The sequence below is a fragment of the Urtica dioica genome, chromosome 1, assembly GCF_054948205.1.
Source record: "Urtica dioica subsp. dioica isolate 48M chromosome 1, U.dioica_male_clone48M_v1_H2, whole genome shotgun sequence".
Lineage (NCBI taxonomy): Eukaryota > Viridiplantae > Streptophyta > Magnoliopsida > Rosales > Urticaceae > Urtica > Urtica dioica.
Window position 1 is genome coordinate 14,145,278 of NC_142756.1, and position 143,026 is coordinate 14,288,303.

Here is a 143,026-nt window from a genome sequence, read left to right on the forward strand (position 1 = left end):
ACGATTGTTAGGAGAATCTACGATGTCTGGTTGTGGGGCATTGAGAGTTAGAGACTCTGTAGTTCTTCTAGGTATCTTCCGAAGGTACTGAATTGACCAGTGCACTTCTAGAGACAAAATAAGAACAAACCATTTAACCTCTTATGTCTCGAAGTCACTACGTATGAATTGCATCATGCTTACCTTAATCCTGAAATGAGACATGCCATTTCACAACTTACGTATTCTCATTTGAGAAAGTCAGAGTTCGGACTCACTATGTGATTCTGAACAGGGCCTATTGGTGAAGTACTAAGTTGTGAGAATGTCATGAGTAACTTTGTGAAGTTCTCATAGATATGGAATTCATGTACAAGATTGCTGAAATGCAATGTATATCACCTCATGCTTTGTTCCTTGGAATGTGAATAAATGAACTGGCCAGTGTCCAAATTGAGTCCTGACTCTTTTGGATGAAACAATGTGACTTGTTAGCTCCTCGTCAATACATTGCTTCTAACTTATTCACAAGCGACAAAGGAGTTGATGAAGTAACAGCTAGAAGGGTAAAATGGTAATTTTGTAAATCCCGAATAGCCGATGATATTCATGAAGGGTAAACATAGATAATATTCAGTGGATCCGCTCATCATAATTTGGTTGAATTCTTGAGTAGAAAATAAATTCATTTGAACCGAGAGATTTTCAGTGTCGACTATTTAGTGGAGTCAGTTGACATTAAGCTAAACTTGGAAAAGGTTTGTGAACTTTTGAGTCCAAGTGTTTAGCTCAAGCCTTGTTCATTTGGATCCATGAGGTCACTGTCACAAATCACATCGAGTAGGAATAGTTAAACTAGAAGCTAAGTCAAAACAAGAACGAGACAAGTTTTATGAAAATTGTCAAAAGGGTATTTTTGCTTTTGAGACATAGGATGAAATGAATGTCAATAAATTTTTTGACATGGTCATTTGATGACATGCATCACTCGGCCAATATTAGTTTTATTGGGCCTTGTGGATTAATTTCATTTCTTAAGAATTTTATTGAAAATTCTTAATGGGCATTTTTCATGTTGTCATGAACAAATGAAAAAGCTTCTAGAAGCCCTTTCTAGAGGATGTTGGGCGCCTACTACCCAAGAGAAAAGAGAGAATATTTTGTGCATAAATGTATCAAGATACTTGTCAAAAGAAAAAGAGGAAACAAATTTCTCATGCATGCATAAGGGAATTTCGGCCAACCTAGAGAAGGAACAAAATAGGAAACAAATCAAGGCTTCTAGAAGCCTTGTTTGGCCGTGTGTCTCGAGTGGGAAAGGAGGGATATTTTGCTCATGAATATGTGATATTCTATAGAAGAGGAAACTACCTTATTGAAGGTGAGACCTCTCCTATAAATAGAGCCCTAATTCCTCACATTTTATTCATCCAAGTTTTAGAGATTTGAGAGCTTCTCTCTCTAGCTTGGCCGACTCATCTATCTCTCTCTCTAGTCAATTTCGTTTTTTAGTTTTGGCACCTAGGTCCACATTTGACCTAGTGTTTTAGCTCTTCGACTCTAAGACTTGTTCTTGAGTCGTTGTGTTTAAAAGTGCCCACTCACTAATTCCTTTTCTCTCGAGTAATTTAGTGATAGAAACTTTCGTGGTTGCTCGAGTTGCCGAGGAAAGAAGAGAGACGTGCTGCGAGGGAGACGAACGTTTTCAACCTTCCGAAGGCTCATCAACGTTCAAGCTTCTAAAAAGGTTAGTAAATTATGTATGCTCATAATAGTTTTTATTTACATGTGCTTACTCTTTGTCTATGTTAGTAAAATCGTTTTACTTGTCAAAAGAAAATTTTTAAAATTTCGCCGCTTACCGAAGCGTTAAGCTTTTTCTTAAACCCTAGATCAATTCCAACAGAAGATGAATAGGAAGTTGATGGTGTAATGATGAGTCTGATAATGAAGATGAAGGTGATGAGAGTTTTGCAAGTACTACCTCTTTCTAAAAAGATATTGTTCTTGATTGGTATTGTCTGTTTTTCTTTGGTCTTCTACTTTGTTTGGATATGTTCTAGTTGATACACTTCTTTGGCTGCTCTGTGTGATCTGATGTGTTCTTTTCTGGTATATGTGTTTCAGACTCCGTTACTATGATAAATAAGACCATCTCGGGAAAGAGAGTTTAATTTTTCTTAATCTATCATTGTATCAATTAACACATTCCTTACCAAGTTATTATCGAACCCAAAAAAAGAACCCTACCCAATAGCTCATTTTCGGGACATATGTTCCGACCATCTCTCTATCTTTTTTTTCCTCATCTTCTCCATTTCGTGACCAGCTCTCTCCCTCGTCTTCCTCATTTTCTCCAGCTAAAAAACCCTACCCAATACAATTAGCTCATTATCTCTCTTCCTTTCTCCTATTCCTCATATTTTTCGACTAGACCCGCTCTTTCTCTCTCTCATCTTCCTCATTTTCTCCAGCTCAGCTTTCTCTCTTCGTTCTCTTCCTCATTTTCTCAGACCAGCTGTGTCTCCTAGCTCAGCGACAAAGCTCCGCAGCACAATGACCAATTCCAAAGCTTCGACATTAAGCTGATTCCGGTAAGTTGTTCATAGACCTGGGTTTAGTTTAACGTTTTTTCTCAAAATCTGTGAGATTTGTTAGTGATCCGCTCCAAAAATAAATAAATAAAAAATATTTTTCATTGAAAGCTTCGTGAATATGCTGTCATAAATTAAGATCTATGTGACAACGATGCCTCTAAATTTTAAACTGAAAACTAGATCTGGTTATATATTAAGTGACAAAGAAATCACCAAATACCTAATTTGTGACCATGTTATCACGAAACATACATATCGCATGCCCAACATTGTCACAAAAACTCAATAAATATCATTAGAATATTTCATGACAATATGATCACCAAACATGTGTATTTATTGATAACATGTTGTCAAGAAATACTCTTCCCGCAATAGATATGTTTCGTGATAACATGGTCACGATTTAGGTATTTCGTGATTATGTTGTCATAAATTAGGATCTACGTGACAACGGTGCCACTAAATCTTCAAAGAAAAATCTGATTTGGTTATATATTTTGTGACAACATAATCATGAAATACCTAATTCATGACCATGTTATCACGAAATATATCTATTGCATGACAACATTGTCACAAAAAACTCAACAAATATCACGAAAATATTTCGTGATAATATGATCACCAAACATGTGTATTTCTTGATAACATATTGTCAAGAAACACTCTTGCCGCTTGATATTTTTCACAAATATTACTTTATTTTGTTACAAATTTTGAATTGTTCAGTATATTTGGACTATGTGCAGTGATGAGACACGTTCATACATTCGTCAAGCATAGCGAAAGTTGGGTGAAACCTTCACGTTACTTGACCGAAAGGAGTGAGGCTACTTAATACTTGCGAAAGCGATGTACGAGGAGTTCTTACATCTATTGTATGACACGCTACAGCTTTCACCTTCTACACATAAGCTCCATATTAAGTACAAGACTGAAGGGTCGGTGCCACCGATAAGTTTCCATTGGAATGCGTGAGAATTTACATAAAGACAGCCGGAATGTGGAAAGATTTCTCGAAAAACACCGAAAACCGGAACGGTTTCCTCGGAATCCAAGAAAAATTCTGGTTTTGTACATATCGATACCGGAACTCTAAAAAAATGAATTCTTGTCCGATTTTCTACCGAAATCCGCGGGATTTAAATCCTTGGTTATGTGAAGCATGAAAACACCAACGTATTTAATATCGTGAAAATACTATAGTAATTACTATTTTAATTTGAAAATAAATTTACATATATATATATATATATATATATATATATATATATATATATATATATATATGAGAAAGAACACTAAAAAATATCAATTTTGTTCTCCATAACATCCTATTTGTTCGCAATACAAAGTCAACATTATAATAGATATAAACTGAGCATTAAATTTTGAAACTAGGAAATTAATAAATATACACTTATATGAAGCAAGGGAATATGTGAAATTAATAACAAAAACTATGAATCAAATAAGTTTATGGCTTGCATAAAAGATAAATAATATAATTTACAAAATTTTGGGCGTTACAGTATTGATTCAGGAGTTACAAATGTTATAACTCAGCTATAAAACCACGTTAGTTAATGACCAACCATTAAGATACACAAAACTGGTTTATAACAGTTTTAAAGCTGGATAATTTTAACATCTTTCAACACACTTTGAGCATCAATTTCTCATTCACTTTAACTTCGATTTTTGTAGATAAATTATATATTTCGCGATGAAGAATAAGAATCAGTCATACCATTTCAGTTTCGATGAGTGGATCACACTCAAATATTTGCCAGAAATCAGCTAATAAAATGATATTAAATAGTTTTTAATATTATTAAAACACACAAATTTCAAACGTATATAATGCCTAAATTTGTTGGTACATAGTTGAAATATTTATCTTCCCTTCCATAAATTAGAATCCAGTTCCCTTCAAGAAGAATATTATTAAAGGGACTGGATACTATATATCATATGATTCCTTAGCATCGTTCATTGGAATATAAATGTCTTTTTTTTTCACTCCTGATCTTACTAGGCGTTTTTACATTTCACATGTTAGATTTTTACATGCAATATCACGATTGTATGTGCCTCTTTCCAGCAAAAGTGTTTGGATTGGATATCGAATTGAATTTTATTCTTATCATGCTATAAGATTTCATGGAAAATACAAATGTGCTATATAATCCTAAATATCATAATATTGATAATGAGATATTACAATCGTATGCTTGCAAAAATTTATGGTCAATTCATGATCCAACAAATTGTTACACGAACTTTTAAGCCAAATTCTTCCAAGATCCCATCGAATTTGGTCTGAGCTTTTGGTACCATTTTTTGGGAGAACCTGCAAGGGTGATAGAGAAAGCCATGCACATCACCTTTGGTCCGGCTCATTAAAGTAGCATCCACGATGTGAATGTGTCGAGGTGATCTTAAGGATTCGTTTTTACTAGGGCGGCGCAAAAAAACCGTAAAAGCCGTAAATCGGACCGGACCGGTGATTTTTAGACCGCCGGTCCGGTTTAAAACGGTTTTTTTTTCCCGGTCCGGTCTACTCACTTCAAACGGTCCGGTCCGGTTTTTTTTAAAAAAAAACCGTTAAACCGGACCGGATCGGTTTATTTTAAAAAAAATAAAAAAAAAATAAAAAAAATAAATTAATGTCCAATTAGGCATTTGTGCATGTATTTCCCTCACATACATGACTATATGTTTTTATTTTGGTGGAAAATTAATGGTTTTTTTTAATTTTAATTATGTAAAACGGTTCAAAACAGTTCAAACGGTCCAAAACGGTCCGGTCTGGTCCGGTCTAAACGGTTCAAAACGGTCCAAACGGTTTAAAACGGTCCGGTCCGGTCTACACGATTCAAAACGGTCCAGTCCAGTCCGGTTTTTTCAGTTTTTTGGTCCGGTCCGGTTTGGGTTTTTTTGGACCGTTTTGAACGGTCCGGTCCGATTTTTTGGCCGGTTTTGGACCGGACCGGACCGTGCACAGGTCTGAGACCTGCTCTTTTCGGTTGAAGCTTGGTACCGACCATGAATCTTTTCTTAACTAGCTTGATAACCATCGAAGTCGGAATCATCTTCCTCCATTTCGTACCAATCATTGGCATGTCTTTGGAATTTCTTAATCCGCGGCTCTTGTTCAACATGCTCTTTGTCTGGTCGGTGCCAAGGGTTCTTCATCAGGAATCACTAATGTACTACGTAGTGACCTTCTTCGCTCGGAGCTTTTCCTCCAATTTCATGTTGCTAGCTTCTAGAGCCAAGACACGCTCTTGCATCTCCTTGAACTATTCAGCCAGACTATGACGGGGAAGATACTCAGCGAGCTCCTCAGGGGTGAGCGGCAAGGTACTGTTGTGGTGCTCTATCCGAGGACCGGGACCAGTGGTTGTTGGTGTCTCCGGTTGGAGTTGACGAATTAGCCATCGATCTACAACGCTATCCCATCCATCTAGCGCGAAACTGTTCACAGAAAAAAAAAAAAAAATTAGTACAACAATTGTCTCATGAAGAGGACTTGGTTCCAAGCACGCAGTCCCGAGAACTCCGAGTGTCTAGGCAATATTATCTATAAATACAGACGAATCTAGTAAAAGAGAGCAAGCAACTGAGGGTGCTTAACAATAGGTGAGACTTTTGGCGTATGCTTTGTATGTGAAAAAGTGAATTGTCCCTTATCCAGCGAGCTCCTCTTGTACTTATAGGCATTTGGGTTGAGTACGTGGGGTGATCAGCCTCGCGTTCTTGACTGTTATTAAGTAACCGCTCCTAGAACCTGGGTAGTGGGCAGTTATTAGCTCGAATGCTTGGTACAACCGTCGAGGTGAGAGTTCTATTTCAATTTGAATTTATTTACACGTGTTTATTTTGTTTTAACTAGTTTTTGATCTACCATCTTCTATTCTCTCCGAAGTTATGCCTGATAGGAATCATTTTTTACTTATGAACAAGTTGTTCCTTAATTTTCACGAGCCCTCAGACCAATTTGACTTGGGCTTGGTGCTGGATTCTTTCTATTCTCGGAGCATCCGAGCACTTTCTCGAACTTTGCGAATCATAAGAGTAACCCAATGGAAGCAATAATAACAAAAACGTACGTTGTAAAATGGTGCTACAGATCGAATACAGAGACAGTCGTTTGTGTTGCGAATAGAAACAACCCGATTTCAGGCTTTGGATGGATTTTTTTCTTTCCATTTCGAAAGATGGAAATTCCTGAAAATCCAAAAGCTCAAAAGAAAAAAAAATCCAAATTAATAACCGAGGACGTAGGCCCCGTTTGGCATAACTTTGTTTTTAAAAAAAGTGCTTTTAGATTCAGTTTTTTAAAGAAAAAAAAAACTGTTTTTTTCAAATACTGACAAGGTGTTTGGTAAACTGTTTATAAAACAGTTGTTGGTAACAAAAACTGATTTAGCGTTTGGTAAAATAAATATATTATAGTAAAAAGACTAAAATAGATATGTTCTTAATAATTAAATAATAATTATTAATATGCTTATTTATATATATATATATATATATATATGAATAATATTTTGTACGATGATATTACAGTAATTTATATAGCAAACTTAAAAACACTTTTTCTAAAAGCTAAGAATCATAGGTAGTGTTTGGTATTCCTCTAAAACATGTTTGGTTTAAGTTTTTGGAAAAAAATTTCAAAAAATTTTGAAGTTGTTTTGGAAAAAAGTAAAGAAAACTGAAAACAAATAAAATGTGTTTTTGAAAAAAAAATTCTTCTCTTCTCTCCTCTTTCTCATCATCTTCTCTTTTCATTCTTTCAAAAACAAAAATGAAAACTATACCAAATACTTTTTTCAGTTTTTTCACTTTCTCAAAAACAAAAATGAAAACTGTACCAAACAGCTTTTTGAAAACAACTACAAAACAGTTTTTCAGTACAACTACAAAAATTAGAAAACAGAAAACAAAAAACAGTTTGAGTTAACTACCAAACACAACCCTAGCATTTCCATCTCATGTACAAAATCTAAAATCGATTTTGAAGTTTTTTGTAAAAACAGTTTTTTCAAACCAGATAAGCAGTTAAGTTTTTTCTAAAAACAAAAACAGGGTTTTTTAATCCCAACCAAATGCAGCCGTAATATTCATAATTTTTTTTTTAAGGAAAATACGAATAGGCAATACAAAAAATTGATTGTGAAGAATACAAAAAATGACACACTCACCGATTATAGAGAAGATTGATAATTAATGGAAAATGAAAGTTAATGCACGATTTTGAATTATTTGAGAGAATAATCATTTTTTAAAGAGAGAATAAATGCATGATGACAATAGACTGAGATATAAATGTATAAAGATTTTGATAGCGATTATAGGAAGAAAAAAAAATCGTGAGATGTTATAGAGAATATGTACTGCTCAGATACCACAATAAAAACGCAGATATGCTTGATAGCAGAGAAATAAAGTTCGATGATTTTATTAATGATGTTTTTTGCCTTTATAGACTAAATATAGAGTAAATGCATGCTAAATATGCTTAACAACCCACTAATATACCACTGATTTTGTGGGATCACAAATATATCTCAATTAATATGTAAAATACTACTTATGTTAATAATCCTCGTGGATGTTGACAAATCAGAATACTACTTACGTTCAAGATAATTCATTACCCGACATGCACAGCAATAAATCCTTAACTATGCATTAGCCAAGCAAAAATGGCTCAAAGTTGTTACCTAGCCAAATATGTTGTCCTGGTGTTATTCACGTTATTCTTCCGTTCAAGTTATTCTAGTCTCCACGGACTTTCTCTGAAAATGATTCGGAGAGACTCCTCCAAAAGTGTGAGCGAAAGGGAAAGAGTGGAGGGAATGGTGGGACTGAGCCAAGCTAGGGCCGGGGGAGGGTTTCCGAAGGGACACGTGTTCTACTCCGTGCAGGTTCTTCTGGGGACTCCACCGGTGGCCGTAAATCTGGAAATGGACTCGGGAAATGACCTGACGTGGGCTCAGTGCATGCCATGCAAACCCTGTTTCCCACAAACCAGCCCCATCTACGATCCCCGGAACTCCTCCACTTTCCAGAAGCTTCCTTGCACTCACTCACTCTGCAATAGTACTATACTATAATCATCTCTCGCTCGTTAAGTGCGTAGCTAATTAAATAATTTCTCCAAGGTAAAAGAGGACCGTTCAAGTGCGTCAACAACGAGTGCTGGTACAGCAGGATGTACGGCGGTGAGTCAGGCGACGAGGGCCCCACTGAAGGCATCGCGGCCTCAGAGACAATCCGGTTCGCATCCAACGGCAGCAAGGCCATCAACAACGTACTCTTCGGCTGCGCCAGGAACAACACAAACTTACCAACCATGTACGACACAACCATGTCCGGATTTATGGGACTCAGCCGTGACCCTTATTCGTTTCTTTCCCAACTGGGCTTCGGACGCTTCTCTTACTGCCTCGTCCCATTCCACTTGGACCCTGTCATCCCAACCACCCTCACCTTCGGGGACGCTGTCCCGCCCCCAAACCCCAATACCGTTGTGCTCGCCACCCCATTCGTTCCCGGTCGATATTATAACCTCAACTTGCTCGACATTAGTGTCGGCCACGAAAAATTAGGCTTTGCGCCCGGAACTTTCAAATTTAATCCGGACAAGGGAGAAGGGGGATTCATCATCGACTCCGGGACGAGTATCAGCATGCTCATCGAAAACCCTTACCGGCGAGTTCTCTCGGCCTTCCGAAGCTATTATGACTCCAAGGGCCTCAAGAAAACGAGCGCACCGGCCTTCGAGCTCGAGGTTTGCTACGAGTTTCCTCAATGGTTCGACGACTTTGCGACGATGACCTACCATTTCCAAGGGGCCGATCTTGCTGTGGATGGCAAGTCGGTGAATTTCTTCATCGGAAATACTTTTTGTTTGGCTCTTCTTCCTGTTAAAGGGTTAAACTACTTAGGGGCTGCGCATCAACAGAACGTTAGGTTTACGTATGATGTTAGCGCGTATGCTCAAGTTTTATAAGGAAGATTGTACGCGATAAATTTATCATTATCTCATTCCTTAATTATAATGATATTCTGTTGATGACCATGTTAACTTCAAGTATTCGGGTTCGGTTTTGGTTTGAGATCGATTTTTTTTTTTTTTTTTACCAAAGCTGTAGAGTTTTATTAAATCAAATTAGTTGCACAGACAGCTTTAACAACCTCATGTATGAGTCTTGAGAGAGAGTCCGTACAGACGATAAAACAGAACGCCTCGCAATACAATCGGCAGCTCTATTTGATGTACGTTTGATAAAACAAAAGGATAAAAGCTCAAAATAATCTGCAGATGTTTACATTCCTGAACAATATTTCCAAACGAAGAGCTCATGGAGAAGGTTCTCCTCAATGCTTGTATAACGATCAAGCTCCACATTACGCCAGCCACATGTCGCTTTGCCCAGCTGTAATTGTTGGTTATATTGCTAATAATAGGCAGGAATAATAAGACAAATTGCATAACTAAATTAAATAAATAATCATGAACGAAACTAGTAAAAATACATACATAGACATGAGAACCAAAATAAATAAATTAAAATAACTAAACCGGATATCACCAAGAAACCGGTAGAGAAAGAAAAAGGAGAACACGTCGAGGCTTGTTCGACAATTTCCTTAAAGCGTTATTGCTCTCCCACTGGGTGCTGGAATAACGTGAGCAACCGCCTCCCAGGATACAACGACGTACGAGAAGAACAAAGCACCAACTTGTTCAGCTCCGGCGAACTTGAACGCATGCTAGAATACTACCACCTACACCGAGAGAATTGAGGGGAAAAAATGAAAGTATTTTGTGTGTTCTTTCAGCCATAAGCTCTTGGCTTTTTCTTCTTATTTTCTATATTCAAATGAGAATAACAACAAGCCTTTTAAAGGCTCATCTCCAAAACCGTTTTTTGAACACATTTATCAGCCTTTTAATGCACATGAGGGCAGCATAAATGAGTAAAACGTTCAGCCCATTATTGTGTTTTGAAGGCTGTACAAAACTGCCCAAAACATCCTTAATTGCACGTTAATAACCAGCCATTAACATACACAAAATTGTTTCAGAATTAATGATGTTTTGCAACACGCTTTGACCATCAATTTCTCATTCACATTAGCTCTGATTTTGGCAAATAAATAAGCGATTTTATACCTCTCGCAACGAGGAATAAGAATCAGTCAAAACATTTCAGTTTTGATGAGTGGACCCCACTCGAATATTTGCCACAAATTAGCCAATAACTTGATATTAAATTCTCGTTAATATCAATAACCGCACAATTTTCCAACAATCCCCCACATGAATGAAATTGAGTTATGTCCACACAGTACATGACTCGGACTCGATATGGTGATAGCTTCTACGGTCAATATCTGCATAGGATAGGTAGGTATAACCTTTGAACCTTCCCTCGTGAAAATATGTCATGTTTACTGACTACTCAGTAGACGCGATGTCCTTGAACTGTTAGTCGTTTGTGTATAAACGATAAACATATTTCCCTCAAATATCTTCCAGACATAAGATTCAGTTATCATGATTATGTTCATTTCGGCCCTGAAACATGCACCTGGTTCTGCAAGAGTTTCTAAAGAATTAAGCCCGATTAATTCTCTTTCGAAGCGGCCTCACTTCTCACTCACATAAGTGATTCTTTACCAAAAGTAATCCCGCATTACTTCATTAAAATCGCAAAAGATTTGATATCATAGAATCATTAAAAGCTCAACGCTTAACCTCGTACGGGTGTCACTGTTTTTATCATAGGAATAGGGTCAAGGGGTCTTCCCCCACAGTGATCTCACTTCATCTTGACAATTAGGTTGTCCCTTTGAACCAAGATCTTGGGATCTCCAGTCGACATGGTTGGGTTTCCTTTGCCTAGACTTATTGTTCGTGGACTTAAGCCCTACTCCTCTAGATGTCTTCTCTAAAAGGTCCATCTATAACCCTTAGGTTAGCGGATCCTCAATATTCTCTGTGGACCTAACGTAGTTAAATCCATTGACTCCATATAAGAGAAATTAACTTATGGTTTTTATGTCGTTGACAAAATGTCTAGACATATCATGGTTCATCACGTTATGTACTCTACTAATAAATTGGTTATAACAATATAATCATATTGTAGGCACAACTCAAGAATATCCTCTACAAAATACAATGGCATTCAGCCTCTTTAACATCTTTATTAGTGTAACAAACTCGGATTCCAACGTGGATCGAGTTATCACTTATTTTATGGAGGATTTCCAAAGCTCAATTTTTATCTCCCAAAATGAATACCAATTCACAAAAGGATTTAAGATATCCAACTCGCATCAGTGAATCATTCAATGACTTTTGGAATATCTCTTATTAAGTAGAAAATAGTTACGAGTAAATCGTAGATACCTCAGTACCCTCACGATCACTATGCATAGTTTTCAACCTGGAGTACTCGTATAGCTATCCAATCTACTTATAGTGTTGGCCAAATCAAATTAAGATTGCTTAACACTTTCACATATTCAATTTTGAGAGTTATTTTCTACAATTCTTAAACAAGCATCGTCTAACTCCAATATGACATCTAGAATCGTCATTTCCAAGCTTGTCAAGAATTTCCAGCGACCCTCAATATTACATCGGTAAGTCCAATATATTTTATATCAAAGTCACGGTTTGATATATTATATGTGTATTTGACCATGCAATTATTATCACTCATTATAAGCATGTCAGCAACATATAAACACAGAATCATATACCTATGTTCAGTGTATACTTATTTGTCACACTCGTGGATCTAAAAAAGAATTGAAATTTTAACGGTGTCAAAATTTCTTAAGCCATTATCATAGCCTTTCGTTAAGATCATAAAACAATATGACCAGTTACATATTATCTATTTAAGGAAAGTAATTTTGCATCGTTATGATGAATTTCAAGATTACGCAACAAGGTGATTGAAATTATCATTTTAATGGATGTTATTCTCGTGACGAGAGAATACGTAACAAAGTGGTCAAGATTCTCTAGATGTCTTATGACCTTTTATTACAAGTCTCGTCTTGTAATTAACGAGTTAGGTCATCCACTTTCATCTTTCTCATGAAGGTAGAATTCGAGCCAAGTGTTTTACTACCAAGAAGAAGATTAACCAACTTCGCAAAGTGGTTTAGCATAATAGAGTCTCTATCACTTCTTATGGTATAAGTCCATAATTGACTCTCAAAAGAGTTCATGGGCTCTTAGTATGTTAGAGGTCAACACTCTAGCACATAATTAAGAAATTCATACCAAATGGCATTTCCACCAATTCTTATGTTCTACGTCTCATTGAGACTTTATCTCTTCTTCGAGCTCTTCATCAAATTCTTGAGTTACTTTCTCAATAACCTCAATACTTTAAATAAAGAAGCTCGGTTCATCTTCCTTACACTTGTAAGGAAATATATGCTCGAAGAACAAAGTATTTTAGATTAGATAAAATAATCTTTGTATTTATCAAGGTTTTCAAACAATACAATACACATATCTAAAATGTGTATATTAATAAAGATGCAACCAAAGCTCTTGGTTCACTCTTTTAATCCATTTGACCAGTTTCCATCAATCCGGTAGAGTACCCCCCCCCCCCCCCCCCCCCCCCCCCCCCCCCCTACTTTCAAAAGTATTTGTAGGAAACCGTACTTCCTTTAAATAACTCAAATAAAGATACAAAATCCTTCTTTTGACATACCTTCTTCAAAAGGTAAAATACCAGCATGATGGTGACCCCCCACATGTATAATGGTAATTTAAGCAACATCACATTCAAAAATGTGATTCAATTGTTTGGAAACACCATACGATATAAGATACTATGATGGAGTGACATTCTGAATAAATCCATGTCATGCACATAAGCATCAAATGGTTTTAACATATTCACCTCAACGGTCACCTTGCACCATATTAAACTTTTACAAAGTTGACTCTCAACCTTCAACTTTAAATCATGCAAATTACTCAATTGCCACAAAATTGCTTATAAGCAAATAAACTATTTTGTACATTCCTCAATGAATGTCACAAAATAATTATTTACAAATTTCGTTGGTCCATAAACCATTATTGAAAATTTCAATCTTTCAACACTACGAAAGAATTTCCTCAATTATTGATTCAACACAAATTTCACTTATGTGTTTGAAATCATAATTTTGTTATCCAAATAAATTATTATTTGCATTGTGTCAATACTCTCATGACAAAGTCTTTCTATACACAAGAAGACATATGCACAATTAATAATTATTGGACACACGTCCATATTCAAACCACTCATGGTAAGAATTAAAATCTAGGTCTCATAAACCAATTCAAACAAATGGTTAAACAATTTCCCATAAACAAGATTCTCTCTTATTTCGGGCATATGGGAAAAAATTAAACCCATTTTATCTCGGGATAGCGGAGCTCATCCCATGACCAAATCAAGCATATTTCACTGTGACTTATTCAAGTACATGTCATAAAGACATTCATGTACGATAAAATGTGGTAGAAAGCCACAATCATATGGAGTTTAAAAAACTCCAAGTTACATCGGAATCCGTGGAAACAAGGAAGTAAAAAAACAACCAACACCGTATTGGTTTCCATATTACGGTTATCAACACTCGTAATCCAGCGACATCCAACATCGGTGATAAAATCATTACCAAGGGACCTTGGATAATATTTTATTTAGAATGTCTCACACTCACCTCAAGCTCGGTTGATGTTTTACATACCTTTGGCATTTACCAATGTAGTAAGATCTCCTAAGTGGCCATGCCTCTTTTCGGAGCCATTGTTGATCTCATAAGCCAAAGAAGAACAATATCGTCTCAAAACATAGCACTTCTCACAAGTGTTAAAATTGTTTTGATTACCTTCCAAATCCGAAGGCACCATCTCGATTATCAAGACCACGTCTTTAAATAATTTTTCAATTACATCCTATCCATGAATCCCATGAATGATCAATTGCAAATCTTGATCTTCCACATTTATATTCTACCAAATTATACATATAAAATGGCTCATGCAATTTATATATAAAACTCACATCAGAAGTTTATATAATAACCAATAAATTTAATATTTATTATCCATGATAAACATGTGTAACGAGTCACCAAGACTCTTCAACGTATAATCTTAACAAACATAGTTAGACTATTTTAACACACACAAAAATGCCCTATGCATTTTGTGTATCAAACATGAATATGCAATTCAATTGCAATATTATGAAGTTAAAAACTCATGAACTTCTTTGGTCATTTAGCAAAAATCAACACAGTGGACACTAGTGCCACACAATCGATTCGAACAAACCCACGAGTTCATTCCCAACCTTAGTTGCCATTTAGTGAACGAGACCCGCGGGTCCGTTCTATGCCGTAGCCACATAAATTGGATTAATAAAATTAAAATCATTCGGTGTAAATTTCGTGGAAGATTACAAATTTAACACATAATTTACCACCATCTTTGAATTCACCAAAGACAACACTAGAACGTGACTTAAACCCAAATTTAGAGCTCACATTCATAGTTATGGATTTCTCATCCAATTAAACACAACACTCCATCAATGAGCGTTTCGAGCTATAAACAATATAGCATGTCAACAAAGACTTGTCAACAAAATTCCAACACGAGAAGTCAGAATTTTATTCATCGAAATTAAGTGCCAAATGCACCTATTCGATCGTTTTCAACCTCTCGATATTTGGATTTGACGGTCACGAACCACATGAGACCATCGTGGTAAAAAAAAAATAAAAAAACTAAAATTTTGTTTTCAACTTCATGGGACTTCAACCCATATTCTTTTTATCGGCTACACGGCCAACAACATAGTGGTGAGCACTCATGCCACAAACCACATGAAATAAGACCCTCGGGTCCATTTCCGGCCATAGCCAACAACACAATTTTTACCCAAAATAAATATGGGATTTTAGTAACCCAACATTTACAACACGGAAGGTGGCAAACAAGCCAAGTACGGAGGCGCCATCGGAACAACAATATTGTAGTGTCATCCATGTCTACAAAATAACAAATAAAAATTATTAATTTCATCATTATTTCAACCACGGGAAATAAACAAGCCGTCTTGAAAAGTTCCGGATATGCAATCAGCCTAAAACAACAATAACGCTTTAAGATTGTTAGCTATATTGCTAATAATAGGCGGGAATAATAAGACAAATTGCATAACTAAATTAAATAAATAATCATGAACGAAACTAATAAAAATACATACATAGACATGAGAACCAAAATAAATAAATTAAAATAACTAAACCGGATATCACCAAGAAACCGGTAAAGAAGGAAAAAGGAGAACACGTCGAGGCTTGTTCGACAATTTCCTTAAAGCGTTATTGCTCTCCCACTGGGTGCTGGAATAACGTGAGCAACCGCCTCCCATGATACAACGACGTACGAGAAGAACAAAGCACCAACTTGTTCAGCTCCGACGAACTTGAACGCATGCCAAAATACTACCACCTACACCGAGAGAATTGAGGGGAAAAAGGAAAGTATTTTGTGTGTTCTTTCAGCCATAAGCTCTTGGCTTTTTCTTCTTATTTTCTATATTCAAATGAGAATAACAACAAGCCTTTTAAAGGCTCATCTCCAAAACCGTTTTTGAACACATTTATCAGCCTTTTAATGCACATGAGGGCAGCATAAATGAGTAAAACGTTCAGCCCATTATTGTGTTTTGAAGGCCGTACAAAACTGCCCAAAACATCCTTAATTGCACGTTAATAACCAGCCATTAACATACACAAAATTGTTTCAGAATTAATAGTGTTTTGCAACACGCTTTGACCATCAATTTCTCATTCACATTAGCTCTTATTTTGGCAAATAAATAAGCGATTTCATACCTCTCGCAACGAGGAATAAGAATCAGTCAAAACATTTCAGTTTTGATGAGTAGACCCCACTCGAATATTTGCCACAAATTAGCCAATAACTTGATATTAAATTCTCGTTAATATCAATAACCACACAATTTTCCAACAGTAATTTAAAGGTTCTCCTCGGTAAGTTCTGGTCTAGGAGTCCATGTCCAGCTCCTCGACATCGTCTCCACGAGCCCGACCTTGTCGTCTCTCGCCACACATCCCACTCCAAACTTTCCTTCTTCTGCAAATAAAACAGCGTCAGAGTTAATTTTAATAACACTTGGTGCAGGCTTTTTCCATTTCACAGCTCCATCCCCTGCTTCCAACGGTACTAAGGAGGATCCCGCGTTGTTTATTTGTGCACCTTTCGATTGTATCATCATCCGACTTGCCTTCTCCACTACATCTTCTGGGCGTGATTTTTTTTCGCTGCCTATTCACTTGTTCATTTCGTGGCCCCCAAATAGACCAGCAAACCATCGCCACCATTCGCGCCATCTCCTTATCCGCTCTTTTTCATATTTCTTTCAGCCAAATCGCAAAGTCATGTACCAGTACTAATTCCTACTTTACACCAGCATTCACTCGCAAAAACACAGTGAATTAAATAGTGACTGGTAGTCTCGTTGTTAGCAAGGCACAAAGGGCAAACAACCTCCAATTTTACCCATCTCGACCTCAGATTTATCCTCGTCGGTAGGCAGTTCGTCACCGCCCGCCACACAAGATCTTTAGCTTTCGGAGGAATTTTTAAATTCCACAATTTCCTCCAAAAGCCCGAGTTTTCCTCCGCTTGCCATGCTCCTTTTGTTCTTGGATAAACTTGTATGCACTCTTGACTGTGTAGACCCCTGACGTTTCTTTACTCCAATCCCACTGGTCTTTTTCTACCGACTCACAAAGTGGAATAGACAAGATCAGCTCCGGCTCCTGTTGTGGGAATAAATCCCGAACGACTTCCACATCCCACTCCATCGCATCAGTAGTCAATAACTTGTGCACCCGCGCCCCATGTAGGGCTGGATGTACTGACCTTACAAATGGTCACGAGCATCTGGGAGCCACGGCTTTCCCAATATATTAATTTATCTTCCTTTTCCTATGCAACATCGACCCCTGTGTTTTAAGACGCCACAGGTCACCCATATACTCCTCCATATGAAGCTGGGATTTGAGTCCAGCTCCGCTTGCCAGAAGGACGTTCTAGCATAATATCTAGCCTTGAATATTCTCGCTACCAAAGACTCATCTTTGCACACTAAACGCCACCCTTGCTTACCTAGTAGAGCCATATTAAAATCTCTAAGGTCTCGAAAGCCCATCCCTCCGTTTGATTTCTGCACTGATAGTCGCTTCGGCGTCATCTAATGTAGGCCTCTGTCTTTCGTATTAGCTGATCGCCACCAAAACTTACACATCATTTGCTCTGTCTCCCTACACATCTCAACTGGTAACAAGAACACACTCATCGCGTAGTTTGGCAAGGATTGTGCCACGCTTTTTATTAAAATCTACGTCCCTGCCCTCGACAAGAAGTTTCCATCCAGATTTTGGATTTTCTAGCGCATACGTTCCTTTAGAAAACCAATGACCGCTATTTTATTGCGGCCTAATGTGCTTGGTAGTCCCATATATGTACTATTTTCTTCAGCCTCCTTTACCCCCAACACTCCATAGATTCTATCTCTGACATCATCTTCGTTCGTGTTTCAACTGAAGAAAATCAATGACTTGCCCAAATTCACCTTTTGCCCTGATGGCTTTTCAAAACTTTCGATTACTCTAATAATTGTAGCTGTCGATGCCTCGTTTGCCTTACAGTACAAGTAGCTGTCGTCAGCGAAGAACATGTGAGAAACTGAAGGAGCCCCTCGACCTACTTTACAGGCCCTCCAATGTCCTCTCGCCTCTGATTTTTTAATCACCGTCGACAAGCCTTCGACACACAGTATAAAAAGATAAGGGGACAACGGGTCCCCTTGTCTTATACCTCTAGTGGGAGTAATCGGGCCTAATTCCCTGCCTTCATGCACCACAGTATAAGTGACCATAGTAGCAAAACTCATTATCAGTTGTACTAGCTACGTATCCCATTTTCTCCAACACGGCTCGGAAGTATCCACATTCCACACGGTCATAGTCTTTACTCATGTCCAATTTCAGCTCCATAAAACCGTCCTTCCCTTTCTTCTTCTTCTTCAAATAGTGTAGAATCTCGAACGAAATCATAATATTGTCGGTGATTAACCTACCGGGCACGAACGCGCTTTGAGACTCTGATATGACTGTGTTCAACACCAATTTTAATCTGTTTGCAAAAACCTTGAAGACAATTTTATACAACACATTATATAACCTCATGAGTAAAGAAATTCTTGAGTTCTCAGTTCAAACTCAGGGATTTAGGCGCACTCAAGTACTTCCTTGGGCTGGATATTGCTCATTCTCATAAAGGCAGTTAGTCAGAGATATCATGCCTTAAAGATACTTGAAAATTTTGGTTTCTTGCATTCGAAGCCTGTCTTTACTCCAATGGACCCACGTCACACCCTATATGCTCAGCTGCTTGAAGACATCACTCATTATAGAAGGCTTATTGGTAGATTGTTAAATCTGACTATCTCCAGGCTAGATATAACTTTCTATGTGCATGCATTGAGTCAGTTAGGCTCCATGTGATTCTCATCTTCGCGCAGCACACCACGTGTTGAGATACATCAAGGGTCAACCGGGATTGGGACTTTACTTTTCTTCTTCATATGTTCCAAGTGTGAGAGCCTTCTATGATGCAGACTATGCGATGTGTTCAGACACTCGGAGATCGGTCATTGGTTACTGTGTGTTTCTAGACGATTCCTTGGTGGCATGGCAGTCAAAGAAACAAACCACCATCTGCAAATCATAGGAGGACGCAGAATAGAGTGATGGCAGCGACCACGTCAGAAATTGTGAGGATTCACCAATTGTTACAAGACTTTGGTGTTCAATCCGCTTCTTCCTCTGTGTTGTTCAGTGACAATCAAGTCGTGTCACACATTGCAGCGAATCCTACATTTCACGAAAGAATAAAGCATATCGAGATCGATTCGCACTTTATTCGTGACCACATCAAAGTTGGGACTCTTAAGTTGTTGCCGATCAGAACCCAAGATCAACTCACAGATGCTTTCACTAAGCCTCTTAATTCCAACTCCACGTCTGCAACAGCTTTTGTCCAAGATGAACCTTGGAGATATTTACAGGTTATGAGGAGGAGTAATAAGAATACTGCAAGTTACGCAGTAGTATAGCTTAATTCTTTAATTCACTTTTATTACTTTATTTTCGAGTTAGACTAAATGACTGTGTTTCGTTTAAGTTGATTAGTTTTTATCGGTAACATTGTTGCCATACGGGTTATGAGTTGTATAAATATGATTGGATATCTATTTTAAATACGCAATCAATCAATAAACAAAGAAGTATTTTTTTTCTCTGTTCATCTTCTTCGCCCAATTTCTCTGAAGCTCAACCGTAAAACTAACCCAATTTACACAATTATAATCACTAACATCTCTCACTTCGCTAACGAATCTAACAATTTGTTGAACTATATAACATCTTGGCTTTAAGTCATCTTAGACCAAAGCAATGCCAATAAAAAAATGGTGTCAGGCTACACAAAAGTCTAGGTTATTCATATCTCTAGATATCCTACATGGATTCTAACAATTGCACGATTATTTTTTTAAATAGCTCCAGGTCTGAGAACAGTCCTAGATGGTAGTTAAGCATCAACAAGCATGAAGAATGCTTAAAATCAGTAAAATGCAACAAGACAGGTGTGACAAGTACAAAAGTTTACCATATTAGCGTTAATTAATTAACCACAAATAGTTATTATTAAAACTTATTGAATCAAGTCCAATTGTATCATAACCAAGGATCGAAATACCGTTACCGTTCCGAGCCTTCGAATTTACTGGTAACCGCCCGTACCGTAAAGGAATACCGGGGGAAGCGAGAAAAAAAAAAGGAAACCGGTACCGTTGAACTTACCGTTACCGTAGAGGAATACCGTCAAATACCGGTATTTACCGAGGGGAATTCAGAAAAGAAATATACAAAAAAACATACAAAGTACGTAGGATAAAATTCATAAAATTAAAAATAGTGTAGAATGTTTTCAACACAATAAGAAATTACAAACACAACAAAAAGTAAGTTTAATAACCAAAATGATAAAGTTCAACACAATCCACCAAATACTATTGTTCAACAAATTCAACATAAGAGGGATACAAATGACTACTCAAAGCGACCATATGCAGCGGTCATACAGTAATCATACCAAGCCATGTAATGAGCATATGCACTAAAGTACCTGTTCAAGTGATAGTCGTACTCATACTGAGATGAACCAACAGTCATGGAGTGGAGGGGATAACCTGTAACTGGTTGCACCGTTTCGGGAGCGTAACTTGATGCATAGGAGTCCTGGTAGTTGTAACTGGAAGATCCGTCATCATAAGATGACTCTGTGCCTTGAGGACCAATTGATACCGATCCGAAGTTGTAGGACAAGTCATCAACGTCATTGCTAGACGTAAATGACATGGCATCATTCATACCTCCGCCCTGACCTCCGCGCCCGTATCCTGAATCAAAAAAGGCAGGGTGATGAAGACGATCAAAATCTTCTTGCGATGGTGCGTATCCAAGTTGAGAACCGCCGACATCACCAAATGAGGTGCCTCCAGCAGTAAAGGAACCCCCAGACCGATAGGAACCTCCAGCACCTCCCCCTGATCCACCGTCACCTGCACCTCCACCTGCTCCGCTTGATCTACGGCTTGAACCTCCGCCATCTGAATCCGAACTGTCTCCGGATCCGCGTTGAGGTTGGACATCCTCGTTCACCACTCGATCCGGATCAACTCCATGCTCTCGAGCCGCTTCAGCTACTGCCGGATCCGGGTTATGGTTGACGTCGTCCATGTGAACTTCGTCAATCCAGCGGAGCATTTCGTCGTCTCCCTCATTGTCGTTCCCCGAGCGTTCGAAAGCTCGTTCGATGATATCCAAAGGATCCAGGGGGTTGAGGTTGTTGTCGTGAATCCGAGTTGCTTCTCGGAGCTGCAACTTCATGTTGTACGAGCAGAAAACAAGCTTCTCGAGTCTGGAGTACGCTAGACGGTTCCTTTGTTTTGTGTGGACGAGGGCAAATGTACTCCAATTCCTCTCACAAGCGGAGGCGGATGCAGTTTGTGACAAAATTCGAATAGCCAACGTCTGTAAAGTCGGGGTCCAATTTCCGTAAAGCTCCCACCACTCACCTGCAATCATGTGACATAAATCATATCATGTCATTTATTACCATTCCATGACATAGTTAATGGCTTAATGCATACAATTCATCTCACAAGCTTACTTGCACAAATGGTGCCTCGTGCCGAAACAGCACTTCGTTGTGAGAAGTCCCCTCGAGCGTCTCGAAATGCGATTAACTATAATTAGAAAATCAAATAAGACTCGTATATTCATAATGTGATATAGCTTGTAACAATTTATAGTTTTATACCTCTCTCCCAAGAGTTGACCCATCAAGATCCCGATGCAAGAAGTCGAACACCCTTGTCACAGCGGCCATGTGGGTATTGTCCATGTGGATATCCGGGTTAAACAGCAACTTTGGATTTAGGAAGAAAGCTGCAATGTGTAGTGGATGTTCCATTTGAGTACTCCATCTGTGGTTCACGATGTCGACAACCCATTTCTTCCCACTCATCGCTTCCAACTTCTTTCTCATCTCGTGGAAGACGTAGTATAGTAATCCCATCGTGGGATGCACCTCAGTGTCCACTAATCGAAGAGTGGTGTACATCGGCTCGAATATGGCACACACTTCGTCCACCGAATGCCAGAATCTGGGATTTAAACAAGTCTCGGCTATGGATGTACCTGTAGGAGTTGCACTCAATTTGGAATCATCCCACCATTGACTACTGAACATCGTCCTCAACGCAGCTCTCTTCTCTCGGAGACTTCTGAGAGCTAGGTAGTTTGTGGCAAATCTTGTTGCGCCGGGACGGATGATTTCACCTGGGGATGTCTCCCGTAACTTGGACAACACAGTGCCGTGGTTGTAGATGAACTTAGTCGCATCCCTCGCAGATTTGATAGTTTGCTTAACACTATCTCTCTTCCCAATATCTTCAAACATCAGATCTAGACAATGTGCAGCGCAAGGTGTCCAGTACACATGGTACTTGCGTTGTAATTTCAACCCGGCACTCCTGTAGTTCGAACCGTTGTCGGTCACAACTTGGACGACATTCTCTTTTCCGATTTCTTTGAGCGCTGACCTCAGTATTCCGTAGATGTACTCCCCTGTTTTCGTATGCTTTGATGCATCAACGGACTTTAAAAACACCGTTGCACCAGCACAATAAACCATAATGTTTATGATGCTCAGTCTGGTCGGCCCCGTCCAACCATCAGTGAGTATGGTGCAGCCGTATTTTACCCACCGCTTCTTTTGTTCGTCAAGGTAGTTCTCCGCATCTGCAACCTCCATATCGAGGTATTTGTTATGAATTTCATACGGAGTTGGTATAGGAACGCCTGGACCTGCAATATGCCAATATACATCATGTTAACGTTTCAAGAACACATGCGATTCGACAATATGAAAATAAAATTACTTATCACAAATTGAGGATTACCCAAGTCTTGAGCGGACGCTATCATGTTTTTGAACTCATGCGAGGCGGCCTTACTCGCCGGCACATGTTGGTGAACAAAGAATTTTGTTATGTGTCTTCCGAGCCACGTTCTCTTCTTCGGATCCACGATCTCATCGATTTTTGTTTGCTTCGCACTCGCTGACTTATATAATGACGGAGCAGCTGGTGGAGATTTTGCCGTAGAACCACTGCCGGGCCCCGACATCATCCGAGCCTCCCATTCCGTCTGCGCCGCCTCTTGTCTTGACCTCTTCATAACTGCTCGTAATTGGGCTTCGTATGCTTCTTCGCTTGATTCATCCCCGCCAACATTTTTAGTCAATGTCTTCTGAAGCGTAGCGTCCAACGACTTTTTGTTCTTCTTTTTTACGACGTTGCCTTGAAGTAAAGCTTGCATCTCTTCTCTCACTTCAGGAGGGACTTTCTCACAGAATTTGACACTCCTCGTTGGGTCTACATGGGCTAGGTGGTTTTTCACTCTCGTGATGCCGCCACCTCCCATATTGTGCTCGCAAAATATGCACTTGTGGCCGCTACTTTTCCCGGGAATAGGTGTGCAATACTTCCTAGCTGGGTCGGGGGCCGACATTCTTGCAACTTGTAATCTACAAATGAACAAATAACATTTACAAAATATCACTAACTAATAACATTTACAAGTCACAAAATTTCTTCATAAATCAATAAACAAGTTCATCATAATTCATAACCTTAATCATCACTAACTAATCACATAATTATCAAATAATTCGGATTAAATCCAAAAAAATTACAAACATCAACACAAAATTTCTAAAATAAAAAACAAGTCACAAAATTTCTTCACAAATCAATAAACAAGTTCATCATAACCTTAATCATCACTAACTAATCACAAAATTACCTAATAATTCGGATTAAATCCAAAAAAATTACAAACATCAACACAAAAACTCTAAAATTAAAAACAAGTCACAAAATTTCTTCATAAATCAATAAACAAGTTCATCATAACCTTAATCATCACTAACTAATCACAAATTTACTAAATAATTCGGATTAAATCCAAAAAAATTACAAACATCAACACAAAAACTCTAAAATTAAAAACAAGTCACAAAATTTCTTCATAAATCAATAAACAAGTTCATCATAACCTTAATCATCACTAACTAATCACAAATTTACTAAATAATTCGGATTAAATCCAAAAAAATTACAAACATCAACACAAAATCAAATCAACACTACATCAATGCTCACAACTATCAATTTATACTTAATCTTACAAAATTATCAAGAAATTTCAAGATTTTAAGTTTTAAAAACTCAAAATCATCAAAAAAAAAAAAAGGCCGGGAAGCTCACCGGGAAGTTGTTTACCGGGGGGATCTGGGAAACTTTGGCCTTCGGCGAGTCGGGAAACGGGCGAGACAGCGGGATCCGGCCGGGAAGCTTCAAAAATCGTACTGGGTCGCGCCGGGAAATAGTCTCGAGCTTACCGTCCCATTTGATTTTTTTTTAGGTTTACCGGGTATTTATACCCGGTTTTTTTTTTTTTTTACTTGGACCGGACCGGGAAGTGGGAACCGGGTTCCCACCCGGATCCCGGTCCGGTTCCCCCGGAACCACCGGAAAAATCCGGTTTTGGTGGTTCCGGTGCCGGTTAGCTCCAAAAAGGGGGAACCGGACCGGTTCCCGTCCGGTTCCCCCGGTTTTTCAAACCTTGATCATAACTATGTTCCACACGTGAATCCCTTGAATTTGCGTCTCATTCAGCACAACTTTCACTTCTGGACCTTGCAAGTTCTCTTTACAACTCCTGCTTATGGACTCAAAAGGATTTTTGTTCATAACTGTTTCAGCTCCGACTCAATTCCTCACTACCATCAATACAAATGGCCTCACAATATCTCGAGTTCCTAATCTAGAGTATGTCCTTTTACTTCGACATGATCAATTTCATTTTAGTTGGATTTTTACCTCAATTTGAGACAGTATTCTAGGACATGTTAATCAATATCGTATATCTGCTAATGTTTGGTCAAGTATTGGCCAAATCTTTTACACTACTTCGAAAGCAAGAGTTCTTCAACTTCATCTCTTGCTTTAAACCACGAAGAACAGAAATTTGATTATTGATGAGTACATACTCAAAATGGAAGGAATTGTAGATAATTTGTGTTGCTCTAGATCAGTTTATCAATTGGTGTCACATCTGTATTCTTTGGCATTTTCATGATCAATCTCCTCCAAGTTAGCTTTTCGCCAGAATTTCAAAAAGTAAGCTAGGACATGTGAATCGATGCCTTTGATATGCTGACGTTTGATCAATTCTTGGCCAAAAAAAATAAAAACAAACTATTTCGAATGCAAAAGTTCTTCAAGTGCATATCTTGTTTTTGTTTAGACATTTTAATTATTCTTTTTTCATTGTCTTGCAGGCTAAGATATAGCCTAGCCTTGTGTAAACCATGTGTCATCATATCAGCTAAATTAAGCTGACTAATGCCACCATCACCTACTACTTAATAACTCATAAAAAGAGTTCGTGAGATTACTAAAGCTGGTCTTTGAGATAGAAATTCTTTCCTTCCGTCTTGAAATTCGAGCGAAAGAATTTCTTCTGTGGGGAAACGTGAGTGAAGGATTTCCTTCTTCTCGATGAGTGGATGTTGATGAAAAACAGCTGCAATAGTTTCTTCCACACGTACAATTAAGCTTCTTCTTTTTTTAAAAAAATTAGAATCCGTTGGATTCGTGGCAGTTGCAATTTCAATAGCTCTAAATTGCACCAAAAATAAATATGTTATGACCGGAAAGAAATTCATTTCCGAATTCCGGTCTAACACTGGAAAAAATAATATTATAAAAATGCATTTCCTTCCGTAAGTCCAGGTTTAGAGATTACAATGAAAATTTGTCTTTGTGTATATTTTATCACCCTCTTTAACTTACTTCTATATATTATTTAATCATTTATACAAAAAGAAAAATATAATATGCTATTTAATTAGTGTATACACTTCAGCCAGGCAGGCAGAGTAAACCTTGCTAATATATATATATATATAATAAAGCCTTTAATGATAGAAAGTATAGATATATATATATAGGGGAACAAGCAACAATAATAATAGTAATAATCATAATGGTATCAGAGAGGACACTCTCTGAGGATCTGAACACCACAATAGTCGAGTATGTCTTTGGACGACTTGAGAAGCATTTCAGCACCTGGGTATCCGACGTACTGACAGAAGCAATCCTCCGTTTCCCTGAGCTGTTCGCAGCAAGCTTGAGAGGGAGTCGGCGTACAGAGCAGGAGCGCAATCGCACCCGCCACAATGCATTCGGGCCTCAGCTCCGGCGCCACCGGCTGACCGGAACTCAACGCCGCCCCCATCACAAAGAGACCAAGGAAGGAGAGATTGTTCATTTTTGTTTAATGTGGTCTGAATCTGATAAGTATTGTACTGTACGCGCCTTTTGCATAATATTGGATGGTATTTATAGATGGGGATTTATTGACGAGTTGTTTTACTGTGTGTCAATTCCTCTTTGGTGGGTGACGTTTCAATTTTTATGGGTCCAATCTGACGTTAGATAATTTAATAAATAAATTATAGACTGATCAGGATCATTTCTATTAAATCGACATTTCTATTAAATCGATTGACCAGGATCATTGTCAATAACCGACAGCGATGATGTGGATGTGACACTTCCTTACGTGGGTGTTACATTTTAGGCTATGATTGGTGAGAAAAGAAAGGAATGAAGTGCAGGGACAGAGGCAATGAAAGCTCGGCAGATGTTTAAGCAAGTCCCGGTAACAAATGATTTACAGTGATATTCAAGGATAAGCTGAACCGATAAAGTTACCGATGTGATTTATTGAAAAATATCGGATTTATCAAAAGGTATCCAGTGAACATCATTATTAAAAAAAATTCACTTTAGCCTCTTGTAAAATTAGATTCTTGTTATGTCCCGTCCCTTGTGACGTGTGAACAGGCCCGGCCCAACCATGAGGGAGCTAAAGCAATTGCTTTAGGCCTCATGTTGAGGAAGGCCCCAAAATTTCGAAAAACTTATTACCTCAAATATCGTATTTTATAACTAATTTCTGATAATACTTAGATAGCTGTTTTTATTCCGAGAATAGCTTATTTAATTCTAAAAATATCTCATTTATTGTTTTTCTCTTGTTTAAATTTGCTTCAAGTGTGATAATTACAGTAGGTATCTTATTTTTAAAATACAATATATCAATTTTCATTCTTTTCTAATAATATATTTTTCTATTATAACAACATCTTAGTTTCCAATTTTTTTGTTTCTCTTATTAATCAGTGTTTTAAATAATTTTACCATATTCAAACTAAAAAAATGTGATTTGAAATTAATAGATAAAAAAAAAGGCCAAAAGACAAAAAAAAAATGACTTTCATGTTAATTATTTTTTTTGGGATGATTGAAAGAAAAAAAAAATTAGGCCCCTTTTTTTTCTTCGCTCAGGGCCTTCGATTTAGTTGAGCCGGCTCTGCTTATATAAAAATCATATATGCAGTCCATTAATTCTTCTATATATATTCTCCAAATTAGGCTCTCTTATGTGCAAATAAATATAAAAAAGTAATTATCATTTATATTTCTCTGTTTATTATTGTTTTTTTTCTTTATTATTTATGTTGTTTGCGTTATAAATATCAATTAGACATTTTTTTTCCTGATTGTTATATATTGTCAATAATTTTTTTTTGGGTTACTTTGCAAATATAAATAAAGAATAATTGCGCATACTACCAGTAAAAATTAGTAATTGGAGTACAATAAAATTAAGAAGAAAAAAAAGAATAAAATTTGCATGTTTAAAAAAAATTTGAAGGCCCTATTTCGAACTTTCGCTTTAGGCCCCATAATCTATTAAGCCGGCCGTGCGTGTGAATGGATTACATTGTCTTACAAGGGAAAGTGTGCACAGAGATTTGCATGGTCCTGTCAGGGCTGGTCTAAAATAAGTCTAAAAAGCTCACATCAAAATCAAATGGTTCAAAAAATATTGAGAGTAGGTCGAACGAAATATTGTACACCCAGAAACGTTCTTGCTTCAATATCCTTATAAATTACCCTTTCTTTGTTTCATGGTTCTAGCCCAATTCACAAAATTATAATCACTAACATCTCTCAAGTCGCTAAAAAAATCTCGAACAATTTGTAGAACTATAACATCTCTCGGCTATAAGTCCTATTAGAGCAAGCAATGCCAATTAAAAGAAAATTCATAAGGCTACACAAAAGTCTAGGTTAATTACTGATTTTGTTTTTATCTTTGTCACGGTGAACTAAGTTTTTATTGAGGATATAGTGTAACCCTTATCAAATTTTTATTGTGAATTACTCTCGTCTTGTTTTCATACGTCTGCTTGATTTTAAATGTTCTTCTTGCGTATTGACAAAAGAGAAGAAAAACAATGTTGAAGAGCAAGAAGACGATTCTCAAAACAAATCCAAACAAAACGTGATCAAAGATGTGGCTACTAGAAACTAGTTTCATAAATATAGGTTCAGAGGTGGTTGTTTGGCTAATTCAACTCATCGAATTAGATTCAAAGCTCAAAAAGGCCTTAAAATGAATTTTATGAGTCGTAGACGGGGGATAGCGTATTGTTACTCATAAAATTTACATACTCTAAGAAGCTACTCGGATTATCCGAGAACAAAAAGAATCCAGCACGAAGTCCGAGTCAAATAGGCCCGAGAAGGTTAAGGATTGACTCATTCATAAGTCAAGAACGAACCCTACCAAGCAAAACTTCGAAGAGAAGAGAAGATAATAGGCCAAAGACTAGTCAAAATAAAGCAAACACATGTAAAATAAAAAACAAAACGCTCACCTCAGCGGTTGAGCCAAACCTACCAAGCATAACTGCCTACTACACACGTAGTAGGTGGATTCTGTTGTCAATGGTGCCCACAAGAAGAGTGGTAATGTTTATTTATGTACATTTGATGTCATATATTCTTATGAAGACTCTTGCTTGTAACTGCTGAATAATCAATAAAAGTTTAAAAGTTCATTCATTCTTCCTTGTCTGTTTGAATCTTTATGATAATCTATAGTCTTTAGTCCTTAAACAAACCTAACAACACATGAAGAGACAAATGTAGATTTGCACGAACAAACTCTTCATTGTTTGCTTAAAACTACATATTCACAATCTAAGGATCAAAGGACTATTGATCTCAGTACGATTGTTAGAAGAATCTATGATGTCTGGTTATGGGACATTGAGAGTTGGAGACTTTATAGTTCTTCTAGGTATCTTCTGAAGGTACTGAATTGACCAGTGCACTTTTAGAGACAGAATTAGAACAAACCATTTAACCTCTTATGTCTCGAAGTCACTACGTATGAATTCTATCATGCTTACCTCAATCCGAAAATGAGACATGTCATTTCATAGCTTACGTATTCTCATTTGAGAAAGTCAGAGTTTGGACTCACTATGTGATTCTGAATAGGACCTATTGGTGAAGACTAAGTTATGAAGATGTCATGAGTAACTTTGCGAAGATCTCATAGATATGGAATTCATGTACAAGATTGCTGAAATGCAATGTATATCACCTCATGTTTTGTTCCTTGGAATGTGAATAAATGAACTGGCCAGTATCCAAATTGAGTCATGACTCTTTTGGATGAATCAATGTAACTTGTTAGCTCCTCGTCAATACATTGTTTCTAACTTATTCACAAGCGTCAAAGGAGTTGAGAAAATAACAACTGGAAGGGTAAAATGGTAATTTTGTAAATCCCGACTAGCTGATGATATTCATGAAGGGTAAATATAGATAATATTCAGTGGATCCACTCATCACAATTAAGTTGAATTCTTGAGTAGAAAATAAATTCAGTTGAACCGAGAGATTCTCAGTGTCAACTCTTTAGTGGAGTCAGTTGACATTAAGCTAAACTTGGAAAAGGTTTGTGAACTTTTGAGTCCAAGTATTTTAGCTCAAGCTTTGTTCATTTGGATCCATGAGGTCACTGTCACAAATCATATCGAGTAGGATTAGTCAAACTAGAAGCTAAGTCTAAACAAAAACGAGACAAGTTACGAAAATTGTCTAAAGGGTATTTTTGTCTTTTTGGACGTAGGATGAAATGAATGTCAATAAATTTTTTGACATTGTCATATGATGACATACTAACACTCGGCCATGATAAGATTGTGGGCCTTGAGGATTAATTTCATTTCATGGAATTTTACTTGAAAATTCTTAATGGGTTTTCTTATGTTGTCATGAACAAATGAAGAAAAATCTAGCAACCCCTTCTAGAAGGTGTACACGCCCAAACCCAAGAGAAAGAGACACCAATTTTGTGCATTGATGTATGAAGATACTTGCCAAAAGAAAAAGACGAAACAAATTTCCTCTAGAAGGAAATTGAAGTGGGCGGCCAACTAAGGCAAGGAGAGAGCAAGATAAAAGAGGAAACAAATACAAGGACTTGCACCAATAGCTTGCACGTCCAAAAGAGAGAAAGGGAAGCCAATATTTGCCATGAATATATGATATTCTATAGAAGAGGAAACTACATTTATGAAGGTAATCTTTCCCCTATAAATAGAGGCCTTATTCTCATTGTTTTCTCATCCCACATAAGTTAGAGATTGAGAGCTTCTCTCTCTAGACATTGTGGCCGCCCAACATCCTCTCTCTCTCTAGTTCTTTTCATTTTTTTTTTGGCACCTAGGTCCACATTTGACCTAGTGTTTTAGTTCTTCGACTCTTAGACTTGTTCTTGGGTCGTCGTGTTTAAAAGTGCTCACACACTAATTCCTTTCTTTCTCGAGTGATTCTTGTGATAGAAACTTTCGTGGTTACTCGAGATTTCCGAAGAACGAAGAAAGTCGAGCTGCGTGGGGAGACGAACGTTTCAACCTTCCTAAGGTTTCTCAACGTTCAAGCTTCACAAAGGTTAGAAATGCTCTTTAATAGTTTTAATTTAAATATAAACATGTGCTTGCTCTTTTTCTAGGTTAGTAAAATCGTTATACTTGTTTAAAAGAAAATTTTTAAATTTCGTCGCTTGCTCGAAGCGTTAAATGTTTTCTTAACCCTAGGTCAATTCCAACACATTCATGCAATAACTGTCCGGAATGTGGGATTGATCACCTCACATCCTAAATCTTAGCATGGCTATAAATAGAAGAGAAGAACGCTAAAGAGGACACTTCACTTTTTTCACAGACAAAGCACTGGCCTAAAGTTCCACCTATCGTTCGGCACCCTTATTTACTTACTCTCTTTTATTAGATTATTGTGTATTTAGAGAAAATCTTACCTAGACACTCGAAGTTCTCGGGACTGCGTACTCGGAACCAAGTGCTCTTCGTTAGACATTTGTTGTACTAATTTTATCTCTCAACAGTTTGGCGCTAAAATGAGGGTATAGCGTTGAAAAACAATGGCTAGCTCTTCAAATCCAATCGGAAATGCTACTGTAACTGGTCCCAATCCTCAGATCGAGCACCGCAACTGTAGTTTGTTGCTCACACCGAAAGAACTCGCCAAGTATCACTTTCAACCCAGCTTGACTGAACAGTTCGAGGAAATGCAAGAGCGTCTCCAAATCCTGGAAGCCAGCAATAAGGAATTGGAGGGAAGACTCTGAGCAAAGAGGATCACACTGCGAAACGCAGTAGCGATTCCTGATGAAGAACTTTCAACGAACAGGGAAAGAACCCGTAGAGCAAGAGCCACGGATTGAGAAATCCCGAAAGTATGCTAAGGATCGGTATGAAAGGAATGAAGAACTTTCATATTCGAAAGGGTACCAAGCCAATCACGAAAAGATTCCTGATAGGTATCAAAGAAGCCGATCACAGGCCGTGAGAGATCACGAAGAAAACTTGGTGACTGGAGACAATGCAAGCACCAATGAGATAAATTTCAAAAGATAGGAGCGTCGCATCGAGGAAGTGGCCCTAGTACAAAAAGAGCCTACTCTAAAGATCGGAGAAATAGCCTCTCATTTCACGGCGTGGGTGTTAGAACATCCTTTACTAGATAGTTTTAGGATGCCAAACATCCCAGCGTACGCTGGGAAGATTGACCCAGGAAACCACCTCGACCCTTTTTATAATGGATGCTTTTGCAAGGACCAGGTCCAGAAGTAATGTGCATAGCATTCTCTATCACCCTTGCAGGCTCAGCCAAAAGGTGGTATAGAAAACACAAGCCAAATTCGGTAGGATCTTGTAAACAGTTGGACCAAAATTTCAAGGAATAGTTCGTTGGCTCAAGTTCCAGAAAAAATCCCAACGAAAGACAATAGTCAGACAGGTCCATGCTGAATCATTGAAAGACTTTATCAACCGCTACTCAGAACAAGCATTGCACGTAGACGACCTCAACAAGACTTTAAACTCTTCGGGATTGCCTCAGGTATCCGAACCCTTTTTTTAGTAAGTACGATAAATATCATCATCTAAAGGCTCCAATAGAAGAGATATTTAGTCTTCCTCGGGATCAAGAAGATTTTCCATAGCCAAATGAAGAAAGATATCTCGAAGAGAGATAAAATGAAGTATTGCACATTTCCCCACGACGTCGGCCATAAGACCGCAGAGTGCTTCAATTTAAAAGAAGCTATAGAAGCTCTGATCCAAAGAGGATCATTGAAGATATTCCGAGCAGACCAGGAAGAGCACGTCGAACCTTCTTCCACAGTAAGAACTTGTCCAACCTTCTTCTTCGTCAGAGTAGACATCTTGGAAGTTTTCTTCCTCTTTTTCTTCTTATATATCTCCAATGATGGTCAAGGTGCTTCACCAAGGTTAGATTTCTCATAATGGCATTCCCCTGAGTTGTATGTGCTTTATCTAGCACTTCCTCAACAATCTTTGAATCCATCACAAGTTCAGAGAAAACAATAGAACCATCAACATAAGGGACACCAAGCATAGGGCTAACCTGGTCCATATTTGTAGCAAGACCATTATCGAAAAAAAAAAAGAAGATTATGAAAATCTTCTCAACATTCTCTATGGCATCAACATCAATGATAATAATCAGTGGAGTAACATAAGCTTTTGAACGGGGTTGAGACTCGACCGGGGCAGGAGTAGGTGCAGAGACGAGATTCAATAAACAAGAAATCTCAACTGCACAATTCCGAGAAGTTTAATGAGAACATTAATTGCACACATGTTCTCTCATTAAGAAGTAACACCATCTTCTTGAACATCATACATATGGTTCATCAAGATCATCTGCGCAATGACTACTCCCAACGACTATATACTCAGCTCCAAATGTGTACAAGAACATAATGATTTGCTTCTTGTTGAGCCACAACACCATATTTTTCAAGAAAAAATAAGGATCAATAATGCTCTTATGAGCTTCGTCACAGTTTGCCAATTGAAATTACTAAACGTGTCCTGAAAAGGTTGTTCAACTATGTTGGTGGAACTACTTATTAAACAACTGATTGATTTTAGCAAGATTAATTAAAATGATAATCAAACAATCAATCAAACAGAAAGCAATAAAGGACACATGGAATTGATAACCATGTTCGGTGATAAAGTACCTACTCAGATGGACTGATACGTCTAGTGGTGAAACGCGATCCACTATCTCAATAATCAAAGTTACATGACTTAGGTTTGCAAACTCCCTCTCAAACGCCAAGCTTCTTGGACTTCTCCAATGGATGGTAAACTGAGCTTCTCTCATATCAGAGACTCCTTCTCTTTTTCACGTAACTCTTTCTCCCGAAGATCGCACGATCTTCTATCGAATATCTTCTCAGCGTATCAACGCAAAACACACACTCACAAACTTTATACAAATAAAGCATAGCAGGAACAAGTTCCTTGAACCAATTGTCGATGGAGATCTCTCGGCAGAGAGGCTGGTTAAAGGTTAAGGTCGGCGTGAATTGACCTAAAATTGTCAATCGATCTAATGAAACTCTAGGCGAGTTTTATTAGAGTCAATAACAGAATCTCCGCGAATCAAAACTGTTGTTACATGGAGTTTAACGTTTTGGTTCAAGCAATTCTCTTGTCCCTCATGTTGTTCATCGCATCACACATAACATTATTCATTTCTCTATGTCAGGATGCGACGTGGATTCGCTGACAGCTTTTTAACTGACCACGATGGATGTCAGCCATCTGTCTCTGTTTCGGATCAGAGGACATTCTCTTTTCTTGTCTCTTATATAAGAGAATATTTCTCTTATGTGTAGGGTTACACATTCTTACGCCGAAACCGAAGACAAAGAAATGGTGTGTCTTTCGTCATCTAGTGTTTGTGTTTTTCCGACGAGAACAAACCTAGCATTTCACAGTGGTTGCTGTCGGTGAATATACATTGAAACACTGATAGAGTGTTAGGGTGAAAAAAGAAAGGGAGCTCCAGTCTAGCAATAAATTAAAAAAATCTAAAATAACAATTCTAGCAAAATCATAACTCGAGTAAATTCATGAGAACGATTTTCAAACTCATATTTCAAATCATGTTGGAATAGATCTAGGGTTAAGAAAAGTTTTAATGCTTCAAGCAAGCGGCGGAATATAAAAAATTTCTTTAAAACACGTACAACGTTTTTAGAACCTAGACAAAGCGCATGAACATATAATTTAAAATTTTAAAACTACATTTAGTTTTTACTCAGTACCAACCTCGAATGGAGCTTGAACGTTGAGAAGCCTTAGGAAGGTTGAAACGTTCGTCTCCCCCCGCAGCACGTCTCCCCCACTAGTCTTCTTGAACTTGTGAGCAACCACAAAAGTTTCTACCACTAGAGTCTTAAGAGAATGGTTGGATTTAGTGTGTGGGCACTTTTAAACACGATGACTCAAGAACAAGTCTTTGAGCCAAAGAGCTAAAACAAATGCTAGGTCTAATGAGGACCTAGGTGCTAAAACAAAGAACAAGAATGGATTCTAGAGAGAGGGGGCGGCCAGAAAGTAGAGAGAGAGGCTCTCAATCTCAAAATTATGTCTTGTGAGTTCTGAATGAGGTGGGGTATTTATAGGAGAGGGATTACCTTCAAAAGGTAGTTTCCTCTATTCTATAGAATATCACATATTCATGAGCAAATCTTATTTCCTCTTTTCCTACCTCATGGAGGTCCAATTCCTTGCTTCTAGAAGCAAATTTGTTTCCTCTTTTGATTGCCTCTCTCTTGTCTTGCCGCCCATATGCTTTTCATGTAGAGGAAATTTGTTTCATATTTTTCTTTTGGCAAGTATCTTCATACATCAATGCACAAAATAATTCTTCTTTCCTTCTCTTGGTTGGACGGTTTCATGGCTTCTAGAAGGAGCTTCTAGATATTTCTTTATTTGTTCATGACAACATAACAAAAGCCCATTAAGAATTTTCATAAAATTCCATGAAATGAAATTCAATCCTCAAGGCCCAATTCTCTCAAATTGGCCGTGTGACTTGAACCCATTATCATCATATGACAATGTCGAAAAACTTATTATTGACATACATATCATCCCACGTCCAAAAGGACAAAATTACCCTTTAGACAATTTTCGTAAAACTTGTCTAGTTCTTGTTTTGACTTAGCTTCTAGTTTAACTAATCATACTCTAATGACTTGTGGTAGTGACCTAATGGATCCAAATGAACAAAGCTTGAGCTAGCATGCTTGGACTCAAAAGTTCACAAACTTTTTCCAAGTTCGAGCTTAATGTCAACTGACTCCACTAAAAAGTTGACACTGAAATCTCTTGGTTCAATGAATATATTTTCTACTCAAGAATTCTACTTAATTGTAATGAGTGGATCCATTGAATATTATCTATGTTTACCCTTCATGAATATCATCAACTAGATGGGATTTACAAAATTACCATTTTACCATTCTAGCTGTTATTTGCTCAACTCATTTGTCGCTTGTGAATAAGTTAGAACCAATGTATTGACGAGGAGCTAACAAGTCACACTGATTCATCCAAAAGAGTCATGACTCAATTTGAACACTGGCCAGTTCATTTATTCACATTCCAAGGAACAAAGCATGAAAATGACACGTCTCATTTCAGGATTGAGGTAAGCATGATGCAATTCATACATAGTGACTCCGAGACATAAGAGGTTAAATGGTTTGTTCTTATTTTGTCTCTAGAAGTGCACTGGTCAATTCAGTACCTTCAGAAGATACCTAGGAAGAACTATAGAGTCTCCAACTCTCAATGTCTCATAACCAGACATCATAGATTCTCCTAACAATCATATTGAGATCAATAGCCCTTTGACCCTTAGATTCTGAATATACTGTTTTAAGCAAACCATGAAGAGTTTGTTCATGCAAATCTATATTTGACTCTTCATTTGTTGTTAGGTTTGTTTAAGGACTAAAGACTATACTTTATCATAAAGCTTCAAACAGATAAGGAAGAATGAATGTAACGTTTCAACTTTTATTAATTATTCAGCAGTTACAAGCAAGATTCTTCGTGAGACTTTATTACATCAAATGTACATAAATAAAGACTGCTACTCTTCATGTGGGCACCATTGACAATAGACGGGTCTTCCAATTACAACCAGGACTACTATCCACCACCAACTCTAGCTCCCGACATGGTGCGGTCATTTCCAAGTTATCATCTCCACTCCATGTCTGTTGCTGCAACTCAATGTGAGTACGACTATCACTTGGACGGATACTTTCGTGCTCGTGCTCATTACATGTGTTGGTATGATTACTATATGACCGCTGCATACGGTATTCCACAACGGTAACGGTAAGTTCAACGGTACCGGTTTCCTTTTTTTCCAGCTTTCCCCGGTTTTCTTTACGATATCAGCGGTTACCAGTAAATTCTGAACCTCTGAACGGTAACGGTAACGGTACTTAAATCATTGCTCCAAACTATTACGTTAGTGTGTGTGTGTGTCAAATCTTTGTTAAGAATCTCATGTAAAAAAAAAAATAAAAAAAAAAGAATGGAACTAATAAGAGTTTATAAAATTCATGGTTACAATTAGTTTTGTGATGAAATCTCATTATTAAAGCCAATGTAGAAACTTGATAATTAAAATTATTATTTATTAAATAAGAGTAAAACATTGTCATATCAATTAATTCTTCGTTTTGGTATTATCATTCTGAAAATGAACTTTCCCAGTAGTAGTGTGAAACATTATCATCTCGTCACCTGGATGATACGTAACGCACCTCATAAAAGAGTATCTCATTGAACTTTATTGCGCTTGCATGCATATAGGCCTTAACAGTTACAAACATGCATGCACGTATTATTTACGCTGCTTTGACATTGTAAATTCTGACAATTAACTTTCTTAGCTATGCTTCTTCGAGAACTTGAATATAGTTCGTCAATATTTGGAAACTGTATCGAATAAGATTCTTATCACTTCTATCCCTAAGCAGTAAAAAAAATCGTTTTTTATGGATTGGGAAACTCTATACGTACTATTTGATGGACCTTACGTTTTACTCGAGTTCAAGTGCCTTTTCGTTTCATTTATTTTTGTGGTTTGTTTTTCTTTTTTTCATTTTTACTTTCCAAGTTTCTCAAGTTTTATGCGCCATCTTCAATGATGGGTTTAGTGAACAACAAGTGGCTAGATTTCATTAAAGAAAGCTCACACTCTTTTATTGAACAATAGTGACTAGAATCCAATTAAGGATGCCCCCACTCAATTATATTGGTTATTTAGTGGCTAGGTTCCATTTAAGGATGCTTCCACTAAATCAATACGAATATTAGTGACTAGGTTCCAATTAAGGAAGCTCCCACTAATTTAATTCATCATCAACACTAACTTTTAATTGTGTCTCCTTTATTACTTATTATTCGCACAAGTCATTGTCGAATAATGGTAATAATTATTTAGACGCTTTCAAAGTTCTAAATAGTTCTTAAACATATTCAACATAAGAATTTAATGAAGCAATAAAAGCTAATTAAATTCTAACAGAGATAATAACTTAGAAAATATTTATATTTATTTATTGTGCTTCTATATAGCATACGAACGGAAAAAAAAAAGTGACCTTCATATTCTATACCTTTTTTCATAAGGACATAAGCATTCATGCATATTCAAAACTCATAAAAGCAATCAAGGCATTCAATTATAGAAGGAAATAGTTAAAGACACAACCATGTGTTCATAAATAATGTAATAAAACATAAAGAAAGAAAGATCCATCCTATCTGGAATAACCATAAAGACTACAGTCCAAAAAACCTCGGATTATTAAATGACACATCTCATGTTCAAAAATAAATCCAAAAATGAAAGTAATAAAACTAGCGGGAAATTAGATCTTCAAACGGAGCATGAGCTTCTCTAGAATTCGGGCTTGAATCCGACATTGTTCAGCAAGCTCGTCTACACACATGTGCTCCATCAGATCTGCTCTGCAACAAGAAAAGAAATATGCTCATGAATAATTATCCTCAAAACAATTTTAGGATATCTTTAATCATGAATTTTAAGGTACCATACCAGCATTCTTGTTTTTCTCAAGCTCAGCCAAGTACAAAGGACAATGCCTCTTCCAATGGCCTTCAGTGTTGCAGTGGTGGCATTTACCAATACTTTCTCACTTCTTCTCTTTTCATTTTCCACTTCTCTTGAAGTTCTTCCTTTCCTTCTTAGCGGGACCTTTCCCCTTTGAAGTATTCGGGCATGCCTTAGATGACTCAGCACCAGAAGTCAACTTCTTCTTGGTTTTATGCGAAGAACTCTTGTCAGCATAGAGAGCCGACCCTTTGTTCTTCCCATGTCGAGTGATAGACTCGAAAGTCTGTAGTTCATTCAACAGCTGAGACAGTCCATACGTCAACTTGTTCATGATGTAGTTGGACGTAAACTGTATGAAGTCACTCGAAAGGGAATTCAAGATTATTCCCACCTGAGTAACCTCATCCATCTGTGCCCCATGGAGTTCAGCTTCGGTGAAGTAGTTAGTCATCTTCATGACATGATCACTCACCGGAGTTCCCGCAGTCATCCTAGTGCTAGTGCACTTACGGGTGAGCTCAATGCGGGCTTGCTCGCTTTGCATCCCAAACATTTGTTGCAACGAGTCAAGGATCTCCACAGCGGTCTTCATCCCTTCCATCTTAGTTCGCAATGCATCAGATATATTGCGAGCATGTAGGCCACCGCCTTGTTATTGGCAGTAGTCCACTTGTCATAGTCCTCCCTCAAGTTCTTGGAGGCACCATGAGCAGGAAGAGGTCTGTCTTCAGTGAGGATAAAGCGAATGCTTTCACTCACAAGCACAATGTTGAGATTCGACTTCCACTTAGGGAAGTTATCTCCAGTCAGGACGTCTTTCGACAACAGGGCCATAATAGGGTTCGACATGATTACTAAAAACATAAAAGTACATTTATTAGCAATATGAAAAGAAACAACCATCAATATAATTTAGGAAATAAAAACTATAATGCAAACATGCACGGGATAAAATACTAATCAAAATAACCCAGTTTTTATATTCCAAGGTAATTCGACTAATAGCCACAGTCCGTTTCACTCTGGTGACGTAACGGAGTGCACCTAGTGAAAATGAGAACCATCTCAGATTAGTGAGCAATCATAGTACATGTGCCTTCATAACTATGCTCACTAACTACCAATTTTATAGGAATCTTTGGCCACATGAGCAACCACCGGTTGGTTCATGCATGAGTCAACCCAACATTTCAGTGAAAGAAATCTAGCTCATACGCACTAGCGTAACTAGTACACGCAGAGATCAGCCCTCTCACCTATCGTCAGAGACACAACCTTGGTATTGGAATCAGAAAAGCCCTTCCGAATGGAACTGACCACCATGTTTAGAAAACCCCCGGTCACGAGGGGATCTTTCATCCTCACGGTGTTGTGTCAATGTTGGAGACCTTACGACTCAATATACTTTCAGTATTTTAATTTTTCTAGCATTAACTTTAATCTAGATGATCCACTCGAGTTAACTAAGTCATATTAAAAACTCGAGTGTTTCTAAGCTACCCTTATGTTTCGATATAGCTTAGTGATTAGGAATTCGTGACATCTAGTCTTGATTATCCTAATAGTATTCCATCACGGAAAAGCTCTCAGTAGAGGAGGTGAGACACTAGGTCTTCTTGAGAACCTCTCAGCTTAGCCTCTTATCGGCTTGGTGACAAAGTTCTCCGATCCGTTCAACTCATTCATTAATTAACTATCCTAATCCAATTAGACAATTTTAATGAATGAAAGCCCATGACAACCATTAACATACGATACATGATCTAAGTTATAGCATACAAGCATGGCATAGTAATTAAATAAACAAGCAAGAGCATGCAAGAATGGTTTGATTCGGATTGATCGTTTCCTATTTGATTCTATAAAGTAAATCAAGATGAGCCCAATCATATTGGCTCATGGATTCAATTGGGCCCATTATTATGTCATTTAGAAAAATAAATCAATATCAAATTATTTAATTTTTCTAATTTTTTTTTTTCGAAAAAATTAATTAAGTAAGGGCCCATTCCAATGTCCCATTTAAAATAAATCGATATCATAATCATTTATTTTGTAATGTTTTAAATAAAAATCATTAGGGCTCAGCCAATATAATTAATTAAATAAAACATTTAAAACTTATTTTTTCGGTAATTTTTTTTTAATGAGTGGTCTGTGGGCCCACTAGGGTTTCCGGGCTGAGGTCCGGACGAATCCTCTAATCTTCACCTAGGTCAAGATTAGACTTGAGGCTGCACCGGACCGCCGCCGCCACGAGGGCGCGGCCCGGCACGAAGAGGACGGCCGAGACTTGTCACAAAATTTTGTGACAAGTTTTCTTGTGACGTAGTCGTGGAGGCTTTCTTCGTCCGTCATGCTTCTTCGTTGTGTGTCCGTCTCGTCTCTCGCCGATCGTCGTGATCAAAAAAGTGGCACCATCGGATTACAACAATAATAATAATCATTACATAAAGCCTATACCCTTTGAATTTCGGGTTTACAAAAAAAAATCTAGAAAAGCGAGAATCAAATATTCTACGATCAAACCACGAATCACAATCCACATATCATATATTGAATTGCATGAAATTCACATCCACATATAATTTCATTCAAACCATATTAAAATTAATTTCAAGAACGAATCATAACATCTAGCTCTGATACCACTTGTTGGGGAATCAAGCGCGTATCAGACACGAACAATCACTCTCATATCAATCGTTGAAGATGATTCTCCCATATAACCATATTAATGCGGAAAAATAATTAATTACGCTGATCATAAGCTAATTAAATTATGGTTATAATTAACAAGATCTAGTTATGTTTAATTAATTTAATTCATGAGAGCATATTTGTCAAGCAACCGATTTGAAGAAAAACGAATACTTACATTGATTTTCGGTTCAGCTACAGAACGCTCCTAAACCAATCGCGTTCTCTTAGCGTCGTCTTGATGAAGGACTCGAGGATGACACCCTTAGTCTTCCGAAACGTAATCTCCGAGAAGAATAAGAAAGATGAGTGGGCACAGTCTTCATCTCACTAGATGAGAAACATGGTGTTTCAAATCTCGCTCTTATTTTACTAAGAATGGAAACGAATTTTCGAGGGGGAGAGGCAGAAAATTTCGCATAGCCAAGAGGGAGAGCCACGAAATTATTAGGTCAAAATCCTCCTTTTTTTTGCCTTCTCATGAACCCCTGTTTATAGTAGTAAAAAGAGATATTCATGGAACCTTCTAGAATATATTATTTCATTTTATTGTGTTCACACTAGAGGATTTAATCTAGGCCCTTGGATCTCAACAAGGGAATCCTACTTTTTCTCTCATCCATCAGATCAATATCTATGGGATATTATTCTCTATTTAAATAGAAAATATTTTATTTAGTGAGATAACATAGGAGAATATATTATTTCCCTTTAAATATATTCTCATAAATACTTTCCTTTAAATAATGAGAGGATAAAAGACAATATCTTATATTATTCTCTCTCCTTTATTTAAACAACTAAAGAGAAAATATTGGTAAATACCAATATTATAAAAGTCGGATTTTAGGCACACGGCCAAGGCAAATTTGCCCAACTCCATGCCAAAATTCCCAAATCCGATTTTCATATTTTGTGCAAGGCCCAATTGCTTATAACTCAATCAATTATTTATTTACTTGGTCCAACAACAAACAAATAATTAATAATTGATTATTTACTTGATCCAACAATAAATAAACAATTCTACCATAAATATTTATTTCATTCTGCGAATACCCGTTTTCCAGAATTAATGTTGTCAATCACAATTACAGCAAGTGAGATTAATAATGATAAACATTATTATACGAAAGTTCTTATCCGCCTTTATCAGAGCCGAATCATGGACTATGGACATAGTAATAGAAGCTTAACAAATCCGATGAAAAAGACGAAATAGTCATTTCCCTTTTTCCATCGATTCGTCTAATCTTGGTCAAATACTCCACTTTGTAAGCCAAGAATGAACTCTCCTTTAATACTAGAATTATATTTACTCATCGTGGCGAGTGTCCACTGATATAGTCAGTTAGTGATCAAGATCCTCCAGGTTCAACCCGTGTCAAGAGAAGTCAATTTTTCCGTTATACTTCTCTTGATACATATCAGCCCTAAACATTGTTGTTTCCCCAGCGAAAGATTCTTTCGAACGATACTTACTTCGAAAGTGCTAGCAATCTATCGGTTCTGGAATCAACCCTTAGGTGAGTGAACATTAACCTTCTTTCAGGAAGGCTGGATTCCGTATCTGTAAATCACTTCCCACTCGAATCATGCTCTGAGAGACTCCCAAGACATAAGCTGTGATTAGCATGGATAGCCTTTTAGCGAATGACTCAAAGAGCTCAGTAACATGACCCAGTGTCCATGATCACTTCAGGATTCAGATCAAGTCTCACTGTGACCATCATAGCGGCCTCGGTTAGTGTGTCGTAACGGTCCTTAAACGACACATCTACAATCAAGACATGTCCAAGTCGTACACTTACCACAAGCGTAGAATGCTCCCACATAGTGATCAGCCTTCACCTATGTGTTCCACATATATGACTTTAGATATAGCTTTCCAAGCGTATATCAGTCATCGACCTCGTTTTAGCTCACCGCCTGAACTCAGGTGCCCAGCACGTGACTTTGTTTAATACGGAGGTTATGGAAGATAGTTGTTATTGATTCTAATTGTTTAGAAATCAACCCACTAATCATATAATGCTAATAAAGTAATCTTATTATCGAATTTAGTAATCATTTACTCATTATCTTCAGGTGGGCAATATTCCCAACAGTAACTGGAAGACCCGACTGTTGTCAATGGTGCCCACAAGAAGAGTATCAGTCTTTATTTATGTACATTTGATGTAATAAAGTCTCACGAAGAATCTTGCTTGTAACTGCTTAATAATTAATAAAAGTTGAAACGTTCATTCATTCTTCCTCGTCTGTTTAAAGCTTTATGATAAAGTATAGTCTTTAGTCCTTAAACAAACCTAACAACAAATGAAGAGTCAAATATAGATTTGAATGAAAAAACTCTTCATGGTTTGCTTAAAACAGTATATTCACAATCTAAGGATCAAAGGACTATTGATCTCAATATGATCGTTAGGAGAATCTATGATGTTTGGTTATGGGACATTGAGAGTTGGAGACTCTATAGTTCTTCCTATGTATCTTCTGAAGGTATTGAATTGACTAGTGCACTTCTAGAGATAGAATAAGAACAAACCATTTAACCTGGTATGTCTCGGAGTCACTAAGTATGAATTGCATCATGCTTACCTCAATCCTGAAATGAGACGTGTCGTTTCATATCTTACATATTCTCATTTGAGAAAGTCAGAGTTCTAGATTCACTGATATAGACAAGACTTATTGGTGAAGTACTAAGTTATGAAGATGTCATGAATAACTTTGTGATGATCTCATAGATATGGAGTTCATGTACAAGATTGCTGAAATGCAATGTATATCACCTCATGCTTTGTTCCTTGGAATGTGAATAAATGAACTGGCCAGTGTCCAAATTGAGTCATGACTCTTTTGGATGAATCAGTGTGACTTGTTAGCTCCTCGTCAATACATTGTTTCTAACTTATTCACAAGCGACAAATGAGTTGAGGAAATAACAGCTAGAAGGGTAAAATGGTAATTTTGTAAATCTCATCTAGTTGATGATATTCATGAAGGGTAAACATAGATAATATTCAATGGATCCACTCATTACAATTAAGAAGAAGGATAATATTCATTTTGATCCATGAGGTCACTACCACAAGTCATTAGAGTAGGATTAGTTAAACTAGAAGCTAAGTCAAAACAAGAACTAAACAAGTTTTACGAAAATTGTCTAAAGGGTCATTTTGTCCTTTTGGACGTGGGATGATATGAATGTCAATAAATAAGTTTTTTGACATTGTCATATGATGACGATGGGTTCAAGTCACACGGCCAATTTGAGAGAATTGGGCCTTGAGGATTGAATTTCATTTCATGGAATATTATGAAAATTCTTAATGAGCTTTTCTTATGTTGTCATGAACAAATAAAGAAATATTTAGAAGCCCCTTCTAGAAGCCATGAAACCATCCAACCAAGAGAAGGAAAAAAGAATTATTTTGTGCATTGATGTATGAAGATACTCGCCAAAAGAAAAAGAGGAAACAAATTTTCTCTACATGGAAAGCATATGGGCGGCAAGGCAAGAGAGAGGCAATCAAAAGAGGAAACAAATTTGCTTCTAGAAGCAAGGACTTGGACGTCCATGAGGTAGGAAAAGAGGAAATAAGATTTGCTCATGAATATGTGATATTCTATAGAAAAGAGGAAACTACCTTTTGAAGGTAATCCTCCTCTTATGAATACCCCACCTCATTCACAACTCACAAGACACAATTTTGAGACTGAGAGCCTCTCTCTCTACTTTGTGGCCGCCCCCCTCTCTCTCTCTAGAATCCCTTCTTGTTCTTTGTTTTGGCACCTAGGTCATCATTAAACCTAGCATTTGTTTTAGCTCTTTGGCCCAAAGTCTTGTTCTTGAGTCATCTTGTTTAAAAGTGCCCACACACTAAATCCAACCATTCTCTTAAGACTCTATTGGTAGAAACTTTCGTGGTTGCTCACAAGTTCAAGAAGACTAGTGGGGGAGGCGTGCTGCGTGGGGAGAAGAACGTTTCAACCTTCCTAAGGCTTCTCAATGTTCAAGCTCCATTCGAGGTTGGTACCGAGTAAAAACTAAATGTAGTTTTAAAATTTTAAATTATATGTTCATCCGCTTTGTCTAGGTTGTAAAAACGTTTTACGTGTTTTAAAAAAAAATTATATTCCGCCGCTTGCTAGAAGCGATAAAACTTTTCTTGACCCTAGATCTATTCCAACAAATAGTATCAGAACTATGGTCAAAGTATTAGCATGTGCACATAATTTGAAATATGAGCTTGAAAATCATTTCCATGAATTTACTCGAGTTATGGTTTTGCTAGAATTGTTATTTTAGATTTTTTTTAAAATTTATTGCTCGTGTCTTTAAATTAAAAAGCATGTTGATTTTCTACCACCTTGAGATGATATTAAAACACATTAGAATCAGTTCCAAAAGTTTTTAATTTTTTCATAATCAAAATCACGTTTTGATAAGTTTTAGAAATTTCGGGTAATTTTGTGACAAGTAATATTGTCTTGCTTGTTTTGCTTATTTACTCGCTCGTTTAATTTTAGTTGTTAGTATCTCTTGTGCTATATTATTACCATGTTAATAATACACATCCTAAAGACTTAACAACTCAATAAAACGTTCCGTTACAGTTAAATCTTTTGCACTTAAGTCCCGACCGAAATTATGTCGAGTTTTCCTTGAGCTTAAAAAATACTTACTGTAAAAGGGACGTATTTTTCTGCTCGGAGCTTAGATTTTAATGGTTCTTGAACCAAATTAAAGGTCTGTGAGTCGACTTTCTAAAACAGTTAGAATTAGCTCAATTGGATATCAGAGTCGCCGTTTACGGAATTTTTACTCGAGGTGTTTGCTGCCCGTGATTCTAGGATTTCTTGAAAATTTAATTTTTGAATTCTGAATCCCGACTCCCATTCCAAGAGTTCTAGAACTCAAATGGAAAAACTTTCTTGAGCAAAAATGTTTTTCTAAATGTTATAAACATAATGTGTAAGATTGAAAAGTTTTGATTTTTGAATATTTAATTGAAATTGAATTTTTGCAAAACTAGTTTGAATTTTGAAAAACCGTTTTCACTTTCAAACTTGAAAATATTTTGTCATCCAAATCAAATAAGTTTTCAAAATGTTTTCAAAACTATATCTATATCACTTATGTTCAAAATGTATTTGCTGTTGAAAATTTAAGTGGGAGGTCTCCTCGTAGACTAGTCTAAAAACTGCAAGAAGATGTGTAATCTCAAACTTCAAGTGCTCGAATGAGTTAGAAGTTCACATTTCCCTCATACACTTTCACAAGTAGAAAATATAGGAAAATGTCTGAGTATGTACCTTGTGCCTTTATGCACTAACACTGCTCTTCCTAAAAACATGACGATCTAAGTTTCAATTTCTAGAATTCCACTTTATCGCTCTATAACTAGAAAATGTGTTTCTGAACTTATAAGAGACGATGTGCCAACTCTAAAAACTAAGTGGGAGGGTAATACTTGTTGTTTGCAACCCACGATCCCCAACACTAATGAAAAGTGCAATTGTCGCCAGACTTAGAGTCACCCTCGTGGCTCTCTCTTAAATGAGAGTACTCAACGGCGCTTTGCTCTGATCATTGCTCAAAGAGCTACGTCCAAGAATGAGACAATGAGACAAGGCCTCCCCTCTGTGGATTGTTTTTCAAAGTCGATCTTTTGAACTAAGTGGTTGGTTACACACTTAGACTCAATCCCTAGTAATCTTCCCTCGAGGCCCTGCGAAAGGATGTGAGTGATTAAACTTTTTTACAAGGTGGCTAGTCAAGCTCGATGTATTGACATCTTGGCTATGCATTAATAATGAGTCATTTACTTATGAAAGGAGACTCTTTGCGGCCTTCCCTCGAAGGAGTAGAGTGTCATTTCGTTCATAACACCTTTGGATTTTTCTTGTCTTGTTCATCCTAAAAACTTAAACAAACTTAAATCCTAAACCAAAAGACTAATCATAAAATTGTTTCAACCTTTTTCAGCATAATGTCTCTCAACCCTCTCTCAACCATCCTTTGTAGACTGGAAACATAACCTCGACATAGTCCTTACCGTGGACAAGCACAAATGGGTACTCACCACCCTCTGTCCTCCTCAAACGAATGATGATTCGACTCAAGAGGAAAAAGACACCTTGGTGGCCTGGCTCCGCTCCGATGAGATTGCGAGCTGCTATATTTTGGCATCGATGAACAATGTGCTGCAACAGCAACATTGTGACATAGAGACTGACGCCGACATGCTCTACAATCTCCATGAGATGTTTGGAGGGCAAGGGCGTCAGGCCAGACAACAAGCAGTCCAACCGTTTATGAACTGTCGCATGAAGGTTGAGACTCCTGTTAGGGACCATATGATGCTGATCATTAGTTACCTAAATGAGATGAAAATCTTAAGATCTGAGATAGACGGGGATATCAAAATAGATATGATCTTGGAAACTCTCCCCGAGTCTTTTGATACCTTCAAGCTGAACTACTCCATGAACAAGCTGGAGTACACTGTTACCGAGCTTATGAAGGAGCTTCACACTGCTGAAGGTCTCACTAAGAAAAAGAGGACTCAAGGAAAGGTACATGCTACTGAGCATAGAGCCTCCACCTCTGGATCTAAGAAGAGACCTCGCAAGGCCGAGAAGAAGAACCAACCTAAGGTTCAGAAGAAGAAGAAGAAGAAGCCCCGAGTTTCTAAGGTGAACAAGTCTAACGACAAGTGCCACCACTGCAATGAACCCAGACACTGGCGCAAGAACTGTCCTGCCTACTTCAAAACTAAGGAAAAAGGTATTGTACTGATTACCGAAGCATGCTTAGTAGCTGATAATGTATCAATGTGGATTCTTGACTCCGCTGCTACTAACCATATTTGTTTTTCCTTGACCGGTTTCATGAAATGCAAAAGTTTAGAGGAAGGTGACTTCTCCTTCAGATGGGATGATAGGAGCTCGGTGTCGGCGAAGGCTGTGGGATCAGTGACGCTTTCTTTTGAAGACAGAACTTTAAATTTAAATAATGTTTATTTTGTTGCTTCCTTCGGGAAAAACTTAATATATGTTGCTCGACTTTTTGAGCAAGATTATTGTTTAAAGTTTATAAAGAATGGAATTCGTATTTCTTTTTCAAATTCTTTTTCACTGATGCATGTATGAAGAATGCCATCTTTTACATTTATCATACGCAACCTTCACTTTTAGACACTGAAATAGATAATGATCTAGTTAGGGACCGAAAGAGGATCAAACTTTCTGATTCCTCCGATCTAATAAAATCAACATATCTCTGGCACTTAAGATTTTGTCATATCAGTCTAGACAGGATTAAGAAACTTGTGAGGGACGGTCCACTCCAAGCCTCTGCAATAGGTTTATCACCTACTTGTGAATCTTGTATAGAATGAAAAATGATTAAGTGACCTTTTTCAGCTAAGGGTCGAAGAGCCACTGAGTTGTTGGAATTCGTACATTATGATGTATGTGGTCCACTCAGTACACAGGCACGGAGAGGATACGAATACTTTGTTACCTTCACCGATGATTACTCTAGATACGGTTTTGTCTTCTTGCTCAAACACAAATCCGAGACCTTTGACGTACTTAAGGTCTTTTGGGCTTTAGTGGAAAAGCAAACTGGCAAACAGATCAAAACTCTTCGATCTGATCGAGGTGGTGAGTATATGTCTGGAGAGTTCGATGACTTTCTTAAAGAAGAAGGTATCGCTTCTCAGCTTACAACACATGGCACACCTCAACAAAACGGAGTGTCAGAGAGAAGGAACTGAACTCTAATATAGATGGTTAGGTCAATGATGAGTTACTTATCACTCCCTCTTTCCTTTTGGGGATATGCCCTCGAAACAGCAGCTTACATTTTAAACCAAGTTCCGTCTAAAACGGTTCCTGGTACTTCTTATGAACGATGGACTGGCCGTAAAGTAAATCTAGGCCACATCCGAATTTGGGGTTGCCCTGCACATGTGCTAGGTAAAAGACTAGCAAGTTGGCTAGTAGGTCAGAATTGTGTCTGTTTGTTGGATATCCGAAGGAAACCAAAGGTTTAACATTCTATAGTCCCGAGGACAACAAGACTTTCGTTAGCACGAACGCTCGTTTCCTTGAGGAGGACTTTATGAAAGATGTAAAACCTAGAAGCAAAATTGTGCTTGAAGAAAAGTTGGGTGATGATGCTTCTACCTCATATGTAAAAACTGTTCTTACCCCAACTGAAACACAACCTAACTCATCAGAATCTCGTCAAGTAGTACTTTGACGTAGTGTGAGGGTTTCTCAAAATCCTGACAGGTACATGTCTTACGGGGATACTCTCGTAGTCGTCTCAGACATGGATGACCCTGTTTCCTACAGCCATGCAATGGCTAGTTCTGAATCAAATCTTTGGCTTGACGCCATGAAAGTTGAAATGCACTCGATGTACGTCAACAAAGTCTGGAAACTTGTAGACCTTCCCGAAGGGATTAAACCCGTAGGGTGTAAGTGGATATACAAGAAGAAAATGGGTCCGGATAGGAACGTCGAGACGTTCAAAGAACGACTAGTGGCTAAGGGTTATACCCAAAAGGAAGGTATTGACTATGAGGATACATTCTCGCCAGTCGCGATGCTTAAATACATCTGCATACTTCTATCCATAGTTGCAGCTCTCGACTATGAGATCTGGCAAATGGATGTTAAGACTGCATTCCTGAATGGCAGTCTTGACGAGCACATTTATATGGCTCAACCAGACTATTTCGTGGAAGAAGGTCAAGAAACCAAGGTTTTTGAGTTGCTTAAGTTCATTTATGGATTAAAGCAAACATCTAGGTCATGGAATATTAGATTCGATGAAACTGTGAAGAGCTTCGGTTTTGAGCAGTCAATAGATGAGCCATGTGTTTACAAGTTAATACACAAAGGCAAAGTTGTGTTTCTGGTATAATATGTCGACGATATTTTACTCGTAGGCAATGATGTGGATAAATTATCTGAGGTTAGGATATGGCTAACAAAACGATTCGATATGAAGGATCTAGGAGAAGCTGCGTACATTCTGGGGATCCAAATCTTTCGAGATCGGAAGAACCTGACTTTGTCGCTCTCTCAAGCATCTTATATTGATAAAGTGATGGATCGTTTCTCGATGTAAGACTCCAAGAAGGGCCAAACACCCTTTAGGCATGGAGTCTCACTCTCTAAGGACCAGTCTCCCAAGACTGCACAAGAGATTGAGGACATGAGAAAAATTCCTTACGCCTCAGCTGTGGGAAGTGCCATGTATGCAATGCTTTGTATAAGACCAGATATTTGCTTTGCAGTTGGCGTGGTTAGCCTCTTTCAGTCGAACCCTGGACCCGAGCACTGGATTGCTGTTAAGCATGTTCTTAAGTATCTTCGGAGAACTAGGAACTTGATGCTTACATATTTAGGTACTGACCTGACTATGACGGGATATACCGACTTCGATTTTCAGGCGGATAATGATTCCAGTAAATCCACTTCAAGTTCTGTGTTCATCCTAAATGGTGGATCTGTTGTTTGGAAGAGTATCAAGCAATCTTGCATTGCCGACTCCACAATGGAAGCAGAATATGTGGCTGCTTGTGAAGCATCCTAAGAGCCTGTATGGCTTAGAAAATTCCTTGAGTATTTGGAAGTTGTTCCAAAAGTCGATGAGCCCATGACACTTTATTGTGATAACAGTGGGACTGTCGCTAACTCAAGTGAACCTCGAAGTCATAAGCGCTCTAAGCATATTGAGAGGAAGTACCTTTTGATTCGAGAGATCGTACAGCGCGGAGACGTGGTGGTGAAGAAGATCTCAACGGTGGAAAACTTGGCAGATCATCACCAAGGCCCTAGCCAACAAGGTCTTCGACCAGCATCGAGAGAGATTAGGCATGAAGGACTACTCACATCTTCTTTGAGTCAAGTGGGAGTTTGTTGTCTATGTTGTCGATGCTTAATCATGCCAAAAAATCTGACACGACCGAATTAGGACAAAAAAAATCATTTAGACCGGAACGGTGACTCAAAATATCCGTAGTACGATGGTGTTCGGTTTTTCAAATTTTTGTACTCTATGTATACGTTCGTGATTAATGCATAATTTCTAATCTTTAGCCCTTTTATCTATCATTTTTCTTGATGCGATTTATGTTCTCATACCATGTGTTGGTAAATCATTTGGCAAGGTGCATCTGATATCATGAATTAAAATTAGTCGTTAATACTTGATAGTTGATACGTTACCTTGCAAGAATTAATGCAAACGTATCATATAAGCCATGCGTCACTAAATCCTTTGAGCCTCGAACTATTCTTACAAAATCAATCGTAATAATGGTAAACAATACCATTATTACGTTACCATGTATTGGTAAACTTTTTACATCTAATATGTTTTTTAACGCTCATTCAAAATACCGACTTACATTAATTTGGACTTTTCTAAATGAAAACCGTAAACAATATTAAAAACTAAATGAAACTGAAAATAATAAAAAATACAATATTTACGGAATTAAAATTTGTTGCCCATATATGTGGAACAAGTTTTGAAAATTTGATATGTAAGGTAATTTCTTAAATTAATAAACCAGTATGCATTGAAAAGCCACATAATTTGTTTGTTTTTTTTTGTGTTTTGTTTTTAATATGAACTCAACTACTACGGTCCATGGATCGCCTGTTATTTATTATTTGCGACGATACCTATTTCATACAATTTCTGTCTACTAATAAATCTTGGACAAAACAACAAATGTAGTCTTAGGTTGTCAAAATACTACAACTGAGAAAGTTCATTTTCAGAATTGATGATACCAAATTGAAGAGTGAATAGAGATGACAATAATGGTTTACACTTATTTATCATGCACGGAACGTAGTAACAATTGTTGAAAATTTTCTATTGTGTTTAGCTGCGATAAATGTGATGGTACCAGCCACTGCCAGAGACAAACAAACCGAGAAGTAATCACACTAAATATAAAACCCACAAAAATCAGGCATCCTTAACCGGAATGTATATGCTATTATTCAATAATTAAAGTGGAAGAGTAATCAATGATTACCTTACCACATAAATCAATGAATTGAAAGGAAGGATAATTTTGAATTATCTTGTCGTTAAAATCAATAACCTAGTGGGAGCATCCTAGAATGGATCCTTGTCACTCTCATCAACAATAAACTTTCCTTGAATGGAAAGACATGATCTTGAGATATCACTCTCGATCAAACTAACTTGTCTGAAAGTTATTAGCCCATATTTAATAGATCTACATGTTAAGCTATTAGCTTAAAGGAATAGAGAGATCTATAAAACGATTAATGAAATGGTTTAAGCTTTAATAAGCTATAAGGTAAGGGATTGAGCCCTTAAGGACAGACACTATCATCAATGATACTCTTCTTTCTGATTCCACGAACCACTTCGTTTGGGATCTTCAAAATTGAAGATGAACTGTCCTTTGAGGATGAAGTTCCAATAACATAAAGACATGGATCGAAGTAATTATACTACTAAAACTTTTGAAATATGAAAGGTAGATCCTAAGTACTTAACAAACTAATCATGATTGTACATGGATGTTTGTTATAATCAATATTTTGAGAATGATCGATAAGTGTAGCTCCTAAACAAGTGTCATGAATAAAGTTATTACTATTATAGTTCTAGACCTCATTATGACACAAGTAAATTGACTGAACTAACTATTTCTATAATTAAATTTAGAAACGACATGCTCGTTCCATTATGTCTCAAACATACTTATTGATATAAGGTATGAGCTCAATGTTGAGGCTATTGACATTGTCTTTAAAAGGACTAATAATTAGACCTTAGACAATGTCGTATTTCCGAGAATAACTACATGTGTTGTAAACACTGTAATTTCTGGAAATAGTGAGATACTTAGTTATTTAACTATAGTAGATCCTTAAAGTCATGTGTATATATTGAATATAAACACGAAAAACAAGGATGAACTATAAATAACCAAGTAATGGAAATAGGTCAATAAATTCTTATTTAAACACGTTCAATAAATCACACTATAGTAAGTAGTGATGAGATCAAACTATGCAATGGTGCAACCTGTTTTGGCACCAAAGGGATGTACACCTTGATAGGGAGACTTGTTATCTTTAAATATAAAGTCTGGTGTATAATCTAAAGGTATGCGAAGTGTTAATTTGTTCTAAAGTAAATTTATTTACTATGAACAATTTGACTTGACCTTAAATGGTAAGTCAAAGATCACTTGCAAAAATGCATGAACTAGAATAATATGAAAATGGGACATATGTCAGATCGACATAAATAATATAGTATAGATAAAAGTGGGAATACATATGATGGGAATCTCAATCCTGGGTCAAAGTCTAAACCGTCTATAATGATGGCAAAGAATTAAATTGGCTGAAGGAAACTTATCTTCTCTGGTCAAAGTGGGAGATTGTTGGGAATATTGCCCACTTGAAGATAATGAGTAAATGATTACTAAATTCGATAATAAGATTACTTTATTAGCATTATATGATGTGGGTTGATTTCTAAACAATTAGAATCAATAACAACTATCTTCCGTAGCCTCCGTATTAAACTAAGTCACGTGCTGGGCACCTGAGTTCGGGCGGTGAGCTAAAACGAGGTCGATGACTGATATACGCCTGGAAAGCTATATCTAAAGTCATATATGTGGAACACATAGGTGAAGGCTGATCACTATGTGGGAGCATTCTACACTTGTGGTAAGTGTACGACTTGGACAGGTCTTGGTTGTAGATGTGTCATTTAAGGACCGTTACGACACACTAACCGAGGCCGCTATGATGGTCACAGTGAGACTTGATCTGAATCCTGAAGTGATCATGGACACTGGGTCATGTTACTGAGCTCTTTGACTCATTCGCTAAAAAGTTATCCATGCTAATCACAGCTTATGTCTTGGGAGTCTCTCAGAGCATGATTCGAGTGGGAAGTGATTTACAGATACGGAATCCAGCCTTCCTGAAAGAAGGTTAATGTTCACTCACCTAAGGGTTGATTCCAGAACCGATAGATTGCTAGCACTTTCGAAGTAAGTAACGTTCGAAAGAATCTTTCGCTGGGGAAACAACAATGCTTAGGGCTGATATGTATAAAGAGAAGTATAACGGAAAAATTGACTTCTCTTTACACGTGTTGAACCTGGAGGATCTTGATCACGAACTGACTATATCAGTGGACACTCGTCACGATGAGTAAATATAATTCTAGTATTAAAGGAGAGTTCATTCTTGGCTTACAAAGTGGAGTATTTGACCAAGATTAGACGAATCGATGGAAAAACGGAAATGACTATTTCGTCTTTTTCATCGGATTTGTTAAGCTTCTATTACTAGGTCCATAGTCCCTGATTCGGCTCTGATAAAGGCGGATAAGAACTTTCGTATAATAATGTTTATCATTATTAATCTCACTTGCTGTAATTGTGATTGACAGCATTAATTCTGGAAAACGGGTATTCGCAGAATTAAATAAATATTTATAGTAGAATTGTTTATTTATTGTTAGATCAAGTAAATAATCAATTATTAATTATTTGTTTGTTGTTGGACCAAGTAAATAAATAATTGATTGGGTTTTAAGCAATTGGGCCTTGCACAAAATATGAAAATCGGATTTGGGAATTTTGGCATGGAGTTGCGCAAATTTTCCTTGGCCGTGTGCCTAAAATCCGATTTTTATAATATTGGTATTTACCAATATTTTCTCTTTAGTTGTTTAAATAAAGGAGAGAGAATAATATAAGATATTGTCTTTTATTCTCTCCTTATTTAAAGGAAAGTATTTATGAAAATATATTTAAAGGGAAATAATATATTCTCCTTTATTATCTCACTAAATAAAATATTCTCTATTTAAATAGAGAATAATATCCCATAGATATTGATCTGATGGATGAGAGAAAAAGTAGGATTCACTTGTTGAGATCCAAGGGCCTAGATTAAATCCTCTAGTCTGAACACAATAAAAGGAAATAATATATTCTGGAAGGTTCCATGAATATCTCCTTTTACTACTATAAATAGGGGTTCATGAGAAAGGCAAAAAAAAGGAGGATTTTGACCTAATAATTTATGGTTCTCCCCCTTGGCCGTGCGAAATTTTCTGCATCTCCCCCTCGGAAATTCGTTTCCATTCTTAGTAAAATAAGAGCGAGATTTGAAACACCACGTTTCTCATCTAGTGAGATGAAGACTGTGCCCACTCATCTTTCTTATTCGTCTCGGAGATTGCGTTTCGGAAGACTAAGCTGTCATCCTCGAGTCCTTCATCAAGACGACGCTAGGAGTACGCGATTGGTTTATGAGCGTTCTGCAGCTGAACCGAAAATCAATGTAAGTATTCGTTTTTCTTCAAATCGGTTGCTTGATAAATATGCTCTCGTGAATTAAATTAATTAAACATAACTAGATCTTGTTAATTATAACCATAATTTAATTAGCTTATGATCAGCGTAATTAATTATTTTTCCGCATTAATATGGTTATATGGGAGAATCATCTTCAACGAGTGACATCAGAGCGATTGTTCGTGTCTGATACGCGCTTGATTCCCCAACAGTTACAACCAGGACTACTATCCACCACCAACTCTAGCTCCCGACATGGTGCGACCATTTTCAAGTTATCCCCTCCACTCCATGTCTGGTACTTCAACTCAATATGAGTACGACTATCACTTGTACAGATACTTTCGTGCACATGATCATTACATGAGTTGGTATGATTACTATATGACCGCTGCATACGGTCGCTATCCAAAGTATTATTTTTATTTCTTTTATGTTGAGTTTGAATTATGGTATTTGGTGGATTGTGTTGAACTTTACCATTTTGGTTTGTACTATTGAACTTAGTTTTTGTTGTGTTTGTAATTTGGTAATGTATTGAAACATTGTACACTATTTTTAATTTTATTAATTTTATCCTACGTACTTTGTATGTTTTTTGTATATTTCTTTTCTGGATTCCTCTCGGTAAATACGGTATTTGACGGTATTCCACAACGGTAATGGTAAGTTCAACGGTACCGATTTCCTTTTTTCCTGTTTTCCTCGATTTTTCTTTGCGATACCAGTGGTTACCAATAAATTATAAACCTCAGAACGGTAACGGTAACGGTATTTAAATCATTGCTCCAAACTATTACGTTAGTGTGTGTGTGTGTTAAATCTTTGTTAAAAAAAATAAAAAAGAATGGAACTAATAAGAGTTTATAAAATTCATGGTTACAATTAGTTTTGTGATGAAATCTCATTATTAAAGCCAATGTAGAAACTTGATAATTAAAATTATTATTTATTAAATAAGAGTAAAACATTGTCATATCAATTAATTCTTCGTTTTGGTATTATCATTCTGAAAATGAACTTTCTCAGTAGTAGTGTGAAACATTATCATCTCGTCACCTGGATGATACGTAACGCACCTCATAAAAGAGTATCTCATTGAACTTTATTGCGCTTGCATGCATATAGGCCTTAACAGTTACAAACATGCATGCACGTATTATTTACTCTGCTTTGACATTGTAAATTCTGACAATTAACTTTCTTAGCTATGCTTCTTCGAGAACTTGAATATAGTTCGTCAATATTTGGAAACTGTATCGAATAAGATTCTTATCACTTCTATCCCTAAGCAGTAAAAATAATCGTTTTTCATGGATTGGGAAACTCTATACGTACTATTTGATGGACCTTACGTTTTACTCGAGTTCAAGTGCCTTTTCGTTTCATTTATTTTTGTGGTTTGTTTTTCTTTTTTTCATTTTTACTTTCCAAGTTTCTCAAGTTTTATGGGAAGGAGCTGTTTACTAATTGAGCTAGCCCTCTCATCATTAATTTTTGTGGGTTTTATATTTAGTGTGATTACTTCTCGGTTTGTTTGTCTCTGGCAGTGGCTGGTACCATCACATTTATCGCAGCTAAATACAATAGAAAATTTTCCACAATTGTTACTACGTTCCGTGCATGATAAATAAGTGTAAACCATTATTGTCATCTCTATTCACTCTTCAATTTGGTATCATCAATTCTGAAAATGAACTTTCTCAGTTGTAGTATTTTGACAACCTAAGACTACATTTGTTGTTTTGTCCAAGATTTATTAGTAGACAGAAATTGTATGAAATAGGTATCGTCGCAAATAATAAATAACAGGCGATCCATGGACCGTAGTAGTTGAGTTCATATTAAAAACAAAACACAAAAAAAACAAACAAATTATGTGGCTTTTCAATGCATACTGGTTTATTGATTTAAGAAATTACCTTACATATCAAATTTTCAAAACTTGTTCCACATATATGGGCAACAAATTTTAATTCCGTAAATATTGTATTTTTTATTATTTTCAGTTTCATTGAGTTTTTAATATTGTTTACGGTTTTCATTTAGAAAAGTCCAAAATAATGGAAGTCGGTATTTTTGAATGAGCATTAAAAACAAATATTAGATGTAAAAATAGTTTACCAATACATGGTAACGTAATAATGGTATTGTTTACCATTATTACGATTGATTTTGTAAGAATAGTTTGAGGCTCAAAGGATTTAGTGACGTATGGCTTATATGATACGTTTGCATTGATTCTTGCAAGGTAACGTATCAACTATCAAGTATTAACGACTAATTTTAATTCATGATATCAGATGCACCTTGCCAAATGATTTACCAACACATGGTATGAGAACATAAATCGCATCAAGAAAAATGATAGATAAAAGGGCTAAAGATAAGAAATTATGCATTAATCACGCACGTATACATAGAGAGTAAAAATTCGAAAAACCGAACAACATCGTACTACAGATATTTTGAGTCACTGATCCGGTCTAAATGATTTTTTTTTTGTCCTAGTTCGGTCATGTCAGATTTTTTGGCATGATTAAGCATAGCTTGCTTTACACATTAGCTCAAACAACAAATAAATTTGAAGATTTCAAACAAAAACTTTTGGAGAGAGCGAGCGAGATCCGCAAAATTTTCTGGTCACAAGAAATAATTAGAGCAACAAAAACAGAGTCGGTTTCGCAGTGTTTATCATCCCCTTCCATAAGGAATGTCCTTTGACTGAAGCCATGTCGGCCTCAGTTGACTATCCGGGGCTTCTTTCTATGCTTTAGATCGCTGATATCGGTTTTGAAATTGATTTTCGGAGGGCTCGAAAAGCAAAACGAAGCTGCAACGGCCTGTTCAACCCAATAACAAAAATCAACCAAAAACACATCATTACGATACTATGAGAGAAAATTAAGGCACTTGTTTTTTTTTTTAATTTAAACCAACCCTGATTATATTCCCTAGTGAATTCATTAAAAAAAAATACCCAATAATGAAATTCCACATTCTACCAGCTATATTTTATTTGCCAATGGCATTTACCAAATGTTAATTCAAATCAAGTTTTCTATGTTTAGTTAAATGAGTTTTACCAAACAAGACAAAAGCCAAAGCATACCGATAGGATACTGAATCTTTTCATGACTCACAACAAAGGAAATAAAACATATTACAAGCGTTCGAGTGGCTTAACATCCCAACAAACTATTAATTTCTAATTATGATACTACCCTTTAGGTCCTAACACATACCTGCAGATCAAGGCGATGCACGTTGAAGGCGTCTTTCATGGCGTGTGAGTCATAGCCTATTATATAGGTCCTATACGCTTCTTTTGCTGACCTGTTCAGATGGTAGTTTTTGGCCACTGATTTCTCCTGCATCAATCAAATTTATGAATTTTGAAACCTATGTTGAAGATTCTTTCTGCAAATAAACTTTCAAGGGTAAAGTGAGATACCAGTTGAGACTTGACATTTTTAAGCTTCTGTGGAACTTCATACTCTCTTACTGAAACTTTTGCTTTCTGAAAATATTCCACATCGAAAGACAGAAATGGGAAGAAAATTAAATATTCGTAAGGTTCGTGTAGAGATATAGATCCATGGAGAGAAAAATATAGGCAAACATAAAGATACCCCGAAGATCGTGTTTCAACTCTCACATCATACATAGGTTTTTGATCACCTTTTCCCCTTGATAAATTTCAGCTAAGTGAATTATCATATATACCTTGAGATATCGAAGAAATTTCAACTCTTGAGGAAGGAGAAACAACAACGCCTTTCCTTTGGCATCTTCACCGCGAGCTGTTTGACCAACTCTGTTAATGTATTCCTAAGAGCCGAGATTCACACAGTTCAATTCATGAATACATATCGGAGAAAATCAAGTCGGAAAAATATGTTAAGCGGTGGAGTTTTAAACTTACCAAGGGATCAACTGGAGGGTCATATTGAACAATCCAGTCCTGCAACAACAGAATAAGTTATCAGAAAGATAAGATGAACGCTTGAACAAATTCTCAAATATTGTATAAGAATTGTGAGTCAAGACCGTATTGAAATCTAGTTTAAGCGATCAAATATCGGTTACAAAAACTAATTTGAACAAAAAAAAAATAGACATATACCAGAGCAGGTATATCCAATCCCCAAGCAGCCACATCGCTGCAGAGCAAGATTCCTTTCTCTGCCTTGCAAAAATTGAGAAAGGTCGTTGATCTCTCGGTCTGATTTTGGTCTCCGTGCATATCAAGGCAAGGCACTTGGTTGTATTTTAGAAGCTCGCTATAGAACATCACAGCTTTATTTGTGGAGAAGAAGACCATCACTTTTTTGGACTGGTTTTGCTTTAGGAACGAGTATAGAAGTATAAATCTCTTTTCCGATGGAACGACACAATAACCTTGTTCAATCCCCTCCTTGGTAACCTACACAAGGCCGTGAATTTTCTTTTACTACTTCAAATTCAAAGTTTAAACGATAGCATTAGAAAGATTTGTTGTCCATTTACAACAGCCAAACAGAAATATAGGTCTTGAACAAATGCCCGGCACTAAGAAAAGCCCTAAAACAAAACTAAGATTGAGAAACCAACACCGTTCGTATTCAATTAACACGAACATTTGCTTCAAATTCAAAGCTCAAACGATTCCAACGTGATCACTGTTAGTTCCTTCAAATATCAAATACAGGAACATACAGAATATCTCCACACATCCAATGATTATAAAAGGCTCAATCGTTTTCAATACAACGCCAGTAAAATGAAGGATTTGCGTAACAAAAATCATTTGATATTACCTGAGTCTTGTCTTCTTCTTCTCGAGGCTTTTGTGTGTCTCGCTGAACCTTCCTCTTCTTATCCTTCTTCTTCGAATCTTTCACTATTCTCTGTTTCTCCTCCGTTTCCCTAACCGGAACTCGCTTCCGCTTCTCGGCGGAGCCAGACGACGGAGAGGCTGTCATATTGACTTCGTCGGCGGCACAAATTATCAAAAACCCTTAAACCCTGCTCAACTGAAACACCCTATGCCTTGTCTGCATTTTTTCATTTAGATACCCTACAAAACTTCAAATGAAACGTTTCGTAAACAAAAGAGCACGTGGCTGACGCTTGTTCTCATGTATTTATTATATATAAAAAAAAATTGCGATTTGAGAAATTTTATTAGGTGAGCTTAATAATTTGATTAAATATCAAGATTAAACCTTAATTTTTAAAAATATCAAAAAATGGATTTTTGTACCCAAAACGGATAATTTTGCCCCTCTGACCAATATTTGAATAAAATTTCCCTCTCTCTCTCTATCTCACTCGAACATTTTCTCTGACCAATATTTGAATAAATTTTGATGATTATTTTTTAAATTAAAAAATAAACACTTTAAACCTCATAAATTAGATAAATCTTGAATATATTTAGTTTAGAAGTTGTTAAATATATATTGTTCATTTTCGCTATTTTAAAAATATTTGTGTATAGAATTCAACAATAATTAAGAAGATAGCCTTAGAACAATATTTTGTAGGTAAAAACACTTATAATGTCGCACTTTTTATCAACAATGTCAGATAGCTTCATCAAGCGGGGGAATCCAACGATTTTGTCTTGTAACATAAGGTCGGACCGGGTGCACATCTCTAGACACCAAACGAAACTCGTCAAAGTATCCTACACGTCAGTTGGAGTACCTATCGCATCTTGTATTTAAGGTTCCACACACTCCACATCAACACGGAAAAATTTCGAAATAATGAAAAGGTAGAAGAGATTGAACTTGAATTAGAATATATAGTACCTCATCAGCATAAGAGTATCAATTTCCAACATCATGGAGTTTTTCATATTTGGACACTCCACTTGTAATTCCATAGAGCATGAGAAGTAGGCACTTTCCCTTTAGTACAACGAGCACAATAAGGATCGATCTTTATTCCTCGCTCCACAAAATTGCCAGTAGTAAGGGTTCAATCTCTCTCCACTTTCTATAGCAAGACATTGATCTTCGGGGGAAATTTAAGCTTACATACCCCTTTTCACCACTTCTTCGTATTCTAAGGTGAAGACGTCTGGATAACCGTAAAGGATTCACAATTAGTACGATAACCACTTTTCATTGTAATCTCCACCATTCGAAAAATGCCACACAAGCTCGTTCGCTGCTATACATCGTTTTCACAAAGCAAGTTTTGAAAGAGAGTCATATTTCAATCACCCCAAGTGAGCTTTGAACACTTTTGTGACATCGAGGATGAGTATGACATTACAAACGTGAAAACCTCTAGTTATTGGAATCCACCTATCACATTTAGCATCCACCGAGAGCCCTCCTCGATTACTTCGCGACCAAAAGAGGCATTTCCAATGATACTCGAATTCGGATAATAACTAGCTTTGAGTACTCAAGCGGCCAAGGAGTTAGGAAACCCAAGCATTCTCCATACGCTCTTGACAAGAGAATCTTATTGAACCAATCCAAACTCCTAAATCCAAATCACCTTCGACTTTTCGAACACAAAATTTAACACAATTTCCCAATTGAACTTCTATTTTTCATCAGCGCCATTCAACGGAGCTCCACAATGAGATTTTTTGGGAGTTTGGAGCAAGACATCACATAGCTCAAAAAAGATTGGATAACGGCCTTAAGAATAATCTCATTCCCGACCAATGAGAAAAAGGTGCCTTTCTAAAAATAGATCAAAAAAAATACTACACATATTTTTCCTCTCTCTCTCTCTCTCTCTCTCTCTCTGTGATAATTTTGATTATAGTTCTCTTCATCAAAACACTTGACGTTAATTTACACTGTATTTAGTTTGATATATTTGGTTAATATATGATATTGTGATTTCTGTATTTATTTCAAGGGCATTATAACCAATATTTAGGAAATAATTGGAAATTTGCCACCATGTTTTATTAACTGGGGTAAATAAACACTAATACTCTTTTTTTTTTAAATAAAAATCTATTATTAATCACAAACGTTCTTGATTAATTACAGACTCTATCGAAGGAGGAAAATCTTCCAACCAAACGAGTTTATATATAAAGAGCGTAAGTTGCTAACTGGGTTGCCATGTTGGTTTCTCTATAGATGTGAGACAACTTTACTCCTGGAAAGTTAGATAATAAACTAGATATATCAGACAAAATGGAAAGTTAGACAATAAACACTAATACTCTTAATATCCACTTTCACGCTTATGTATATGCCTACAATAGTTTTAAAAATAAAAATAAATTAAAGAATGCAATTGATATTTATTACGGTCCAAAAAATTGAGGTTACAGTCCTTAAACACACAACAGTATCCTTATTCAGTTTCAATTAAAAAAAAAAAAAAAAAAAAAAAAAAACCACACAACAACAACAACACTGACAGCTGCTGCTCATTAACTATTATTACCAATTATTAACTATATACAATTTATAAGAGAAATAACTAGAAATCCAAAGTTACTAAAGAAACACTGAATCTGTAAATACATAAATTATTAACAATTATTATTTATACGTGATTTAGAAGGAAAAACATAAAATCATATTTTAATGCAGAAACTAACAAAAATTAGCAACTATTATTACCGATTATTAACTATACACTATTATAAAAAAAAAAACCCTAACTCGGGACCACAACCACCACTCGACATAACCCAGACAAAACATAAAGTTTGGGACCACCACAAACTATTATAAAATACAAAATCGGCAAAGCAATAAGCATGGGACCACCATTACATATAAAACCTTACTATAGTCGATTTTGCTCCTTTCATTCTCTTCAGACGAAGCGCTCAGAACTATTTTCTTCGCCGCCGTTTTACCCTTCGTTTTCGCTTTGGATTTCTAGGCTCTGGTTTTCTTCTTCGTCGGAGATTTCATCTCCACGATTTCAATTTTTGTTAGGAGAAAATGAAGAACTTTTTGGGGGTATCATTTCATTATTATATCCTTATTACTTCATTATTGAGTAAAATTACAAAACTACCCATGACATATTTTTCAAGAGACGAGTACCGTCAATACAAGTTAACAGAAGGAGCTCATCGTTACATTGTAGGATTTCAAGTCATGTGATGTACGTTTCATTTATTATGGGGTAAATCGTTACACACGGAGAGTTGAGGGGACAATAGCGTAATTTATCCTAAAATTAAAAAACTAAGCGCGCTATCACGGTCGACTAGCTCTCTGATTGCCACGTGCCCGCCAGAGCATCACCAGCACTCTCCACGTATCCACGTCCCAGCTTGACGGTGTGACACTTCAAATCATCATTTTACTTCGATGGAAACAACCAAAACCCTCTTTCTCTCTCAATGGAAGTCCCAGTAGGTTTTGCGGCACGGCTATGGAGTTTCATCTCCTTCCTGCCTTTCTTCTTCTCGCTCTTCACTCTTGGACTTCTCAAAGGTACTAATTAACCACCTTTTGTTTTTACAAAAAGATCAAGAGTCGCACAGTACAATGTTAATATTAATAATTTCACAGCTGCAATAGTGGGGCCAATAGTTTTATCGATCATCCTCGTCGGAAATTCTGCTGTGATCATCGGACTCTGGCCAGCACATGTGATCTGGACTTACTACTGCGTTGCAAAGTAAGCTTATTCTTAATCATAAAAATAAATTAAATAAATTATTTTTTTGGTAATTTTTTTTCTTCCTTTTTCTTTTTTTATCTTTCAGGAGCAAGAAGCTAGGACTGGCTCTGAAGCTGGTTGCTCTTGTAGCCTTGCCGGTTCCTCTGATTCTGTGGCCGGTTCTCGGGATTCTCGTGAGTCTTCTCGAAGGAATCGGGTACGGCGTTTTCGCGCCTCTCATCTCCACCTTCGAGGCACAAGGCCAGGGTTTCACTGAAAAGCTATATCACGACTTCGCTGTATGTGATTTGGTGACCATTTCTGTAGATGTTTCTTTGTGACCACATTATATATATTGAGTTTGGATTACATAAATAGGACGGTACTTGGTCCACTGTGAAAGGAAGCTTAACGGCGGTGACAGACCTGGTAGATTTCTGCTTCCACTCGTATTTCTCTTACATGGACGAGCTCATCGAACAAATACCCGCTGACGAGAAGCCTGTTGACATACAGTAACCACTACTTTACTATTTTTCTCTCTATTTTCCCTTGATGCCATGGTGTACTGAAAGAGTAAAAAAAAAAAAAAAGAGTAAAACCTGTGATGCAAGCAGTGACGGAGCCAGAATTCGAACTCGGGGGCATATTTGATAAAAGTATTACATGTTTTTTTTAAATTCAGGGGTGTGTAAGAAATATTTTGTTTCAGGGGACAAATATGAAAAAATCCTATATTTCTGGGCTAAAATATAAATAATAAAATAGGGCATATATGCCCCTTGATCGAAATTTGAATTTGTGGAAATTCTTTTTCTTATTAATTTCGGATTATACAACTAAAAAAACAGCTTTTAGAAGCGACAAAAGTCGCTTCCAAAAGCCAAAAAGTCGTTTTTAAATGACTTTTAGAAGCGACTTTTGTCGCTTCTAAAGGTTAGTCTTCTAAAGGTCCGTTTTTAGAAGTGATATGTCGCCTCTAAAACCGCTTCTAAGATAAGAATTTGGCGCCGGAACTTGCATTGAAATATAATAAATATTAGAAAGAAATATGCTAGTAAAAGACTGTCCCTTGTATGTGAACAGTTTGTTGAAGTTGCCGGGGTGTGTGTTGGCGTGCGTGGTTGGGGTTGCGGTGGACGTGCCGATGATAACTGGGGTGGCGGTGTGGAAGAGTGGGTACATGCTGTTGAGGGGCTGGAAGCGCCTCTTCGAGGACTTGATCGGCAGAGAAGGCCCCTTCTTGGAGACCGTATGTGTCCCCTTTGCCGCCCTCGCTATCCTTCTTTGGCCACTCGCTGTCATCGCCGCCGTGCTCGCCGCCTTCGTCTCCAGTTTCTTCCTCGCTCTCTACGCCGCTATTATCGTCCATCAGGTAACTAATAATATTTCTTTATTCAATGCATTACCCTTGATTAGTAGTAATTATTGAAAAAACTTAATTTCTTGTTTCATCGTCAAATTCCGGTTATTTGATTATTTTCGTGCCTTAGGCTATAATTTATTTTCAATTTAATCCCCAGGTCATTTTTTATTTTGGAAAATTTTGTTTCAAGCTCAATCATTAGAAGTCCAGTTTTGGATCAAAGTCATGGACATGACCAGTTATTCTACTATTAGATGGTTATAAACCAGTTTTATAATTGATTGATTATAAGAAGAGGACTTGAATTACAAAAAAAAAAATTAATAAAAAAAAATATAAAAAAAATAATTCAAGGACTACATTGACAGAAATTCAACTTTATGGACTAAACTTCAATTTCCATTCTCCAGGAAGATTCACTTAGTCTAGGGTTTGCTTACACGTTGTCGGTGGTCTCGCTGTTCGACGAATACGTAAACGATATGCTCTACTTGAGAGAAGGGTCGTGCCTTCCGAGGTATATTATATTACAATTTACAAGTAGTGCTAGGGAGTTTTATTTTATTTGCCAAACATTTCCCATTTCTAGTCTCGCTATATAGCGCCTCGATTCATGCGTTTTGTCCCTCGGGACAGCTAGGCCCAAGTACCGCCGAGATTTGAGCCCCGGTTCCGTCAGAAATGGGAACGACGAGTCGAGGAATGGCCGAGAAGTCTCTCGGGCTTCGAAGCTCGCCTCGGAGCCATCGAGAACCTTGAAATGGCAAATCCAACAGTACAAGCCAATGCAGGCAAAATACACCGCACGTATTTATCTATTTACAAAACTACCCCTTTTCTTGTAGTGCAAGTTACCCAACTATTTTGCCAGGTTTGGGACTGCTTGTTCAAATCTTGCGAGGTGAACGGAAGGAGATTGATTCTTGACGGCCTGATCGATCTCAAAGACGTTGGAAAATGCATCGTGGCCGGAGATTGCAAGAAATTGAGCGTGAAACTCCCCGCTTGGGCTATACTAGAGTGCCTCCTCCGATCAGCGAAATCCGACTCCGCTGGACTATTAATCTGTACGTTGATCCAATACCTAATACACATTCCGCATGTAGTTTCAATTATTTAGTATTTCTTTTTTTGTTATGTTCAAATAGCCGATGATGCGGAGCTGACTAGGACAAACGGGCCGAGAGACAGAGTGTTCGAGTGGTTCATCGGACCTTTGCTGGTCATGAAGGAGCAGATAAAGGCCCTCGATCTTGACGAGAGTGAAGAGGCTTGCCTTAGGGAGCTCCTGATTCGAAGCAAGAACGAGCGGCCCGAGGATTGGGACGAAACTCGTTTCCCATCCGACAATAAAGTCCGGAGAGCTCAAGTGCAGGCAATCATCAGAAGGTATACTTACATTGACAAAAAAGAATTTATATATTAATGATTTCATTACTATTTTGTTCTTGTCAATGCTTGAAATGCCGTGCCATTCTGGCAAATATTTTTTTTCTTTTTAAGATAAATAAACAAGATTTATTTTATTGGAAACGGCTAAATTTCCGGATTGGTATAACAACAAAATTTGTCACTAGTATTATAAACAATTGGTTTGTGTGTTTTTGTGTGTAAGATTGCAAGGGCTTGTGGCATCGGTGGCTCGAATACCGACTTTCAGACGGCGGTTCAGGAATTTGATGAAGGTATTGTACTTGGAAACGCTTCACGCCGCCACCGCCGGCTCGACCAATCAGATCGGTGAAATGCCAACAAATGGCGACATTAAGTTTTCGTTTCAGCAAGATGATAGAGACATTGATGATATAGTATAAAAGAGAAGAAAAGAAACGACTAATGCATGCTTGTTTGAAACGAAACATAAAAAATTTGCCAATTTTTGTGGGACTTATTACTGATCAGATCCCTATTGAGCGAAATTTTTGGAATTTTTATTTATTTATTTATTTTTCTATGTCGGTTGAAGGCACGCACGAACATAGTTAATTTTGCGGTAGGTTATGCTTTAAAGTAGGACATAAACGACAAGTTATGCCATTGGCGAAAAGTGGTTTTTGGACCAATGTCGATGACGTATCGGGCCTCAGATCGATTTTGCTGGTGTAGTCTGGTATATCAATGATTTATCGAGGTTGTACCGATAAAGTTATCGTTACTGATGCGATAAATCGATAAATACCGGATTTATCGAGAGGTATGATGCAAATATGTATATATATATATATATAATTATGAATAATATTAAGATATACTTGGTTAAATTTGTCATTGTCTTAGTATTAAATCTTAAATGTTGATAGTACCAAGGAAAAAAAACAAAACAATTCAGAAGGTGTATAATTTGTGGACTAAAGATGGAGAAACGGTTTGAAAAAAAAAACAGGAAAACAAATACAATACAAATAAAAACAATAAATTTAAATTTTGTGCGAGTCCAATCAATCAGGCATGTGTTTTTTTTATTCTTATAGTTTAGGTGGATTATGTGATCAATTTTTTGTATGTATATATATATATATATATATATATCATCAATTGTTATATGTATGATAGGCAAGTAGAGCATCTTTAATGGTGCAAAAATAGGGACTTGCTAGCAATTTTGAAAAGTTTAAGCTATTAGCTTAACCATTGTTGCACATTTTAGCTATTTGCTTGGTAGAGCAAATTAGCTCTATTAAGCAAATTGGCTCTAAACTAAGCTAATGGGTCCCACTTATTTTTCAACCAATGAGAATGCAATAAAATGTAAAAAAAAATATGGTTAATGTTTAAGCAATAAGATGGAGATTGGCTTACCATTAAAGAGCAATGTTGCTTAAAAAAATTATACCTTAAAAAATTGATTTGACAAATTAAGCTAATGTACTTGCCTATCATACATATAACAATTGATGATATATATATATATATACATACAAAAAATTGGTCACATAATCCACCTAAACTATAAGAATTGTAAATTAACCAACTTTTGTTAAATACTTTGTAAATAGCCATCTTGCATACGTGGCAGTCTATTAACTACCTATTTCTTACATGTTTGACGGTGTTAAATAAGTCTTTTACTAATGTATTAATAAGTCCACTTGGCTATTTACAAGAAATTAACCAAAAGTGAGCTATATCTCAATTTACTATAATTGTATGGCTATATAACTTAATAACCCTTTTTTATAGTTATATTATGGATAAGTCTTGAATTTTCTCTCCTAGAAATTCAATATAATATGTGAATGGCGTAGAAGGTTTTTTAACCTATTGTCAAACCTAAGGATTGAAATCCCGGGGGAACCGGCCGGGATCCCCCTTTTTTGAACTCCCTGGCACCGGAACCACCAAAACCGGAAGTTTCCGGTGATTCCGGGGGAACCGGGCTGGGAACCGGGAAGGAACCCGGTTCTCACTTCCCGGCCCGGTTCAGTAAAAAAAAAAACAAAAAACGGGTATAAATACCCGGGTTCGAGTCTTCTCCAGCCTTCTCTCCCTCCTTTCCCGGTGATCTCTTCTTGGCCGGTGTCCTCGGCGGCTCACGGCGTCATCGTTTTCTCAGCTGAGACGCGCGCGCGAGGTGGCTTCGGGTCTCGGTGGCTGTCGGTCGAGCTTCCTCTTCGCGAGCTCAACTCCGTCTCGCTCTCTCGCTCTCTTCCTCTCTTTCGCTGTCTCGGCTTCTCTCTCGCTCCCACTCGATTCTCTTCTTCTTCTTCTTTTCCTTTTCTTCAGTCTTTCTTTCTTTCCCTTCCTTCTTTCTTCTTTTCTTTCCTCGTGGGTTTTTTTTTTTTTTTTTTTTTGGCTGATGTGATGAAGACTTAATGGCAAAGATAACTAATGTAGATAAGTGATGAGTTGGCAAGCTCAACCTTATCCTATTAATTACAATCCAACCCCTTATTCCTTATTTTCTTTCAAATGGATCCTGAAAAATTGTTACAACTAACTCCTCCTCATATAATTATTTAATTAAATATATAATCGAGCGAATTATAATTGTATGATTCGAACCGAGAATTTTCTCATTCGTTCTCGATTAATTCAAATATATTCAAAGTTTCTCGAAAATAATTCTCGTTCTTGAGAATTTATTTCTTAAATTATCTCCCAAAAATATTTCCTCGGAAATACTTTATTAATTGAAATAACTCGATAATTCCTTCAGTCCTTCCGAGATTTCTCATTACCTTAATATATTTAAATTACTCGATAAACTCATTGGACCATAATTCACTCGAGAGACGGAAAAATATAACGAGGAATTTACTTCACTAACTTCCTTCCGGATTCCTTTCACGTTGAAATTAGTTAGGTCGTTAAAATATATTTTCACTTTCACAATCTTTCTTACATTCGTGAAAATATTCTAAAACTTTATCGACCTTGATATTCTTAATTTCCCATTCTCGATTATTTCATCGTTCCTTCGAGAAATTCCTTGATATTATTTCCTTTGAAATCTTGAAATCTCACTTGAAATATGAACCGAGAGAGTATAGAGAAAATCTTCTCGTTTATCTGAAACGAGAGAGGAATGAAATTCTATATAAATTCAAACGAGAGAGATAAATATAATCTCATTTCTTTATTTGCGAGAGAGAATCATATAGAGACGGCGTTTAAAAAATTAGGTTGTGCGGGTCTCACAATTACTGTATGACCGCTACATACGGCCGCTTTGAATAGTTATTTATATTCCTTCTACTGAACTTACTTTTGTTGTGTTTGTAATTTGGTATTGTGTTGAAACATTGTACACTATTTTTAATTTTATGAATTTTATCCTACGTACTTTGTATGTTTTTTGTATATTTCTTTTCTGAATTCCCCTCGGTAAATACGGTATTTGACGGTATTCCTCTACGGTAACGGTAAGTTCAACGGTACCGGTTTCCTTTTTTTTCCTACTTCCCCCGGTATTCCTTTACGGTACCAGGGGTTATCAGTAAATTCTGAAGCTCGGAACGGTAACGGTAACGGTATTTTGATCCTTGGTCAAATCGTTTGCGAGAATGTGGATGAAATCTCGTGTCCATGTGTTAAATGTGGCGCGACTCCATGCCTCGCGCACGCGGAAATTTGAATGTTCGCGCGGCTGCTGACATGGCAAGACTTTTAATGGCGTTTAAAAAATGAAGGCCATTAAATGTCCTACTTGTAATGGCGTTTAAAAGATGAAGGCCATTAAATGTCCTACCTGCACTCCTCCAGCATGACATCCACGTCGTCACTTTTAATTGCGTTTTTTCATTCAAACGCCATCATAGACTTTTAATGGCGTCTCTTTTAATGGCGCTTATAAAGGGCCATTAAATCTATTTGATGGCGCGTTTTGAACGCCATAAAAAACATTTTTTTTCTACTAGTGGATGTCACCAAAAACCGGAGGTCCTTCAACAAAAGTTCAGAATAACCATCATGTTGATGGTGTTATTTGCATTATAAATGAAATTATTAGGACATGAAGAAGAGATCGTATCAACTACTAGGAAATGATCGCCAATGAGGAGTTAGTGCAGTTTGAGAGGAATGAAGTTTGAGAACTTGTTCCAAGTCCCGATTGTGTGAATATCATTTGCATGAAGCGGATTTTCAAGAACAAGTCTGATGAGCATTGACATATCACTCGGAATAATGTTCGGCTTGTTGCTCAAGGTCATACAAAGGTTGAAGGAGTAGATTTTGATGAAACTTTTTCTCCAGTTGCTCGCCTTGAAGCTATCAGATTGTTGATAGGTATCTCATGTCATATTCACTTCAGACCGTACCAAATGGATGTGAAGAGTGTCTTCTTCAATGGGTACTTGAATGAAGAAGTGTTTGTTGAACAACCAAAAGGGTTTGTAGACCCCAAGCTCCCTAATCATGCATACAAGTTCAGAAAGGCTCTTTACGGTCTCAAGCAAGCCCCTCGTGCTTGGTATAAGAAGCTAACAAAATTTCTTATTCATAATGGCTATGTTCGTGGAGAGGTTGTCATGACTCTATTTGCAAAAAAAAGAATGAGAAAGTCTTATGACCGTTCAAATTTATGCTGATGACATAGTGCTTAGAGGAATGTCTATCAAGATTCAAGTCGGTGAACCACTTTGACATCTCCACACATTCACCAAAATTTCTTGCAATCTCTTCGCTCTGGCCAGCCACCTTGTTAGGAGTTTTCCGCAGATCGAGAATGAACCCCTCCTCCATAATATTGTTGATCTCAGCTATACCTTTGGAAAGGGCCAGAGTCCTTGCCATCTTCGAAGCTGTTTCAGCTACCACGCCTCTAACATCATCATATTCCGACATCTTCATGCTCGTGTTTCCCAGTATTTACCTTCCACAACACATTCACAGTCGTATTTCTCTCGGAAAACCCAAAACTCACTCTGAACAATCTATCTCACCAAAGGGAATAAAATCCTAACCAAAACTCACTCTGAACAATCTATCTCACCAAAGGGAATAAAATCCTAAGTCAACTAAAAAAGGGAGGGTCCTCTATCTCACCAAAGGGAATAAAATCCTAAGTCAACTAAAAAAGGGAGGGTCAAAGACCCACCAGAGAGAAAAATATGTTATACTATTAAAGTTATTGCCGTTCGTTCTAGAAAGAAAATTTGATAGAAAGAGAATGATTTTGGATAAGGAAAATGGAGTTAATACTGCCAAGTCAAATATATGATTCCTTACTTTGACCAAGTCTGAATTCGCTGCGTGTACTTATCTCTCTCTTCCTTTTTTATCTCCATGTTTTGGCTGCGTATTATACACTAACCATAATCTTGTTACTCTTCTCGAAGGAACAATAATTTTGTTAAAAAGTCAAGATTTCTTTGTTTTGATAGTGGATATGAGGGAATATGGGTATTAAAAGCTTAAAAACTAACGAAGTTTACGTACATTTTCTGTTAATGACAAAAAGTAGTCGTGTACACAACAATTGTTCAGTTTATTTGTTTTGGATTTATAAAATGCCTACGAAACTAATAAACACAGTTTACGAAACTGAGTCGCGGTTCATTTCACTAATTTATCATAGATGGTGATTAACAACTAATTATAAGTCAAAATGTGGTCTTTTTTTTTTACTTTTGTTTTTTTAATCGGTGTCACAAAGAGACAACCAATAATAAAATCAATATAAACGACACATGTCACTCGTCCCATCCTCGAAATTCACACACACAAACAAAAAAAATATTGAATTCTTTATAAATAAACAAACAAATAAAAAAAAACCAGCATAATCCGAGTAAATAAATAAATAAACTAACATTGTCGTAAAAGTCCCTTCTGTTTCGGAAGGCTGTTAATTGACAACCTCAAACCAGAGATTTCTCCTCTTTGATTATATTCCCATCAACCACAACCCTCAAATCTTTTTTTTTCTTTCTCTCTCTCTTGATCTCATCAAAACCCATTTCCGTGGACCTTCGCCACCGCCGGGGGAGGGAAAACGACACCGACGAGCGACGACGACGGCGAGAACAAAAAAGATGTCGTTTACCCGACCGTCGAGGTCGCACTCCCTAAACCAACCGCCTCCGATGGCGGAGAAGCTCACCGACGATCCCGTCACGTCGAGGACCGCCCAGAGCACCGTGACGTGCGTTTACACGGCCTTCATCGCCGGAAAGTGGCGGCGCGTGACCGTCACCTGGTGCAAAGACCTAATGCACCACTTCTTCACCGTCACCATCCACGCGCCGGCCGACACCTTCGGCGGAGATTTCTTCCACCGGCAGAGCAGCACGTGCAAGGTCGACCTGAAACCCTGGCATTTCTGGAGCAAGAAGGGCTACAAGTCATTCGTCCTCGGTAAGTATATCGCGAGTCTCTCTCTCTCTCTCTCGTTCCATCCCAAAACTGAATTAGGATTCAGATTAGTAACCATGATCTTATAAACATGGACGAAACTCAGTATTAACATAAATTTTGGAGGATCGATGTGTGATTATGAATGAGTATTTCGTAAGTTTATAAGAAAAAATGAAAATAAGAGACTTTTGTTTTTTCGATAATCAGATTCTAAAAACTTTTTGGCCAATACTTGGCACAACATGATGCTCTTCTGACCGTCAAAGTTATTTGAGTTTGAAAGATGAATATGACTAAAATATGAAGCCCTATAAATTCTGTTAAAAAAAAATACATTGCATTGGAATTTGGAAGTAAAATTCAAATATATCGTGGTCATCCGAAGGAATTTTCATTTTTACGTATGTTTATTATATGCATTGTAATAATATTCAAGTGCATGAGCTCTTGTCACTTATCACCTCTCTAAGGGGTTTTTTTTTTCCTTTTCTTTTTCCTGATCAATAAATAGACTTCCTTTTATGTGGTTTGACCATCACAGTTATTCGAACGATATATAACTAAAACATGACCTTCATAAAAATTCATCAACATTATTCGGAGGAATTTTCATTTTTATAAGTTTAGTTTCGCCGCGACGAAAAATACTTTTACATTTCCACGACGGAAGTCAATTCCGTCATGGAAACTTTCCATGATGATGGACATCCATCGTAAAATCCATTTTTTCAGCAATGTTACATATGTTTATTATGCATTAATGTATAAAATTCAACGTGCATGAGCTCATGTCACTCTCTTCAACTCCCTAGCTTTTCTTGTTTAGCTTCCTTAATCAATATAATTAAAATAGACATGCTCAAACTGTACGTGGCTATATATTCATGGACAGACCTCGAACTGGAAATGTGAGATTTGTTTCTTCAAATTTGCCCTCTCTGAATTTGTTTTTTCAAATTTGTCTCTCCTGGTCAGTTTTTCCAGGCTCCTGGGTGCATTCAGTGATGGAGCCACCCCTTAAGTCAAGGAGAGGCAAATACCCCCCTTAAATTTTTAGAAATTACAACTTTTGGCCCGAATTTATATGATTTTTACAAATTTATCCCCCTGAATTTTTTCTTTTCAAATTTGCCCCGCCTAGTTAGCAACTTTTCTGGCTCCGCGTACATATGTCACTTTTTTAAAACTCCCTAGCTTTTCTTGTGAATAAAAATATGATAAAAACAGAGGTGGATGAGGTGGAGGAGAGGCGGCACGCGGAGGTGTTCTGGGACGTGCGGGGGGCGAAGTTCGGGGCGGGGCCGGAGCCGTGGTCGGAGTTCTACGTGGCGGTGGTGTGCGAGGGCGAGGTGGCCCTCCTGGTGGGGGACATCAAGAAGAAAGCGTACAAGCGGACCAAGTCGCGGCCGGCGCTGGCGGAGCCCGTGCTGTGGTGCAAGCGCGAGTGCGTGTTCGCCAAGCGCTGCTTCTCCACGCGCGGCCGCCTCGACGGGGCCCAGCGCCGCCGCGACTGCGACATCGTGGTCGAGACCGCCGCCCCCGGCCGGGACCCCGAGATGTGGATCAGCGTCGACGGCATCGTCCTCGTCCACGTCACCAACCTCCACTGGAAGTTCCGCGGCAACCAGAGCGTCGAGGTCAACGGCCACGCCGTCCAGGTCTTCTGGGACGTCCACGACTGGCTCTTCGGCTGCGGCGCGGCCGGGAGAGGGCTCTTCGCGTTCAAGCCCGGCCCCGCGGTGGGGGGGACCGAGAGTGACGTGGCGGAGGAGAGTGATTGCGGATGTGGAGCAGAGAGTGTGTATTATTCTCCGGCGGCTTCCATGAACTCCAGAGGAGGAGGAGGAGGGAACGATCAGTTTTGTTTGTTTCTTCAGGCGTGGAAGATTGAATGACTGATTGATGGTCTTGTGTGTGGGTTTTTTTTTATTTTTTTTTTTAAGTTTAGATGGGTTATAAAGAAAAGGAAAGGAAGAGGAGAAGTAAAGAAAAGAAGGGTCAAGGGTGTACTCTTTGAAGAGGGGTTTGGGTTTTGAGGGTTGTAGAGAGATCTAATACATATTTTCATGATATGAAAACTAATTCTAATGATATGAGTTCAGCCGTAACGCATGTTGATGAAGATGTGTGTGTGTGTGTGTGTGTGTGTGTCGTGGATGTTTAGGCAGATATATATGCATGGTTATCGATCTCTATCTCTCCCATGCATACTTCTCTCGAGTCATTGTTTGGTCACGAGACTCACGACCAAGGCCGGCTTAACGATTTTCTAAGGATTAATAGCAAACTTTTCAAACATGTTGACAAAAGAGAAATTGCTCAAACTACAACCATTTCAATACTTTTTTCCAAAAATCCACCAAACTATAACTTTGGCCAAAAATACAACTTCCTCAAAAGTGAAAAACCAAATTTACCCTCAACTTTATTTTTTCTTTCAATTTCACACCAACCTCATTTAATATCATTCCAAAATAAAATTTCTATTTTTTATCTCTTTTTTATTCATAATTATTTATATCTCTCTCTCTCTCCCTAACCGTGTAAACCCTTTACCATTTACTCTCTCTCTCTCTCATTCGAACTCACCCAGCCAGAATCGCCTCTCTCTCTCACCCTGAATCGCCTCTCTCTCTCTCTCTCATTCGAACTCACCCAGACCTCGCGACTCTCTCTCCCTGAATCGCCTCTCTCTCTCCCTGATTCGCGACCAGCCTCACTCACCCAAAATCGCGACCGAACCCGAATCCTTCACGACCAGTCTCACTCTCTCTCTCTCTCTCTCTCTCTCTCTCATTCAACTTTGAGCTCACCCTCCGACACGCTCAAGGAAACACGACCAAAGCTCATAGATCCGGACTCAAGGTTAGTTTTGTTTTGTTTTTTGTTTTATCAAACTTTTCTTTGGTTTTTGGGTATGTTTATTCTGGGTATGTTTGAGATTGAAAAAAAAGACTCTTTTTGTTCTGGGCAATTTTTATTGTTTTCTCTTGTTTTTAGGCGAAGTTAATGAGTTGTTGACATCAGATGTCAACAGTTGACGCAACTGTTGACATCTGATGTCAACAACTCATGAACTTCGCTGATAGTAATGTCATCGAAGTTCATCAGTTGTTGACATTAGATGTCAACTGTTGACGTCAACTGTTGACGTAAATTGTTGACATTAGCGAGATTTAGAGATCAACTGTTGACATCAACTGTTGACATCTGAAGTCAACAGTTACTAACTTACCTTTGTTTATTGTATGCAGTGATGACGGAAATTTATTTATTATTCAAGCATAGTGGTACTTGGGTTGAACCTGGTCGGTATCATGAGAAAGGATCTTTCGGAATTATGGTGCCGTCTGAAGTGAGCTTCGCTAGTTTGATGCAAATAATTTACGCGTATTTGCGCAAATCACCATCTACCCATACAATTGGCGTTTCATATTCGATGGCTGGTGCAATGATACCTGTTGAGATAACCAACGACGACTCACTGAAAGGTTATTTATACTTGAGAAGAAGGAGGGAAGATGACACGGAGAAATTACAATTGATATTGGACATAAAAGAAAAACCATCGGGGCTCGATTCTCCAAGAGTTGGATCCACTCGCAACAGCCGTGATAGTGGTTGTGACGGAAATCCCCTTATGCCATCAATACCCGAGGAGGGGTGTGATTCGGTCCCAACTCATGAATCGGCAATTCGTTCTACGTTAGGATTGGATGACATTAGGTTGTCAGACAATGAGACACAACAACAACGACGAGGCTTCCCACCACGAAACCCAACTCCTCCTCAACCACCACAAAACTCCCCCCCTCAACCACCACAAAACTCCCCCCCTCAACCACCACGAAACTCTATGTCTCCACCACGACGAAACTCCCTTCCTCAACCACCACAAAACTCCCCTCCTCAACCACCACAAAACTCCCCCCCCTCAACCACCACAAAACTCCCCCCCTCAACCACCACGAAACTCTATGTCTCCACCACCACAAAACTCCACTCCTCAACCACCACGAAACTCCCCCCATCCACCACCACGAAACTCCCCCCTTCCACCGCGAAGAACAAGTCATCCACCGTCCCCTCCACATAGTGTGCCAAGTTCGTCTACTACGAGAGAGGACACCCTTATTTTGGATGGTGATTCCCCTGTATTTATTGAGCGTTATGCATTGTACTCGAATAAAAAGACTTTAAAGAAACACTTGATGTTGTTCGCCATAAGCAACAACTTCTCGTATATGACAAAGAGCTCGGACAAAAACACCTTGCACGTTGTTTGTCCGGGAGAGCATTGTAAATGGGCTGTTCGAGCTGTGAGAAAGGAAAACACACCCATATTTCAAATTAGAAGGTAAACTCTTTGTTGAATTATGAATTTGAATTAGAGTTATCAACTGTTGACATCAATTGTTGACGTCAATTGTTGACATCTGTGAGATATTTCCTCTCAGTCAACAGAAGGCAAATAAATCACAGATGTCAACAATTGACGTCAACTGTTGACATCAATTGTTGACGTCGGTGAATTATTTTCCTTCTTTTGACTGAGAGCGAATATCTCACAGACGTCAACAATTGATGTCAACAATTAATGTCAACAGGTGATAACTCTAAAATCAACAGTTGACATTTTGGTTTTGAAACTAATTGTGTAATTTTCATATTTTAGATTTGACAATGAGCACGCTTGTCCCCTAAACTTAAGGCAAGGACGTCACCCTCAAGCAACAGCTTCGTTAATAGGAGAGATGGTTAAGCATAAGTGTATTGATCCAACCGTTGGAATGAGCAAACCAAAAGAGATAAGGAATTACATGCAAATGGATTACGGAGTGTCTATGTCTTACAAAAAGGCTTGGCGGTCCAGAGAAGAGGCTCTAAAGTCCCTCTACGGTAATTCGACAGACTCGTACAAGTTCTTGCCTAAGCTAAGGTACATGATCGAGACTAAGAATCCGGGTTCTTTTTTTGACCTTGTCACTGGTGATGGCGGTGTATTTGTAAGTTTTTTCATGTCACTCGGGCCATGGAGAACGGGGTGGAAGTACGTAAGGCCTGTTATTATTGTCGATGGTACGCATTTGAAGAATTATTACAAAGGGACGTTATATACGGCATGTGGGATGGACGGAAACAAGCAGATTTTTCCACTAGCCTACAGTATTGGTCCTTCAGAATCTAACGAGGCTTGGATTTCCTTCTTTGAAAAATTAAAGGACGCAATTGGGGAACGGGAGCAACAAGTATTTGTATCCGATAGACATGCTGGTATAATCAATGGCCTCAAGACGGTATTTCCAAATTGTGATCATGGTTTTTGCATGTTCCATCTACACGGTAATTTGAAGACTACTTTCAAGGGGATCACGAAGGAGGTGAAGTGGAAATTTTACGGTGCCGCAAAAGCATACACTCAGCGGGAATTTGAAAGTTTTATGGTCATGTTGGACGCTGAAAATCCTGAAATACGTCGCTACTTAGCCAATGATGTCGGGTACCAAAGATGGGCAAGGTGTATGTTCAGGGGAAAGAGGTATGGTATCATGACGAACAACAATGCGGAGTCATTAAATGCATTAAATGTAAAGGTGAGACAATTTCCAGTTTAAAAATTGATGGATTGGCTGAGAGAGCGAAGTATGAGATGGTTTTATGAGCGTCGGGAAGCTGCGGCAAATACACAAACCATTTTGACAAAAGAATACCAAGCCAGAGCAGAAAAATACACTTCATATGCTGTTCGAATGTTGGTAAGTGTTTGAGAATTAACTAACGATGTCAACAGTTGACGTAATTTGTTGACGTTGATATCAACAGTTGACGTAATTTGTTGACGTTGATGTCAACAGTTGACGTAATTTGTTGACGTTGATGTCAACAATTGACGTAATTTGTTGACTTTGATGTCAACAGTTGACGTCAATTGTTGACTTTGATGTCAACAGTTGACGTCTATTGTTGACATTGATGTCAACAGTTGACGTCAATTGTTGACATTGATGTCAACAGTTGACGTCAATTGTTGACATTGATGTCAACAGTCAATTGTTGACATCAATGTCAACAATTGACGTCAACTGTTGACATCAATGTCAACAGTTGACGTCAATTGTTGACATTGATGTCAACAGTTGACGTCAATTGTTGACATTGATGTCAACAGTTGACGTCCATTGTTGACATCTGTGATGTATGAGCTCTCTGTTTGTATGTCAACAATTGACGTCAATTGTTGATGTTGATGTCAACAGTAGACGTCAATTGTTGACATTGATGTCAACAGTTGACGTCCATTGTTGACATCTGTGATGTATGAGCTCTCTGTTTGTTGACATTGATGTCAACAATTGACGTCAATTGTTGATGTTGATGTCAACAGTAGACGTCAATTGTTGACATTGATGTCAACAGTTGACGTCCATTGTTGACACTGATGTCAACAGTTGACGTCAACTGTTGACATCTGTTATTTATGAGCTCTCTGTTTGTTGACATTGATGTCAACAATTGACGTCAATTGTTGATGTTGATGTCAACAGTAGACGTCAATTGTTGACATTGATGTCAACAGTTGACGTCCATTGTTGACACTGATGTCAACAGTTGACGTCAACTGTTGACATCTGTGATTTATGAGCTCTCTGTTTGTTGACATTGATGTCAACAATTGACGTCAATTGTTGACATCAATGTCAACAATGTAAGAATTCTCAGTAATTAAATAGTAAATATGATTTTTTGTGCCAGGTGAGGCCATCTTCAGTCGAGGAGTTTGAGGTAGTTGACAGAGAGGGCATTGTATATGCCGTTAACTTAGAAGAACATACATGCTCATGCCGGCGATGGCAAGCTCATGAATTTATTTGTCCACATGGAATTGCGGCTTGTCGTGAACGTAATCTTCCGGTTGAGAACTTCATTTCCAAGTTCTATTCAACCGAGTATTTGAGGGCAACCTACGCAGATGTACACCATCCTCATGGCGACATTTCGAGTTGGGTTATCCCCCCCGAGGTGGAGAATATCGTAGTTCTTCCGCCTGAACACGCAGCGCGTGCCGCCGGTAGGCCGAAAAAGAGAAGAATACCCTCTCAAGGAGAGGAAGTTAGGAGGCGCAAGTGTGCGCGATGTGGAGTACTCGGCCACAACCGTCAAACATGCAGTAGTGCTACTCCATTGTCTACGGATTAGTTATAGCTTTATGTATTGTATTAATTATACTTTCTTCAGACTACTTTTGTTAGAGAGAATGTCTTTGTTTAAGAATCTCTTTGTTTAATTATACTTTGTTTAGAGTACTTTTGTATTGTTGACATTGACGTCAATTGTTGACGTAAATAGTTGAAATTGATGTCAACTGTTGACGTTAATTGTTGACATTGACGTCAATTGTTGACATCAATGTCAACAGTTGACGTCAACAATTGACATCAATGTCAACAAACAGAAAGGTAATAAATCGCAGATGTCAACAGTTGACGTAAATTGTTGACACCAATGTCAACAATTGACGTAAAAACCATTAAAAAGAGAAATACAGATTGATAATTGAAATATTGTTGATATTCATTAAACATGATATCATAAAATAAAGAGAAATGAAAAGTTTGAGAAGTTTCCTAATTATCATCTATTGTTAACATTGCTTCCTAATTTACCAAAAGATTAAGATAATAGTACTACGTGAACAACATTTTTTCCTAATTTACCAAAAGATTAAGATAATAGTACTACGTGAACAACATTTTTTCCTAATTTTCATCCATCTCCATGTCCGATCCAACATGGGTCGCCAACTTCACTGCCCCATGCCTGTATAAGTCGATCGTGAGCTGTTGTCGGTGCATGTTCATATGTTCTTGTTTGACCCCAAGCAGATCTATGCCGTGACTCATAAACTCCATAGCCTTGACGACAAACATGCCACAATCACCACTGTTTTGAACAATTTTGCGATTAGACAATTTGTTCATCATATAAATACGGTATTATTAAATAATAGTTATATATGTACCCATTGCTCTGTTGTGGCATGGTGAGCGACGTGGATACTGTGAACGGGGCTGAGCTCGTGTCTTCAATACTCATACGATCAAACGCGTCAATAGAGCACAGGACTAGTGGGAGGAATTCTGCAATTTGTTGGACGTGGCATGTCACCATTTTGTTATGAGGCTTGTTGCTTGACATAGAATCATAGATTGTAATGGACCGTTCTCGAATCGATACAACCAGAAGCAACCAGTGCGTCCTATCCTTGAAACAACAGGGCAAATAGACGTGATCGACGTCTACCCAGGGCCAAGAGTGTGTCAAGGACTTGTTGGTCGCGGTTATGTAATCATAGATCCGAGACTGCCTTGACCAATTAAACTTGTCCTTGTCTTTGCATTTCATCCAAGCGTCATACCCAAGGAGGCAATAGGTGACAAAGAAAGCCGGCATAATTGTTAACGACTTTTGCAATTTCCCAGTCATTCTCTTCTTCCGGAGGTAGTAAGAGATGATATCAACATGCTGTCACAAAACATTGATGTCAACAGTTGACGTCAATTGTTGACATCTGTGTCAACAAACAGAAAGAAATCGCAGATGTCAACAGTTGACGTCAACTGTTGACACAGATGTCAACAATTGACGTCAACTGTTGACATTGATGTCAACATTTGACGTCAACTGTTGACATTGATGTCAACAGTTGACGTCAATTGTTGACATCTGTGTCAACAAACAGAAAGATAATAAATCGCAGATGTCAACAGTTGACGTCAATTGTTGACACCTATGTCAACAGTTGACGTCAATTGTTGACACCAATGTCTAGACTTCAAAACCATTAAAAAACAACAGTAGAGTTGAATTGTTGTACCTGATCGCTAAGCCATTCTTCTTCGGTCCAGAGGTTACGGAAAAATGTCTTTGATCTAATTTCAACTTCTGTGAAATTCCATCCCCATGGCAATTTATCTTCCAGTGCCTCGTACCAACGTTGTTCATCATCTTTCTTCTTCAACAATCCAAACTTCAGCCATGTCTCCATTACAGTGATGTCCTCAAGATTTGATGGAGTAAAAGGAGGAGTCAATGGATTTTTGAATGGACGCGAAATTCCTTTCGTAAACTTCGCGAACGGCCTCGGAATGGGTGTAGGAGTGTACCTATCCGGCGGTCGAGTGATTCTCACAGGTCTTTGCGGTGAATCGTCTATGTTAATCGGAATCATCTTCCATGAATCCCGATTTTCCTTATCCTTTGCGGCATTTAACACGTCCTCCATTTCCTCGCGGGTTCGTCCCTCAGGAACCGAGCCTACATAGATAACTTGACTATCATCATACATCTCATCTTCAAACTGCTCACAATCTAATTCTAGAAGGCGGGCTCTCGATTGGGACTCTGTTAGTTCTTGACTTGATTCTAACTGGCTGTCTTTGATCAACCCTGAATTTAAAAAGATGAATGTCAACAATTGACATCAACTGTGGACATCAATGTCAACAATTGACGTCAACAATTGATGTCAACTGTTGACGTCAATTGTTGACATTGATGAACATAGATAGACCACAAACCACAAACCAAAAACTTCATAAAAGACAAACCAGAAACTTTTCATCAAACACAAACCAAAAACTTCATAAAAGACAAACAAAAAACTTTTCATAAAACACAAACCAAACTCGACTCTTCAACCAATAATACCTTCTTGAGTCTCTTGTGTATCTCTTATGTCATCTCCTATGCTGACAACCGGCTCAACATCTCCATCTTCTTCTTTGTCTTTTTTTCTCTTTTCAGCCTCTTCCTCATCACCGTCTTTCTCGGTCGAATCTTCTGGATCCTGTAGCTCTTCAGGTTGTGCATCTTGGACAGCTCCCGGTATCCTCTTGGCCAGCTCCATCAACTTTTCATTCACACATCTAGTGAATTCTTTGAAGCTCTGTTCCATCTCCGTCTTGAACGCCGCAAACTCTGTCCTTATATGGGTGACAGAGGCTTCAACGGCCATCAACCGAGCCTATGTTAAAAGTAGACGTAAGCCAATGTTTTCTATTGACATCAACTGTTGACATCAACCGAGCCTATGTTAAAGAGTAAATCATGTATGAAAGATTTACAAACCTCAGAGTTTTCTCCGATGCCGGACGTATGTGTTGTATACGGAGTGGATGTGCCTCCACTTGATTCCACCGGTGCCTGTCAAAATTAATGTCAACAAAGGTTAGGCAACTCTCATAAATCACAGATGTCAACAGTTGACGTCAACTGCTGACATCATTGTCAACAAACAGAAATGTCATAAATCACAGATATCAACAGTTGACATCAATTGTTGACATTGATGTCAACAATTGACGTCAACTGTTGACATTAATGTCAACAATCAGAAATGCCATAAATCACATATGTCAACAGTTGACGTCAATTGTTGACATTGATGTCAACAATTCGTCAATTGTTGACATTGATGTCAACAATTGATGTCAACTGTTGACATTGATGTCAACGGTTGACGTCAACTGTTGACATCTGTGATTTATGACATTTCTGTTTGTTGACAATGATGTCAACAGTTGACGTCAACTGTTGACATCGATATCAACGATTGACGTCAACTGTTGACATTGATGTCAACGATTGACGTCAACTGTTGACATCAATGTCAACGATTGACGTTAAAACCGTAAAAAAACACATAATCAAGATTAATCGATTACCTTCTGTTTCAGCTTCGGTTGGCTCGGCTTCTTCATTGTCTTCAAGCTAACCTCTTCTCCTCCCATTGGCTTGAACACAAAGTTCTCAGATTGCCACGAAATGGTTGAGAACGTGTTGTCAACGACATGAGTCGTTGATTTCCACCGACGCATGAGAGGTACAGCGGTATCAGACAATCTCTCGCAATACGAGAGTGTCGAGAACACGGGCATGGTTTCGTACGCCCAAATTTGAAGTGGGTACATGAAAGAAGGAAGGTTTATCTTCGCCTTGGAATCCTTCTTCTCCACATTTTTCACGTACTTACGGCAGTTTTCAACGAAGAACTTCCAAACCACATTGCCCCACGGGTACGAGTTAAACTGGTCCAAGTCCTCTACCAATTTAACGTACGACCAATCTCGAATGGTCGTACCCAAAGGGGCACCAAGAAGTACGTTGAAGAGAAAATGAAGCAGCAAGAGCTTGACTCGCTTCTCATGCGGCCACCCTTGCGATTCCACCAATTTTGTTGTAAGCACGACGCGACTGTTGGTCGTCCCCTTGGAGAACAATTCACTGAACAGTCCACCTTCGGCCGGCTCGGTATAATCCAAGGCTGGGACGTCCCCATGGCGCAGCCCTAAGATAGAACAAAAATCCTCTCTTGTGAACGCCCGCGGTTCTCCCCCGAGCTCAATAAAGAGAGTATCTTCCCTCTCTTCTTCACCGACAAAGTAACCGACCCTCATCAATAAATGGTTAATTATCTTAGAGGATCGGGTGACCTTCGGGACGTCCAGAAATTGGCCAAAACAAGAGTTGCTGAACATAGCCTTCACTTCTGGACCCATAGCCGCTGATTTATCGAACGTCTCCAACGTCCCATAAAAACTGATATTATGATCAACCACATTTGATTCACAAATGTACCTCCTCCACCCCTGAATACCGAGCACAATTTCACACAATTTCAAACACAATTTCAACCAATTTCAAACACAATTTCACACAATTTCAAACACAATTTCCGAGCACAATTTCACACAAATTCCGAGCACAATTTCACACACTTTCAAACACAATTTCCGACCATAATCAAAGATTTTGTAACACATCAATTCACTACCACACCAGAATTCATTCACTACCCAACAGAATTAATTCACTACCCAAAACCAATAAATCTAAGAGATCTAAACCGGTGAGTTTACCTGGTCCGTATCAGAGGTGGGTTTCAGGCCACGGCGGGGCTTCTTCGTAGCCTTCTTCGAGTTCAACTTGGGCGAAGCACTCGTTTTCCTTTTCCGGGCCGGAGAAGTGTTTGGCGTGGTCGCTCCGGACGCCTCCGGTTGTTTGAGCCCTATCATCCTAGGACTCTTTCGCGTTGTGGGTTCGAAAATAGGATTGGGTGGGTCAGACATGGCGACTTGAGGAATTGGTCGAGTGAAATCGAGTTCGGGCAAGGGTTTCGGTCGCGATTGTGGGTGAGTTTGAATAAGAGAGAGAGAGTGAGTGAGACTGGTCGCGATTGTGGGTGAGTTTGAATAAGAGAGAGAGAGAGAGAGAGAGAGAGAGAGAGAGAGAGTGAGTGAGTGAGAGGCGATTCAGGGAGAGAGAGTCGCGAGGTCTGGGTGAGTTCGAATGAGAGAGAGAGAAATAGGCGATTCAGGGTGAGAGAGAGAGGCGATTCTGGCTGGGTGAGTTCGAATGAGAGAGAGAGAGAGAGAGAGTAAATGGTAAATGGTTTACACGGTTAGGGAGAGAGAGAGATATAAATAATTATGAATAAAAAAGAGATAAAAAATAGAAATTTTATTTTGTAATGATATTAAATGAGGTTGGTGTGAAATTGAAAGAAAAAATAAAGTTGAGGGTAAATTTGGTTTTTCACTTTTGAGGAAGTTGTATTTTTGGCCAAAGTTATAGTTTGGTGGATTTTTGGAAAAAAGTATTGAAATGGTTGTAGTTTGAGCAATTTCTCTTGACAAAAAGTATTTTCTACTCAAAGTAAAGCAAGCATCTGTTTTTTATTTTTAATACTTTGAAAGTATTAAAAATAAAAAAAAACAGATGCTTGCTTGCTTTACTTTGAGTAGGCATGGCTATCTGAACACTTTAATGCGGAATAATGGAAGGTGATGATTGATGTATTAAGGCCATTCATAATTGGGGAAATTTCACAAATATCTCGTTAAAGATTATGGTGATTCTTAGAATATTTCAAACTTTCAAATATTCTATCAATATCTCTTGTTGAATTGATTAGAGAAATAGCCAACTTAAACGTTTGATATTGCTAAATAGCCAACGTTTAATAAATCTTAGGTAAATAGCTAACGTCTACCAATATATTGATTTTTATTGCAAAATGAACAAATATTTACATTATTATGTACAACTATTTACCACTATTTACAGACGACGCAAAACTCACAAATGGAGGCGAAAATAAAATCTCACGAACGACGGCGAGGAGAACGATCCCAACAAAACTTAAAACTATTTACAGATGACGCAAAACTCACGAACGGACGGGAAAATGAAATCTCACGAACGACGTCGGTGAAGAGCACGAACCCATTAGATCTGGAAGATGCAGAGAATTGCAGCGCACAGATCGGAGATGAAGGTTTGCTCTGTCACCTGGCTAGTTCGACGCTCGGAAAAAGTGGCCGCCGAGTCCGTTCTTCGCGTCGAGGAAGCCTTTTGCAAGAGAAGCGATGCTGGAGATTGTCACAATGGAACACCCAAGTCCGAAAGAAGAGATGTGGATCTGAAAGACACGAGAACTTGCTACGCAAATCAGAGACAAAGGCTGGCTCGTCGGGAAAAATGGTTGCCACCAACTAGTTCGTCGTTCGGAAAAAATGACCGCCGAGTGGTCTTTCACGTCGAGGAAGCCTCCTGCAAGAGAGGAGGCGCTGGAGATCGTCATCGACGGAGAGGGGACGAGGACGATTGTTTTCTTGTTTTTTTTCTTTAAAATTATATGAGCTCAAATCGGTTATACGTGGGGTAATGGATTTGTTCAGTTAATGCTCTTGATTTGCGCAATATTTATTGATTGATTAAGGTTTTTTTTTATGGTAAAATTGCGTTTGTGAATAAAATACAGTGGCTATTTACTTAAGATTTACGAAACGGTGGCTATTTAACAATGTCAAACGTGTTAATTGACTATTTTGCTAATTAATTGTTTTTAATTTTAGCTGATTTTATGTTATTTTGTATAAAGCTGTAACTAAAAAAATTGAATGAAATCGTAAACAATAGAAAAAAAAATTCAAATCTAAAACTATAAACAACAAAGAAAAATTGTGATATAATTAAATATTCTTATGATAAGAAATTAAGAATAAAAAAATAAAATAACAACCATTTTTTTATTATTATTAAAATGAGGTAGCCTGGATAATTTTTCCTTCGAATAATTGCTATGTGTAAGAAAAATATTTAGCGAAAGTGACTAGTTATTGAAAAGGTATTTACATTTTACATATGAGATTTTCTTTGGGTATTTCAGTTTCTACGTAAAACTTAATCTAACTAAGTTTATATCTGTCAAATGTCAAAAATCTTAAATATAAGTGTTTTTATCCTATTTTATTGAGAAATTGCTCAAAGTACCTCCATATCAATAACTTTTTCCAAAAATCCACCAAAGTATAATTTTGGCCAAAAATACAAGTTGCCCACTTGTGAAAAACCAATTATACCCTCCACCTTAAATTTTCTTTCAATCTCACACATACTCTCTCATAACTCATTTAATATCATCATTTAATCTATTCTGAATTAAACTTGTTTATTTATCTCTCTCTCTCTCTCTCTCTCTCTCTCTCTCTCTCTCTCTCTCTCTCTTTCTCTTTCTCTCTCGTCAGAAGAAAAAAACTCAAAGCTTGCCAAAGTTGAGCTGCCCAAACCCTAGATTTGAGCTCACCCAATCCTTGCCAAAGTTGAGCTGACCCAAACCCTTGGATTTGAGCTCCGACACACTCAAGGAAGCACGACCAAAGCTCGTAGATCCGGTCACGACGAAGACCGTAGCTCCGACCAAGCACGTAGCTCCGATCCTCGCCGAAGGTTAGTTTTGTTTTTTTTTTTATCAAACTTTTCTTTCGTTTTTGTGTATGTTTATTCTGGGTATGTTTAAATTTGGGGCAAAAATAAGGTTTCCGTGATTCTGGGTAATTTTTGAAGTTGTTTAGCGAAGTTCGTAAGTTTCGCAGATGTCAACAGTTGACGTCAACAATTGACGTCAACAGTTGACATCAATTGTTGACATCTTATGTCAACAGTTGATGTCATCTGTTGACATATATTGTTGATGTATAATGTCAACAGTTGACATCAACTGTTGACGTCAACTGTTGACATCTGATGTCAACAATTACTAACTTTGGATTTCTTCTTGATTTGTACAGTGATAGCGGAAATTTATTTATTATTCAAGAAAAGTGGTACTTTGGTTGAACCTAGTCGGTATCATGAGAAAAGATCTTTCGGAATTATGATGTCGTCCGAAGTGAACTTCGCTAGCTTTGTTCAATACCCTTACGCCATCGAATCCCCTTATGCCATCAATACTCGAGGAGGGGTGTGATTCGGTTTCAACTCATGAATCGTCAATTCGTGCTACATTAGGATTGGATGACTACTTTTTTATACTTTGTTCAGACTACTTTTTTTTTTAATTTATTATGCTTTGTTCATATTACTTTTGTTTAAGAGTCTATTTGTTTAATTCATTATGCGTTTTGTTCAAACTACTTTTGTTAAAGAGAATCTCTTTTGTGCAGACTACTTGTTGACCTCAATTGTTGACGTTGATGTCAACAATTGACGTCAATTGTTGACATTGATATCAACAGTTGACGTCAATTGTTGACATCAACGTCAACAATTGACGTCAATTGTTGACATCAATGTCAACAGCATCAATGTCAACAATTGACGTCAACTGTTGATATCAATGTCAATAGTTGACGTCAATTGTTGACATCAATGTCAATAAACAGAGAGCTCATAAATCACATATGTCAACAATTGACGTCAACTGTTGACATTGATGTCAACAATTGACGTCAAAACCATTAAAAAACAACTACATATTGATAATTGATATATTGTTGATATTCATTAAACATGCTATCAAAAGCATACCAAAAGATTAAAATATGAGTAGTACGTGAACAACATTGCTATCAAAAGCATACCAAAAGATTAAGATAAGAGTAGTACATGAAACACATTGCTATCTATTGTTTACATTGTTTCTTGATTGTCATAAATCTCCATGTCCGATCCAACATGGGTCGCTAACTTCACTGCCCCGTGCCGATATAAGTCGATCGTGAACTTTTCGTCACCACTGCGTACAAATCAAGAAGAAATCCAAAGTTAGTAATTGTTGAATCAGATGTCAACAGTTGATATCAACAGTTGACGTCAACAGTTGATGTCAACCGTTGACGTCAATAGTTGAAGTCAAATCAAGAAGAAATCCAAAGTTAGTAATTGTTGACATCAGATGTCAACAGTTGATGTCAACAGTTGATTAAGATGTCAACAATTGATGTCAACTGTTGACGTCAATTGTTGACGTCAACTGTTGACATCTGCGAAACTTACGAACTTCGCTAGACAACTTCAAAAATTACCCAGAATCACGAAAACCTTATTTTTGCCCCAAATTTAAACATACCCAGAATAAACATACACAAAAACGAAAGAAAAGTTTGATAAAACAAAAAACAAAACTAACCTTCGGCGAGGATCGGAGCTACGTGCTTGGTCGGAGCTACGGTCTTCGTCGTGACCGGATCTACGAGCTTTGGTCGTGCTTCCTTGAGCGTGTCGGAGCTCAAATCCAAGGGTTTGGGTCAGCTCAACTTTGGCAAGGATTGGGTGAGCTCAAATCTAGGGTTTGAGCAGCTCAACTTTGGCAAGCTTTGAGCTTTTTTCTTCTGACGAGAGAGAAAGAGAAAGAGAGAGAGAGAGAGAGAGAGAGAGAGAGAGAGAGAGAGAGATAAATAAACAAGTTTAATTCAGAATGGATTAAATGATGATATTAAATGAGTTATGAGAGGGTAGGTGTGAAATTGAAAGAAAATTTAAGGTGGAGGGTATATTTGGTTTTTCACAAGTGGGCAACTTGTATTTTTGGCCAAAATTATACTTTGGTGGATTTTTGGAAAAAGTTATTGATATGGTGGTACTTTGAGCAATTTCTCTATTTTATTTTATAAAAACACCCATAGACGCTTAATATTCAATTTTAAGTTATCACTCAATTCTTATTTATGTCGCAAGTACATCAAACACGAACTTAGGTCATTTGTTCTCAAATAGTATAGTATCTCCTATCTTGTCCCCCAATAGGACTTCGACACCTCATCAACCAGCCCTCAACTATTGAAAATTGCAACTTTTACCCTAATTTTTTTTTTATAAAAGTTTATAATTTTAGCCCAAATTTATATAGTTTTTCTAAATTTGTCCCTCTTGAACTTTTTTTTTTCAAATTTACACCTCCTCATTGAAATTCCTAGCTCCGCCACTGTCATCAACCCTTTTTAATTTTCTTAGCAGCGTTTCTTCTCTTTTTATCCAAAATAAATGCCATACATGTTCTTCTATTCTCGTCGTCCTTGCCTCACCGGAAAGTGGTTTCCGGCTCCTCGTCACTTCGTCAATCAGCCTTCGCGTTCTTCGTGTTCTTTGCGTTCTTTGTGTTTTTCGTGTTCTTTGCGTTCTTCGTGTTCTTCGTTTTCTCTTCGTTCCCTTCTATTGGTCTTGATTCCTTCTTCTCTTCTCTCTTCCTTTGTCTTTTTATTTTTCTTCGTCTTTACCGATCTTTTGAGTGCTTTGAGAGCTTCTGTGAGTTTTTGTTCTCTTGAAAATTCTCCCTTTCTTGGTGAAAAATAAGGGGGGTATTTATAGGTTTTTGAGTGTGTAAAGCCATGGACACTTGGCATTCATGGGAACCTCTGGTTTTGTGGGTTTTACCGGAGGTATCCTCCGGTTTTGTGGGTTCTATCGGAGGAGTCCTCCGGTTTTGGTGATATTACCGGAGGAGTCCTCTGGTTTTATGGGTTCTACCGGAGGGATCCTTTGGTTTTGGAGACTTTACCGGAGGGGTCCTCCGGTTTTGTGGGTTCTACCAGAGGGATCCTCAGGATTTGTGAGTTTTACCGGAGGGATCCTCCGGTTTCAGGTCCTTTGGTGAAAAGGGTATTCTGGTTTTATATCGTTTTTGCATTCGGATTGTCGTTTTTTCCATATAAAAAACGACGCCATAACATCAACCCCCCCAAGTTTTATATGCGACTTGTCGTGCGTGAAACTATTTTTTTCGGTACCTTTTGAACATTCTGGTGAGCTTGGATGTGTAAGCTTCCCTTTCGTAGATTTTTTCGAATTTTCGCTCACTATTTTTTTTCTTTTACTCGGGGATGTTTTCCGAATTTTGTATTTCACTTTTTTTTAACTTCAAAAATAATATAAGAGGCTTTGGACTCTAAACGGGCGTCCCAGGTTCGAATCCAACCTAATAAATTTTCCCTTTTTTTTTTGCTTGTCAGGCGTGACCAAAGCAACACATTCCCTTGATTTGCTGCCAGGGGCATAGTGACTAAAACCACCCACTTTGATTTGATGCCAAGTGACTAAAGCCACCTATTCCTTTAGTTTGTTGATTTATTCACGTGAGAAGATATTTCTTTTCTTTTTGTTGTTGGAGTTCTTCTCAGCAAGTCTTCATCATCTTTTTTTTTTTGCCGTGTGGTTGTGTGTGTGTTAGGTACTTAGGATGGGCAAGAGATATTTTCCATTTTCTCCGGGATTGACTTATCTTCATTTCCATCTCTTTCTATATATTTTTTTTTCAATCTCCAACCTCTTTATTTTGAATTTCAAAGTATTCATTTCTGCTTTTCTCTCCTTCTTTCGCTGCTAGACACAATGACTAACAATCTTTACCACTTGATTCTCTATTTCCCCAATAACAAAAGAGGTGGGTTTCTATCTGGTTTTTACCTCATCCTTTTTTCATTGCTCTTCCAATTCTTCGTGTGTGCCCTTTTTTGTCTTTTCTATCATGAGTCTACTTTTCTCAATATTAATGAGCAACACCAACCAGCCCACGAATGGTGGTGGACCACCATCGTCTCCTAATTTAAATGTCATGTATGATGAGCTGGGAATTTGGTCATTATCCTCCCAAATCTTTCATTTGGACGATATACCCAACCTTTTAGAAGACAGCGACGTAATTATCTCTCTCCCACACTCGGACATCGACTTTGGGGATTATTTTGGCGATGCGCTTCTTTCCTCTTCGTCCGGGATGGCTGTGGAGATGGGCGACGGCGAGTTCGAGCTCATATCTTCGATTCTCTGAGGGGTGGAACCCATCGTTGAAGCGTTGGAGTCAAGCGTCGAGGCGGCCACCGACGGAGGCGAACAGAGCGGGAAGTCCACGTCGATCGAAAGTTTGGTGGTGGCGATTGGCGGGGGTCGGAACTCGTTGGAGCTGTCCGGCGGGGTGAGCATGGAGGGGATGGTCAACGGAGACCACATCGTCCCGACAGAGGCAATTGTTGGAGAGGCATCCATGCTTGCAGCAACCGGTTGGGAAAATGGTTCGCCGAGCTCTTTTGGCAGGTCGATAGACTCGACGAGGTCCTCCAGTGGAGAGAAACTCTTGTACTCGCAGGGTAGCGAGGAGATGATCTCGCAAAGCCCCTCCGGCGGAGAGTTCGACGTGAAGGGGGGATCCGACGGGAAGCTCCGCTTGACCGGTGCCTTGGACGGTGTGGTCATCTTAATGGACGCCTCAAACGATTGTCTCAGCCTTGCAAGGGAGATTTCGACAACCGTGGGTGATGGGGCATCCCTGGTTGGCCCTTTGAACCCAGTTGCCCGTGGTGATGGCGGTTCGGGTCTGTGGGTCTCGAACGTTGGTGGAGAAAGCTGTAACCTTGGTTCGTTTGCAATCTGGGAGACCAGTGGCTCGGGTTTCGAGCCGGAATCTGTGAGTGGTATAGGAGTTTTAGTCTCAGGCGCCGGCAACGTTCTTGGAAGTGCCATCGTGTTGCGGGGCAGCGGCTCAGGCGCGGGGGAGCCGCCCAAACGAAAGAAATTCATCGGCCCGAGGCCGAAGCCCGGTAAATTTTCTAGCCTTGACGTTCCGTGTCTAATGACGAAGGAAAGAATGGAGTATTTCGTCCGGGAGTTTCAAATCCCGAGTGATGTTTCCGTACAATTGCCTGCGCCTTGTGATGTTGCAAGCAAGCCTCCTCCGGGTTACACTACGTCCATGTCGAGAGTCTCCGAAACGGCCTTCGTTTTCCACTCCATCCCTTTGTTCTCGCTCTTTTTGAGAGGGTTCACTTGGTGCTTGGCCAATTGAATTCAAAGAGCTATTGGGGTATAGTCGCTTATTACGTGCTTTGGTTCGAAGAGAAAGGGAAAGACCTTTCCGTTGACGAGTTCTTTTCCGCACGTTGCATGAGCCCAAACGTTCGGACGTCGGGGTCGTGTATCGTTCGTCACCGGAGGTCGAGGCTGCTCGAGGAGTTCTCCAACAAAGATCGGGGTTTGGGCGGACGACTATTTTTACGTTTGCTCTCCGGGACTTGGGAGTATTCCGCTTCGTTTTGTTGACGTGGCAGAAATCCCGAAACCTTACGGGCCTTCTAAAGAGTTCGAATCTTTCATAGATTCTCGTATTTACGCCGAGCTTGTCGCATCTCAGTATCGAGATACGAGTGTTTGGGAAAGGGTCGGGTGGTTCCATTACCGTCCAGCCGGCGAGATCCCAGCCGTTCTACCGCGGCGTTGGTTATTTCGCGATCTCGTTGTCGAGGTTGTCGATGAGCTACCTCAAGAGTTTTCGGATCTTTTGATTCCCTTGTCTCCTTTGACGGAGATTGGTCGTGGTGGTATTTGTCTTATCGCGCATCCTCTTTTGCGGGCGCGGTTCTCTTTTTTTTTTATTATTATTAGTGTTTTTTTTAGGTATAGTGGTGGAGAGAACTCGTGGTGCTTGCGAGCGTGGGGTCTCTGCTATGAGATCACTTCCGGTTCCGTTCTCCGGTTTGAGGGGGTCGACACCTTCTGTGGGCGCAAGGCTTCCTTCTCAGCCTCATGGGTTCGACCCGTCTTCTCGTGCCGGCAAGGCCCTTGCCTCGTTCTTGAAGGTATCGGGTGCTAGCTCGAAGAGGCCTAGGGATGAAAAGGCTCCATTGTCTGCACCAATTCGTGGCGGCACTTCGAATAAGTATAGGTAAACTCTTCTCACGTCGCCCATCGTAGTGACATCCTCTTCTCAGGAGGTGCTCCCTTTGGCCGCCAAGGCCATTGCTTGCATCGGGGTGGCTTTACTGTCGGAGGTGACCAGAATAGATCATATGTGTGGTGAAGTTCTTTTATTCTCGTCGTCATTGCCTCACCGGAAAGTGGTTTCCGGCTCCTCATCACTTCATCAATCAGCCTTCGCGTTCTTCATGTTCTTCGCGTTCTTTGTGTTTTTCGTGTTCTTTGCGTTCTTCGTCTTCTCTTCGTTCCCTTCTATTGGTCTTGATTCCTTCTTCTCTTCTCTCTTCCTTTGTCTTTTTATTTTTCTTTGTCTTTACCAATCTTTTGAGTGCTTTAAGAGCTTCTGTGAGTTTTTGTTCTCTTGAAAATTCTCCCTTTCTTGGTGAAAAATAAGGGGGGTATTTATAGGATTTTGAGTGTGTAAAGCCATGGACACTTGGCATTCATGGGAACCTCTGGTTTTGTGGGTTTTACCAGAGGTATCTCCGGTTTTGTGGGTTCTACCGGATGAGTCCTCCGGTTTTGGTGATATTACCGGAGGAGTCCTCCGGTTTTATGGGTTTTACCGAAGGGATCCTCTAGTTTTGGGGACTAGACCGGAGGGGTCCTCCGGTTTTGTGGGTTCTACCAGAGGGATCCTCAGGATTTGTGAGTTTTATCGGAGGGATCCTCCGGTTTCAGGTCCCTTGGTGAAAAGGGTATTCTGGTTTTATGTCATTTTTGCATTTGGATTGTCGTTTTTTCCATACCAAAAAACGACGCCATAACAGGGACAGTGGCCTCCATTGGAATTTTGGAAAGAAAAAAAATTGTACTTATATTTAGCCAAAAATCGGAGTCAATTGAATAAATCGGATTTCATATCAATATAAAAGTGGACTTATTTTGTGGCACACACCCAATATAAAAATCTATGTCATTAATGATATTTACCTTTTTTGTTATTTTTTTTGTCTCTTTTGCAGACTTGAATTCACGAATTCCAAAAAGGTGATAACTTTATTTTTTATTTATTACATCTACTGATTTGTACTTTGTTGATAGAGATATGCTTCTTTTTTTTTTAAAAGAAGGTTGTACTTCATTATATGGGTGTGGTCATTGGCAAAAAAAACTCAAAGGTAATTTATGCCTTATTTTTATATTCAAAATATATAAAGACACTTTATTTGATATGTAGGCTTTGGCCACTAAAAAATCTTTTGTAGTTTTTTTTTTTTTTTTTAATAAATTGTGTTATTTGTATTATATATATCATGAACGTTAGATGAAGATTTTGGTATTATCACTACTGTATGCAAATTACAAAGCCCTTTGATTTTTTTTTTTTTTTTTTGCTTCCTTCTTTGATTTTTTTAGTTAAAATATTTTATTGATGTTCTTTCTCTTGTTAAATAGGTATGGATAAATATTTAAAAAGAAGATTAAACTCTCCGTTTCAAACAGAAAAAAAAATTATGATATTACATAATCAAGCAAAAAAGAATTTAATCCGAACGCTCTCAGGACCGATCCTGGAAAGAGAATACCAATATCAGATTATCATCCAAATCTACAAGACGATATTCGAAGAACTTATATGCTGAAAAGTCCTTGTCAGCCGAAGCTAGTTAAGTTTCTTGCTACAAAGTTTGGTGACAGAGAAAGGCGCTTTAATCATGCTTGGTATCACCAATATACTAATTGGTTGAAGTATAGCGTGGCCAAAGATGTAGCGTATTGTCTTTGTTGTTATTTATTCAAACAAAATAACAGGGATCAAGGAGGTGGAGATTATTTTGTTGGAGACGGATTCAGAAACTAGAAAAAAAAATGAGAGATTGGATATACATGTAGGAGACCATGGCAGTGGTCACAATCAGACGTGGACTAAGCTTGAAGCTCTACGAAAACAGAAGCAACATATTGAATATGCTTTCATCAATAAAATTAATCAAATGCAAAGCACTTATGCATCACGGTTGACTGCCACAACTGATTGTGTTCGATTTAATCTACGAATGTCTTGCTTTTCGTGGTGATGATGAAATAGAAAACTTAAAAAAATTAAGTATTTTCTTGAACTTTTTAAGTTTTTGGAGAATCATAATAGTGATATTGATAAATTTGTTCTTAAGAATGCTATGAAGAATGATAAAATGACTGCACCAAGTATTCAGAAGGAAATTGTTAATGCGATTGATGTGGAAACTCTTAATTCCATCTTGAGAGATATAGGTGATGGATTTACTTCCATTCTAGTTGATGAATCTCGCGATGTCTCAATGAAAGAGCAAATGGTTGTTGTTTTACGCTATGTCGATAAAAGTGATTCTATAATTGAACGTTTCATTGGTCTAGAACATGTTGCTACTACAATAGCTATATCTCTAAAAGATGCAATCAAAGGATTATTTTCTAGACATGGATTGAGCATTTCTAGATTGCGGGGCCAAGGATACGATGGAGCTAGTAATATGCAGGAAGAGTTCAATGGCTTAAAAGAACTTATTTTGAAAGAAAATACGTGTGCTTTTTTACATTCATTGTTTTGCTCACCAACTCCAACTTGCTCTTATAGCGGTAGCAAAAAAAACATATTGAAGTTGCAAGTCTTTTCCTTTCCATTGCTAGGTATTGTCAACATTGCTAGCACTTCATCTAAACAGTGCGATGTTCTTCATCAACTGCATACAATCAAGATTTTTGAGGCTATCGATAATGGTGAGATTTGTAGCAGAAAACGATTAAATCAGGAGACCATGTTGAAACGTACTTCAAATATACGTTGGAGCTCACATTATGATTCCTTAATCAGTTTGATCACCATGTTCTCATCTACCCAATCGAATGAGAGATCAACTGATGAATGATAATTTAATTGTGTACATAAAAAAAATATGTTTTTGTTAGGATTGACAATGAGACAATTATAGATGATTTCAAGACATAAAAAGTCGGCGTATACAATTGTAGTTTTTGATATTTTATTATTTAATGAAGCTTTTTTTTATTGTATTTTTCTTGTTTTGTCTATCAACCTATTATAATTTTTTTGTGCCCCCACTCGATTAAAGTTCAGGATCCATAAGTGAGTGAAACAACAACGAATGACTCGCCAAGGCGCGTTCGGTGATATTGGAGCAACGACGGTGGTTGAGAGAGGAAAAATTACGACTTTCGATGGGTGTTTTCTTACAGCTGATCGACAACTAAGAATAATGCGCGTGTGTTTTATTTATTGGGCTCTCTAGATATATATATAGGCATATAAAAACTCAAGTTTTGTCATATAGCCAACTTTTTATAATTTTTTAGTAAATAGTCATGAAATTTTATTAACAAAATAAAAAAAAACGTTAATAATTATAAATAAATCATCAGACTCTAAAGGCATAAATGAAATATTAAAAATATTCAAATAATGATATATTAGCATAACAGTTATTTATTTAAAATTTACAAAAATATTGGCTAAATCTCAAAATTTTGATGAGTTGGTTGGTTATAAATTTATTATTTATTTGGGATACAAAAGAAAAGTAACGGAGGTAAAATCGTTAAAGTTAAAAATAAAGGCTAATGAGGTGTCAACATATAATTTGGGGACTGGTAAGAGCATCTTTAATGGTAAGCTAATGTCAAATTAGCTTACCATGCCACATAAGTCATAGCAAAATACAACTTATTTAAGCTAAATCATCCACAATGGTAAGCTAATTTCTCCTCTTGCTTAAATTTATCCTACTTGTCAATTGCTATTTTTGTTTATTTTTTATTCAATTTTCACTTGTCAAAACTATAATTTTTTTATTAAAAGTTGTATAATTCAATTTATTAGACCAAATGAAGAACATGTAATTTTTTTTAAGAAAATAATTTGACTATATTATACTAACAATATATTAATTATATATATACAAAAAAAAATTGTGTCAACAAATAATTCACAGAAAAAATATTACTCAAATATTGGTAATTAAAAATTTATAAATTTAAGTAAAATAATAAATTTAACAACACAACACATATAATCTTATTATTAAAAAGATGATACAATACTAACCAATATCACAAATAAGAAGAAGAAAAATAGCATGACAAAATTTAAATAAATAAATTTTCTCAAAAAAAAAAAAATTAAATAAACAATGAATAGATGTGCTCTCAATAATTTAAATGGGTCCCATGTATTTGGCTTAAGCAAGTAGCTCTATAAAGCTAATTTATCTAGCCAATCACATAGCTAAATTGCAAAATAATGGTTAAGCAAATAGCTTAACATTTCTCCTAATTGCAAGCAAGTCTTTCAAGAAGTTGCTAAGCCATTAAAGATGCTCTAAGAGACTATTTCTTCTGCCTCTATTTCTTTCCGTAGATATTCAACGCTAAAAAATAAAACGACATAATGTTTATGCTTTTGTTAGATTTTTAAAGCTGTCGTTAGCGCTACACTTTTGGGTTTGTGGTTTCGGATACCTGGTAGTAAAGTGAAGCGGAAGAAAGGGAGGCACAGAGAGAGAGAGAGAGAAAGAGAGAGAGAGAGAATGAAGGTGGAATCAAAGCTTGTTTTCCTTTTCAGAGACTCGGAGGGATTTGGATCCGCCATTTTCGGCTCTCTCACTCCAAATCCACCCAACCCTGCTTCACTGTAAATCTTCTGATCCTTAACCATGAATTTTTAATTTATTTTATAATTTCATTAGAATTCATTTCTTACAGAGAAGAACGATTTGAGCTGTCGCTGGAGCGATATGGCATCAAAGATATCAAAGCTTCTGGAACAATCCATCACTTTGTTGAATATAAGGTGAGCTCATACTCTTGATTCCAAAAACCCGCCCAGAGAATGAAATTGGCTAGGCAAGTTATTTAATGAACAAAACCCCCTTAATTTATAGGTCAAAAGGATTATAAAAAGGAATTAAGGCCACCCCTTTCCCATTAATAAATTGTTGAATTACTGGAGACACTTGTATCTTTCTTTTCCTACTTCATTTTCTTTGGTCAATCTATGTATGTATGACTAAGATCTTCATGCACTTTGTCATGACTTTAAACCCATCAAATTAGGAGGTCTTTTGGGTAAAGAAAGAGCTTTCGGTTTTGAGGCTCCGTCTAAAAATCAATTTGGCAATGAGAAGAAGCAGAATAACTCATGACTCTTTTGATAACACGAAGGCTCTTTGAGCTCACTCGCGTTCACCCGATTTATAATATTTTTGGACTTGTGCTCCTTTGAGTTTGTTCTTTATTCCGTGTCAAGTATTGTGGGTTTCATCTCAAAAGAGAAGCTGGTTAGAGGGACTAGTTTGAAAAAAAATATCAGTGGGGCTGAAATGAAAATTTTCTGTGTAAACAAAAAAAAAAAAACAACAAAGCTTACTAAGTCCCTGTTATGACCTTATTAAACTTGTCAAGTCCGTTTATCTTTCTGATCTGGGATTTGTGATTATGCGGCAAATAAATCACCCGGTTTGTACTTGTACAGTTTGAGGAGCGAGGTGGTATTATTGCGTTTATCTTGAATCCTCGCACTTTTATGTTTCAGGTGTCTGTTTTGCTGATGCAAAACTACGAACCACCGGTGCTGGCATGTGCAGTGAATGAAGTCCTCGAGCAAATAGCCGGAGAAAATCAGTCCCCGTTGCCCGAGATCTTTGCCCCGTTTTTCGTCTCGTCTTCGAAGCTTAAGTGGGACGGAAAAACCTCGGGGAAAAAAAGCGACGGCGAGGCTCTAATTTACGGCGTTCAAGTTGGCCCGGGAACCGAAACAACAAAGGCATTGGCTTCCAAAACGGAGAGGCCGTCGCCCACAATCCAGATCCACCACGAGCCCTTGGCTTGCTTGCTTCACTTGGCGCGAGTCATAAACTTTCCGGGTTTCGTTCTCATCGGAGAAAGCGGTCGAAGAAAACATACCAACGAGGACGTAGAGGTGATTCTTATTATCATTATTGTCTATATCGATGTAGGTGACCTATATTTTTGGGATTGAACATTTTTTTTTTTTTGCATCACAGATACTCCATGAAATCGGAGATATTTTGGCTGGTGCTCTCGGTCTTGGCTTTTCGAAAGAGAGAATCCGGTGGGATCCAAAAGGGACGCCGAAGAACGCTGAAGAGCCGTGGCGAGCTCTGTATGGTTGAGATGGTGTAGATTTTTCAGCCGGAGATATTTTTGGTACTAAAAAAGAATTATTTTGATATTTGGGTGGGTTGATTTTGCAGCGGGGGTGGTGAACTTAATGTTGCGGTGACATATTAACGTTGATTTAGATGTTGAGGAAGTTGTGATTGATCAAAGGGAGATATGAGAACTGAAAGCCATGTCTATTTTATTTATGTGTATATATTGACGGAGAAAATTGCTTAGCAAAAACAAAGAGTCGTTTATGTCTGTTAACCTAAATTTTTAACTACCTTTAGCAGACACCTCATTCTAACCAAGTAAACAAAAAAAATCAAGCAAATATGTGCAAATTCTTGCTCTTTTTCATACACCTAGGCCATATCCGTGTGTGTGTCCTCTTTTAAATGATTTATTCATTTTAAAATATGAGAAGTGGATATTACAGGACTGAGGAAACACTTATAGAAAGCAACACATATTTTGGGAAGATTCACTGCTAATTGTAACATTACTGATTTTATTCTCTTAGGGCACGTTTGGTAGTAAAAATAAAATTGAATGGTAATCAGAATGATAATAGGAATGGCAATAGATATTCTTTTATTTTGTTTGTTATGCACTTTTAAAAGGTTAAAAACAGAATGGAATTAATTTATAAATTTACGTAACTACCCTCATCCCTATCAAAAACCCAAATCGTCATTGGGCGTGTTTGGCACAGTTTTTTAAGCCTGTTTTTGCTGTTAGCAAAAACCAAATTGCAATCTTACTGTTTGGTAAAACAGTTTTTAAAAAAAAATTCAAAAACGATTTTAAAAATTGTACATGAGTCACAAAAGCTAAGAATCTTAGCTTTTAGAAAAAACGTTTTTGTATCTGATATAAAATTACTTTAATATCCTCACGTGATTATCCATAGCACTGTTAAATATTTATTTTATGTCTATTTTAGTCTTTTTACTATAATATATTTATTTTACCAAACGTTAAATCTATTTTTGTTACCAGCAACAACTGTTTTATAAACAGTTTACCAAGCACATTGTCAGTTTTTGGAAAAAACAGTTTTTTTTCAAAAACTGAATCTAAAAACATTTTTTTTAAAAACAAAGCTGTGCCAAACGATGCCATTGTAGGAAGAGCCCCCATTAAAATGGGTTTGATAACATCTGTCCTATAAGTAACAATAGCAAAAAATAAAATAAAATTCATCACTTCATCTGAAAGCCACCATCACCATCGTTAGTTCAACCGCTCCGACAAAGTCCCCAACCAGCAAAAAACCAGCAAAAAAAAAGAGTTTTTTTTTTCTCTTACAGAGGTTGAAGGAGGTCATCTATGGCGGTTTAAAATAGGTCGTAATTGTTGGACGAGACCAACGATAAACCAAGATCGGGCAAGCTAATATCCCAAACAAGCCAAAACTGCAAAAAAAAATGTCGACGATGAACGGGGTGTTTAGTGTCTCACGGTGGTGTCGAGGACGAGAGTGGCGGCCGCGTAGACACAGGCGAGGCGGTGGCGGCGGCGGCGACTCAAGTTTCGCCGGAAACCTTGTTCGTTATTGCTACTGTGCGATTTTTATCCAGACACGATGTTTCTTTTTTTGTAATATTTTAAATATTTTTAAGATAATTGAAGGATAGTTTTGGTAAGATAAATGTTTAAAGAATGGGATGGTCCATTCTTCTGTTATTGAAAGGAATGAAAATGAAACAACGAGGATTCTATAGAATGATGATTATGTCAACAAAAAATGAACCAAACAAAGTAATATAATTTTTTTTGGAATGGATTCCATTCCATTCCTTCATTTTAGGGTGAGTTAGGTTGAAAGGAATGGGGGGTGGAGTGGAATCATCATTCTTTAAATTATGCTCATTCTGATGTTTGGTTTAAAATTAAAACAAGAATACTTATTCCAGAGTAATGATGATTCACTCATTTTAGAGGAATGAACATTCAATAGGGGTACCAGTTGAATCATAATTTCATTCCAACATATTTTTAAAAATCCCCAAAAAACCATTTAGTTTAAAACACGAGAAAAAAAAATCTGCATTAAACCTAAATCCCAAAAACCCAACTACACCAATCGCCTCCAAAGTCCGTCGCCGTCGTATGACGCCACCCTCCACCAACGCAATCCTTCATCATCATAGTCGTCGGAGCTACTTTGACGTTTACCATGTAGTTAACCCAACTACGCAAATCATCACCGAACTCCGTCGTCGCCGCCGTCGTCTGATGCGGTCCTATATCACCATACTCGCCGGAGCTGCTTTGACGTTCACCAGGTAGTAACCCGACGTCGCCAAACTCCGCCGCCGCTGCCATCGTCCTACGCGGCCCTTCATCACCATAATAGTCAATGTAATCGCCGGATCTACTTCGACGTTTACCATAGTTGTTAGTCTGAGACTTGGGTTTATGTGTGTGGTGATTTGAATTGCGTCTTGTTCTTCTATCAACCAATTTTTTAATTTTTTTTTATTTCATTTTCTTATTGTGTACTTGTAACCTGTATGTAGATAATAATATTATATTTTGTAAAAAGCAATTTAATTTCATTCCATTCTACTAATAACCAAAACATATTAGTATATATTCAATCACTCATTCTAATATAGTCACCAAACAAAATAATCAAGTTTGTATTTCCATTCCATTCCTTCTTTATTCCATTCTCATTGCCATTGTCATTCTCATTCTCATTACATCACTTCATACTACTTTCCTATTTAATATGAGCTTTATATAAAAAAAAAAATGTAATTTGAAGCTAATATTATAGCTAACTTTTCAAAAGCTGTTAAAGAGGGAGAAAATGACGTATTTGTAATAGAAATTTGATAAAAATAGGTGTAAAAACACCTTTACTTGAAATTCTAGATTCATTTTTATTAAAGTTAGAAAATACGTTTATTACTACACTATGAATTTTTTACGAGCATTTATCTCCTCCAAAAACATTGAAATTCGTTTATTACTGCACTATTGAAGTTTTATACAAATTTACTCGAGTTTTATTAGAACATTCAAGAATCAATTTTGAGCTAATTCGTGACGTATTGTTCAGTAAGAAATCATGAGTAAGTTGTTTTTATCTTATATATATATTTATACATTTATATATATATATATATATATATATATATATATTTGAATTAATTTGTACAACAAAGTATAAAAGAAGACCTGCTTTTATTTCTATTTTTCTTCCGTTCTTTACATTGTTCTTTATCGTGGTTGTGCACTTAAACATGGGCTTATGGAAGGAAGTGGAAATCCACTTCCATAGGAGACGGAATTCCGTGTTTGATTGGAATGAATTATTCCTTCTAGGGCACGTTTGGTAGTAAAAATAAAATGGAATAGTAATCAGAATGATAATAGGAATGACAATAGAATGCAATAGATATTCTTTTATTTTGTTTGTTATGCACTTTTAAAAAGTTAAAAACAGAATGGAATTAATTTATAAATTTACGTAATTACCCTCGTCCCTACCAAAAACCCAAATCGTCATTGTAGGAAGAGCCCCCATTAAAATGGGTTTGATAACATCTGTCCTATAAGTAAAAATAGCAAAAAATAAAATAAAATTCATCACTTCATCTGAAACCCACCATCACCATCGTTAGTTCAATCGCTCTGACAAAGTCCCCAACCAGCAAAAAAAAGAGTTTTTTTTTCTTACAGAGTTGAAGGAGGTCATCTATGGAGGTTCAAAATAGGTCGTAATTGTTGGACGAGACCAACGATAAACCAAGATCGGGCAAGCTAATATCCCGAACAAGCCAAAACTGCAAAAAAAAAATGTCGACGATGAACGGGGTGTTTAGTGTCTCACGGTGGTGTCTCGGCGGTGGTGTCGAGGACGAGAGTGGCGGCCGCGTAGACACAGGCGAGGCTGTGGCGGCGGCGGCGACTCAAGTTTCGCCGGAAACCTTGTTCGTTATTGCTACTGTGCGATTTTTATCCAGACACGATGTTTCTTTTTTTGTAATATTTTAAATATTTTTAAGATAATTGAAGGATAGTTTTGGTAAGATAAATGTTTAAAGAATGGAATGGTCCATTCTTCTGTTATTGAAAGGAATGAAAATGAAGCAATGATCATTCTGTAGAATGATCATTACAGCTTCAAAAAATGAACCAAACAAAATTATTCAATTCTTTTGGAATGGATTCCATTCCTTTCCTCTGTGGTGGAAATTTTCATTCAATTGGTGGAAATTTTCACTTCCATATATAAAAAATAATAATTCGAATAAATACATTTTTTAAAGGATTAAAATGTAGTGTTTTTTAAATAGGGACTAAAATGTAAAATGAGAAAATTTAGAGTAATTTAGTTTTTTAAACTCATAAAATCTTACAAACTATATACTAAATTTATATATACACCCAAAGGGTACACCTGGATCCGCCACTGCATTGATATTCGTGTTAGGAATATTGCCCACTTGAAGATAATGAATAAATGATTACTAAATTCGATAATAAGATTACTTTATTAGCATTATATGATTAGTGGGTTGAATTCTAAATAATTAGAATCAATAACAACTATCTTCCATAGCCTCCGTATTAAACTGAGTCACGTGCTGGGCACCTGAGTTCGGGCGGTGTGCTAAAACATGGTCGATGACTGATATACGCCTGGAAAGCTATATCTAAAGTCATATATGTGGAACACATAGGTGAAGGCTGATCACTATGTGAGAGCATTCTACACTTGTGGTAAGTGTACGACTTGGACAGGTCTTGGTGTAGATGTGTCGTTTAAGGACCGTTACGACACACTAACCGAGGCCACTATGATGGTCACAGTGAGACTTGATCTAAATCCTGAAGTGATCATGGACACTGGGTTATGTTACTGAGCTCTTTGACTCATTCGCTAAAAGGCTATTCATGCTAATCACAGCTTATGTCTTGGGAGTTTTCTCAGAGCATAATTCAAGTGGGAAATGATTTACAGATACGGAATCCAGCCTTCCTGAAAGAAGGTTAATGTTCACTCACCTAAGGGTTGATTCCAGAACCGATAGATTGCTAGCACTTTCGAAGTAAGTAACGTTCGAAAGAATCTTTCGCTGGGGAAGCAACAATGCTTAGGGCTGATATGTATCAAGAGAAGTATAACAGATAAATTGACTTCTCTCGATACGGGTTGAACCTGGAGGATCTTGATCACGAACTGACTATATCAGTGGACACTCGTCACGATGAGTAAATATAATTCTAGTATAAAGGAGAGTTCAGTCTTGGCTTACAAGGTGGAGTATTTGACCAAGATTAGACGAATCGATGGACAAAAGAGAAAGAACTATTTCGTCTTTTTCATCGGATTTGTTAAGCTTCTATTACTAGGTCCATAGTCCCCGATTCGGCTCTGATAAAGGCGGATAAGAACTTTCTTATAATAATGTTTATCATTATTAATCTCACTTGCTGTAATTGTGATTGACAACATTAATTCTGGAAAACGGGTATTCGCAGAATTAAATAAATATTTATGGTAGAATTGTTTATTTATTGTTTGATTAAGTAAATAAACAATTATTAATTATTTGTTTATTGTTGGACCAAGTAAATAAATAATTAATTGGGTTTTAAGTGATTGGGCCTTGCACAAATATGAAAGTCGGATTTAGGGTTTTGGCACTAGGGTTTGCGCAAATCCCCTTGGCCGTGTGCCTAAAAACCGATTTTTATAATATTGGTATTTACCAATATTTTCTCTTTAGTTGTTTAAATAAAGGAGAGAGAATAATATAAGATATTTTCCTATATTTTCTCCTTATTTAAAGGAGAGTATTTAGGAGAATATTTAGGAGAAAATTTAGGAGAATAATATATTCTCCTTTATTATCTCACTAAATAAATTATTCTCTATTTAAATATCCCATAGATATTGATCTGATGGATGAGAGAAAAAGTAGGATTCACTTGTTGAGATCCAAGGGCCTAGATTAAATCCTCTAGTGTGAACACAATAAAAGGAAATAAAATATTCTGGAAGATTCCATGAATATCTCATTTTTACTACTATAAATATGGGTTCATGAGAAGGCAAAAATATGCAATTAATTTGTGGAAAATTTCGTGGCTCTCCCTCTAGGGTGTGCGAAATTTTCAGCCTCTCCCTCCCCTCGGAAATTCGTTTCCATTCTTAGTAAAATAAGAGAGAGATATCGAAACACCTAGTTTCGTGATCTAGTGAGATAAAGACTGTGCCCACTCATCTTTCTTATTCGCCTCGGAGATTACGTTTCGGAAGACTAAGTTGTCATCCTCGAGTCCTTCATCAAGACGTTCAAGACGAAGACGGATTGTGAAAGCTTTCAGTACGTGAGCCAAAAACTGTAAGTATTCGTTTTCGCTCTATATCGGTTGTTTGACTTATATGCTCTCGTGAATTAAATTAATTAAACATAACTAGATCTTGTTAATTATAACCATAATTTAATTAGCTTATGATCAGCGTAATTAATTATTTTTCCGCATTAATATGGTTATGTGGTGGAATCATCTCAAAAGAGGCGCGTCGGAGCGATCGTTCGTGTCCGATGCGCGCTCGATCCACCAACAAGTGGTATCAGAGCTAGATGTTATGATTAATTAATCGATTCGTTCTTGTAATTAATTTAAATATGGTTTGAATGAAATTATATGTGGATGTGAATTTCATGCAATTCAATATATGATATGTGGATTGTGATTCGTGGTTTGATCGTAGAATATTTGATTCTCGCTTTTCTAGATTTTTTGTAAACCCGAAATTCAAAGGGTATAGGTTTTATGTAATTATTATTATTATTGTTGTAATCCGATGGTGCGACATTCTTGATCACGACGATCGGCGAGAGATGGACACACAACGAAGAAGCATGACGGACGAAGAAAGCCTCCACGACTACGCCACAAGAAAACTTGTCACAAAATTTTGTGACAAGTTTCGGCCGTCCTTTTTTGTGCCGGGCCGCGCCCTCGTGGCGGCGGCGGTCCGGTGCAGCCTCAAGTCTAATCTTGACCTAGGTCAAGATTAGAGGATTCGTCCGGGCCTCAGCCCGGAAACCCTAGTGGGCCCACGGGCCCACTCATTAAAAAAAAAATTACCGAAAAAAAATTAAGTTTTTTAAATGTTTTATTTAAATAATTGTATGGGCTGAGCCCTAATGATTTTTTATTTAAAACATTACAAAATAAATGATTATGATATCGATTTATTTTAAATGGGACGTTGGAATGTGCCCTTACTTAATTAATTTTTTCGATAAAAAATTAGAAAAATTAAATAATTTGATATTGATTTATTTTTCTAAGGGACATAAGAATGGGCCCAATTGAATCCATGGGCCAATATGATTGGGCTCATCTTGATTTACTTTATAGAATCAAATAGGAAACGATCAATCCGAATCAAACCATTCTTGCATGCTCTTGCTTGTTTATTTAATTACTATGCCATGCTTGTATGCTATAACTTAGATCATGTATCGTATGTTAATGGTTGTCATGGGCTTTCATTCATTAAAATTGTCTAATTGGATTAGGATAGTTAATTAATGAATGAGTTGAACGGATCGGTGAGCTCTGTCACCAAGCCGATAAGAGGCTAAGCTGAGAGGTACTTAAGAAGACCTAGTGTCTCACCTTCTCTATTGGGAGCTTTTCCGTGATGGAATACTTTTATGATAATCAAGACTAGATGTCACAAATTCCTAATCACTAAGCTATATCGAAACATCTGTTTTTAAGGGTAGCTTAGAAACACTCGAGTTTTTAATATGACTTAGTTAACTCGAGTGGATCACCTAGATTAAAGTTAATGCTAGGAAAATTAAAATATTGAAAGTATATTGAGTCGTAGGTCTCCAACATTGACACAACACCGTGAGGATGAAAGATCCCCTCGTGACCGGCGGTTTTCTAAACATGGTGGTCAGTTCCATTTGGAAGGGCTTTTCTGATTCCAATACCAAGGTTGTGTCTCTGACGATAGGTGGGAGGGTTGATCTCTGCGTGTACTAGTTACGCTAGTGCGTATGAGCTAGATTTCTTTCACTGAAATGTTGGGTTGACTCATGCATGAACCAACCGGTGGTTGCTCATGTGGCCAAAGATTCCTATAAAATTGGTAGTTAGTGAGCATAGTTATGAAGGTGCATGTACTATGATTGCTCACTAATCTGAGATGGTTCTCATTTTCACTAGGTGCACTCCGTTACGTCACCAGAGTGAAACGGACTGTGGCTACTAGTCGAATTACCTTGGAATATAAAAACTGGGTTCTTTTGTTTAGTATTTTATCTCGTGCATGATTGCATTATAGTTTTTATTTCCTAAATTATATTGATAGTTGTTTCTTTTCATATTGCCAATAAATGTGCTTTTTATGTTTTTAGTAATCATGTCGAACCCTATTATGGCCCTGTTGTCGAAAGACGTCCTGACTGGAGATAACTTCCCTAAGTGGAAGTCGAATCTCAACATTGTGCTTGTGAGTGAAAGCATTCGCTTTATCCTCACTGAAGACAGACCTCCTCTTCCTGCTCATGGTGCCTCCAAGAACTTGATGGAGGACTATGATAAGTGGACTACTGCCAATAACAAGGTGGTGGCCTACATGCTCGCAAGCATATCTGATGCGTTGCGAACTAAGATGGAAGGGAAGGAGACCGCTGTAGAGATCCTTGACTCGTTGCAACAAATGTTTGGGATGCAAAGCGAGCAAGCCCGCATCGAGCTCACCCGTAAGTGCACTAGCACTAGGATGACTGCGGGAACTCCGGCGAGGGATCATGTCATGAAGATGACTAACTACTTCACCGAAGTTGAACTCCATGGGGCACAGATGGATGAGGTTACTCAGGTGGGAATAATCCTGAATTCCCTTTCGAGTGACTTTATACAGTTTACGTCCAACTACATCATGAACAAGTTGACGTATGGACTGTCTCAGCTGTTGAATGAACTACAGACTTTCGAGTCTATCACTCGACATGGGAAGAACAAAGGGTCAGCTCTCTATGCTGACAAGAGTTCTTCGCCTAAAACCAAGAAGAAGTTGACTTCTGGTGCTGAGTCATCTAAGGCACGTCCGAATACTTCAAAGGGGAAATGTCCCGCTAAGAAGAAAAGGAAGAACTTCAAGAGAAGTGGAAAAGGAAAAGAAAAGAAGCGAGAAAGCATTGGTAAATGCAACCACTGCAACACTGAAGGCCATTGGAAGAGGCATTGTCCTTTGTACTTGGCCGAGCTTGAGAAAAATAAGAAGAATGTTGGTATTGTACCTTAAAATTCATGATTAAAGATATCCTAAAAATGTTTTGAGGATAATTATTCATGAGCATACTTCTTTGCTTGTTGCAGAGCAGATCTGATGGAGCACACATGTGTAGACGAGCTTGCTGAGCAATGTCGGATTCAAGCTCGAATTGTGGAGAAGCTCATGCTCCGTTTGAAGATCTAATTTCCCGCTAGTTTTATTACTTTCATCTTTGGATTTATTTTTGAACATGGGATGTGTCATTTAATAATCCGAGGTTTTCTGGACTGTAGCCTTTATGGTTATTCCAGAAAGGATGAATCTTTCTTTCTTTATGTTTTATTACATTATTTATGAACACATGGTTGTGTCTTTAAATATTTCCTTCTATAATTGAATGCCTTGATTGCTTTTATGATATTTGAATATGCATGAATGCTTATGTCCTTATGAAAAAGATATAGAATATGAAGGTCACGTTTTTCCGTTCATATGCTATATAGAAGCACAATAAATAAATATAAATATTTTCTAAGTTATTATCTATGTTAGAATTTAATTAGCTTTTATTGCTTCATTAAATTCTTATGTTGAATATGTTTTATTGTTTAAGAACTATTTAGAGCTTTGAAAGCGTCTAAATAAATATTATCATTATTCGACAATGACTTGTGCGAATAATAAGTAATAAAGGAGACACAACTAAAAGTTAGTGTTGATGATGAATTAAATTAGTGGGAGCTTCCTTAATTGGAACCTAGTCACTAATATTCGTATTGATTGAGTGGGAGCATCCTTGAATGGAACCTAGTCACTCTAGATTTACTGATTGAGTGGGAGCATCCTTAATTGGAACCTAGCCAGTCTAAAATTCAATAATCGAGAAGGAGCATCCTTAGCTGGAACCTAGCTACTCTTATTCATTGACATAGTGGGAGCATCCATAAATGGAACCTAGCCACTAAATAACCAATATTATTGAGTGGGAGCATCCTTAATTGGATTCTAGTCACTATTGTTCAATAAAAGAGTGGGAGCTTTCTTTAATGAAATCTAGCCACTTGTTGTTCAATAAATAGCAACATCCTTCATAGGATTAAACCCATCATTGAAGATGGCATCCTTAACCGGAATGTATATGCTATTATTCAATAATTAAAGTGGAAGAGTAATCAATGATTACCTTGCCACATAAATCAATGAATTGAAAGGAATGATAATTTTGAATTATCTTGTCGTTAAAATCAATAACCTAGTGGGAGCATCCTAGAATGGATCATTGTCACTCTCATCAACAATTAACTTTCCTTAAATGGAAAGACATGATCTTGAGATATCACTCTCGATCATACTAACTTGTCTGAAAGTTATTAGCCCATATTTAATAGATCTACCTGTTAAGCTATTAGCTTAAAGGAATAGAGAGGTCTATAAAAGGATTAATGAAATGGTTTAAGCTTTATAAGCTATAAGGTAAGGGATTGAGCCCTTAAGGAGAGACATTATCATCAATGATACTCTTCTTTCTGATACCACGAACCACTTCATTTGGGATCTTCAAAATTGAAGATGAACTGTCCTTTGAGGATGAAGTTCCAATAACATAAAGACATGGATCGAAGTAGTTATACTACTAAACTTTTCGAAATATGAAAGGTAGATCCTAAGTACTTAACAAACTAGTCATGATTGTACATGAATGTTTGTTATAATCGATATTTTGAGAATGATCGATAAGTATAGCTCCTAAACAAGTGTCATGAATAAATTCATTACTATTTTAGTTCTAGACCTTATTATGACACAAGTAAATTGACTGAGCTAACTGTTTCTAAAATTAAATTTAGAAACGACATGCTCGTTCCATAATGTCTCAAACATACTTATTGATATAAGGTATGAGCTCAATGTTGAGGCTATTGACATTGTCTTTAAAAGGACTAATAATTAGACCTTAGACAATGTCGTATTTCCGAGAATAACTACATGTGTTGTAAACACTGTAATTTCTGGAAATAGTGAGATACTTAGTTATTTAAATATAGTAGATCCTTAAAGACCTGTGTATATATATTGAATATGAACACGACAAACAAGGATGAACTATAAATAACCAAGTAATGGAAATAGGTCAATAAAGTTCTTATTTAAACACGTTCAATAAATCACACTATAGTAAGTGGTGATGAGATCAAACCATGCAATGGTGCAACCTGTTTTGGCACCAAATGGATGTACACCTTGATAGAGAGACTTGTTATCTTTAGATATAAAGTCTGGTGTATAATCTAAAGGTATGCGAAGTGTTAATTTATTCTAAAGTAAATTTATTTACTGTGAACAAATTGACTTGACCTTAAATGGTAAGTCAAAGAACACTTGCAAAAATGCATGAACTAGAATGATATGAAAATGGGACATATGTCAGATCGACATAAATGATAGAGTATAGATAAAAGTGGGAATCCATATGATGGGAATCTCAATCCTGGGTCAAGGTCTAAACCATCTATAATGATGGCAAAGAATTAAATTGGCTGAAGGAAACTTATCTTCTCTGGTCAAAGTGGGAGATTGTTAGGAATATTGCCCACTTGAAGATAATGAATAAATGATTACTAAATTCGATAATAAGATTACTTTATTAGCATTATATGATTAGTGGGTTGAGTTCTAAATAATTAGAATCAATAACAACTATCTTCCATAGCCTCCGTATTAAACTGAGTCACGTGCTGGGCACCTGAGTTCGGGCGGTGTGCTAAAACATGGTCGATGACTGATATACGCCTGGAAAGCTATATCTAAAGTCATATATGTGGAACACATAGGTGAAGGCTGATCACTATGTGGGAGCATTCTACACTTGTGGTAAGTGTACGACTTGGACAGGTCTTGGTGTAGATGTGTCGTTTAAGGACCGTTACGACACACTAACTGAGGCCACTATGATGGTCACAGTGAGACTTGATCTAAATCCTGAAGTGATCATGGACACTGGGTTATGTTACTGAGCTCTTTGACTCATTCGCTAAAAGGCTATTCATGCTAATCACAGCTTATGTCTTGGGAGTTTTCTCAGAGCATAATTCAAGTGGGAAATGATTTACAGATACAAAATCCAGCCTTTCTGAAAGAAGGTTAATGTTCACTCACCTAAGGGTTGATTCCAGAACCGATAGATTGCTAGCACTTTCGAAGTAAGTAACGTTCGAAAGAATCTTTCGCTGGGGAAGCAACAATGCTTAGGGCTGATATGTATCAAGAGAAGTATAACGGATAAATTGACTTCTCTCGATACGGGTTGAACCTGGAGGATCTTGATCACGAACTGACTATATCAGTGGACACTCGTCACGATGAGTAAATATAATTCTAGTATAAAGGAGAGTTCAGTCTTGGCTTACAAGGTGGAGTATTTGACCAAGATTAGACGAATCGATGGACAAAAGAGAAAAGACTATTTCGTCTTTTTCATCGGATTTGTTAAGCTTCTATTACTAGGTCCATAGTCCCCGATTCGGCTCTGATAAAGGCGGATAAGAACTTTCTTATAATAATGTTTATCATTATTAATCTCACTTGCTGTAATTGTGATTGACAGCATTAATTCTGGAAAACGGGTATTCGCAGAATTAAATAAATATTTATGGTAGAATTGTTTATTTATTGTTTGATTAAGTAAATAAACAATTATTAATTATTTGTTTATTGTTGGACCAAGTAAATAAATAATTAATTGGGTTTTAAGCGATTGGGCCTTGCACAAATATGAAAGTCGGATTTAGGGTTTTGGCACTAGGGTTTGCGCAAATCCCCTTGGCCGTGTGCCTAAAAACCGATTTTTATAATATTGGTATTTACCAATATTTTCTCTTTAGTTGTTTAAATAAAGGAGAGAGAATAATATAAGATATTTTCCTATATTTTCTCCTTATTTAAAGGAGAGTATTTAGGAGAATATTTAGGAGAAAATTTAGGAGAATAATATATTCTCCTTTATTATCTCACTAAATAAATTATTCTCTATTTAAATATCCCATAGATATTGATCTGATGGATGAGAGAAAAAGTAGGATTCACTTGTTGAGATCCAAGGGCCTAGATTAAATCCTCTAGTGTGAATACAATAAAAGAAAATAAAATATTCTGGAAGATTCCATGAATATCTCATTTTTACTACTATAAATAGGGGTTCATGAGAAGGCAAAAATATGCAATTAATTTGTGGAAAATTTCGTGGCTCTCCCTCTAGGGTGTGCGAAATTTTCAGCCTCTCCCTCCCCTCGGAAATTCGTTTCCATTCTTAGTAAAATAAGAGAGAGATCTCGAAACACCTAGTTTCGTGATCTAGTGAGATAAAGACTGTGCCCACTCATCTTTCTTATTCGCCTCGGAGATTACGTTTCAGAAGACTAAGGTGTCATCCTCGAGTCCTTCATCAAGACGTTCAAGACGAAGACGGATTGTGAAAGCTTTCAGTACGTGAGCCAAAAACTGTAAGTATTCGTTTTCGCTCTATATCGGTTGCTTGACTTATATGCTCTCGTGAATTAAATTAATTAAACATAACTAGATCTTGTTAATTATAACCATAATTTAATTAACTTATGATCAGCGTAATTAATTATTTTTCCGCATTAATATGGTTATATGGTGGAATCATCTCAAAAGAGGCGCGTCGGAGCGATCGTTCGTGTCCGATGCGCGCTCGATCCACCAACAATTCGAATTATCATCATAGATTCAATAGGTTTTGTGTTGGTGGCGTTAACATGAAACTTGCAAAGAAAATTCTCAATCAAAGGAGCAAATGCTTTTGGATATAAAATTATTTATTCACTGTTGTGAAATTAAATGAAAAGATACTAGTTAAAACTTCTAAAATACACTCTTCTTTTATTTTTAAGAGTTTTGGATGATTTGGTTTTATATATATAATTTTTTTAGATTTTTAATGAGTTAAATTCAGTAACTTATATTCTCATTAAAAGTGGTATTAACACTTTCGGGCGTGTGAGACAAATAGAGAATTATAAAGGGAAATTTGAGTTTCCAAGCTCAATATAGCTTCAGATTTGAAAATCAAGCCATATTTTGGACCTATTAGGAAAACCAAACATTTGACCTATTAAATTGTCTAAAATGCCTTAAAATTAAATTATCTTATTTCCATTATTTTCACTTATTTCGTTTATTTTTCTCTATTGAATCTCACGTCATTCTTTTTGCTTATTCACGCTCATCTGAATCTCACGACATTCACTAGGGTAGACATCATACATGTTCTTTGCTTCTTCACGCACAAAACATCAATCTCAAGGCATCCAAATTATTATCCCGTCGCAGCCATTGTCTATCGTCCTCAAAATTCAAGTTCTTTTGTAGAAAGTATATCGAGCCTCCTATGTTGAAAATTGGTAAGTTTTGATCACTAATGCGATTTGATTTTGTTAGAAAATAGTTTGATTTCTTGAAAAATAATTTTGTGTTCGTCAGATTTTTACATAAAAAACTTCAAAGTCTTGATTTGTTACTTCGAAGATTTTAGTAGTTATTTCAATCATTTCGAACTTTTTTATTTGAACTTGAAACTCCGTAGTAGCTGTAAAGATTTCGAACATTTTCAACTTAATATCCAATTCTAACCTGTACAGATTTGACTCTGTTTCATCTAATTTATATTTTCTAACTTCTTAACAGGTTATATGATGTTTATTAAATAAAAAAGCATATATTAATGTTTGAACCGGTTAAGAAGTTAGAAAATATAAATTAGATAAAAAAAAGAGTCAAATATGTACAAGTTCGAAATGATATTCAAATGTTCAAAATTGTTGGCTATTAAGTTGAAAATGTTCGAAATGTTTACAGCTACCACGGAATTACAAGGTCAAATAGAAAAGTTTGAAATGTTTGAGATTAATACTAAAATCTTCGAAGTTACAGATTGAGACATCGAAGTTTTTTTTGAAAAAATGTGACGAACACGAATTTTTTTTTTCTTTCCAAAATTCAAACTTTTTATAACAAAATTAAATCGCGTTATTGATCGAAACTTGTCTATTTTTATTTATCTCAAGTGAACAACAACATAGGAAACCTTTATAAGCCGTTGACGATGACGAAGGAGATGATGGCCAATGGCAAAGGAAAAGATGGTGACGACGATGGCCGTGCGCGCGAGAGGATGACCGATGGGGCGGAGGAGTGAAGAGAGCAAAGGCGTCCCAGAGCTTTTTGTTTTTTGTTTTTGTTTTTGAAAAGGGAAGCGTGAAGAGGAAGTGGAGAGAAGAGGAAAATAGAAAGAAAAATAAGTTTGAACTATGAAAAATATGTTTATTTTTGCAAAATATTTGTGTGAATACTCTTCGGTTTTCTATATTTTTTGTCGGTTTCCTATACGATAAGTGGTTTATTGCTGGTACCGATTTTTTTTTTTTTTTTTGTCTGAATATCCCTCGGTTTCCCCTCCGATTTACCCCAAAATTGAAGTCCTGATACGATAACGACAACGACAACGGTAGGCCGAACCTTTGTTTAAATATAATCCTGAGTAATTTTGTAACTTCAATGGAACAACACAGTTTATCGTAATTCTCAAGGAAAAAAAAGGTGAGACCTGCTTATAATTAAATTTTTTTGTTTAAATCAAAATTTTGTCTTCTTTTGAAGTTCCACAAATTCAAAATTCATGAAAAATTTAATTCCCGCTTGACTCTCAGTGGTCTGACACTCTTCAGTCTCCAGACCTTTCTTCATCCTTTTCCCTCCGATACTCTTCTCCTCAAACCCTACCATAGATAAACCCTCGCTCGCTCCGACAATGGCGTCGAGGCTCCCGGAGACAGACGCCTCGCCGAACGAGTCCGAGGGAGAGACCCCCAGTCTCCACTTCAAGAAGAAACGCGCTCGCCGCGTGAGCTTCGCCGACACCGAAATCACCTCCGTCCACATATTCCGCCGCGATGACGACAACGAGACGCCGCCGGACTCCAAGGCCGGACCTCCCGTCTCCGCCGCCGCCGAGAACGAGGTCCTAGGGTTCTTCGGTGACCTAGGAGGTGACAGCGAAGATTCCGGCGACGAGGACGGAGATAGCGTCGGCGTTCGGAAATCGTTTCTTAGGCCGCTTGGATCGCCGTCCCCCGGTGGAAGCAGCACCGCTGACTCCGCAGCTTCCATTGACGGTGAGAGTTCACATTTCCTAAGCTATTTTTTATAAGCCTCTTTTTATAGATTAAAATGCTTTAGCAAATTATCTAGAATATTTTACATGATTGCCTATATAAAGGCAAGTGTTAGTGTGGAGTAATTTGGACAATCATAAATCAAAAACTTGTTTTGCTCTTTATTTTCTTTGCATTTCAGTTATTTGCCTTTAGGCTTATAACAACATTTGAATTTTCTAGGTTTTTGTATACTTCCTAGACCATTTAATTGCTAAACTTGTAAACTATATATACTCTTCAACATCAATGCATGCCATTATCTACAATTGTCACTCCCTTAAAGTTTGTGTGTGATTCTTGACAAAAAAATATATAGAGGAAGTGAAATGAAATGGATTGGATTGGATAATTTGTTTTACAGTCTGGATGAATCTCTGTTTGGTGCGCAAAAATTACTCGTATAGTAATCGTGTTCTTGAGGAATCAAAATTATTCGTAAGCTTGTTGTGTGTATGCTTTTATTTTTTTATTTTTATTTTTTATGTATATATTTTTTTTACAAAAAGTAATGGAAAGAAGCGTAATGTAATTCAATGGTGATACTTAAAATTGGTTTTTGTGGGAAGATGATCTGTGTTTTTCTATTTCTAATTTTGTTTTTTTGCACTATGAGCTTCTGGAAAACAAAATTGAGCTACTGTATTAAACTTTCGGAATCTCTAATCAACATTTTAGAGATCGATATATTGAGGACTTGTGAGATAGGTTTTTTGGCAGCAGTGACAGATAAGTATGGACTCTGTTTTCAAATATATGTTTGCATTATTTCCTGATAAATATGCAAGTTCTGTAGTTCTGTTGTGTTTATTGGGCTGGTTGAATTCAATTTTTGTGGGAAAATCGATGGTCTGAGTTGGGATATGACTGAATCGCTTCTATTTTCGTTGATTTTATATTTTCAGATGATGATTTCTTTGGCCCTGTCTCGTCAAGTTTCATTAGGCCCGGTCGGTTTTCAGATTCGGGTATCTCGGATGATATTCATGAAGAGACCATGGACACAACAGCGTTTTCACTGCACTATCGCAGTCTCGCGAGGTCGGAATCTGAAGAAGCCAAGACCCCGACAGCTGTCCGCCTCAATTTCGAAGAGAAGACGGGAAGCAAGGACACTAATACCACCGGTTCAGGAAGTTTGATGGCACTGACAGAACCCAAGAAGCTAATCTCTCAGCCTCTGGTTCCCCGAGAAAGTGTACGAAGTGATGAAGACTCCGATGATATGAGTATTGTGAATAAGAACCCGAAGAGTTATGATTTCGAGGTGATATCTCCCACCATATGTGCCCTCTTGACAGGAAGGAACAGTGATCTGGATGCTAACATCGTAGCTGATTTAGTCGGTTCTAAGTCCCCGATCATAAATGAGGTTTTGACTTATGACCAAAATGGTGCCAGCCACATAAATGAAAGTAAAGGTGGTGACGTAGATGCTCGTGAGAAATCCGCAGATGATGCTTTTACTCCGAATACAGTGCGGGAGCCGAATGTTGGGTCTGTTGATCAGATTTCTTCTGGTAATCTATCTGAGAGAAACAATGGTCTAACTCCCAGTGCTTCTGAGTATAAACTAGGCCGTCCAAATCAATTAATCAGTGTACGGTCTCTCTCTCTCTCTCTCTCTCGTGATTTTATGTGGTGATTGTGCTTAGTCAATGCGATCTAAAAAATGCTGTTTTTCAATGTTCCCATGAACTGTTTTTCTTACTGAAGCTTCATCTATTACTTTCTACTTGGACATGAAAATGCTGTCACTTTTGTTTTTCTTTTATTTTTCTTTTTTCTAATACGCACGGCCTGCTTAAATTTGTGACATCTCTGTTAGCAGGGAAGTAAAATATTAGTTGAAGAGACGACCCCTAGAAATATCGTGTCAACACTGGAGTTCCCATCTCTCCATAGCGATACCCAACAAAATGTGGACGGTTTTGCTCTCCAGACTGATGTTGGTCCACAACAGGAATCTGTAAACTGGCAGTTGAGCAAGACTCCAGTAAGAGAAGATTTTCCCAAGAAAGGAACATACATACCCAATAATGATAACAATTTTGAACCCCAAGCTGTATCATCACCATTCACACTGTTGTCATCTGCTGGGCGACAATCATTTTTAAATACTCCCAATTCAGCTAGAGGTGTAGATATAGTTTCTTCCTCCTCGAAACATACAAATCTCCAGAGCGACAATAGCGTGAAGCACAACAAAAGAATGTCCGAGTTTAAAGTCCATGATCATTCATACCCTGGTTCTGGTGTCAAGGAAGGAATTGAAAATTTGAAACGCAGATTGTCCAAGTACTCATCAATGAGTTCTCCTGCTGGTAGCGCGCTGAATGGAAATAGCAGAGAACTGAAATCTAAGTATGCTAATAGTCCAAGTGTTGCTCCAGAAGATCAAAATGCTGATAAAACAATCGATGAAGACAGAAATTTGGTTAGGTTGGATGGGAATCAAGAAAAAACCCCAAGAAGTACCAGTAAGCTAGGTCAAAAAGAAGCCTCTGTCCTTGTTAATGACGGTGATTCTCTGCAACCCATGTCAATCGACGCTCTTTCAAATGATGAACGCGACAAATCAACGACGCCATTGCGTTCTGCCTTAAAATTGTTGTCTCCCGGAACAAAAATGGTGTGGGATACCTTGATTTCAGCGGACTCAACAAGAAATATGCTTCTCACTTCTGTAACAGATTCTGAATTGATAAATGGAAAACTGCAATACGAATCTAGAACCTTAAGATATACCCCGACTCAAATGGAGAAACGGAACATGACTACCGATTTGGAAAGCTCTGAGAGAAACCTCCAAAGTGTAAAGGACATGCAGCCCTCCACATCTACTGTAAGTAAAACCAATGTCTAGGCTCTCAAACTCTGTAATCCTTTACTATCGTTTTTTCTCTTTGTCAGTGGGTTATATATTAGCTTGTCTACAATGGCACACACTTGCACTGCTGCATTCAAATTACTTTGTTTTATTTTTTAACAGATCCCGTGGTGTTTTCGGTTCAAATCACTAGTTTTCTTGAGGACATAGTAGTTGCTAATATTACTTATGTTGATTTTGGTCTTCTTGGTCGAATAGATACTCCAGAGCCCGTACAATAAAGATTGGACCCAGGGTCTCTTTGGGAAGGTCCAGACACAAGATCACCAGGGAGAAACACCTAGTCAGATGGTGGCTTCATGGAAAGAGCTAATGGGCAGTTCCTACAGGGAAAATCCAACACAGAGTTCCACAAAGTTAAAAGCAACTAGAAGTCCCCTCATGAAAGAACCAAATTCAAGATCACCAAGGAAAGTTACAGTTCAGATTTCCCCTAGTAAAGATTTAGCCAAAAATTCAGCCAGGAAAGAGCCATTGCAAGGGTCGCTTGTTAAAGAGCTCACTTGGAGTTCTCCTGGAGCTAAAGCAGATGAAAGCTCCTTAAGGAAAGAACTAATCAATAGTCCGTCCAGGCTGAGCCAATCTAATGCAACTCATGGAAGTAACACGCCATTCCTAATGGAAGATATAGCATTTCCCAACTCTGCTTCCAAATCGGTGCACATTTCGGACAGTCCACTTATTAAAAACGCAGGGTCCGCTGATGTACGGAAAAGAGGAAGCACTGATTTTTTTCTTGAAGATGGAGAGCGAACAAATAAAAGTCCCAAGATTCAAAGAAGTCCACATTTTCTCAAAACTGGAAATTATGGTTCTGGGCTCCTGCCAGAGCAGATAGTTCAAACTTCTAACGAAGAAGATAAAGTTGACAGTAGTCAAACGCAGAAGCATTGGCTAGAAGTAAGTGTACTGTTTCTATATCTAGTTTTACAAATATAGCAACTCAAAATTAGCAATTATTTCCCAAGCTCCTCTTATTGCATTTTACCTACTGCAGACTTTTCAAAAGATTTCGGGGGATGCAGGCCATTTACTTTCTCCATCAATAGATGTGCTAACTTTTGAATCAGTAAACCTTCTTTGCATTTTTCTGATTAATATCTTCTATGTTTCATTAACCCACGTTAGTAAACAAATGCTTTGTTAGTATTTTATAGATTACCTCACTGGAAGACATCTTGGATTACTTTCTGAAGGTTAAGGAGTATGAGATACTGCATTCTGAAATTCATTCTCAGGTATAGAAATATATTATACTTATTTGTAGTGGATAAGTTTGCTTTTCCTTTTTTTGTAATTCTCAATTAAAGCTTTTGTCTTGCCTTTTGCAGAAAGCTGCTGACCAACTTAGTCTTCGGCATAAGAAGAGGTAGTTTCATTATATCTTATTAGACATAAAAAGTTGCAATTTCTTATCTCTATAGAAGATAGTTATGGTAATTGGACTCGTATATTGATTCAGACTAGCTGAAACAAGATTGCTGTTATGTAAGATAGCTCATGAAAAGGCCAAGCTAAAGTTGATGTCCGGAAAGCATGACAAATTACTGGTATCATTTACTCTTTTGTTGTTTTGGGGAAGGAAACAAGATTATATATATTCTTTTGTAAAGCTTACAACCATTCACATTTAACTGGGTTCTCACCTACCTTTATATCACAAGCAGAAAAACACACAGCTTCTGAAATCTGGACTTCAGGAGTGCCAAATGTTGAAGTCAAGTTATATCCAACAATCGAAAATTGCTAAACGAGACGCACAACTTGATGACCATCAACTCCAATCATGTTCAGCTAATCTTCACAGTGAACACCTGGTATGCACATATGATGGGGGTTATTACCTTAGGAATTTGGATCGCGAAGTATCGCATTGCACGTTGCTGTCATTGTTAGAATGGCTATTGCACAGTTAGTTAGAGATAAGTGAAGTTGTCTTATGACCATCTTCTGGTACGTGAGTAAAATCCATTTCCAAACTGAGATTAGAATACTTTGCGCTGAGAAAGAAAATAATAGCAATAAAAGTTATCTGAGATGGAACTTGTTAACACATCCTCTACTTAATTATACTCAAGTCTTTGTTTTGTCAATTAAAACTTAAGATGGTAAAAGCACACAAGAACCACAAAAAGTTACTCAAGTGGCAATACGTATTACTACATTTAGTAGTTGATCTTGACAGTTGAGTTACATTTGAAATATGTATTGGTATGCCACTGCCATAGTACTTCCTATAAAGGTTTTTTTAGTTTTGAAGCACATGCTTCAAAAAGGAAAATATCTAATATGTCACAGACTATGAAGTTCTTATCCTTTAAACTTTGTGTGCAGGTTGCAAGTGATACTATGGACACAATGAAACAGGAGATAAAAGTGTTGGATACAAAGATAAATGGTTTAAGTAATTTCTTTCAGAAACAATGTAAGATGAAAGATGACGCAAGCTATGATGTCACTCTTGCATCAATTCAAGATAATCTAATCAAAAGAAAACGCTGCAGGCTTGTACGCCAGGATTTGCAGGTCTTTCTGCTTGCTGGCTCTTTAATGTTGACAAACAGTATTACTTCTCTAACATAACTGATATAAATGCCCTGTCTATATTTCTTAGCTGTGGAAAGTTGATGATTTTGTGAGTCAGAGTGGTCAGTACAATATTCTTCTCAATTATCGCGGATACCTCAGCCAAAGGTTCTCTCTCTCAGTAGGCATTATTTAATCTGACCCTTTTATTTGCAATTTGACGCCATATATGAACCTGTTCTCTCATTCCCACAGGCTATATAGATTTACATGGGAGTTGTCTTTTTAAATTACGCAGGTTTACCCTTACTTCTGCACCAGTATCAAGTATTATAATATCAAATCAGTTGAATGATAGAATCATTCTGAAGGTAATACTGTCTAGATATTCATTATCTACTTTATTTGTTCGTTCATGATTTACGTTTCCTATGGAAAATTATGTTTGCCTGGCTGGTTTATTAAACCGTATTACCGTTTAATTTGCTTTTCACCAGAACTTTCCGAACATGAATGCGCTTGTTGCATTTGCATTTGTGTATAATGCTGAGGTCTCAAAAAGAGGTGTTGAATCAAAATGTTTAGCACAGGCAACTCAAGTAAGTATATATATATATATATATATATATATATATATATATATATATATTCTATTAGCATATTCTACTTGTTTCTTAAAAGCTCGTTAGAAAATATTCCAAGTATCGCATTTGATTTGCAGCTGGGATAATGGGAAGGACAGCACGCGACTTACTTTTTGTACTCTTTTGACAGTGTATTCTTTATTTGCAGGTAACCCATTCTCTTCTTTGCAATTTGCTTGATGTTATTGAGGAGGTACAGATGGCTCAATTAGAGATTGGGAATCTAGTTCAGACAAACTTTCATTGTCTACCTGGTAATTAATATCTCTATTATGATCATTCTCTTTGTTCCTCATTGCATTTGGTATTCAATTTTATAACCTGGTTGGGCCTTAGCATATTATTAGTAAGGAATGGGCAATGAATAGTCAAAATTTACAGTGCAAGGTTTCATATCAAGAACAAATTGTTTCATACTTAGGTGGACAAATTTATTTTGTTTTAAATGTGCTATTTTGAACCCAGAATTGATCATTTTTGGCATATCCTGGCCAGGGTGTTTTTATAATTAGCTGCAATTAGACAATTCTATTTCAGAAAGTGTCAGAGAACCATAATCAGTGGCTAAAAATACCTACAAGGTTTTGGTGTAGTGGTCAGGTCCTAAGGTACCCACCAAGCTATTGCTAATTCTTCCATTTATTCAAATATTACGGGGTCAGACGGAGGACCTAGGGACTAAACCCTAGTTTAAAAAAAATAGTAGTTAAGAATAGATATTGCTTTTGATAGCTTGTCTCGAATGGACATATATGTAGAAAAATTAGAGAAAATTATTTTAAGCTTTATAATCTATTTGATGGATGGCCTGAAAAATAAAAATGTGGCATATTCTCGATGATATATCGTTGCCTTGACCCTATTATCATCCACTAGAGTGCACAACAATTTATTAATGAGCATATTAGAGCGATAAGTAGAATAACTTTCATGCATTGCAGGTCAGCATCAGCTTAATCTGCAACTTAATTTCATCAATTTTCACAGTGGTGTGAAGGTGATTTTGATCCTAGACGTTACCTGTTTGTCTAGGTACATTATTTTTCCACTTGCTCTATTCTTGTCTTGTTGGTTGACTCATTATTGTATAGAGAGCCTTGCCTATAGTCTTGCAGTTAATTATCATTTTATGCTCTAAAAGAAAATGTGAAGAACATTATACATTGTTGCTTTGCTTAGTTTCTCGCCAGTTTGAGTTATGTTCATGCACTCAAATTACTAACAGAGTAAAATTGTCTCTTGATGTGTTTCTTTAACAGTGGCACATATCCTTCAGATATCATTCCTTGTGATATACATATTCCGTTGGTCACGACACAATACTTAACGTCGCTATCATGCAAAATAAGATCTGGAGCTGAGACTCTTGAAGTTGGGCACTCGAGAATAGCACGGATCTGTAGATGTGTATCGCAGCTTTTATTGCAAGATTCAAGCTCAACAACGTAACCATTTTCAAAGAGGTTAGTTTACATGGAAACCAGCTTTTGCAGATTTTGAAACTCATACAAACGGGTTATCCTTGGTTTCCTTGTAAATGACCCCGGGCTCCCTAAAATAATATTATGTGCGTTGCTAAAGTCTAGAACAAATACTTCAAACTGATGGCGGTCTTGAGAAACTTCTCGGCATGAATGCTATCTTAGCATTCATTTGAATTCGACAAGTGTGAATTCAGTCTTTGATATTCGTTGTGAAGTATTGTAAAAACACATAACCCGGGATATATTATTTGTATATTGTGAATGTTGGTAAATGGGGTGTGTTACATGATCAATATTCCATAAAAATAAATCAAAGCTTGGAAGGCACTTTTAGTTAGGGTGAAGTTTCTTGATTCGTTTAGCTTTGTTTAAAGGTGGGTATTTTAATTTGTAGTTGGATCGGTTAAAATTAACTGACCAGTTAATTTTAATCGGTGTTTTCTTATTAAAATTAACCAAATGGTTAATTTTAACCGTATTTTTCAATGTTAACTGGGTATAAATAAAGAATATATATATATATATATATATATATATATATATATATATTGTTTTGAACAGTTTACAGCTTACTGCTAACCGTTCAAACAGTTAAACCGGTTAATCGTTTTGACCATCTTTAGCTTTGTTGCAATAGATGAATATCGTCCTCATTACTATGCTGGTTATATACATTGTTGCTATGAAATGAAGCTCTGTGTTGCAGGTATTTATTTTGGATCGCTTTACTCAGTCTTGTCTCTCTGTTTCCCTATAAATAAATAAAGATGTGATCCAAGTCTAATCGATTACACGCATCTGAAACAATTAAATAAAGTGCATGTCTTACTTAGGCGACCATTGTTATGGTACGGGAATCTTTTCCAGGCCGAGCTGAAACTTTTTGTGATCCAAAGTTGAAAAAACATTTTGTGACCTCTCTGCAGATTGTTGCTTCAGAGATATCTGGGTGAAGTTTCTATTTTTGGAAATTTTCAAAGGATTGTATTTTCACTTTTCACTTTCGGAAGGGTCATAACTTCCAGCGTGGCAATTGCCGAGTTGTTTATTATGCCTTTTCGGCTGGCGTTTGTCTTTTATTCTTAAATTTCCTTCATTGACTAAATTTATCCATTAAGTCTCCAAAAGTGTGTGCGTAAAAATAAAATAATGAAGATATTTATTCCGATATTTATCTACAGTGCTTTAAAAAAAATATTATCTACAGCTGGAAATAAGTCTACTGTGAAATAAGTCGATTTCATAGCTTTCATGTCAAGGGGACAAATATCCACATTTGTATATTTACGTGGCAAGGTTGTTGTTGGGTCTAGTTGCCTCATTAATTCTCACGCTACATCTTTTTGAAAATTCAAGTGGTCCATGAATTCTCAATCCAATTTGATAAGAAAAGATTATTTAGCCTTTAATATCTTTCTGTAATGCAAATCGGTTTGTTTGAATAGTTGCTTGGGTTTTGTTTTATTCACTATTATCAACAAATATGTTTGCCTTTATTGGAATCGCATTGCTAGTCGTTAATAGAGTTCGACTAAATATATAGACTCCAAAATTAACACGAGGGCATTTTTCCCTAGCAACTATTTTTAATCTAAAGATGTCACTTGAAACATAGTGTAGTTATTAAAACAAAATAAGTTTAAAACGGCCATTTAATGATTTTTTTTTCAAATTAACTATTTTTGTATGAAAGTAGTGCATTTATGCACAGGGTTCCTGCATTGTTGATAGAGAAGATGAAGATTATATGTTTATGATAGTTTTTCAGACAAGTCTTACCCTTGTTTTATATGCGAGAACTCGGAATTACGAGCTTTTATTTTACTGGATTGATTACACTACAGCTTCTAGAATCTATAATTTTCGCCTTTAAGCTAAAATTAAGTCAGTTAGGGGAAGTTTTCGTTTGTTTGATTGTGTAGTTTTCTTATAATTAATTTTAATAAAAGGTTCCTAGAATCTGGAGTATATTGATAAAAAAAAAAAAAAAAAATTAAAGTATAACGATTGCTTAGAGAAGATTTTATTTTTTTTTTATAAAAAGTTGCAATTTTTTTTTTATAATTATCATATATAGAAATTGTTCAATATTAATCACAAACACAATTATAATTGCAACAAGAATTTTGAGCTGCCGGTCTTTGTAAGTAGCACTAATAAAAACTTCGACGACTGTGATCCATGCCCATGAAAAAAAAGTATTTCTCTCATCTGAGACAAATCTAATAAAACTAAAACTACACTAATTAAAGATCATTGGCACTAGTTCGCACGAAAAAAATGACTGGTAGTGGTGAGGATGACGACAATTTGATGAAAACCGACGAAAATATAGAGAAATAAACATATATCCTTTTAGGTTGAGAGTTCTTTTTGTATGTCTAACTAAAAATATTTGAGTCCGAGTGACCCGATAAAAACAGCGGTAAAAGCCTATTTTTTTTTTAATTCTTTTTTTTTAATTCCTTTTTTAGTGGCATATTTGACTGACGGAAGTTTTTCTTAGAGATACACAATTATAAACTGTAAACTGCTTTTATATATTTACGATATACACAATTATATCAAGTATAGAATGGACGTTGTATTAACTAAGTTTTGAATTTAGGGGGCAGTCAACAAAAATAGGGAGATGGATATTAACTAATAATGTCAATGACTAATCACAAAGAAATAACACACGTTGTCACGTGCTGCAGGAGAAAGTGTAGGTTTTTTTTTTTTGAATTTTTTTTTATCGGAAGGAAAAAGTGTAGTTTGAGTTGAAAATGAATTATTTATAGGTGTTTATATTTTCCTTGCACCAAGCCACCAACTACAGCTCTACAACCCTCCTAAATTATATAAAAGTTTTTCTTTTTCTATTAAATTTTTTTTTGCACTTATAGTTATTAATCTTACTAAATTTATATTAGTCAAGTGTTATTTTGGGCGTTCGGCCGGAACTCCTCTTTTGGCTTTCGCCAATAAAAGATCGGAAGTTCAGAGCAGAAATTTTTAGTTCCAAAAATAAATAAAAACGTAAATAAACAATGTTTTAATAATTATTTTCCCTGGAAAACTTAATATTGCATCGGCGAATTGTAAAAGTTCGAGTCATTGGAGATAAATCCAAGCCTAGAATTAAAACAAAAAAAAAATTATAATTAAAGTACGGTGCACTGTCGAAAAAAATTATCCGAGTATTGTACTCTCTTTCCAGAACCAAAATAATTGATTCCAACGCCCGCCAGAATTTTATATGGGTGGTTGGAATAAAAATTGTGACCGTTCTAGATTTACTTGAATGTAATTAGAAAATTTTGGCACTGGTAACATATAATTATCTATTGGTGCTAGACTTTGTAAATCTTAAAATAACATAAAAATTTGATGTAAAGAAGGTGACGACTTCAAAATTATAGAGTTAATGAGGCTTAGATATTTTTTGTGATCATTTACCAATGACGAGTTTAGCCTCGTTGTCTTATGCTTTTTATACTTTACTAAGATATTTTTTGTGATCATGTACTAAGAACGAGTTTAGCCTCGTTGTCTTATGCTATTTTTTTTCCCTAAAAAAAAAAATAAAAAGATATTTTTTTTTTGCGGCCACGTATGATGTACTTACTGATGTGGAGTTGGAGTTAGCCCCGTTGTCTAATGCAATTTATATTTTATTATTTTTATCATTATAATTCAAATATAGTGCTTATTAAAAAGAGGATATTTTCTGAAAGCAAGGCAGTGCTGAGTTGGGTTGGGATCTCGTGAGTCACATGTCCATTCGTCCTTTGCTCTCACTTTATTATTGTCCTCTTCTGTCGTTTTTAGCGAAGTGGGGTTTCTCGGTCAATTTCCTCACTCATATAGTCATATTATCTTCATCTTTCATAGTTATATGTGTGTGAACATGTCAATTTGGATTCACTTAAAAAGATCTCCATAATGACCTGATTCAAGAAATTTGTTAGAAACTAACTTACACAGGAAGGATTTACATTTTTTGTTTAGGAAAAATGGTATGAACTAGCCAATCCCAAACTATTGCTTTTGCGAAATAGCAATAGTTTCATTTGTTTGGTAAAATAACCATCTCTCAAAAACTTTAACTAGATGATTGAATTGGCTTCGTCCTCATCGACGGAATCGGCTTCACTCTCGCCACCGGGGGAATCGACTTCGTCCTCATCGGCGGAATCGGCTTCGTCCTCCTCGACCACCACTCCTTCCGCGATCTCGCCGCCCTCGCCGTCTCCGTCATCGCCGCCTCCGGTGACGACGTTGCTCGGAGAATCGTCTTCGAAGAAGGCGCCCTAAGACCGTCGAGTCTTCTCCCGCAGCGATCCGGTTTCCCCGCCGCCGTCGGAGCGATCGGGAACATCGCGAGCGTCGATGACGCAAGAATCGCGTCGCCGAAGAAGGAGATGTTTCGATTCTGCTTCAGATCCTCGATTTCTAGATTGTCATTAAATTTAATCCTGCCTCGATTAATTTTAATCCAGCCGTCATAAACCTTACATTATGTCTTTATAGTTCGTTGAGATTAAATTTAATCCAACCTAGATTAATCTTACTTTGGCTAGTTTGCTTATAGTTGACAAACTATGACTATTTTGCAAAAGCTTAAGTTCTATTTGACTATATAGCCGCTTGACCATTTTTTTTAAGGAAATGAGAAGTGAGAAAGTACCTGAATGTCGTTACTATTCGTATTATTAAATTATATAAAAAAATAATTATGTTAAAAAATAAATTTAATAAAGAAGTAAATGAAAGCGCTATTTTGAGTGATAAAAAGTCTTAAAAAAAGGTTATTAGTAATTTGAGAATCACTTTAAAATTGTTGCTTATTTAATTTCAACACAATAGTGTTTAACAAATTATAACTTACACAATGTGTCCCCTAAATATATTTTTAACAACCTCATATTAATGCTAAGTTTCAGACTAACATCAAAGAGCCGTTTGCGGTTCGACCCAATACTAGACTCTGAGGTCGCACGTAAACGGATGTCGTTCTCTCTTGGATCACCGTCCTTATAGGCGGGAATTCGTTGGTTTAAGTCTTACAAGAGAAGAGATAAACAATGAACTCGAAAGGGGGCGAAGGGATTGCTCCTGACGCACTCTTCGACTCTTAACATTAGTATTGGTGTAATATCAAAGTGGAGGGGTCTTATCTCGTCTTCAAATGTTAGTATTTGGAGAGAGGAAAAGAGAGTATGGAGTTGTGTGTGTGCAGAGAGTCAGCGGGTTAGAGAGAACTTACATTCTCCTTGAGGTGGTCCTCCATTTATAGAGAAAGAGAATGGGATGGAGGTTGGACTTCATAAATGTGGTTAGGTGGGAAGACATATGACCTAAGGTGAGTGCATTGGCCTTAGGAGGTAAGGTCTCGCCCTTGGGCCGATAGGTCCCGCTCGAGGGGTCACACATAAGTGGCGAGGGCTCGCTTCAAGCAGCGAGGTCTTGCCCATAGATAGCGAGACATTGGGGGGACTTGTGTGTGCTTGGATGTTAGAGGTCTCGCCCGTCATGGGCGAGACCTCTAACATCCAAGCACACACAAGTCCCCCCAATGTCTCACTACTGGCGAGACCTCACTAGTACAAAAAAGACCTTTGGGTGCGATTTTTTTCGCACCCAAAAGTCAATTTTCGCACCCAAAGATACCCTTTGGGTGCGACTTTAGGTGCGACTTTTCCGCACCTGAAAGTCCGCACCTAAAGGCCTTGGGTGCGAAAAGTCGCACCCAAAAGTCATGACTTTCGGGTGCGACATTTAGGTGCGACTTGTCGCACCTAAAGTCGCACCTAAAATGTCATAAAAATCCATTGAAAAGGCGGGTAAAAGAGCATTGGGTGCGACAAAGTCGCACCCGATAGTCAAAAGTCGCACCCGATAGTCAGTTTTGGGGAAAAAAATAGTACTTTAGACGTCGCTCTATTATAAAGTGACTTTAAATCTTTGAAAAATGTCATTGTTAATTGTGATTTAGTTGTCATCTGATTTGAAAGTGACTTTGATTCTTAATTTATTTATAAAATAAAAAGCAATTAAATGACATTACTTGATTTAATTTAATGAAACATGTTATAAGCAATTAAAAATAAAAGGCTGAATGAAACTTGTTATATTGAATTGCTTAATTGAAAAATAAAAATTATACCTAAATGGTCCATAATACACATAATACACAGAATAAAAAAATTGTTATAGCAAACTTCTGAAGAAGCTACACTCTTTTGTCTCTATTGTCCCCTCTCTTGATCCTTTTTTTTTTTTTTTACAAAAATTAAACAGTAAGATAATATTTGAATCAAATAATTTGACAATGTTTATGTATAGACCTGTGCCCGATCCCCGGGACACGAATGCCCTTCTTTTTCATGCTCTCGACAAACTCGTACGGTGAAAGCTTCTGCAAAACAAAGAAGCATAAAGCTTATTAGTTTTAAAAAAAAAATGAAAAAAAATGGTGGGTTTGAAGAGTTCATATTGTGGATTACGTTGTCGTAAGCGTTTTTGAAGTAGCGAGCAGCGTCGTCGACGGCACCGCCGAATCGCGGGCCGATAGACAACAAACCTGGTCAGATAAATGAAATATAGACCCGTTATTATCTTAGCTCTACTGTTATTCAACAAACAAACCATTTTGACAGAGCTGTTGACTTATTATTTACCCGACACGTGACATGAGCCCCGGAGACACAAGGACCGTGGTCGGCACAGAGCATAACGCAAATCTAACACCACCGATCACAAATGTATTAGTTCCTCCGATGAATCGAGCATAAAAATCGAAGCTTTATAGTGACAATTAATTACCTCGATGAACTGAGTACAGTAACGAGGAAGGCTGCGTTTGAACCACAATAGAGAGATAACGTCTCCCACGCCGAGACCCTGTTCGACAATGGAAGACATAGGGACGCCGGCATAACACGGTTCCTCGCCTGCAAAATTTTTCCGACGAATATAATTTAGAACGAAAGGTTTGATATAACTGAGTAGTCACTGAATGATGTTATCGATAGTTCCGGCTGTGTCGCCGATCTTAAAGGCTCCGGCTTGGATGCCACCAACAGTGGCGGGTCCAAGAACAACCTGCAAAACCATTGTCGTTCAATAAGTGAAATTCCCATTTGGGTTTGTTTGTGTGTCAGTACTCGGTCTTTACCTTGTTGTTTGACCGAGCGAAGGCAATCAATTCTTTGGTGTCTGCCTCGGGAACACCCTCAGCGATGATAGCCACGACTCGTATTGTCGGCTGCTTCAGTGCACCCATAGAAGAAGCCGCAGCACTGAATGAGGCAAAGTTCTATTTCCAGTAAATAAATGAATAAACAAATTTTAAAACAATATATTAGCATGATATATACCAACCTCCAGTTGCATATTAGCAATATATTATTTCAGCATCTGATGCCAATGTTAAGATTAGAAATAAAAGGAGGGAATACACATCACACCCAAAAGCGTTTTAGCAATGTTGATTTCTGTTAGGATGTTGCATATAAGGCAAAAATCAGAAGCTATGTTAGTCTTTTTAGGAGAGAATTATTGGAGAAAGGCATCGAATCATTTCGGGAAATATTCTTGTGAAAGAATAGAGAAGAGCCACGGGTCTCTAACATTACCCGAACCCCATATACTCCTATCAATACTACCAACTGTTCATCTGTATATTCTGTTCTTACTTTTATCAAATGCTTTACTGTTTCATCAACCAAATCAGATCAAATTCATAACAATACGACAGTAGCATAACTATATCATCTCTCTCACAGCCCTAGAATTTGCTCCCGAGAATTACACACCAAGCAAGTTAATTATATTGAATCTATATCTGAACTATCTACACACGACTCACGTCGAATGAACTGGGATTGCTATTTCCTCTTGGCCGAAAAAGAGCTTCTGAAATCCCTCTGAGCCGGGGCTGATGATTCCGGCGACTGACGGCGTGTCCCTCCCTGCACACACAACACAAGTAACGTCACTATTACACATTTCCACCAAAAAGAATCGAACTTCATGCAAATAATCGATACTCGTCATAAAGCTTCTCGTACCGCAAAGGAAGTCAAAATCAAGCATTCGCTGGATCGGAAGCTGCTGGTAGTTGTAAAACAGAGCTTGAGTCGTACGCGAGAACAGTTGTCCGGTCGTCATCGCGCCGAATCAAAGGCAATCCAATCTGAAAACACACACACACACCGTTGAGCATTTTACAACACACTTGTATAAAATTCCACACCACCATATAAACATAACCCAATTTTTTCCTTTTTCAATTTTTTTTTTTGGTATAATCATTTCCTCTGGTTTTCATTTTCCCATGGCTGAGAGAGAAGAACAAGCCAAGCCTCTATCTCAAACTCAATTAAAATAAAAAAACCCCCAAATTCCTAAAACGAACCCTAGAATCCGAATTAAGAAGTGGGGAAGAAGATTTTATTTACCTTGCTTCCCGAAATCCAGTCTCCTCGGCGCCGTCTCCCTCTTTTCCCGGCGTCCTCGGCGTGCTCGCGGTGGCGCTCGCTCCTTCTCGGCCGCGCGCGCGAGGTGATGCTCGGTCTCGGTGGCTGCTGTCGGCCGACGTCTTCCTCCGCGAGCTCGAATCCGTCTCACTCTCTCGCTCTCTTCCTCTATCTCGCTCTCTCGCTCTCTCTTCCTCTCTCTCCTTCTCTCGGCTCTCTCTCTCTCTTTCTCTCGGTCTCTCTCTTTTCCTTTCTCTCTTCTTTCTTTTCTTTTCTTTTCTTTTCTTCTTTTTTTTCCTTTCACGTTTCTTTGGCAGAAATTTTAGAAGTGAAATAATAAGAGGGAACAAAATCCCGCTAATTTTTTAGACAAATGTTTTGGACTTTTGGGTGCGACTTTGTCGCACCCAAAGGTAAGATAAACTTTTGGGTGCGACTTTTCGCACCCAAATTTAAAAAAAATCAGCGAAATTTTTTGGTTACTTCAGTGACTTTTGGGTGCGAAAAGTCGCACCCGAAAGTAATTTTTGGTGCGACTTTTAGGTGCGAAAAGTCGCACCCAAAAGTCATCCGCACCGAAAAACTGTATTTGTAGTAGTGCCTGGGGAGGGCTCGCTCACCCATGACTGGCGGGATCAACCATGGCTCGCGAGCACGCTCGGCATGATGAAGGTCTCGCCCATGATAGGTAGGGTCCTCATCAAGGGCGTTGGCTTGCCTGGGCGCGCCCGACCTTATTTTTTTGGCCAGTGTGGCTTCATTGAGGGCCGACGTTCCCTTGGCGGGTTGTTATTATTTTATTTTTTTTATCTCGGTTTGACCACTGTAAGTGTCCCATTTTGAGAGGCAATTTTTCACCCAATAGCACCTCAAACACTCATAATCCTTGTGAAAAGCTTTCTAGCGATTAAGTTCACAGATTCATCTGCGACTGAATCAACAAATCACATGTTTCAATTTGAACTCGTCTTGGCCGATACATAAGAATGAAGATTTACCCATCGATTTTTCAGCCGGTATTAATTTTAATCAACTTGCTAAAATGAATCGGAAAAATAAATTTTTAAAAATTGACGGAATAGATAAAAATTGAATTTGAAAACTATTTTCATAAATGAATAATAATAATATTAGCAATGACAAATAATAATATTACAACATTGATGTTTCACCGTTGATTTCAATAGGCTTGTTCGCACTCATAATAACGCAAATTAATTTCGCGTACAATGTGAAGCGAATAGATGTTTTGTTCAAACCCTTGAACTTTGATATCTCTATTCCACCTCAAAACTTCAAAAACTCTCTGTAAATTGGGTATATCGGTGGTTGGAGTCATTAAACGTCAAGGAGATAGAACATCGAGTTTTTGTTAGGGTATGCTCTAAGTCTTATTTCTTTGTCTATTAGTTGATATCTCTTGTTATATCTATGTGCGTTTGATATTACAAAAATATGGGTATTTGAAGTTAGGACTGATGGGAATATATGTATTAAGTGTGAAACGAGTTTTCTCTCTAGAACTTCCTGCACTCTCCTGCTCTGCCTCGTCTGACTCTTTCCTTTGTCGCTTTCGTTCGAAAGTACTGGTTGGAGAAGGACGTGTTGCTTTGTAGTTTGGGGAGGCTGGTGTGTTCTGTCCTTGCTTGTCAAGGTTGGAGAAGAGTTCTGATGGAGGAATTTTGTCAGAAGTGGTCTTCTTTGGGTATTACAGATGAAGAAGAGGTGGTGCTCAATTTGGATGAGGAAGAGGTTGGACTGAGTGCAATTTCCCTTAAGGATTCTTTGGTGGGGAGGTTGTTGTGTCACAAACCATACAACAAAAAGGCTTTGAAGTCGGTCATGGGAAGCTTATGGAAGACGCGAGGAGGTTTGGAGATTTCAGATCTTGAGGATGATGTCTTGCTATTCAAGTTCGAAAACCCGGTGGATAAAGCTAGGGTTTTGGAGACGGGACCTTGGCTCTTTGACAGGTTCCTTTTAGTGCTTTTTGACCCTGGTGATGGTGGTTTCAATGAGGAAAGTTTCAAGATCTCTGAGAGTTGGGTCCAATTACATGGAGTGCCCTGTTTATTTCGGACAGCAAAAATGGGGGAGGTTATTGGGAAGCAAATTGGACAAGTGGTCCGTATCGATAAGGACAGGGAGGGTAGATGTAAGGACAATTTTATCAGGCTACGACTCAAGTTTGATGTGACCAAACCTTTGAGGAGGGGAGTTCATATTAAGTTTGGAGTCAATGTTGAGCCAACGTGGGTTGAATTGAAATACGAAAAACTTGCGGACCTATGTTTCTTCTGTGGCCGGTTGGGCCATGGATGGAGGGCCTGCACAGTGGAGGGGGCCAGAGTGGGTGATTCGATCGCTGAACAGAGGTATGGGACTTGGTTAAATGCGGAGGCCCCAAGCCGTTTCTCCAACTCTATTATTCGGGTTCGCGGTTTGGATCCAAAAGAACATACTCGACGGGAATCTAAGCACCGAGATGTGAAGACTTCGGCGGCGGCGAGTAGTTCTGCTGGGGGAAAGGACACGGTGTCCTCTCGAAGCCAAACTAGCTCGGCGGCGTCAAATCCTAGACCGCCTGAGGCAGGCTCGCATCATAAGCCTGGAGACTCGCGCGCTACGCCGGCTGTGCGTCCCTTCCCAAGCAACAATACCGTTGGCTCTGAAGCCTCGAATGATGGGATTTCGGCAAGTCCCAAGAACACTGGGCAGGGAGTGACGACCCACGTGGATAATTATGGCGCTTCTCATGTCGTGGGCCCAGGGAAGGTTGGCCCAAATATTAAAGATAAAATAAAATCCTTTAATGAGAAAGCCCAAAGTACTCCGGGCCCAACTGTTGGAAAACATGCTTTGGGCCAGGATGTTGGGGTGAAACAATCTCGTTTGGCCACTGGGAAACAAGCGATCCAAGCAGCGGGGAAGTCTGGAGACCCCGACAAATCCATTCTGGGTGGCAGTGGAGGGGAAACGACGACGGTGGCAGTGCCTGCTCTTGCTAATACGACCGGGCTTAATTCTGGAGAGGGAGATGATACTCACTTTGCCTTCGCTGCTGGGAGCTCCCACAGGGCGGGTGGGCTTGACGAGCCAACAATCGGTAGACAAGGGCTGGTGGCGAGAATCCCTTCAAGCCGTGGCGCTCAATTGGCGAGGACGTCTTGGAAAAAAAGAGCTCGGCTCCCGGGAGCTCCTTTGCCACAGGACGGGTTGGAGATCTACCAGAACACTGAGGAGGTGGGTAACGAGTCGGGAACGGATGAAAGGGGGACGACCAAGGCAGCGAGACTGAGCCCCGGACCGAAGAGTGATGTGCTGGTAACCGTTGATGTATCAGCTCCTGTATTGACATTGAGGAGTCCATAGGGGCTGAATGGTTTGGCCTCATTGCGTTACAACGTCCCTGCAATTTCTAGTAATATGGATTTGGCTACGGACACTTCTGAAACTGAAGCGGCGCCCCACGATGATGAGGGCCGCCGGACGCAATGAATTCCATATTTTGGAACGTCCAGGGGTTAGGCAACTCCAGGACGAAGAGGGCTCTTCTGTCGCACTCGTTAACGCATAAGCCCGATTTGATTTTTCTATCGGAAACTAAGCTTAGACGTAGTGCGGCGGAGAGAGTCCGAGTGTTATTGGGCTATGACGGTTGTTTTTCGGTTGATTGTGTTGGACGTAGCGGAGGGCTGATGTTGCTTTGGAAGCTCCCGGTGTGTTTCGTGCTTGGATCCTTTTCTCGTTTCCATATTGACGGGTGGGTGACGGACGAGAATGGGCTGGTGTGGAGGGTCCTGGGTCTCTATGGGGATCCGGTGGCGGGGAATAGAAAGTATTCATGAGAGCTAGTTCGGCGAGTCGTGGGTGCGTGGCAGGGTCCGTGGTTGGTGATGGGTGATTTGAATGAGGTCTTGGACAACAAAGAGCTGCGTGACGGGAGGGTTCGAGAACCACATCTTCTCAAATCTTTTCGCCATCTTGTAGAGATTGTGACCTCATGGATCTCGGTTATGACGGGGCGGACTTCACATGGCGGCAAAGCTCATCGTCCTCTAGCATCCAAGAGCGGCTGGATAGATGCCTCGTTAATTCGGAGTGGGGAGCGCTGTTTTCGAGGGCCAAGGTCTTTCACTTAGAATTTTGGTGCTCGGACCATAGACCACTCCTACTCTCGACTAGTGGAGATAGAAGCACGAGTGGGCCCAAGAGGCCGAGGCGGTTCTTCTTCGAGGAAGCGTGGTGTGATGAGGAGGAATGTGTTGCTCGTATCCGGGAGGCATGGTCATGTGATAAAAGGGGGGCGGGCCTTCCTGAGGTCCTTGATTGTATCCGGCAATGTAAAACTAGCTTGGACAAATGGGGCATTGGGAGGAGACGTGGGTTGAAGGCTAGGATTGATAGCCAAAAAGCTCGGGTCCGGAGAGCCAGGGAGGAAAGAGGAGCGGCTGCCCGTTTGGAGTTGGGACGGGAACAACGACAACTTGATGCACTCCTTGAGAAGGACGAGAAAATTTGGAGGCAAAGAAGTAGATTGACGTGGATGCGTTGTGGTGACAAAAATACCTCTCTCTTCCACCGAAAGGCGACGACGAGGAAAAGAAGGAATGAAATACGAGGCCTTTTTGATACGACGGGTATTTGGAAAGAAGGAGACGCCGGGGTGGAAGAGGTGATCTCGTCCTATTTTAAGGACATGTTTACCTCTTCAAACCCGAGCATGGAATGTATCGCTGCCGCATTGGAGGGGGTACCGACGAGGGTTACGGCTGAGATCAATGACGAGCTACTCCGACCTTTTGATCGAGACGATGTGCGGAAAGCGGTTTTCTCAATGGGGGCCATCAAGGCGCCGGGAAGAGATGGGTTTCCAGCTCTCTTTTACCAAAAAAATTGGAGTATAGTGGGGGACCTCGTTTCTACGGCTTGCCTGGGGATTCTCAACGAAGGACACTCGATCACGGCGATTAATGATACAGTAATCACTCTTATCCCGAAGATTGACAAGGCGACAAAGGTTAGTGAGTTCCGACCTATTAGTCTTTGTAATGTGATTTATAAAATCGTATCACGTTGTCTTGTGATGAGGCTTAAGGTTCACATGGAGGATCTTATAGCGGAGAACCAAGGGGCTTTTGTGGGGGGCCGACAAATTTTTGATAATGTGATGGTTTGCTACGAAGGCATCCATACTATGAAGCGAGGAAGGTTCGGGAATGGTGATTGTGCGGCTCTTAAAATTGATATGGCTAAGGCATATGACCGGGTTGAGTGGAGCTATCTCGAGGCTATGATGTTGAAGTTGGGTTTTGACGCTAGATGGGTGGAAAAAATCATGAGATGCGTTTCATCGGTGAGTTTCTCCTTTAACATTAATGGGGTGGCAAGGGGACACGTGACTCCCCAACACGGGCTCCGACAAGGTGACCCCCTCTCTCCTCTCCTCTTTTTGTTTTGCTCGGAAGGCCTCTCGTCGTTACTCGGGGAGGAGGAGAGAAGAGGTAATATTCACGGGGTACACTTTGGCCGGGCCGACCTCTACGTTTCCCATTTGCTCTTTGCCGATGATAGCCTTATATTTTTCCGCGCATGTATGGAGGAATGTAGGGCTATTAAGGGGTGTCTTGCGATGTACTCAGCGGCTTCGGGACAATGCGTAAATTTGTCGAAGTCCGAGGTTTGTTTTGGCCGAACGGTTTCGGAAGAGTTGAGAAATGAGATTGCCACTAGCCTTGGGGTGGCTGCCACTTCATGTCATCAACGCTATCTCGGTCTCCCCACCTCTACCGGACGAAGAAAGAGGGAGATCTTCGCGGCTGCGAGAGAACGGGTTTGGGAGAAGATTAAGTCATGGAAAGGTATTTGGTTTTCTCATTCCGGGAGAGAGGTCCTCATCAAAGCGGTTCTCCAAGCCATTCCGAGCTACATGGCGAGCTGTTTTCGCCTTCCCAAGACCCTCATATCCGAAATCCACATGGCGATTGCCAAATTTTGGTGGGGTAGCGGCGGAGACGAGCGAAAAATTCATTGGTGCAAATGGGAGGAGTTGACTAAGCACAAAGAGGAGGGGGGCCTTGGCTTCCGAGACTTGGAAAAATTTAACCAAGCTCTCATCGCTAAAAGAGTTTGGCGCCTTATTCGGAGACCGGGAAGTCTTGTCGGGAAGGTGTTTCGGGAAAGCTACTTCCCGAATGGAAATATGTTGGAGGCTAAGTGTGGTTCTAATGGTTCCTCGATGTGGCGAAGCTTGATATGGGGAAAAAAAATTCTTGAGAAAGGATCTAGATGGAAAGTTGGCGACGGGGAATTGATTATGGTCCGCAGCGATCGTTGGATCCCCCACTCTCACCGATTCTCTCTCATCGATCCTCCTTTCATTCCCGAGGATATGTGTGTTGCCGAACTAAAAAGTCTTGACGGCACGTGGAATGAAGCCTTGGTCCGAGCCATGTTTGTTCCCGAAGACGCGGATGCCATTCTTAGTATTCCGGTTAGCCGCACCGGGATGGCCGATGTTCTTCGATGGCACTACTCCAAAGATGGCGAATACTCGGTGAAGAGCGGGTATAGAGTGGCTATGTCCGGGTCCCCGAGGCCTAGCTCATCGACGATTTCTTCTTCCTCCTCATGGTGGAACGCTCTTTGGAAACTCTCGATCCCGCCGAAAACTAAGCTATTTGCGTGGCGGGTTTGTAAAGGGTGGATTCCGGTGGGAACCAAGCTCGAAAGACGGAGAATTACCGACGATAACCGCTGCCCCCTATGCCGCGGAGGGCCGGAAACCATCTCACACGCGCTTTGGGGTTGTCGTTGGACGAGGAAGGTGTGGAAGATTGCCGGGTTTAGTGAAGTGGTTCGACATGTGATTGACGATGACATCACTAGCAACTTCACTATGGCCATGGAGACCGTCGAGGTACGTAACTTTGAATTTTTTGTTGTTTTGGTGTGGAAAATTTGGAATCATAGAAACAACGTGGTCTCCGGCAAAGAGAAATGGTCTCCGGAGGAGCTTGTGAGTTGGACCGGAGACTACCTTGAAGCTTATAGGGCGGCTAACTTGAAGACCAATTCGTCGGGCAGCGGCATGACGAACCTAACGTGGCCGCCTCCGTATCACGGTGCCGTGGCAATTTCAGTTGACGCGGCCTTGGATACAAGAGCACTTCGCTTCGGTACCGGCTGCGTTATCCGAGACCATAAAGGCTTAGTGATTTCCTCGGCCATCTCGGCAAACCATGTTGGCTCTTCTCCTCCTATAGCGGAAGCCACCGCCGTCCTCCGGGGAATGATGTTGGCTGAAAACCTCGGGTTTCACCGGGTTGTGATTCAATCTGACTGCCTCGAAGTGGTTCGTGCTTGTGCGTGCTTGACGACCCCGCCGACGGAACTTGGTACTATCATCCACGATATCAAGGTACATGCTAGAAATTTCTTGGGTTTTGAGGTTATTTTTATCTCGCGAACTTGTAATGTTGTGGCTCATAATTTGGCTCGTTTTGCTCTTGATGTGGGATCCGATGTGCAATGGGAGGGGCTTGTCCCACCTTGTGCGATGCGGAACGTCCTTAATGATCAACTAGCCTTGTTGTAACCACAGTATTCCTCCACCACCTAAATGAGAGTTTAATGTTATTTGCCGTGGTGCCGTCCACGTTTACTAAAAAAAAAAAGTTAGGACTGATGGTATGGGCTCTCATTTTTCCATACATTTCGAATAGAAGATGTACGTATTTTAACTTCCAAATAGGAACAATAAGAATGATTGAAGAAGACATGTAAGGCATGAATGAAACACATTGGATTTTGTGCCCAAAAAATATTTTAACCTTAAATAATAATAATAAATAAATAAATAAAATTATGTTTATCAGAATTACACTTTCCACTTTTAACTAGTTAAATGTATGCACTTCTAGGTGCTCACCACGAGCAACTAAGTTGTTTGTTGACGCAATGTCTAGTCACATTCAAGTGTTTGACGACAAACCTTGTAAGAGATTGATGATGAGGCTAGAAAACCATGCATAGATTTTTCCTGAAAATTTGACGAACAAATCTATATATAATTACGGGTTTAAACACCGATAAGAATAAATAAGTGTTGATTTCATATTACTATTTTTTTTTCTTCAAATTAGACCGATCTAAAAGTGTTTAGTTACAAATATGTAATTAATAGAGACAAAACTAACAATATTAGTTATTTGTTTGTAAATAAATATTTCTAAATTCGTCTTATTTAGAAAAAAAATAGTAATATAGAATAACCAACTTATTTACTCATATTTGTATATAATTATGTATAATTAAACAATCAACATTTTCATCAATAATCCAAATTCCATCGTAATCTACATTGGTGTGTGTTTTATTAGAGTTATATAAGATTTTTTTAAATATAATGTTTAATTAGTATTGTGTTAATTTAAAATGTATTTTTGCATGTATACTTTTATTCTAACTGCTTGTAGTTGTGGTACAAGGGAAACTTGTATTAAAAAAAAATGATGAACTAATCCATTATCTAATTATTTTTATCAATGATTTTTCCATTACCGATAACATCTTAAATTTGTCCAAAGTTTCGAGGGTGGAATTTCGAAACATGTTACCAAAGATTTAAGTTGTAATTCTTTTTTCCTTCTGGCAAAGTGCTTGAATGTAAATTTGTTCTAGTTTATCCAAAAGCCATAGTTTATTGCTAGCGAAAAAATAAAGGCCATATTTTATTGTGAATAATATATATTCGTCAGTGGTCCCCAACTTTTATGTCTGACAATTTTTTCTTTTTGATATTGAAAATAAATCATTTTGGCTCTAAAATGAAGGTGAAGAACATTCTTGTGGCCGGTGACTGTAGTTTTGCAATTAGGGATAGCAATTATATCCGTTATTCGACTCGTTACTTGGTGTAAACGGTAGGGGTGGCAATTTGGTCCGGACACGAAACACGAAACGGTTACGACACGATTTAAAGCGGATTTGGATCTTAATAAATGGGTCGGTTCTTAATTGGATCGAACACGCTAACACGATTAAATAATGGTTTAAAACGACACGATTACGGTAACACGATAAAAAAACCGATTAACACGATTATTAAATGGTCGACACGAAACACGATTACGACCCGCACGAATATGATCCAACTAACACGATTACGAGTAATAACACGATTACGATCCATTTAAACACGATTAATATTATATATGTAAAATTATAAATTTATAACTATAAACATAAAATTATAATTATAAACATAAAATTGATATTAGAAAATATGATATAATAAAATAAAGTATATTCGTATAAATATCAATTCATGTATGATAATATATAGTCTATAGTATACCAATTGACTTAACCCGAGCAATAAGAATCAAAATTCATATCGAGCAATCAAAATTACTATAATATCATAATAAAGTATTAAATTCAATTTTATTTTATTTCAGTTTTAATTCAATTCATATCGAATAATCACGATTCACAATCACAATGACTATAGTTTCATAAGAATGTATCATATTCAATTTTATTGAATTTCAATTCAATTAAAGTCATATTGAAAAATAACAATTTAAAATTGACTATCACAATAACTATTATCTCATAACAACGTATCATATTCAATTTTATTTTATCTCAATTCAATTTATATTGAACAATTTCAATTCACAATC

The 143,026-nt window shown here is 37.9% G+C and overlaps 13 protein-coding genes and 2 long non-coding RNA genes across 17 annotated transcripts; 7 read left to right on the forward strand and 8 right to left on the reverse strand.

The window, feature by feature from the left end:
- Positions 1-8,296: 8,296 nt before the first annotated feature.
- Positions 8,297-9,606, forward strand: LOC149407368 (aspartic proteinase nepenthesin-1-like). Its single transcript, XM_089619992.1, has 2 exons — positions 8,297-8,693; positions 8,756-9,606. The coding sequence occupies exons 1-2, from the start codon at positions 8,297-8,299 to the stop codon at positions 9,604-9,606; spliced, it is 1,248 nt and encodes a 415-aa protein (XP_089476118.1).
- Positions 9,607-18,121: 8,515 nt separating this feature from the next.
- On the reverse strand, positions 18,122-19,006 carry LOC149407369 (uncharacterized). Its single transcript, XM_089619999.1, has 4 exons — positions 18,983-19,006; positions 18,596-18,884; positions 18,308-18,498; positions 18,122-18,217 (listed from the first exon to the last, which is right to left on the reverse strand). Exons 1-4 carry the CDS (start codon positions 19,004-19,006, stop codon positions 18,122-18,124), a joined length of 600 nt encoding a protein of 199 aa, XP_089476125.1.
- A 1,843-nt stretch (positions 19,007-20,849) lies between these two features.
- On the reverse strand, positions 20,850-21,976 carry LOC149407370 (uncharacterized). The gene is made up of 2 exons (XM_089620006.1): positions 21,953-21,976; positions 20,850-21,877 (listed from the first exon to the last, which is right to left on the reverse strand). The coding sequence occupies exons 1-2, from the start codon at positions 21,957-21,959 to the stop codon at positions 20,850-20,852; spliced, it is 1,035 nt and encodes a 344-aa protein (XP_089476132.1). The 5' UTR covers positions 21,960-21,976.
- A 140-nt stretch (positions 21,977-22,116) lies between these two features.
- Positions 22,117-23,588, reverse strand: LOC149407371 (uncharacterized). Its single transcript, XM_089620012.1, has 2 exons — positions 23,267-23,588; positions 22,117-23,171 (listed from the first exon to the last, which is right to left on the reverse strand). The coding sequence occupies exons 1-2, from the start codon at positions 23,541-23,543 to the stop codon at positions 22,117-22,119; spliced, it is 1,332 nt and encodes a 443-aa protein (XP_089476138.1). The 5' UTR covers positions 23,544-23,588.
- Positions 23,589-58,273: 34,685 nt separating this feature from the next.
- LOC149407372 (DEAD-box ATP-dependent RNA helicase 27-like) lies at positions 58,274-61,006 on the reverse strand. Its single transcript, XM_089613199.1, has 7 exons — positions 60,723-61,006; positions 60,050-60,349; positions 59,849-59,887; positions 59,650-59,754; positions 59,378-59,443; positions 59,169-59,294; positions 58,274-58,766 (listed from the first exon to the last, which is right to left on the reverse strand). The coding sequence occupies exons 1-7, from the start codon at positions 60,885-60,887 to the stop codon at positions 58,665-58,667; spliced, it is 903 nt and encodes a 300-aa protein (XP_089469325.1). The 5' UTR covers positions 60,888-61,006; the 3' UTR covers positions 58,274-58,664.
- A 3,205-nt stretch (positions 61,007-64,211) lies between these two features.
- LOC149407373 (putative membrane protein At3g27390) lies at positions 64,212-67,846 on the forward strand. The gene is made up of 10 exons (XM_089613210.1): positions 64,212-64,346; positions 64,425-64,533; positions 64,622-64,814; positions 64,894-65,030; positions 65,602-65,890; positions 66,292-66,398; positions 66,522-66,672; positions 66,753-66,948; positions 67,030-67,270; positions 67,497-67,846. Exons 1-10 carry the CDS (start codon positions 64,253-64,255, stop codon positions 67,693-67,695), a joined length of 1,716 nt encoding a protein of 571 aa, XP_089469336.1. The 5' UTR covers positions 64,212-64,252; the 3' UTR covers positions 67,696-67,846.
- Positions 67,847-73,078: 5,232 nt separating this feature from the next.
- LOC149407374 (uncharacterized) lies at positions 73,079-75,782 on the forward strand. Its single transcript, XM_089626486.1, has 2 exons — positions 73,079-73,678; positions 74,906-75,782. The coding sequence occupies exons 1-2, from the start codon at positions 73,357-73,359 to the stop codon at positions 75,571-75,573; spliced, it is 990 nt and encodes a 329-aa protein (XP_089482612.1). The 5' UTR covers positions 73,079-73,356; the 3' UTR covers positions 75,574-75,782.
- A 2,140-nt stretch (positions 75,783-77,922) lies between these two features.
- LOC149407375 (uncharacterized) lies at positions 77,923-79,293 on the forward strand. The gene is made up of 2 exons (XM_089620019.1): positions 77,923-78,035; positions 78,354-79,293. Exons 1-2 carry the CDS (start codon positions 77,923-77,925, stop codon positions 79,291-79,293), a joined length of 1,053 nt encoding a protein of 350 aa, XP_089476145.1.
- Positions 79,294-81,435: 2,142 nt separating this feature from the next.
- LOC149407376 (uncharacterized) lies at positions 81,436-83,637 on the reverse strand. The gene is made up of 4 exons (XM_089620025.1): positions 83,387-83,637; positions 82,554-83,125; positions 81,699-82,201; positions 81,436-81,619 (listed from the first exon to the last, which is right to left on the reverse strand). The coding sequence occupies exons 1-4, from the start codon at positions 83,631-83,633 to the stop codon at positions 81,436-81,438; spliced, it is 1,506 nt and encodes a 501-aa protein (XP_089476151.1). The 5' UTR covers positions 83,634-83,637.
- Positions 83,638-83,654: 17 nt separating this feature from the next.
- On the reverse strand, positions 83,655-84,530 carry LOC149407377 (uncharacterized). Its single transcript, XR_016301785.1, has 3 exons — positions 84,403-84,530; positions 83,807-83,881; positions 83,655-83,702 (listed from the first exon to the last, which is right to left on the reverse strand). It is a non-coding gene; the product is annotated as an uncharacterized LOC149407377 (long non-coding RNA).
- A 14,632-nt stretch (positions 84,531-99,162) lies between these two features.
- On the forward strand, positions 99,163-101,098 carry LOC149407378 (period circadian protein). The gene is made up of 4 exons (XM_089613227.1): positions 99,163-99,335; positions 99,407-99,494; positions 100,236-100,622; positions 100,708-101,098. Exons 1-4 carry the CDS (start codon positions 99,232-99,234, stop codon positions 100,834-100,836), a joined length of 708 nt encoding a protein of 235 aa, XP_089469353.1. The 5' UTR covers positions 99,163-99,231; the 3' UTR covers positions 100,837-101,098.
- A 15,678-nt stretch (positions 101,099-116,776) lies between these two features.
- Positions 116,777-125,216, forward strand: LOC149407379 (uncharacterized). Of its 3 annotated transcripts, XM_089613235.1 has the most exons (16): positions 116,777-117,289; positions 118,234-118,928; positions 119,160-120,173; positions 120,417-121,118; positions 121,216-121,287; positions 121,376-121,456; positions 121,550-121,587; positions 121,681-121,768; positions 121,886-122,035; positions 122,553-122,744; positions 122,833-122,912; positions 123,043-123,115; positions 123,242-123,343; positions 123,537-123,642; positions 124,330-124,420; positions 124,648-125,216. In XM_089613235.1, the coding sequence occupies exons 1-16, from the start codon at positions 116,926-116,928 to the stop codon at positions 124,835-124,837; spliced, it is 4,038 nt and encodes a 1,345-aa protein (XP_089469361.1). In that variant the 5' UTR covers positions 116,777-116,925; the 3' UTR covers positions 124,838-125,216. The 3 variants fall into 3 exon arrangements, with proteins under 3 accessions (XP_089469361.1, XP_089469375.1, XP_089469367.1); XM_089613249.1 differs by lacking the exon at positions 124,330-124,420; XM_089613241.1 differs by lacking the exon at positions 121,216-121,287.
- Positions 125,217-130,964: 5,748 nt separating this feature from the next.
- On the reverse strand, positions 130,965-131,441 carry LOC149407380 (uncharacterized). The gene is made up of 3 exons (XR_016301356.1): positions 131,364-131,441; positions 131,205-131,275; positions 130,965-131,126 (listed from the first exon to the last, which is right to left on the reverse strand). It is a non-coding gene; the product is annotated as an uncharacterized LOC149407380 (long non-coding RNA).
- A 427-nt stretch (positions 131,442-131,868) lies between these two features.
- On the reverse strand, positions 131,869-133,668 carry LOC149407381 (ATP-citrate synthase beta chain protein 2-like). Its single transcript, XM_089620030.1, has 5 exons — positions 133,320-133,668; positions 132,930-133,054; positions 132,728-132,830; positions 132,139-132,175; positions 131,869-131,961 (listed from the first exon to the last, which is right to left on the reverse strand). Exons 2-5 carry the CDS (start codon positions 133,027-133,029, stop codon positions 131,869-131,871), a joined length of 333 nt encoding a protein of 110 aa, XP_089476156.1. The 5' UTR covers positions 133,030-133,054; positions 133,320-133,668.
- Positions 133,669-137,035: 3,367 nt separating this feature from the next.
- On the forward strand, positions 137,036-142,258 carry LOC149407382 (uncharacterized). Its single transcript, XM_089620034.1, has 5 exons — positions 137,036-137,175; positions 137,328-140,757; positions 141,815-141,819; positions 141,926-142,004; positions 142,172-142,258. The coding sequence occupies exons 1-5, from the start codon at positions 137,036-137,038 to the stop codon at positions 142,256-142,258; spliced, it is 3,741 nt and encodes a 1,246-aa protein (XP_089476160.1).
- Positions 142,259-143,026: the final 768 nt, after the last annotated feature.

Coding starts and splice junctions, on each gene's coding strand:
- LOC149407368 (XM_089619992.1), top strand. CDS start 8,297: ATGGCTCAAAGTTGTTACCTAGCCAAATATGTTGTCCTGGTGTTATTC. Junction 8,694..8,755: donor CACTCACTCACTCTGCAATA/GTACTATACTAT, acceptor AATTTCTCCAAG/GTAAAAGAGGACCGTTCAAG.
- LOC149407369 (XM_089619999.1), bottom strand. CDS start 19,006: ATGAGCAATATCCAGCCCAAGGAA. Junction 18,499..18,595: donor CTATGGTCACTTATACTGTG/GTGCATGAAGGC, acceptor TGTGTGTCGAAG/GCTTGTCGACGGTGATTAAA. Junction 18,218..18,307: donor AAAAGCCATCAGGGCAAAAG/GTGAATTTGGGC, acceptor TTGGGGGTAAAG/GAGGCTGAAGAAAATAGTAC.
- LOC149407371 (XM_089620012.1), bottom strand. CDS start 23,543: ATGAAGAGGTCAAGACAAGAGGCGGCGCAGACGGAATGGGAGGCTCGG. Junction 23,172..23,266: donor AGCGTCCGCTCAAGACTTGG/GTAATCCTCAAT, acceptor GGCATATTGCAG/GTCCAGGCGTTCCTATACCA.
- LOC149407372 (XM_089613199.1), bottom strand. CDS start 60,887: ATGACAGCCTCTCCGTCGTCTGGCTCCGCCGAGAAGCGGAAGCGAGTT. Junction 59,888..60,049: donor GATTGGATATACCTGCTCTG/GTATATGTCTAT, acceptor CTGTTGTTGCAG/GACTGGATTGTTCAATATGA. Junction 58,767..59,168: donor TGCATCGCCTTGATCTGCAG/GTATGTGTTAGG, acceptor TGGGTTGAACAG/GCCGTTGCAGCTTCGTTTTG.
- LOC149407373 (XM_089613210.1), top strand. CDS start 64,253: ATGGAAGTCCCAGTAGGTTTTGCGGCACGGCTATGGAGTTTCATCTCC. Junction 65,031..65,601: donor GAGAAGCCTGTTGACATACA/GTAACCACTACT, acceptor GTATGTGAACAG/TTTGTTGAAGTTGCCGGGGT. Junction 67,271..67,496: donor GTGCAGGCAATCATCAGAAG/GTATACTTACAT, acceptor TTTGTGTGTAAG/ATTGCAAGGGCTTGTGGCAT.
- LOC149407374 (XM_089626486.1), top strand. CDS start 73,357: ATGTCGTTTACCCGACCGTCGAGGTCGCACTCCCTAAACCAACCGCCT. Junction 73,679..74,905: donor CTACAAGTCATTCGTCCTCG/GTAAGTATATCG, acceptor TGATAAAAACAG/AGGTGGATGAGGTGGAGGAG.
- LOC149407375 (XM_089620019.1), top strand. CDS start 77,923: ATGACAAAGAGCTCGGACAAAAACACCTTGCACGTTGTTTGTCCGGGA. Junction 78,036..78,353: donor CCCATATTTCAAATTAGAAG/GTAAACTCTTTG, acceptor TTCATATTTTAG/ATTTGACAATGAGCACGCTT.
- LOC149407376 (XM_089620025.1), bottom strand. CDS start 83,633: ATGGAACAGAGCTTCAAAGAATTCACTAGATGTGTGAATGAAAAGTTG. Junction 83,126..83,386: donor TACACAAGAGACTCAAGAAG/GTATTATTGGTT, acceptor TTTTAAATTCAG/GGTTGATCAAAGACAGCCAG. Junction 82,202..82,553: donor AAGAATGGCTTAGCGATCAG/GTACAACAATTC, acceptor GTTTTGTGACAG/CATGTTGATATCATCTCTTA.
- LOC149407378 (XM_089613227.1), top strand. CDS start 99,232: ATGAAGGTGGAATCAAAGCTTGTTTTCCTTTTCAGAGACTCGGAGGGA. Junction 99,336..99,406: donor CCACCCAACCCTGCTTCACT/GTAAATCTTCTG, acceptor CATTTCTTACAG/AGAAGAACGATTTGAGCTGT. Junction 99,495..100,235: donor ATCACTTTGTTGAATATAAG/GTGAGCTCATAC, acceptor TTTATGTTTCAG/GTGTCTGTTTTGCTGATGCA.
- LOC149407379 (XM_089613235.1), top strand. CDS start 116,926: ATGGCGTCGAGGCTCCCGGAGACAGACGCCTCGCCGAACGAGTCCGAG. Junction 122,913..123,042: donor CGCGGATACCTCAGCCAAAG/GTTCTCTCTCTC, acceptor TAAATTACGCAG/GTTTACCCTTACTTCTGCAC. Junction 123,344..123,536: donor GTTTAGCACAGGCAACTCAA/GTAAGTATATAT, acceptor CTTTATTTGCAG/GTAACCCATTCTCTTCTTTG.
- LOC149407381 (XM_089620030.1), bottom strand. CDS start 133,029: ATGACGACCGGACAACTGTTCTCGCGTACGACTCAAGCTCTGTTTTAC. Junction 132,831..132,929: donor TGATTTTGACTTCCTTTGCG/GTACGAGAAGCT, acceptor TTGTGTGTGCAG/GGAGGGACACGCCGTCAGTC. Junction 132,176..132,727: donor GCAATCCCAGTTCATTCGAC/GTGAGTCGTGTG, acceptor TACTGGAAATAG/AACTTTGCCTCATTCAGTGC.
- LOC149407382 (XM_089620034.1), top strand. CDS start 137,036: ATGTTGCTTTGGAAGCTCCCGGTGTGTTTCGTGCTTGGATCCTTTTCT. Junction 137,176..137,327: donor CCGGTGGCGGGGAATAGAAA/GTATTCATGAGA, acceptor GCCATCTTGTAG/AGATTGTGACCTCATGGATC. Junction 142,005..142,171: donor TTCTGGCAAAGTGCTTGAAT/GTAAATTTGTTC, acceptor TCTAAAATGAAG/GTGAAGAACATTCTTGTGGC.